The 108998-nt window shown below is 39.9% G+C and overlaps 3 protein-coding genes across 6 annotated transcripts; 1 reads left to right on the top strand and 2 right to left on the bottom strand.

The window, feature by feature from the left end:
* Positions 1-8943: 8943 nt before the first annotated feature.
* slc71a1-2 (solute carrier family 71 member 1-2) lies at positions 8944-28930 on the bottom strand. Its single transcript, XM_004555338.3, has 12 exons — positions 28649-28930; positions 25750-25845; positions 22040-22102; positions 19203-19330; positions 18954-19068; positions 18649-18867; positions 17058-17171; positions 16104-16175; positions 15160-15272; positions 13347-13444; positions 12152-12309; positions 8944-12043 (listed from the first exon to the last, which is right to left on the bottom strand). The coding sequence occupies exons 1-12, from the start codon at positions 28733-28735 to the stop codon at positions 11831-11833; spliced, it is 1476 nt and encodes a 491-aa protein (XP_004555395.1). The 5' UTR covers positions 28736-28930; the 3' UTR covers positions 8944-11830.
* Positions 28931-30323: 1393 nt separating this feature from the next.
* On the bottom strand, positions 30324-61955 carry LOC101479351 (myosin IXb). Of its 3 annotated transcripts, none has more exons than XM_004555335.5 (41): positions 61521-61954; positions 60481-61321; positions 53067-53161; positions 52841-52903; positions 52560-52659; positions 50294-50394; positions 49164-49287; positions 48854-48943; positions 47931-48047; positions 47519-47653; positions 47016-47137; positions 45202-45343; positions 44787-44976; positions 44507-44576; positions 44170-44292; positions 44053-44092; positions 43825-43947; positions 43567-43647; positions 43356-43466; positions 43115-43237; positions 42712-42861; positions 42391-42533; positions 41536-41859; positions 39176-39254; positions 38750-38941; positions 36733-36818; positions 36544-36623; positions 36038-36222; positions 35588-35692; positions 35272-35442; positions 35148-35180; positions 34950-35061; positions 34789-34862; positions 34494-34686; positions 34187-34315; positions 33251-33356; positions 33046-33177; positions 32824-32947; positions 32172-32269; positions 31962-32083; positions 30324-31362 (listed from the first exon to the last, which is right to left on the bottom strand). In XM_004555335.5, exons 2-41 carry the CDS (start codon positions 61258-61260, stop codon positions 31094-31096), a joined length of 5637 nt encoding a protein of 1878 aa, XP_004555392.1. In that variant the 5' UTR covers positions 61261-61321; positions 61521-61954; the 3' UTR covers positions 30324-31093. The 3 variants fall into 3 exon arrangements, with proteins under 3 accessions (XP_004555392.1, XP_004555393.1, XP_004555394.1); XM_004555337.3 differs by having other exon boundaries at positions 31225-31362; positions 31950-32083; positions 61521-61955; XM_004555336.5 differs by lacking the exon at positions 38750-38941 and having other exon boundaries at positions 61521-61953.
* Positions 61956-89856: 27901 nt separating this feature from the next.
* Positions 89857-98733, top strand: LOC101478874 (uncharacterized). 2 transcript variants are annotated; one of them, XM_004555334.4, is made up of 3 exons: positions 89857-91612; positions 93791-94432; positions 98139-98733. In XM_004555334.4, the coding sequence occupies exons 1-2, from the start codon at positions 90623-90625 to the stop codon at positions 94328-94330; spliced, it is 1530 nt and encodes a 509-aa protein (XP_004555391.1). In that variant the 5' UTR covers positions 89857-90622; the 3' UTR covers positions 94331-94432; positions 98139-98733. The 2 variants fall into 2 exon arrangements, with proteins under 2 accessions (XP_004555391.1, XP_004555390.1); XM_004555333.4 differs by having other exon boundaries at positions 98136-98733.
* Positions 98734-108998: the final 10265 nt, after the last annotated feature.

The following is a 108998-nucleotide window of genomic DNA, read 5'->3' as shown; positions in this document are numbered from 1 at the left end:
GGGAAAAACAGGAGGTATTTGCCACAGCGTGTAATGAAAGGTAAACTCAGAGTGTCTCATGTGCACAACAACATGCCTGAAATGGCGAAAGGAAAGCCGAAGCTGCGGGGTCAAGAGGTGATGGTCGCCGTCGCCTTCCCACAAGCACAAGCGAGAGAAAGCTTACCAGTAATTTGTCTGCAGGACTTTTATGCAATGCAGGGATGTGCAGGATTGCAAATGAAATAGAAGAGAATTGCAGCAGTGTGAATTTTATATCCTGAGCCTAATCCCATGTGGAGTGTGCAGCTCGTAGGAGTGAGATGTCCTGATGAGATTAGAAAGTATAGTAAGTGGTTGGATAAATCCGTGTCCCACTTCCCATTCATGAGCTACCCTCTGGTTTATTTTTGGCTCTCACAACGTCTCATAACGTAGGAAGAAAAGGTTAGATTTTCACTTTTCCTCATATATTGTGCTTCTAGTGGGGCAGAAGAAGACACATCCTAAACGTTTGTCAAATCAAGCAACATTAAAAAATACTTTTATCAATCTTTTAAAATTCTTTAAGGGTCTTACAGTAAAGCGTAGTGGTTAGGTTATTAATGTTAGCATGAGTGGTTGTCTCGACGTGTTAGCCCAGCAACAGACTGAGAGCTGGGATAGTCTTCAGCCCTTCCGTGACCCTGGATTGGTTAAGCACCAGAAAAGAGATGGATGGATGAATAACAAAACAATAAAAGGAGATAATAATCGCAAATTAAAAGCAAAAAAACAAATATATTATAAATGTTCTTATAGCTTACTTATGTTACTTATTGTTGAAAAGTTATTCATCTCCATCATTGCTGAAGGTCTCTTGAATTTCAGTGTGATAAACTGCAAAGATTAAAATAATGATCTTTAAGACCAATACTGATATTTGATGAGCTGAAAATCCGATGTAGCAGACAATACTTTTTTCCTTTCAGACACATGAACCATGTATAGATTTTCTAAACAGTTATTGTATGTTATTGTATGAATCTTTATTCAGATATTACCTACTAAGATTGTCACAACTAGTCGTAGATTTACTTTTTACATTTTCATTTGTCAGCCGATACCAATAAATCAATAAATCTCCACCCACTGATGTATTAGTCAGGCTCTATGTAGGGCATTTTGTCTCTAGTTTAACCATTTTGATCAAAGCAGATTATGTACCCTACTCTGCTACTTTGACCAGATTAGGGTCATTATGTCTCAGAACTATTGATGTGTAATTAAGGCCAAGAAACAATGACGCAAGCACATGATTTGAATGCTGCTGCTGGGGACCAAAATGTTTGTTTTTGTGCCCCAAGCATTCTGACAGGCTCCTTAATCATGACCTCTGTGGTCATGTCAGTGTACTGAGAGTGGGTCAGTGTACCTGAAACTCTTTCAGGTAGACAGTGGGTCAAGGTGGGAAACAGTCTTTTAACAGGGCAGAGTTTAAACCCAAATAGACTTTAAGAACTGATATCTGATTGAGGATTGATGCTAACACTTAAAGGAGAAGAATACTAATATGTTGCAGCAACATCTGCAATCAAAGGTTTGCAATAATTGGCACAAAGTCTTTCACATCACTGTGGATGATTTTAGACCTCTCTTATTTGTAGAATTGTTTTATTTAAGCCACATTGGAAAGTTTTCAATCATAAACTGTTTAAGGTCGTGTCAAAGAATCTCAATCTGATTTAAGTCCAAAATTTGACCGGACACTTCCAAAAACTTCATTTTTATGTCATTTTAATTTCTGAGCCATTAGGGGGGACTTGATGGTGTATTTTGGATCACTGTCCACCTGAAACTGTGTAAGCTTGAGCTTCAGGGCACCAACTAATGCCTCCTTCAGGATTTTTGGTAAAGAGCAGAATTCACAGTTCCTCAATTATAACAAGCTGTCTCGGTTCTGGAGCAGCAAAGCCGCCCGGGACCATCACGCTACCACCACCCTGTTTCAGTGTGTATGGTTTTTCGTGCTTTTCTCCTTGAAACTCTCCTATAGATGACATTTTTGCCCAGTCTCGTTCTTATTGTTGAATCATGAACTCTGACCTTAACTGAGACAAGTGAGGCCTGCAGTTCTTTAGATCTTGTTCTGGCTTCTTTTCCGACCTCCTGCACGAGTCGTCCATGCGCTCTTGGAGTAATTTTGGTGTGCTGGCCACTCCTCGAAGGTTCTCTACAGTTCCAAGTTTTCTCCATGTGCGCTTATGGACTCTCATTGTCCCAAAATCTTAGAAATGGTTTTGCAACCCTTTCCAGACAGATTTTTAGACAAAGCCAAAAATATAAAGTGTGATTCAGTTCTTTTCCAAGTTATAAGAAAATCCTCTGATCTGACATCTTAAAGAAAAAAAAATGCATGATGCTGAACCTTTCCAACAAGCCTGCACAAACATTTTCATGGGTTTTTCCTGTGGTTACCTTTCCTTTCTTAGGGTTATGTTATGTTACCAAGCAAGTGTCAGCAAGCTTAAAATAATACTGCTCACAAATTAATGGAAGCAAATCGCTGCATTAAAAATGGAAAAACTCAAATGTGAAAATCTAATTAAAGCTCCACTGAGTCCATCAAGATACTGCAATTATTTCACGAAGACACGAGTTTTACTCCAATTTTTTTTTAACAATAATATTTATATAAAAGTAATTTTGCTGAGACTTTTGAACAACTCCCCGACTGCGGTGTGGTAATCCCAACTGTGGCAGGAGCTTTTCTTTTTGTGGCATCTTTTAAGGAAACTTCAGCATCCGATATTTACATGCTGGCTGTCGAAAAGCATGGCTTTCACAGGCTTTCATTGTCTGCAAATCAGACCCGGAAGACAAAACAATAAGCAAACACGTATTACTGGAAAGGACGGTGAGTTTGGCACACGCTTCAAAAAAGGCTGCTGATTGAACACAATAAGAATCTGAACACTTAATGTTCTCTCTAAGTAATTATCTAAAATAAAAACCACCTGCTGGAGCTTCCTCATTATGCCGGGGTTGCAACATGGGACTAAATCGTACAGTAAACAGTAAACACTTACTACCCTCAGGACTGGACTTCTTTCTGCCTAATTAACCGTTATTGGAACCGACTACAGACAGCCCAAGTAATTAAAATGTAATTATGTCAGCCCGATGCTGTGTGTGCTTGAACATTTTGTTTTGCTTCCTGTGATGTTTGTAAAGTTGTGACTCCTGCTGTGTCTGTATTTTGTTAATCTGTGTGTCTGATCAGTCATTAAAAGAGAAAAACTGTCCACATCAAATAACTGACATTTAAATTATATTTGTTTATATTTTTTTTTCCATATATTTTTATTGAAATTTTTTATAGTACAATACAAACAAATATTGAACACCCTCACATTCACACACCCATCCATACATCAAACCTGCCTACATCACATTCAAATGTAGAAATGAGCACAGTTCTCACAGTAATACAAAAATACAATGGGTTAGGAGAGACAAGATTTTCCCTTCCTTCCCTTCTTCTTTTCCTTCTTTTTCATAAATGTCCTTCACCTCCACTCCCTAAAATATCCATATATGGATTCCACATATTCACAAAGTCCCATTGTTTGCCCTTGGCAATATATGTTAGTCTTTTCAGGCCTAGAGAGACTGCAATTTCCTTCTTCCAGAGTCCCATGGAGGGAGCATCCATACTCTTCCAACATAGCGCAATGGCTCTTCTGGCTTGAAGTAGTCCATAGTCCAGTAATTTCATTTTTTTCCCCGATTGCTTAAATTCCCTTGGATATATTCCAAGTACACAGAGTTTTCCTTTTAAAGGGATTTTTACCTTAAACACTTCAGAAAGATATTTGATAACATCTTTCCAAAATTCCTGGATTTTAGGACACTCCCATAGACAATGAAGAAGAGTTCCTTTTTCAACTAAACATTTAGTACAGATGTCCGGAATATCATTGGACATATGATGAAGCTTGACAGGTGTTATATAGGTTATCGTGAGCCATTTATATTGCAGTAGTTTAAAGCATGTGTTTATTGTTTGTTTTTGTGCTTTTAAGCAAGCCTGGTTCCAGTCATTTTCATCTATGTCCTCTTGGATCTCCCTTCTCCAAGCATCCAGTTTATCTGCTGCTGAGTCTTTGGAGGAAAGCATCAGTAAATTATAATATATAGAGAGAAAACCTTTCCCTTTTGTATTCTTAATGCATGCCTCCTCTATTTTTGTCAATGGTGGAAGTTCAGCAATCCTTTGCAGTTTTGATGACAAATAGTTTTTCAATTGTAAATATTTAAAAAAGTGCTTTCTTTTTAATTATCGGGTCATACATCTCTGCAAAAACATGAAGCAGTCTACTTAACTTCTGTTTTCAAATTAAAAGTTGGTATTAAATACTTTTTACATAACTGATCAAATGTGAGCAGCATGCCGTCTGCATATAGGTCTTTAATTTTTTGAATGCCTTTATTTTTTTCCATATTTTAAATCCTCCATCACTTTTACCAGGTGTGAACTTTTCATTTCCCCAAATAGGGCTAAATCGCGAAAGCGATGGAGGATCGCCCACATATTTATGAGCTGCATGCCAAATTATAATTGTATTTTTTAAACTTTTGCTCAATTGACTCTTTGAACTAACCTTGGTCTTAATGATAACTGCTGCATATGAATTCATTATTCAGAATTTGACTTTGAAAATACCAGCAGATTAACATAATGCAACTTTTTATGAAAGAAAACACACAAAATATATATATTTTTTACTGTGTACAGAGTACACTAACAGTAAACAGAAATCCATGTAAAAGTCCAGTAGAAGTATATAATGTATTATTTTAGATTTTTACTCTTCATCCATCATGTGTCTCTGATTCATACAGATTTTAACCATTATTGTGCAGAGACTGATTCAAACTCTATATTCATATTCTTGGACTCTGCTTGAGTGACTTTGCATGGATCGCAGTTCAAAATAATCTTTATTTATCTTATATTCATCCCCAGAGCCTTGGAGGAGCCCTCAGTTCATACACTGTTGTAACAAACTGTTTTAGGTCCTCTGACTTTAAGGCTGCCTTTCTCCTTCTGGCTCCCTCTCAAAAATTTAAACAGCAGGTGTTTAACAGGAGGGGCGGTCACAGAACAACAGAAGAATGAAAATAACGCGTGTATTTATAAACCTCTCAAATTAAAGCTCATAATCTGCATTTCAATCACATCTTGATTCTTTGGCTTAAAATCAACTGCAGGGGCGTAAAGAGGCAAAACTAGAAAAATTACGTTTTTGTCCAACAAATTATGAAGCTAACTGTAACAGGCCCATTTTAATCACTTTTAGTTGGGGGTTGAAAACGGGTGGAGATGTTCAGCTAAAGATGAAGGCACTTGGTCTAATCGTTTGTTGTGCTGTGGAAAACAGCAGGATGCAGCGCAACAGGCATGTGGTTAAAAGCCTCACAGATGCGAAAGCCACCGCTGTGGTACTTTGAGCTGCCACTCATAGCACAGGTGCGTTGGTGTGTGCCGTCTCCCTCTCAGTAATGACATAAATCTGTCTGAAATGATCAGCTCACTGCTGAGAGGGATTAAAGTGCTCTTACATAAAAGCTGAAGCTGCACTTTCTGCCACTTTACCTTATTCCAACATATGGTTATATGTAGGTAACACCCTGTTTGAATGTGACAGCAAAAACAACAGGGTCAGGGTTCAGAGCGATAAGGCCGACTCTCTCTCTGAATATCACGTACTTGGGTTCCTTTTTTCAGTCCGTGCGATCTGTGAGAGGTGCTGGAGATGCAGTACCGGTGAGGAAAATCCAGTTTAAAGTTAGTAAAGTATATTTTTAAAGTATAGACTTAGAGGAAAAAGTCAGAGCTGTGATGTTAAACCTTGTTTAGGCCCACGCCTATCCCCAAGTTAATCGTCAACCACAAGTGCCAGGAAGTCATGTGAGAACGCATCGGTGGTCTGCTTATAGAACATGGGAAAGGAGTCAGCGAGGGAGAGGTTAGCGAAAACCCCACCTGCTTGACTGGAGGGAACAATAAGGTTCACATATGATTCATCTCAGTGCTCTTCCTAGACGCCAGTGTGCTACACTTTTTCACTGCAGGAAAGCTGCTCCCGTATGTGAGGACGTAGTAGGACATCCACCAACTCGGTCCGTTTCCCCTTTCCAGGGCATCCTCGGGGCATACGAGATGTACGACTCCAGAGAAGGATTTCTTCCTTCCGTTGCTTGCAAAGATAATACTTTGATGGGTGCCTCTCTGAGGTTAATGGACACTCACATTTTTAGCAGTGGTGCTGTGGACTGGCCTCCAGCCAAGTGCAGGAGGCCCGTTTTCAAACATGTAAGCGCTCTTTCACTCTTGTGCACCTTACAAAGGCCTGGAAAGTAAATGCGACATGACAGCTACTCTGCATCACAATGCATTCCAGCAGCTCCTCCAAACAGTCACACGGCCTCGTTTCATCCAAAAACATGAGCACAAATAAACGACAGGGGAAACACTAGATGGGCTCCTGCACTCACACTTACATCTTGGAAGTCACCTGAGTAGCTTTTCCAAAGCGCTCAGTAAAGTTGCTTGTTAAAACATGCCCAATCCTTTCCCTGCCAGAGAGCTGTTAATCCCGACAAGACTGTGTGGCCCTAATTCTCGGAAAGCTGGAACCTGCTATTTGTTGACTTGCTGAGGCGCTACAAGCAGTGGAGGCTGCAAAGTTAAAGCATCTCCTCTCGTTTCTTTTTTAAAACCAAATGTGTTCATGGGATATGTAAAGGAAGCCAAAATCATTGTGCCATGTAACCACAGCAGCACAGTGCTTGTTTCCCACGCTGCACATTTGTTTACTGAAGTATGCGTGTCTGTGATTTACTGAGGACTGATAGAGTCCACACTGTCCTGATAAAGCTGTCGTAACTAAATCAAGTGAAGCTTCCAGTGCTGTTAGAGTGCTCGTCGGGAAACAATGGGCATGGATTATGGTTAAGAGCCTTATTATTATCTCTTTTATCCCAGGTTAAGACCACGTAACACCTGCTGCTCCACTTGGGCACTTTTGCGGACATCATCATATTCCTGCTGACACAAGGAAACACTGGAGAGGAACTCTGCACAGACATGCAAAGATTTCTCTTTAAGTGCAAATGTTTACGCATAGAGTGGCTGGAAGTTCCCCCAGTTTGTCATCTTTCCAATGCAAGAAAAAAAGTGATGAAAAAACAGCCTTAATGAAACAGCAACATGTCAGCATGTGTGAAGAGTGTGATGACAGGAAGCTGTCACGTGTCAACACTCTCTTAACAATCCCACAGACTTATTATTTTGCAGGACAAAAGTTTTCTGTCACGTACGGTCGTTCATGTCATATCTCCATCAGGAAATGGGCACACTAAGGTCATAAAGGTCTGGACACGGCCAGCACAATACTCTGTTATCGCGGTGTGTTTAAATGATGCCCCCAAAGTGCGGTGAAATCATTACATTGATCCACACTTTCATATTGTTTATTCCAAATTCTGATTCTACCATCCGAATGTCAAAGCGTAAATTGAGACTTATCAGACCAGGAAATGTTTTTCCAATGATTTATTGTCCAACTTTGGTGCGCTCATGGCACTGGGTGTGGTCTTCTGCTGCTGTAGCCCTTTCTTCCTCCAAGATGCACTTCTGTATACTTTGAGTGTAACCAGTGTTTGTGTTTCCTTCCCATCAGACCAAGGGATTTATCCACTAGATAGTAGCTCTTTTTCATACCCTTCAATGTAAACCCGAGAGACAGTTGGATGGGAAAATCCCAGCAGATCAGCCCATCTGATACCAACAACCACATTCAAAGTCGCTTAAAATTACCTGTGTTTCCCTGTTCTGATGGCCTGTTTGAACTTCAGCAGTCTACGTCAACTTGCTATCATTGATTGGCCAACTAAATGTTTGCATCAACAAGCAATTAAACAGGTGTGCCTAATAGAATGTATGTCTAAGTAATGGCTGTGACCAAAAAGGTCAATTTCAGACAGGTTAACGGGAGTACACATCGTGAGATACGGCAGGCAGCGCTGGCTGTACTGCCATCAACTCTAACCACCTGTTGTTCAAACCTACTGTTTAAATCTAGAGCCAATCAGAAGAAAGCTGGGGTAGTTAGGCTGGCTTTATGGAAGAATTAATGAATCTAATAATTCTCCTTTCGAACTATTTTATCCACAAGCGCTTTTCAAAAGAAAACAGTAATTACAAGTAAGGCTTCAAACAGGAAACATTGCTTTATATTATGCAAATACTCATTAATCACATTAAGATTTGAGCATTGACCCAGTAAAACTTCATCATTCACACAGTAATTCAACAAAATGATGGGCAAGTTATTAGCTGCTAATTGTAAGACATTAAATTCCCCTACATTACATTGATAACAAAAATAAATTATTCTGGCCACTTTATCACATTCTTTTATTTTGGATTAATATCACATTTTGGGTTTTTTTGTTTTTTTTTTTTACATATCCCGCTTTGCATTCACTGTTACTCAGGGAGAAGACTCTAAAGTTTCTGCCAGATGTAACTACCGCCTCCATGTGGATTTAATTACAAATCCACCACCCATAAATGAGCTCAGGTCAATGCACGACTATATACACAATGTAGGTGGAGGAGGCATTAGTGGTACCATTAAGCTTCAAAGGGCAGGTTTACTAAACCAACAGCCAGCAAACTCAGAGCATTACATTACAAAACAAAGGGGGGGGCAGTAATATAACAGCAAATAAAGCCCAACAGGAATGCTACCAGTTTATAGTGAGATTCACTGGGATTTAGCAGCCGTTAACTATTGGATCATCGCCTTAAACGAAACGACCGAGTGATTATCGCTGCTCAGACTCTCACTCACTGCCACATTAACACGATTTCACCTGTGTTACCCACCCAGAAAACAGAGGCAACCTGAAACGTTTCATTGTACAATAAACCTTTAATAAATAGTTTATCATTAGTTTCCCATATTTACATTAATAACCACCATTTTACTTACTTAGGTTGCCATACTCATTTCTTGGCTAATTTTAGGCACACAAAGAGGGGGGGTTCAGGCCACAAACCACATTGTACTAAAAACAGGAGTGGCTAGCAGGTAATTCTGGAGAAATATATAGTAATTATAATAATTGCACCATACAACCAAATTGACCAAGAGGTGGCCATCTCCTTGAGGAATAAATATATACATTTTTCTCTAGGTACAGGTGATCTTTGTACATTTACAGTCGTCTGCTTGGAGGCTGTAGGTGTGCACGTGGGTGGTGGTGGGGGGCTGGTGCAGAATCTTACCAATTTATGCAGGATCTGATTTTCTGTTTTTCCAATTACATGATTTAAAAAAACAAACAAAAAACATCCCCTCTTAAATGACAAAAACCCCTTGAGGGTATTGAGGGTATGTGTGGTCAACATGTTCAGTTTCATTCGAAACATTCAGAGAAATCTGGGAAAAAATATGAGCTTAACAAACCATGGTGAAATGCTTGTTATTAAATGAAGACAGAGGCTGGAAAAAAAAATCCAAAACAAACATAACAAAGGGGACACATGGACATTTGATAATTTCCCATCCAATTTTGACAATTAATCCTAAAAAATGACTGAAGTTTTAAAAAGCTATTAAAAAAAAAAAAAAAAAAAAAAAAAAAAGCATTAAAACTTAAATCTTCAGTCAAAGAAATGAAGACGAGAAAATAAAAAGAACAACAATAACACTCAAATCACACAAGTGTACATTCACACACACACAGTACAAAAGAAAAAAGCAAATCAAGAAGATATGGCACTAAATACGTGTTCATACAGATGTTAAACAGCATGAAACCAGTTGTTAGCTACGAGAGGCATTCACAAATCAAAGTTACAATGTGGAAAGGTGGCGATGTATTATGTGAACGAAGGGAACGCAGTATTGCTGATCCAAATGACCGAAAAAAGAAAAAAAAAAAAAACAAAAACACACAAGCACCTCACAGGCATGCCAGGTACAGACAGCGCCACCTGTTGACAGGGGAAAATAAAAAATAAAAAAACAAAACCAAAAACATGGCAGCAGCGGTTCAGACCTGCAGACCAACCCAGAGACATCTGCAGGCATTGACGATAATAAAAATTCAGGGCTTACACTTTTAAGTGGATTTTTTTTCTTCTTTTCTCTTTTTTCAAACTAATGAAATCTGGGATGACTGCAGATTTCTCAATACTCTCCACATCGACACAACCTCCAGATTTTACTTTGCTTCACTGTTTGAGGATGACATCAACATTTTCAGCCATCTAATCCACTACTGCTATTCGTTTCTGCGTCTTAGGTGGCGCAGGCTGGCATCTGCAGAGCTTCTACAACAGTTGCCAGACACGTCTGTGAGGTGCTTCATGTCAGGCATTTGGAGAAGCGTGGCCTGCCTCTGAGTGTACACATGTCAGGTTAAACGTCAGGGACTATATGACACAGTTATGATTCTTATCCACCACTTTACGCCACACTGATTACCCTTTGTATTTACTACTGCAGCAGCATGGCTGATATTCTGCTGAACCTAATGATATCAATTCAAACAGTCAGTGCCGACACCGACATCCTGATAGCAATGCTCCAGCTCCAAATGGTCCAGAGGCTTTTTAAAAATAAAACCGTGTCTCTGTAAGCCTCAACTTGATGGTGATAAACGTCAGGAATCAAAGTAACAGGAAGGGCATGAATACAAAGGAATAAAAAGTGTGTAACGGCTCCGATGGGAGCAATAGCACAAGATTACAGAGCCTTCTCAGACCTCGGTCTTCATACAGGTTACGTAATGTCTCCATATATATCTTAAGTGACTTCAAGGCAACATTTGTTTCTTGAATAAAAACTTGAAGCACAACTAGCCTTCAGTTTGAACAGAGAAAAATATACAACCCAAACTGTACTACTAATCTAGAGAATGGCAAGTAAACATTGAAAAACCATTTTGAGCTAATAAAGTGGTCTCTTCTAGTCATCTCTCTGTAAGAAATTTGATATTTGAACAAAACCTGGTCCTAACAAAGCTTTTTGTATCTGAACTGGTTGCCAACCCTGACTGCAATTAGGCAGCGCCTCTCCAATACTGGTTTGCAGGCTCCTTTCACAGGTTTAACAGCTGCTGCGCTCCCACAGAAGAACAACTAGAAGAAGAACTATGTTTCCTTCTTGGATGCCTAAACAGAGCTGTAGTCATAAAGACAAGCATCAGAACAGAAGTTAGCTTGTGAAAGGGCGTTCGTTACGCTCTTCTCAGACAAACGAAGGTGCCACTTGGCTAACTAAAGAGGAATAATCAAGAGTCACACAGGTATTTAGTAACGTATCAGAGATATATCCCCACTCGCACTTTAAACCCAAGTCACTTCAGTTCTGTTTCGCGCCAGGAGGGGGGACAAGCTGTTGTGTGCTCCACTGTTACAACTTCAGACAAACCAAAGATTGGAGTCCAGCTCAGTCTCTCACACACACACACACACACACACACACACACACACACACACACACACACACACTTCCACTGCAGCCCTGATAATGCTCGACACACTTTCTTCACACAGGGTCTTTAGAAAGTCCTCACAATAACCCAGCTATTAGAAAGAAAAGGGCTGCTAAGGAAGGAGCGCCCAACTTTGTGCTGTGGACAGCAAAACAGACAAACATCTCTTTGCGGCACTCGAGTGTGACGTGTGCCTGAGGTGTGTGTGTGTCCTTGTGATAAATTATGTGTATCTGTCCATGTGTGCAGGGCATTTTGAGGTGGAGCGAGGGAGTCTGCCCCCCCTGAGCTGAGGTTATACGCTGCTGTCCTCCAGCAGCGGCTCCTTGCCCTCTGCCCCGCTGCCTTGCGGGCTGTGGGAGTGACTCTGTGCCCCGTTGCTGTGCTTCTTGTAGGAGCCAGGCCTCATACCGGGACCCGTGTGCTCCGGGATGAACAGCGCCACCAGCAGAGACAGCAGCACTGAGCATGCACCAAAGAGGAAGGGAGGACCTGGGATGATGGCACTCTAAGAAGGAGAAGACAACACTTTGGTCATTATGGAGCACATGAATAAGGAAATTCTGTATACACATCCTTGCAGATGGCTTTAATGTTATCTCTGATTCAAGCTCACCTCATCAGTGGGGTTGGCCATGTTCGGTTTGGCACCTTTCTCAGAGCCGTCCGTGTCGGTCAGCTCCACGTGGAATAAGTAGAAGATGAAGCCGTAAAGAGCAGGACCCAAACCGTTACAGAGGCCTCGAATTCCAGTGATCATGCCCTGAACAACACCTGAACAAGACGCATATGGAAAAACCTTCAGTAGATCCCCCCACAAAAAAATTGGAACGCGAAACACACAACATTCAATCAATAACATTTAAATGGACACAAGTTTCTGGTTCTGAACGGGTTAGCTAATGCATTAAAACCACTGACAGATGAAGGGAATTATGTTGATCATTTATTACAATGATATGTTCTCTCCTGGCCCTTGAAAAATATCAACCACCGACCTATATACTGTAGACGAGCCACTATGTGGAGCATAGCTACCCCTCTAATAACACAAGTACACAGCTGCTCCCTTATTCACAAGGGGTTGCCACAGAGGGCTGCAAGTTTGATTTGGCCGACTTTCCACACCGGATGCCCTTCCTGATACAACTCCAACAGGATTTGTATCTCCTCCTGGGATTGTACTGGAGGATCAATAAATATGATGATAGTGATGGTGATAAACTGGGCCTCCAGCTGCATCTGAGCAGTTTACAGTGTCCAGGACCTCAGGTGAGGAAGAAGATCAGGGTCATGATTGTTTTTTTGTTTTTTTCCCCCCCCCCACAACAGTCACAGGGTGAGCTCTACTGTATCGCCATGTGGCAGAACATCCTGTGGAAACAACCCGGACTCTGGTGGGCTGAGGCAGCAGTTTCAGGCCATAATAATACGTTGCTTTGCTCAACACTTGCCTTGATCCCCACACCTTCTCAAAAATGAGAAGCGAATTGAAAGGTCACCACTTTTGACAGTACACACATTAACTTAAGTGCAAGTGGTCAGAACAGGATTCCCACAGAGATCTAAAACTGGTCTTTTCCTGTAACCTTCGATCATATGTGCTCATATTCACATCTACGACCAATAAAGAATCACCAATTAACCTAAAATAGATGTGTTTGTACTGTGGGAGGACGCTGAGTGCCCACAGAGAACCCACACAGACACGGGGAGAACATGCAGACTTCAGGAAAGACCACAGTTGGCCGACATTTGGCAACAGGCATGTTTTTGTGCATCTTTGACCTCTGTTCCGATGACACTCTCACCTTGCTGGTCAGGGTCCGCATTACGGGACACAATGGCGCTGATGGCGGGGAACGTAATGCTGGACATGGCAGCAACGGCTCCAGCTGCCCACATCATCCTACAGTCACCAAACACAACACAAAGATTTTACTTGCCTAATACTTTAAGGAATAAATTGTGAAATATGCACTTTTCTGATGACAAAGCTAGTTTTAGATGAAGCTGCACTTCCTGTTTTATTTGAAAATCTAAACTTCAACAGTGTGTCAACGTGCATTTCATCAGAATGTGATTTCTATTCTGATTTTAAAGGCAGATTTTTTTACCCTTCTGTGAGCAACATGAGGATTCTCCCCTTAATATATGACACAGCCAGTCTAACCTTTATTTAACCCGATTTAAAGAGTATTGACCAAAGCTCAGAGGAGCAGCAGAGAGACATGCTGAATGTTTTCTTTCAGAATCAATAGATATTATAGTCGCCCGTCTTCTCCTTCAGGCCAAAACAACATGAGAAACTGAAGCTGCTATGACCACACTTGAAGAGAAATGAAACAGAGCGTGATCAATGTGTCGGGGTGGTCGTTTATCGAGTTCTTCATATCAGCAGGTTTAAAGCAAGAAAAGCTTGAAATATTATTTTTCATTCATCTGACTTAAAATAAATCGATTAATTGTTTGACTGAGAGTCAAGTGCAAGTTTGATAGGGTTAAATATCTACACTTTTGTTTTAACGTCTCACAATCAATCATTTATGTGTTCAAAGAGTCACATAAAAAAATATTACATCTTATGTTTAAGTTACAATAGTAGCATTAGGTAAGCCTCTGCTTCCCTCTAGTGGTCTCTCAGGGTAGTGAAATAGGAGTGCCAATAGATAACTAGCTGTAGTACAAAGTTGTTGTTTTTTCTAATTTATCTGCAAAAATAAGAAAAGCTTTTAGTGTTAATGGAGAAACAGTCCTGATATGCAGATGCTGGTTTTAACGATAGTAAATGTAATTGTGCTGATTGATGAGTAAATTAAGTGTTTCTGATGATTTCTTATTATTTTAAAGTTAAATAAAGACAAATAAATGTTTTAAGTTTTCTCAGACATTTAATACTTACTTGTTTTTATTTTTTATTTTTAATCCTGAAGGATTAGAACCACTGTCACAAAAAGGGCAGGAAATGATTTGTCAAGATAAACTTCCTTCCCCAATTCTTTGAAATCATAGGCACAACAGTTATTGTATTTCATTTTGTGTTGAAGGGGTACGCAAGGTATTTGCATTTGCGTGGCTGTTTTATAGTCCAACTGTCTGTGTTAGGACACCTGCCAAAAAAGACCACGCCCAACTGAGGCAACCGTGTTTACGAGGTATAAAGAAATTCAACCCACATGGATTCATTACAAAGGGGCTATAAGTATGCTTTTAACACTATGAAGTTGGACATTTTAGCACTGGAGTCTACGGGAACCAACTGGCGTTTGTAGCTAGCATTGTAGCTAGCATGGCCACTAGAGGAGCCGCAGTGCTTTTGCACTCAGGCGTTGGCTTCATTTCTTTAACTCTCCTCCGTCGCATTTGTAGCCCTGCTGTTCTGCACACAATCAGCATTACAGCGGCTGGATGGTGTTACAACATTTAACCGCAGTCACCAGAGAAACCATGCTACACTCTCAACCCGGGCTCCATGAACACACACATTACACATGGAGGAAGTGAAAACAAATATGAAATACAACTACACGTTCCAATTTTCAACCAGTAGGATCTTGGTGACCTCAAGTTCTGCTGATGCGAATAAATGAAGAAATGTGAGTGTTTGCATTAGGAAATACTAACCAGGGCTGAGATCCAAAGCCATACCAGGCCAGCTGGAGGATCTGAAAGCCGAGGCCAAGCAGGATTGTGTTCTTATTTCCTATAGAGCGCATCAGGATCCCCAACACAACCGTCTAAGGGAACACAAAACATAAAGACCCAAATTATACCAGGCACTGATCAACAACAATCAAAACCCACATTAAACTTAAACAGCTTCTCATCCAAGTCCTGAAACGCAGCTGAAATAATTATGCATGAATTCAAATGAGAGAAATTTTGTTTTCGTCTTCTTTTACATAACACTCCCCCATGTTTTTCTTGACGGCACGGCTTTAAAAGTAATGTAGGGAGCAAATTGTACAGACAATGTGGGTCCACAGAGTCACCATGTCAACCAACAAACTAAAAAAAAAAAAAAGTGTCAGAGACCCCAAAAATGATGTTTTAACAACTCTAACCAAATGGCTTTTAATGCCTAACCCATCTATGATTTCAACTTGGGTCTCAGGAGTAAAATCATCATTGCCACAACAAATGCCTCCAACCCCCAAATGAGGTATTTTTTTGTGTGGAAAAGAATAATTTGGTGGACATCGACAGCAAAATGAGACCGCAGACGGATTGTGTTCAGGAACATGAAAATAATGCTGGAAAACTTGTGTTCGGGAACACAAATCAACAAAATAGAGACTATAAGAGATAGTAAGAATAGTAAGACAGCGCTGCATTAAAATAAAAGCATAAATGAGAGAAAAAGAAATCCGATCAAAATAGACCAATCAAAGTGGGGCAACATGATCCAAAAGCCAGTCTATAAAGTTTACAAAGACAGCATTTTGACTGAGAAAATAAATCAGCCAGTAAAAAAAAAAAAAACAACCAAAAAACAAAACACCGTCATTCTTAATGGAAGTAAAGTAGAATGATTGATATCAGATGTAAATGTAAATAAACAGCAGTACCTGAGCTAATATTGAGAGGATTCCCAAAACAGCGATGAAGGCAGCCACTGTCTCTGAGGAGAAGCCTATGACCTGAGGGTGAGAGAGAGCGTTGAGCTATCGCAGGTTAGGACATGAACAATAGAGCACAGATCTTACCATAAAACCTTCAATTGTGTGCACATTGGAAGAACAGGGTTTGGTTGGAGTCTTCAGTAACACTACTTTTTCCTCAGAGAAAATGCGTTCTTTACATTCCTGGTGTATTTATGCTAAGTACACCAGGAGTGCTCCCTTTTATTTCCATCAATGCAGACAGCAGAGAGGGGACAAGGGGTGTGTTAGCCCTGGTGCCCCAAAACGACAGCGTCGCTTCTTCCCCCCACAAAATGAGCCTGCGTGTGAAGGACCTGCCTAACTGGTTCACCTGACACCGTTTACACAAACTAAACAAACCCCCACTCGAAACTTTCAGTTAAACAGAAACAATCCCACAGCTGCTCCCGTATGCTCCTGCAGCATAATGAATGAAGCCGTCCACTTATTTCTGCTAGGGTGTAAAGCAATGATTTTCCTGTGATAGCATTTTGTGGAGAAACCTAATGAATCTGCTCTAGTTTTAAAGAAACGTGCGGCTCAGCAAACCTGTTCGGCCAGTCTTGGAGCAGTGGAAGTGAAAGTGTGTGGTCAGCAGGTTTTTCATGTCCCTGAGCTTTTCAGCCTTTAATTACCCAAAATGTAAAATAATAAATTTTATTGTCCTCAATAAAAAACAAACAAACAAAACACCCCCCCCCCCCAGTATACTATATTTTACACTTTTATAGCATCTCCTTTATGCTCCAGTAATGCCATTTTTATTTAGCAGCTCAGTCCCACCAAGTGGTTGTGATGTGTCTAAATTTTGCTTTGGTGTATATTTCAGGCATTTGTGGTCTTTCTGGAAATGTGTGAGGAAGAAAGTTTGGCGTTCACCTGTCTGAGATAGAGGAAGAAGCTGGAGTACTGGCCGGCCTCAGGGAGGTAGGAGAGGAACACTGTGATACAGATGAGGAGCACCGTAGAGTCCTGGCCCACTTTACGCAGAGACTGACCAAGAGAGCAACAAGAAGAGTTAACATGAGCAAGAATTCAAAACAGGAGTGGTTTCTGACATGCTCGCTTAATCAAATATACTTATTTATTAAGCCATAAGCTGCAAAGGCTGTGAGGGCGATAAGGGTGAAGTGTTCAAATTAAAGCTTTACTTTCACATGTGCTACATATATACGCTAACATAACTTTATCTTAATCTGCAAACCATCAGCAACAATGATAACGACTCTGTAATAAAAGGACTTTTTGAAGACGCTGTGTGAAAATGAGAGAAGTCCATAATCTGCACATTTAAACAGATTGTTCTGTTAAACAGAGGAAATGTATTCCTTCTGTTCTTAATGGACATCGAAATATTTCATCTGAACATGTTTTCACTGGAAAACTCAAGAGATGGGAGGAAAAACTCCACAGCGCAGTGCCTTAGAGCAAAAACAAAGTTTGCATTCAGTTTGACACTTTGCAAGTTTTTGCTGGTGGGAATGAGGTTCTAGGAATAATTGGACAGATTTGCATTAAAATGCTAACAGACATTGGCGGTCCTAGCCTGTTTGGCGCCCTGGGCGAACACTCCCTCTGGCGCGGTTATTGGACTGTACTGACTAAAGTCAGAGTGTCTTTTTAGCATTATGAAAAAGCTCAAAATTGGACATCCACATTGTATTTTCACAAATACATATTGAACTGAGAAAAGTAAAACTGGGAGACATCACCTAGATGTTCAAGAAAATATCACAAGCTAATCGAGATCCAGATAATCCTCTTGGATCCAGGGATGCAGCTCATGCATGTTGTCAATGCTGGAATTATCAGCCTTGGTATGAAACCTCAGACTGCTCTTGTTTACTACAAATTCCTCCCAGTGTTATGTGTTCACAGCAGCTCAGCAAAGTACTTACAGAGTAAATTTGCTACTGAAAAGATTAAGTTTGGAAGAGACACGATTCCAATAATCCAGACTTCGAAAGTCTCAAGGAATACATATCGCCACACAACAGTGGATTTAAGCTTTCATAACTACACTGTGAAGTTATGCTTTAAATAGTTTAACAACTTTAGGTAAATCATTTGTTTTCTTGTCAGCAGCACCAAGATCTGAGAAGTGCGCAACCAGCAGCTAAATGATTAAATGCATAATTTGGATTTTTAAAGATTATTATTAATGACTCATTTAAAAAAAAACTGTACTTTTTGTGTTGTGCTTTGAACGTAAAGGGTAGTTACTTTTCTCATTATTTCTCACTTATTTCAATTAATTTATCACTGGTTGTGAATCACAGTGTTAAGTGTTCTTTCAGTTTAAGGCTCTTAGCTAAAATTAGAAACATTCAATTATGCGTGAAGTAAGTGTTCACACAATGTTTTGTGTTTTTCTTTAAGCCAGAGACTAACAGATAATAAATCACACTGCTGTTGTGTTGGCCCAGCCTGTACACTGAAATTTATCAGTAAAGATTACTGTGTTACTCACAGCGAAGGGGTCTGCCTGTTCCCAGGAGATGGGCGCTCCCCATGATGCTGGCCTCATCTTCTCCGGCAGCGACTCTGGTACAGCCATCAGGATGAAGCAGATGTCGAGCAGAGCGATGACTGTGGCCAGGATCACAACTAAGGTGTCACTGTAAGCCTCAGACAGGTAGGCTCCAATGGCTGGGCTGGTAACCAGACTTGCTGCAAAGGTAGCTGATACCTGAAGGAAAGAGGGAAAGAGGGATGAAATAATTGACAGATTCTTAACTGACACCTTTGAAAAGCTTTTGAAATGTGCCTCCTTACCAAACCATAAGCAGTGCTCCTCTCATGCTCTTGTGTGATGTCTGCCACATAGGCAAAGATCACAGAGAAGGTGACGGCAAAGACACCGGACATCGAGATGACTGCAAAGTACCACCTGAATAAAAGACAAAAGCTTCACCTGTGAGCATACACAACGGCTAAAACTACAGATTGTTTTGGTTAATGTTGATCAGTGACATGCTGGCGTTTCAAAGCTTCAGCACTGAGCCGTCGGTATACTGCACTCACCATGGACTGATCTTCATCAGCGGAATGGGCGCGCAAGTGAAGAAGACTGTTAGCAGCAGGAAGGACTTGCGTCCCCATACGTCTGACAACGCTCCAATTAGTGGAGCACTCAGAAATGATAACAGGCCCTGAAAAGATAGAGGGGAACAGAGGAATAAGATACTGCTGGATGTGTCAGTAATGTTACTAATGGGTAACCTTCACTTTCAAGAACATGCACACACTGTAAACAAGAACTCAGAGTTTCAAAACTGTAAAATAAGTCTCGATGACTGAAAAAACTTTTTCCATATTTGGCAGCAAATATTCAAAATATGCTGTACTGGATGAGAAATTTTACTACAGAGACTCCAGCTTGGCTCCAAATTGAGTCATCCAATTGTGTCAAAACGTGCCTATCAGCTTTGTTGAGTTGAAGCAGTGAAGCAGCTCCTGAAGCACTTTAATGTTCCCCAGCAACATTTTTTCCGCTATTTACAAATTCGCCACTTTGTAAAGAGTCTATTTTTCTTCATTTCCGGAATTACTTGAAGACTTCTTTGGATTATTATTAAGATAAACAGTGATAAGAGAGGGGCGATTAAAGAAATCGATGCTATATTGTTAGGTCTTCAATCTCCTTCTTTCTCCATCCTTAAAGTACAGTGGGAGAAAGACCTTGGGATGAATATAACAGATGAACTCTGGCAATCTTTTCTCCATGCGGTACAATCTTCTTTGATATGTGCCAGGCATGGGCTCCTCCAATTCAAGGTCCTACACTGATTACATACCACCAAGGAAAAGTTAGCCAAGTTCTATCCAGGAGCTGACCCCCTGTGTAACAGATGTAAAGCAGAAACAGGTTCACTCCTTCATACCTTTTGGACATGCCCCAATCTTCATAACTATTGGGTGTCTATATTTAACACCTTTTCAGAGATATATAACGTTAAATATGATCCTTCTGTTCTAACGGCTATCTTTGGGGTGATACCTCAAAACATCACTCTGCCAAAATACTATTCGAATTCTATTGCCTTTGCTTCACTCATTGCAAGGCGCGTTATACTTTTAAGATGGAAGCAGGAAGCTCCTCCCACACATGAACAGTGGCTTGCAGAGCTCATGAGGTTTTTGCACTTGGAAAAGATGAGATGTACACTGGCAGGTTCAACCACCAAATTTCTTAAGGCATGGCAGCCATTTCTAATGTACATGGAAACATTTAAAATGACCACCTTATCATGACCGGATACCATATCTCTATATCACTATCATATTTAACTGTACACTGAATGTCCCTTATACATTTTATTTTTGTGTTTGTTGTTGTTTGTTTTTAGTTTTGTAAGGATTTCTTTGGTTTGTTTTCCTTCTCTTTCTGTTATCTCTTGGGGTATTGTAAATACTGAACAGCAAAGTACTGTATGTTCAAAGTTTTGCTATTAACATGCTGCTGTGACTGAAAATAAAATTATATAAAACTTTTTCCAGCTGTCTGTGAGTCATCCTCAGTCCCTACTTACTCCTAATGGAAACTTTAAACCAGAGCAAACAAAATAATAACAGAGCGCTTATAGCTAGCTGGCTGGCATGCTAAATCTAGAATAAATAAAGACTTACAGGCCAACACACGCTGAGAACCGAGACCATCTTTAAAATGCTGTGACCTGTCATAGAGGAACCTTGCTTAGGATTGAATTTAACAAGCTTTGCAGTTTTGCAAGGAAAAATTATTGGGCCACAATTCTTAAATCCTAGTAACCAAAAACTTGAAATGATTACAAGCATGTCCTTAACCAATCTGTAGATTATCTTACGCTACATCACCTTTGAAGGAGCTTCATTTATTCTTAGTCCAGCTTGGGAACCTGCTACAGTTACTGGACAGCTTGCAGTCATATTTCAACATGGAAATACACTGATGGCAAACATGATGATGGACACTGATTGGGTTTTTATGGGAACTGGCCACTTGGTGCAGTAACAATAATGAAAGATTTTAATGGGGTCATTTAAAAACCCTGTTTGTTTTTCCTCTTTTGGTACTTTTAAATTGGCTTTGGTTTTTATTTCCATTCATATATCACTTTGTTTCGCACGGCTGCTGCAGAAGCCTTGAGATATATTGACAGTGATGAAATTAAAGTGAGATTATAGCCTGCTTTAAAAAAAGAAAAAAAAAGAACCCTAATTGATTACACTCAATTTAATTTTGTGAGATATAATGTGAAGGACAGATGACCCTTGTAATGGTTGTAAAATCATTGTGAACTACAAGGTCTTTGTAAAATGGTTACTGCACAAATCTCACTAAACTTGCGTAATGTACACATGAGCAAAAACAAAAATTCTTCACCTTTGGCTAAGCAATGACATATGAAGGGGAAACTTATCAGCAAACACACACAAAAACCAAAGCACGCTTAAAGATTGAGGATACTCTTTATCTGATTAGTGGCATTAACTGTGCGATTGTTATCATTCCTCAAGTGCCTTCTATATTTGCAGATTTAGAAATCCAATAAATCCACTAGTACTTTTTCTTTCAATAACAAGAAACATAACCAGATATCTATAACATTTGTTATATGTAGTTATTTATGAGTCCTATGCAACTTCAACACTGATAAGATGGTTAAAGGGTGTTTCTCCCATTTCCTTATTTATTTATTTCAAAACAAAAAACTCTGGTGCAATAATTCTGATGTAACACAGTCATAGACGTCTGAGCATTTTCCAACAGCTTTGAACATCACACAACCAATCAGAAGGAAGGACAAGAACCAGCTGTCTTATAGTGAGACACATGAATCGGACCAGTTATTGTATTGTCTTGTTGTGCTGTCTCTTACCTTCACACCATGAATGAGCCCATTCATCAGGAATGTGTGCTGGGGGAATGTCTGGTGTAATACCTGCAGAGCAAACACACATAAAAGTAAATTAAACCACTTTATTAACACTGAATTAAGCCTGCAGAATTATGGCAAGAAACATGATCACAATTATTTAGGGGGAACACTGCAAATTTTATTATTTAATAAGATTACTCATTAACACACAGATGGATATTTAAAAACAAAACCCCAACAACCAACCAAGGCACAGATTTAAAACAAAAAAACAAAACGTATTTTTCCATGATACCACAAACCGTTGTCTCCCTGCTACACTGGTTACAGCAGATGTAGTTTTACAAATTGCTGTCACATATAATTCTGTAACATTATTTTTTTCTGCTTGCCATTTCATTCAATAAAAAGTTTTGATGCAGATCTTCAAGATGGGCCATTTGAAATATTTTATTTATTTTTACTATGAATGCTGTAAATGTCCATTTAGAAAAGGGATCATTTTGAAAGGTCCTAATTTCATGTTTTGTTATTGTGCTGGAAAAAATCCTCCACAAAAGGTCAAGAGCTGCTGATAGGGGGAGGAAAACCAAACAAAAACCCAGCCACCGCAAGAACGTCTGCACTACGACGTCCTTTCCTGTCAACAGTGCAATCTTGTTTGAAAGGTTAACCCGGGCAGAATGAAAGAACCATGTGGGCAGTCGCCCTTGGAAAGTGCTTGGATAAGGGCACACTTGGTTGATTGGATGAACAATGTAGCTGCTTTGCATGTTTAAAACAAACAGAAAAAAGATCCCAGAGACTTCACTATCACTGAAAAAGGTTAAAACTTGCACAAAAAAGGAGGGGAAAAAAAAAGACTAAAGAATTTGGCACCTGGCTTTTCCCCCTCCTTTTTTATTTTTTAATGGCTTATTACAACATGATTCAATGCTCACGTTGAATCACACAATAGACAAACTTGTCTTCCCATCCACCTGTGAGCACTAAACACAATCGAACTGCAAATGCGCAAAGATAATAAAGGCTCCAGACAACATGCTCCCGGTGGTCCCTAGTAAATCTGAGTTTTCCTTTCCACAACAACTGACCCGAACATGTTGGAGTGCCCACATTTTATTCGGGAAGGAAACACGATGAAGTTGCTTTTGTTCTGCTTATGTTGGGAAGATAAACTCACAGCCTCATTTGTTTGAGCAGTCAAATGACCTGCAAAGTTTACTAAACTAATAAAGCTTCCAGGGTTGCTCAGCGCTATGCTGACTACAGTTTTGTGTTTTTCTTTAGTTTTTGTTTCAAATTTATTTCAAATGTGTGTTTTAAGTTTCACTTTTAGTAACCACGATGGGTTAGACTCCTTCAGTTTAGTTTTTATTGGTCTGAAATGTTTAGTTTCACATCAGTTTTTGTTGGTTTCACAATCACTGTTTGTTATAATAACAGTATACTACAAACCAAATGGCCGAATGTCATAAAACACTGCCATCTCAATAAATTCAAAGGCATCTCAGGTTGAAGGTGCTGATATATTAAAAAGAATTTGTCAGTTGAATCTAAACTAAACTTTTAATTTATTTTGGTTAACCTAAACACAATATTTTCTTAGTTTTTACATTTTTTAAAGTCTAGTGTTCATTTATATTCCAGCTAACTAAAATGACATCAACTACTTGTTTGGTTTAATTTTAGTTAACTATAAATAACCTTTGTCCTCGGTGTTATCATCTCCAGAGTGGAGTGGTTAGAGACTGATCAACAAAATGATTATTTCTGTTTTATAGCATATTTGTTTCACTCTGCTCTGTTAAGAGTAAATGTTTACCAATTTGCTAAAAATCAAGAATCTGCAAATAAAGCTGAAAAAAAGTGGGAACTGTCAGTCTCTGTCTCACTCTTGAGATTAAGAAATTCTTTTGTAGGGACTTAAAGGGCTTAACAAAATTAGTAGACTCCACCCAGTGTAATGGTCGAATATAATAATTCTTGTTATCCATGAATTTTTAAAACAACAACAACAAAAAGAGAAATGGCAAATTACAGTCATTGACTTGCATTCCTGAAATCTGTTTGATTCATTTCTAAATTCTCAGAGAAATCTGGTTTTCTAGCTCAAATCTGAGTGTAAAGACACGACTTCAGTTCAGTTAATTTAGTCATTTTCAGTTTTAAACAAGTTTCTGACTTATTTCTCTCTGGCATTTAATTTACGACAGGTGATCTAACAAATTTGTTAAGGACTGTACCTAGCGTGTCTTTTGATGGCAGGAAAAATCCACTATTTTTTTTCTGCAAGTCCAAGAGTAACCCTGTTAAATAAACATGATCTCAGTATTAACCAAATTAAATGCAATTCTGATTTTTGCCATAGTCAAGCAGCTCATTATTAGTGGGTGCAGAACGGAAACAGGCGTTCAGATAGATGAAGTTCACAGGTTTAAAGTCCACGGCAGATATGGTTCATTGACACTGGCGCAGGAACAAGCAGTTTAGGACACGATGAGCACAACTGGGACAACAACAGGATCTGATTATTGTTTGGGGGTACTGAGGGAAAGCTGATGGCAAAGCTAAGAATCCCCTGTTTTCCTCTGGGAGTCAGTTACCCAACACACACACTCTGAATGCTCTGTGAAGACTGTTGCTGCTGGATACTAATGAAGCAGTGCACTCACTGGGAGCAGTGAAGCAGTGGCTCTCATCTTCAGGCGTCCTCTGATTAGTCTAAAATGCAAATCCTGCCTCTGTCCAGGGATTGTGAAGGCAACAGCCCTCCCAATCCACCCCACCCATCCAACCAGTAATTAATGCTAAACAGTTACACATACAACAAGCTCCTCAAACAGGAGACTGCTGTGAAGCATGTGTTGCGTAAGCCTGTCTGCTTTACATCATGTGGCTCACAGATGTTTACTCATTATTTGTTGAGACACCAGTTTCTCCTCACAGACATTTACACGAGAAGGAAAAGGAATGTGCACAAAAAAAAACCCAAGGAGAAACTAGAAAGGAAAGAATTCAGTAAATGCCGAGTTTGGCTGAAATGTGAAAAGGCAGGGTGAGAAGAATGAAAACTATTAACATACAATCCCCCGTTGGCGTGGTGTTGTTGCAGTCCTTTGTTTCACCAGGAGTCTACAGGCTTGATGAACACACAATCCCTGCTGGTATAAACTAAAGTACTTCATTGGTCTCAGTCATCTTAGCCCTTTATTTATTTAAAAAAAAATATGAAATTGTGCAAAATACTTCTTGATTGAGACATTTTAGAGAGAAGTTCCTCTAAATGACGCTGTTCAAACTGTGAGTCAAATACTTGGAACCACCCCACGCTGCTGTGTGGTGCAGCGAGGTGATTGTATGGTGTGGTTTTCCGGGCTGACGGCACCAACCAGCGACCCCCTGATAAGCCTTTTAGACAAAGAACTAGTGCTCAGACAATACAACACTTTGGTGGCCTTTTCATATTTTTCAGTTCGTTAGCTGCTGGCAAAACATCTGGCAATGCACATTCACAAAAACCAAAACCACGCCACCCTGGTCTTGCTCAATCGATTGGAGATTCAATTATTCATAGACACCAATGGTCTGAGAAATGCCACTCGCTGGCTGGGGTTTTAAAGGAGGAAAGGTGGGTGTGTTAGACTATAAACAGTTATGTCAGTATACATAACAGAGTGTGTATGTGCATGCGTACACTCTAGGCTTACCGTGAGCATCGGGGCAGTGAGTAGACCCCATGCAAAAAACTCCAGGAAGATGACCACCACGGCATGGTAAACACTGGGCTCCCCAATTCCCTGAGGCTGAATGGAGACAAACACAGACATACAGGTAGAAAGGCGGTTAGATGACAAGCAACAGAGACCGTAACATGCATTTAAGTGCCTGTTTGTGGGAAGACATTAACAAATCAAACCTAGAGCTGGAATCTGCTAAATGATACAGACTCCACATCGCCTGGTTCTGTGGAACAACCCACAGATGGGTACAAGAGTGAAATTCACTTCATACCCTGTATTTGAATAAGTGTCCAAATTACGGGATTTTTTCTTTTTGACTTGACAGATACACTGCTAAATAATTGTATTTCATATGCTTTTTCTGCATAAAACGACTACATTTACTCAACCTGACAATGATTAGGAGATTAACATGCACATAAATTATGTGAAAACTATAAATAAAATAGACTAAAGGACACTTACTGAGTAAGAAATGTTTCTTTTGTATTTTAGCCTGCAGATAAGTAAATGACCTTACAGATAACCTCAGATTGCTTCTACTTAAACTAGCATTTGTTTTCACTAGCAATAGCCAAGTTATGAGCAATATTTTGTTACCAACACACTTCTCTGAACGCACTTTACAACAGGAAGTTGCAGTAAATGATGCAGCGTTCAAATCTAAATTGCACAAGCTGACATGAGCAAAAGAAGCACAGTGGTTACATTAATGCATTACATACTTACAACATTAAGACACATCTATACTGCTTTGCCCTCATTATGAATTGCACTAAGTCCAAGACAATGACCAGAATGTAAATCAAGAGGATTCGTTTTTACCAAGAGATGCGAGGTTTGTCTGGAGCCTACTAAATGGGTTTTGACATTCTCGCAAAGTAAAAATCTCCAGAATCGTTTTCTTTGAAGTGGAGTTTCATTTCCTGAAGCTTAAAATTGATTTTTCATTATCAAACAGACAGAAATAACAAGAAATGAACAATTAAGGCAACTCTTAGCAATATTCAAACCAATCATGTTAACCACCCAAAATTCCATTGTAAACCAGGGGAAAACCCAAGTTTACTCAATCATAATTTACTAAATTCATAAAAATTTAAATTATACAGTTTGATTTAACAGATGACATAGTACAACAGTTAGTATTTTAGCTTACTGGGTCACTCTTAAAATAAAGGCCTAGATCTGTAATGAGTAACACGCAAATAGAAATCCCCTTTGCCTTTTATAAAAACCACATCGTGGGGAGGAAGTCACTATATTCCAGCTCAATTTAATCTTTGCAAAGGTGAAGATGTCGCATGATGCCGTGTACATGGACACTGAGAACAAATTATGGCAGGAAATGACTTTGTGTGATAATTGTAGAAACTATAAAATACGCCAGCCTAAACCGAAAGACTCTTGTGTGGTTTGTAATTTCCCAGCATACCACACTAGCCTGCAGGCCTGACAGGGGCGTAAATCAAATAAGCTCCCACCCTTTTTGCTCCATCACAACTGTATCCCTGGGATGCCTGCTTCTCTGAGAAAATGAAGAACAACATCTAACTGTGTCACTGAATGGATGCAGCAACTTCTCCATTTAAATGACACCCTGCCTCGCATTCAGAGCTTAATGCACTGCCATTGACTAGGGAGTCTAATGCTATCATTCACTCCTGCTCAATGTTCATAAATGAAATCTTAATAGCTGAGTGGTCAGAACCAGTCACAGCCACAGTAAAGACTGATTACAAACATGGAGCCTGAGTGGAAAAGAGCCCCATCAAGTAAGGTGATCATCTGAAGTGGTTCTCCTCATTATGATCACAATTGTTAGTCTTCATATGGATTTTCAGTATGTTTGGCATTACTGTCCCACTGATTACGTAACCGGTACAGATGCCTCACTGAGTTTATAACAGCTCCACCATACTCACACTGCCAGCAGCCTAATTTAGGAGAATCACCACCATCTACAGTCAACAGTCAAAACAAATTTAAATGAATCACCTATATAATCCCTTGTATGGGAGTTGCCCTTTAGTCAAGGCAACTTTATACAAATATCCAAAATAAAAAAATGTCACAACATTACAGCTTTACAGGTGTCAATAAACCAGAGACAGGAGAAAAATATGGCAATAGGGCCTGACTCACCAAACTCTGGACAGCTAACGTACACTTATCCTACCTTACATCAGATCGGGATTGGCTCTAAATCCGGAAGCTAATACCAATGTTTTTAGTTGTCCGATGTTGTGTTCTGCTTGTTTTTAACCAACATGACAAACCCCATGTTTAAATATGCTGCCCTCACCTACTTATAAGATTAACCAAGTAACTGCACATTAGCTTTGTACCGCATACAGCACCTTAAAACTACCCAGATGTAACTATTCAGCTAGTAAGGGCAAATAAAAAATAAGCCCAATTAAACACATATGCTTGTAAGCTAACGTTGAGCTAGTCCCAGCTGGTACTTTTAGTGCCACATAATTTAAAGAAACGTGAGTTCCTATTAGCATTAATGTAGAGTGAAAAAGCTAAAAGTAAAGGTAACTGAATGTCTGCTTTATCAATAAAAGAAACAGAGCTAACAACGGTATCAACGACCTACCGTTACCTGAGCTGACGTGTTAACAAGCAGCTAACGCAGGCCGCTAATACTGGAAATGCTAGCCCACAGCTAGCAGTGTTAGCCCTCCCAACACCCAGCCTCCGTTAACGGTCAACGTTGCCCGCTACCACCGACAGCCGCAACAAAAGCTGCATTACCTCGCGTATTTTCACGAAATAAACACACCAGCACAGGCGGCCGAGAGCCCGTTTAACTCAATGGCAGGCTAACTTACGGGAGATAAATAAATATTTAACTCACCCTTCCTCCATCTTTTATTATAATTTTCTTTGCAAGAAGAATGCTGCGGTTCAGCCGCTTCTTCTTCTTCTTCTCCCCCGTCATCATTAACTTATGTCCATTCTTGGGGTCAGAGGGTCATCGTTGCGCCAATCAAAACCAAAAAAACCCACTAATTTCGCCTCCTGGGCTCATCGCACTTCGGGCAAATCGGCTCCAGGAGGCAGCTAGCAGCAAGCTAACTATTTTGTGATCTCTCCTCCCCACCTCACCTCAGCCTGGCTTCCTGTACTAGATGTCAACCCACCCCTTCTGGCGCAATGACGTCCAGCGATTGGCTGTCTAATACAAGGGCGAAGCAGAACAGGGCGTTGGATTGGCTCAGATGATGTCAACGCTATCGATCCTCACACGGTGATTTGTGAGCATCACATCGCGGGTAACAAAGAGGAAATGCTTTATTTGGAGAGTGACTGTGTTTACGAAGAAACGTAAACCGTGTCTGACTACTTCTTCGAACCCAGTGAAGAAAATTCCTTTGGAGGAAATACGTATTCAAACTCAAAATATTTAATGAACATCATAAGTTTGCATGGCATTAAAAAATCAATACAGTGGGAGAGAAAATATGTAAACACCAATTGATAAAAACAAATAAGAAATGTGAAATAGTTATACGAAAATTATGATTTAAAATATCAGCAAAAACGGTCTAGTTATATATAAACATAAAATTTACTATGTAAAGCAAATAGGGGCTGGTGCCTCTTTTTGCTTGTGTAGCAGAAAAAGAAAAAAGAAATTAAAACAAATGAAAGTTTTAGACTTCTGGGTAATGGAAACGCAAAACCACCACAGGATGTGTGCAGATGTAACATTCACAGTGAGCCACAAATAAAGCAAAACAAACCATGTACCTCCAAGTTTGGCCCTCTGAAGAGCGTAATCAATGAAGACGAAATTCAATTAATATCATTATTGAACTCACATTTTCGTGACTGAAATCTCATTTAGAATTAAACAGTAAAAACTTTATGGCTGTTATACAAGAACATTGAAATTTAGAACTGTATCTCTCCAACAGGCATAACATAAGAATCTCACAATTTGAACTTACCAACTCAAGCCTCCCAGTAAATAACTAGAAATGTAAAGTTTTTAAGTAAAGATTTTGAGATAACTTGATATTTTCACATGTGATGTGATTTTTTTTCCCAGTGTCACAAACAGTTTTTCAAAACCACCTCATATGACAATATCTGCATACATTTTAGATTTAAGCTCCAATTGTCTGACATTTCAATTTTGATGTGGTCAGGGCTTCACTTCTTTCTATTCTAGTGTCATTTCATACCTTTACTTCATTCTCCGATGTTGTGTTTGTTTTACTGAGTTGTGTTTCACTGTTGACTGCTGTAACACTGTAATTTCCCAGCTATTGGAATAAATAAAAAATACTCTAACACTTATTCCAATTAAATACTCACTTATTAAATTTGCCGCAAATATGAGTTTGAATGTCAACAGCATTACATTTAAATTCAGCTTGTTATGATTTGACCCGATTTCCAGCTTCATTTTTTTATTTTTTATTCTTGACTTGAGTAATAAAATAATCAAAATAAATTTTTCCTATTAACCTTTAACACATGACAGAAAATAAGTACATTAGTGACTAGAGGATGTTGCAGCACGCTGAGCCTTGATAACATTTGGTTTATTTCAGTCGGTGATATTGGCAAAACTTGGATGATGTCCTAAAATAAAAAAGAAAACGAAATTATAAACAGATGCTGACTTGGTGAAGTTGCACAGCTTTGCAATAGCAAATAAAGTCAGTCAGGTAAACTTAATCAGTCACAGTAGTGTAGAATTAAATCAATATAACTAGAAATACAACTAAAGGGATGTCTTTGTGAGCAGGATGAGAACACAAAATGCAGCACTGAAGTCTTTAGGAGACAGAATCACTTTATGTACAAGGTCAGAAGTTTTCTGGTACAAGCACAAGCTATTTATTCCCCAACAACACACAAGGCATTCATTAGTAACACAGTGATTGAGCTCAGAGTTAATTAGTAAAAGACACTCTTGTGTACTTGAGTGCTCTTTATCACGTTCTATATTTCTTGACGGAGCTCGTCACAAAGAACACGTCAAAAATATCTGCCTTTTATTAAAATCAGAGCTGTACAATTCTGAAATAGGTTAAAAAAATTACACGCAGTATACTGATACAAAGAGAAGTACTAATCCAGATCTGCCATAATAATAATAATAATAATAATAAAACCTCCCCCGAAAGAACAGTCAGCATCATCTCCCATTAAATACATATACATTTTCAAAGCAGTTCATTTCCATACCAGCATGGACAAATCGAAACGTCTACAAAACAAAGCGCACACTTTTTTGTTTCCATTAATACACATTTGGGAATTTTTCAAATTATAACAATTTATGGTGTTATTCTCCGTTTAAATCTTCATCCTCGTCAATGTAAGGGATGTCCAGGTCGTCAGAGCTCCCGTTAAACTTCTTACTGGCTATCTGGGGCGTGCTGGCTGGGGAGGGAGTGTCTTTTCGAGGCTGGATAACATCTGCTTTTTCTCCAGATGTGAACTCTTTCTGTTCATGATCGCGTTGAACCATTAGATGTCTAATTCTCTGTGTCAGGCCAGCAGGTTTGGGAGGGAGGTCAGGTTCCTGGGTTTTCACATGCGTGATTGGTTTTCCTGAGAACACAAACATTACTAAACACACTTGGTATGGCAGATGTAGTACACAAGAGAAGCTCCCGTTTAGGTCATAATTTGTTGACCTAAGACATAATTTTTGTGTTATAAAAAAAAAAAAAAGATTTATTGTTAGGGAATTACTGCGATTTATACATAATTCCTCATTTACATGTGTTTCATGGCCAGGCGAGGCCTGTTCTTTTGTAATTTCATTAGAAATGCGGCAGATATAACACCTGAAGTTGGTTCAGTGTTGAATATGTACTTTAAAGCTTTGCACTATAATGAGAGATCAGTGCAAGTGAAAGATACTATCATATCAAAACAAACAAACAAAAAACAACCCCTCCCCCCCTCCCAAAAAAACAAAAGTAAACACACTCTCAGAGTGAGGGAGGGAGGGAGGGAGAGAGAGAGAGCAAAAACTTTAAAGTGGCCAAAACAGACCCCGGACCAGCTCAGTGACATCAAAAAACACAGAACACAGGTTAAGTGAATGGTGGTTTGTGAAAAACAACTTTACAATGTTTAACCAAGTGACAAACTCTCATTGTTACACCCAGAGGAAGGCGAAAATACCATACCTCTTTACTGACCTTCCAAGTCCAGTGTCCCTAGTAGGTCCAGGCTGTCGGTGCTCAACCATGATGAGGAGTCTAAGTTTTCAATGTCAGATTCTTCCTGATCCAGCTCAGGCAACCTGGAGACCAAGTCCAACCTGTAAACAAAAAAAGATATTAACATTCAAATGAGAGAAATAAGAGGAATAAAAGGAGTACAACTAGAAGTAAACATTACTAGCTCACTTTTCTTGCTTGAGGGACTCGATCCTTTCAAGGAGGGTCTTCACCGCTTCATCAGGCTGTGTTTCCTGTGGAACCTTGAGCTCAGACTGTTCAACAACCTGCACAGAGGCCAGAGCAGCATTATTGTGAGCTATCTGTGGGTTTATCTCTCTCTCTCTCGTATTTGTTAGTGCTCCCGAACTTTTATAACTTCTACTTAATCATTTACCTACTTTACTTTTTTTGTGCTCAGAACTGTTTGCTAAGGACCATTTGCGCCCGCTATTTTGGAAAATGTCGAAAAATAGGAAGAAAGAGGAACAAGAACGTGATGAGTCGGCGAGCCTTGCTAGCACAATCACAGCTCCGCTAACCGAGAAGCTAGCAGAGCACAAAGCTGAACCTTTGGCAGAAATAAGAGACACCTACAAGAAGTATGAGACCAAATTTCAAGCTGTGTGGGAAGCGGTGGAAGACCACAAACAACGCATCTCGAGCTTGGAGCAGTCACTGAACCCCAGAAAGGACAGTTCCAATATGTGTTTCTGGGATAGTTTACTTTTCTCTTTAGCAGGGTCTGTCTTAATGCAAAACATCACCCGGACTGATGCAGTTAAACAAACGCTGTTTGGTGTCGCATTTGTTCTGCTCTTCCTTTGTAGCGTCCTCTCACCGTGGCTTGTCTTCTGAGTCTGAGTTGATTGACAGCCATGGCCTCCGCGTGTTCCAGCTCCTGGATATTTTGCATCTTTTCGTTGTAGCGCCTGAACTGCTCAGTGATCAGGATCTCCACACAACTGTGCAAAACAGTCAATTAATATTATTATTATTTTAGAAATACAGTGTCTAACAAGGACTGTGTAAAGTTGCAGTAGTGCACAATATGATCACTCACAGTGTAGTCCTAGGCACGTCCTTCATACAGAGGAGGGGGTCATCAGAATCAGGTGAACGCAGGATGCAGGGGGCAAACACAATAGCAAGTGCACTTGGTGACATCTTATTGTGCTCTTCGTCCTTTGCAACTCTGAGAGAAACAAACGGGTCAAAATCTCACTGGACTTTCACCACATGACTGAAGAAAAGTCGACTCTGCCTACCTGACAAGGTGAAAGATCAGCCGCTCTAACGTGCTGAAATTAGCAGGAGGAAGTTCTTCGAGCTTTTGGTACACGGCCTTTATTCTCTCTTCTTCCTCGGGTAATTCTGGGGATGAATTAACAGGGGAAATTTTAAATATCTGCACTCACATTTGTTTATATTTGAAAATACTGAAAATTTTAAAGTCACCATTGAAACACAGAGTCAACATGTACATAGTGTCTGTCAATATTATGCAGAATAGTCACACAGTTATAACTGCTATGTTTCTTTTTAAGCAATAACATATACACATAACACGCCACATTATTAGTTACACATGTTCAACTGTTTATTAACACAAATATCTAATTAACCAAATGCACGACAGCAAGTCAATGCATTTAAACATATAGACATGGTAAAAGTAACAAGCTTAAATTCAAACTGAGCATCAGAATGCGGAAGAAAGTAGACTTTGTGGTGTGGTAGTTTGTACCAGACAGGCTGGTCTGATTATTTCAGAAAGTGTTTTATCTACTGGGATTTCTTACACAACGTTTACAGAGAATGATCAGAAACCGAATGAACAGGAGTTCTCTGGCTGAAAATGCCCTGATAAGCATCTCAGAATGCCACACCTACCTGCATATTGTTACCAACTGTGCCAAACGAAGATCACATTGTGTCATTGCTCTTGTGTCAAAAAGCTCAAATCATCTCAATCTGGTTTCTTGAACAGTTAGTTCACTGTACTTAAATGACCTCCACAGTCTCCAGATCTCAATAAAGTGGAGGACCTTTGGGACGTGGCTGAGCAGGTAATTAAAAATGTGGAGAAGCTGTGTGACACTAACATGTAAACATGGAACCAAAGTCTAAGAGGATGTTTGCAGAGAATTAAGGCATTTCTGAAAAAAAAAAAAAAAGTGCTCAAAGTTTAAACAGTTCCTCACCCACAGCATGCAGAAAGTCGTGGTAGAGGGAAAATGTCATGAGGGGGTCAGGCAGCTCTCTGAGCCAGCGTTTAATCAGGCCTGTGATGGTGTGGATCGGGTAGTTATCCAAACATACTGTCTCAGGATCTGAAGGTAAAAAACAGGTCACACACACACAAAAAATTATACTCAAAAAGAGGTTATTTTAAATGGCTTTTTTTGCCATTAGGTTATGGAGATTTGATGACTTTTTTTTAGAATTTATACTCTTGTAAAATAGTTTTTCTGGAAACTTCGTGCATTTCAACTTTCATTAATTTCTTACTTTTCTGCAGAACCTGGTGAAGCTCCTTCGCTCGGCAGGCCGAGCCCGACTTGCGGTAAATCCCTTCGGTGTAGAGGCCGTTTAGCTCCACGTGCATCAGCAACGTCTCCATCACTATGGGCACGGGGTTGGCTTTACTGGTGAGGGCGCACACCTGCACGCCAAAGTGAGCTGAGGCTGGTAAACTGCCATCCTATCACAAGATAAGAAGAGTAGACATGAGTCTCAAGCAATAAAAGGGAACGTTTTTATACTTATTCTTTCATACTACGATATTTGATTGAAAAATACCTACCTGCCTGGCACACCGTGTCGAGCAGTCCGTGATGATTTTGCTCAGACATTTCTTGTGACATATCAACTTACACGCTAAAATAAAAACAGGAGGAAAACACAGTCAAATTGAACTGTCTATTGTTTCTTGAAATGCTCATACAAATTGTTTTCTTAACTCACCACTGCACATATAGGCTTTCTCCATTCCCCAGATGTAGGAGCCACACAAGTCACATGACTGCATAATGTTCACCTGGTATGTGCTGAACAGGTGATCCAGAGGACTGTCAAGCTGTAGACACAAGAAATAAAGCAAGATCCCTCATGAGACTCAGCAAGATTCACGAGAAGTAAATTCAATTATGATATTTCACTTACACTTTTATCCTTTTTCCTTCTCTTCTTCAACGTCTAGAACCCAGAAGGGAAATATACATATAAATGAGCTGTACTCTTAAAGTATTTTAGCAACTGAGGATCGACCGAATGCAATAAAATTTACCTTTGCAGGTTCAGACGCTGCTCGTTTCTTTGTGGCCCTGATGAAGCCGTCCAGCACAGACTGGAAGAGGTTTACCACCATTGGAACTTCTCCCTTTTCAGTGGCTCCTGCTAGCGTGTTCACCTTGTTATGGAAGCCTTTCATCAGATCTTTGTAGTGAATCTGGGGCTTCTGAGGGTGCCAACAGAATTATTATTTTCAAGCTATTTGGTCAGTAAAAGTGTAAAAAAATGAAGATTTTCACAAGGAAAACATGAAAAAGCTGCCTTCCATATTCCTCCATCATTTGAGCCAACAAGTTAAAACACTGACTGACCTGGACAGAGTACATGTCTTTGATGTTCTCTCTGAACTGCATCGTGGCTGTGAGAAAAATCGTCTCAGCTGGCGACAGATCCTTTCTAGTTTGCAGCTCATTCACCTGATGACAAAGGTGAGGAAAGTGTGAACAACTAGACGTTTTTCTAAACGTGGATAGCTGATATTGAAGCTGAAGACAGGAAATAATGTGCTAAATATGGACAATATTTAGTGCCAAAAAAGGCATTTTTTAAATAACTTGTAAATCTGGTTTTAAAGTTGTGTAAAATAACTGGGCTGGCTATAACTGGGACCCATTTCATGTTGCCCATCTATGTGTACAATGATAATCTACCTAAGAAGTAAGTCCTGAAAATAGCACATTTATGGTATAAATGAGAGAGTCGTGTGGGTTTAAACTCAAGTTAGAAACCTGCTCCTTCTCCCTCTTAAGTTGTGATCTCACCTGATTCCCAAGGAACTCATCCAGGTTTCGTAGCTCCTTGCTGTCAGTAACCTCTTGGTCCAGAGAGGAGTCCCACTGCAACCCCCGTGTGGCACGGCTGATTCGAATGGTGGGGTTACGATTTGATTTCGCACTGTTTTGGTTTGTCGTTTGGTTAGAATGTGAAGTGTGCTTGGAGAAGGTGACTGTTGGCAGCAAAAGGACAGATAGCAATATTAGTAATAACATTACAATAAGATTTGACTTAACTGAAGGTTAAATCCTGTAATTTTAATGAAATGCTCATTTTTTAAAACTATGTTGGTGTAGCAGGAATGGCCATGGAGGAGGTCTTTATCCAACAGTTAAAGCTATAAAACGTATCAAATACAGTTCTAAATCCAACATCTTTTGACTTAAATATCTCCTGCAGCCCATTTAAAGTTTACTACATGTCAGTCATTAAAGTGTCATCAGTGTTGCATTATATAAATACACTGAATCTGCATTTCCAGACTTGTGGTTACCTGCTTTATCTGTTGGAGATTCACTGCTGGGGGATATTCTGGGTGCCATTTTCCTCAGGAATTTACCGAGAGACCAAGTCCTGCAAAAAAGACAACCTGCATAAATTCCATGTAGCAGAATATCAAATTACCACAGAACGTTAATGTTGGATTTTGAATTTTTATAAATTAACTGAGTGAGGGCTTCACCTATCAGGGGTGCTGGTGTCGTGATGTCCTATGCTGTCCTCATTGGTGTTGTGGATTGGAAGGGAGAACGTTGAGCCATCAGTTATCTGAAACACAAAGATTTTAAAAACTGGAGCACAAATTGTGTAAAGAAGCCAACAACAACAAAACAAATCACGTTCTGATCCAAAGTGACAGTCACTCCTTTCCCCCCAACCGTGCTCCCCTGCTGCGCAAGCACCAATATCATCTTAAAGGCTTACATTTAAATTTACAAGTGCCTCCACCAAACCACACCCAATGCACATGATATAACTGCAGCACAATAGTGACAGTCCATCACCAGCTTCCGTTAAACGCCAAAGAAGAAGAAGCAGTCTTCGGTATCTTAGCTGTGTCCAAGTTCAGAGGTGTCTTTTGCATCTTTCGGAAGTCGCATTTGCAGGTCGATTACGTAACAGCGATGCGACAAAGGATGTCCAAACTCAAAGACTCCTCCAAATGCTGCGACAAATGCGTCCTCCCTTTTACCAGATTTGTGTCGGGTGTCTTTTTGGGTCACAAAATAAACTTTTAAGATATTTTTAGGCGAGAATGTAGCTGTGTAAACTTCAAATATTTGCCCAATTTATCAAGACATCACATATTTGCAAAAGTGCCCTGACGTTTTCGGAGACGTCTGTTACCCACCAGCTCGATAGCTAGCCGGGTGGTTAAGGCTCACTAGAGCCGGTGTTCCAGATTAACTGGCATCGCAGATCAGCTGGCGTTGGTCGAATAGATGTGTGGTAGACTTGCTTTTAAAGGGCCGCTACCGACAAGCCAGCAAATAAACACCAAATATTAAATCTGTGACATTTGTGATATTACCTCAAACACAGTCCGTCAGTCTTGTTGCTGCTGAACAACAAAATGTTTAAAAATGTTGCGAGTTTACTTGGTGATATAGTTACAGTAATCACTACTCCTGTTGTTCATCATGATTTTAATTTTCTTTGTTAGAACAAAGAAATACGTTTGAAATATGACACATTAATATTTCACTAGTGTTGTAACATCACATCCTGTAAGCATAGTCTGCCTTTGTCTTTTAACTTGTGACACATGCAGTACAGGCTGAGTGGCTGCACTTACACCTCGAGCATTCAAATCTATACTATAACTACTGTTATATTGTTCACACAGCTGAATAAACGTCAAACAGAAAACCGATTAAACAGAAGTGTGAGATGGTAGAGAGTTTACTCCAAATTTAAAAATTAAAAGTTTAATAAACTATCATCTTGTCTTTATTTTTAGTTAGCACATACCTTAAACACTTCAAGCTGTAAGCTAATGATAGTTATATAAGAGCACATGCATGCTGGTGCAATAAGCTGTACGTTTTACGTCCAATGGATGATGATCTGATTAGTCGACTAATTGCAAAAATAATCGGTTACTAACAAAATAATCTTTTTGTGGCAGCCCTAATGTTAAGCAGTCGTTAATAGACCAGGATGGCTCTGTAAAGAGGAAATCAACAAGTCATATTTGCATATATGCATTATCAGGGTCAAGGGGAACATATGTTACTTTAATATGTACAATTCCTTATAGTTAAATATTAATAGAAGTTTCAGTCCACAATTAAAAAGACTTGATGATAAGTTAATAAATCAAAACTGATTTAATAATGGCCGCCTATTAAATACTGTATGTTAGTTTGTGTTGCATAACCATAACGACAAGAAGTGACCAAACACACTGACATCAGAGCACATAATAATATTCTTTTCATATTCTAATATTCTGTCCTTGCTGACCCTCTCCTCATTTTGGTCGGAAAGACAAGAAAGATCAGAAATGAGCTTTAAAAACGGGCTTTAATATTTCCCTTCTGCTTGAAAGCAACAGCCCATTTTTCACTGTCCTGGCCTGCACAGCAGAAATCAGAAGTCCCAGAACAATCCAAGCTATCCAACCATTTGGTACATACACATGCAAGAGTTGCATGCAGAGAAGAGATCTGGTTGGCAAAAAAATCCCTATATCCAACCTTGGATTTGAGGTCCCGGACATCGGCGCTACTGACCAAGCTCGTCAGACTGGCCACACAGGGACTTATGGGCGGCAGTGGAAAGCTCCAGTACTCGCTTTCCTTGGAGCCAGCAAAGTTACACATCAAACCACTGCGGGCGTAGGCTAAGCGCCGCTTGTGTTTCTTGCGCTTGCGGACCCGGACCTTGACCTAATTGGGCCAGGGAAAGTGATGAGGTACGAGGTCTGCGAGACCTCCTTTGATGTGCAAGAAGCCTCCTTTCATGTGTTTTTCACTGTAACATTAGCTCACAGTACACAAAGCTACAACACTATCATACATGCAGCAAGGACACTAACAATCACTCAATAAGAGCACAAAAATAATAAAGACAGGTTAAATTAAACTTTTTAGGTCAATCACTGATACAGGAGCTGATGTTACCTCGTTGACTGAAGATGAGCTGTCAGAGCCTGATGAGCTGATCTTGGAAAGTTCATCTGCAGACATGGACTTTTTGGTGCTGTTTGTAGAGGGAAATAAAAGCAATGAGTGATTGTTTGACTAAATATAAAACACTTTCCAATCATTATTAATAGCATGAGAATCTATACTTTAGGATCTTAAGGCAGAAATACTTATTCAAGATGCTTAAACAGAAAGCATGTCATACAGTTAGACCCATAACTATTTGGACAATGGTATCATCTTTGTAGTTTTGTCTTTTTAGTTTTGAGGCAGACTGTGCAGACTTGCAGCTTTAACTCGAGGGTTGTACCAGTACTATTGTACAGGGTTTAGGAATTACAGCCTTTAAAAAAAAACCAAAAAACCAAAATCACAGACAGTCCCCCATTTTCAGAGGCTCAAAGGTAATTGGACAAACTGACATAATTTCAGGTGATTTCATCTGTCCAAAAAAATTTTTTGTCTTCTTTTCCAGAACTGTGCGAGCCCAATCAAGTTTAATGCCTTTCTTTGCCTGAGTGTAAACCCTCTGCTTTTATTACGCCATTCATTGGAAGCAAGTGGCAGAACCTGCTGCTGTTGTGCTTTTTGTTCATTTTACTAACTTTATCTCCATCTAACGTTGTTTTTTTTGGCTCACATTCAAGCAAATGAAGTGGCTGTCTTTTGTTTCCCCCCAGTCTTTCAAAGTCAAGATCTAAAAGCCTACTACTTGTCTTCCTTTGCACTCTCAACGACAGAGAACTTCCAACACCTGATCATCAATGATGATGTGACTGCCCGGAGCAAAGTCTGAAATCCCAGCTGCAATTTGAAATCTGGAGCTGGTCTAACGATCATCGGGGAGCATGTGATCTTTGTGGAATATAAGATGGACCAGCTGTGGTGAGCCGATTAACACCAGAGGGAACAAAGAGTGCAGTTTGATGCGCTTTTCATGAAGACACACTCTCACTTCCCGGACCACAGTGTGACCTTCCATGACTTCAGGACTTTTCAGGGAGACTGGGATGTTGATTGCGTAATAATTTCCTGCAGAAATGCATCCGTATTACTCACTAAGGGAATTTGTCCTTGCTGCTGGTGTTTGGATCTAGTGTGAATCCACACACTGTTTGGATTCCTCTGTCAGGTGATGCGGAGGTCATCCAAATAACTGTGGCTGTGGATAATGACCATCCTCTGCACCACATAGTGGAGATGCAGCTAATCACTTTCTCAAACGTGTTTGCACTGTGCTGCCACAAAGACAGACTCAGAAAACCTTGGTCATACCGCACGCCCTACATTCATTTTGGGATTAAGCTTCTTGCTGAATCATTTAGATTTGGACTCTCTGAGCTCTTCGCTGTTTAACTGAACTCCTTCTTTAGTGTGACTTTCAACTTTCTGAGCAAAGTTTTTTTTTTTTTTTTAAAGCTGCAGTAAATGGTAAAATGGTAAATGGCCTGTATTTGTATAGCGCTTTTCTAGTCCCTAAGGACCCCAAAGCGCTTTACACAACCTGTCATCCACCCATTCACACACACATTCACACACTGGTGATGGCAAGCTACAATGTAGCCACAGCCACCCTGGGGCGCACTGACAGAGGCGAGGCTGCCGGACACTGGCGCCACCGGGCCCTCTGACCACCACCAGTAGGCAACGGGTGAAGTGTCTTGCCCAAGGACACAACGACCGAGACTGTCCAAGCCGGGGCTCGAACCGGCAACCTTCCGATTACAAGGCGAACTCCCAACTCTTGAGCCACGATCGCCCAGACATTTTCCCGGCTATTGTCTCATCTTCACCCTATTCACATTCATGAAGGCGCCTCTTGATTGCAGACCTTGACAATGATACGCCTACCTGCTAAAGAATGTTTTGGACTTGCTGGGTGAGGTTTTTCTTAGCTAAGGAAAAAACGTGTCTCCCATTTTGGGCCTTTTGGTGTGCTTTGCACTCCCTACTCTTTAAAAATTTATTGGATTTGTTAATGTGGCCACGCCTAAAGTTTCAAAAATCTCTTGGTGGGTTTCTTTTCAGCCTAACAATGGCCTCCTTCACCTACATCATCGTCTCACTGAGTCTCACGATCAGATTTTCAGTGAAAATCTAAAAAAAAAAAAAAGTTAAACACTTATCTGCTTAATTGATCACTGAAGAATGAGGAAACAGGCATCCTATTAAACTTTTACTTTTGAGTCTTTGTGAGCTCAAAGTCTTCACTTCAAAAACATCAATAATAAAATGCACTGTGGTGGTTGCCCAAATTTGGACCTTGGACTGTATTCAAAACATTTTTCTGAGGCCATGTTAGCAGAACCACTGACTGTAGAAGTTGAAAAACTTACTGAAATTTATTTCTCCTATAATTTCTTTGCCGGAGTGCTTCAGAACCTGAATCTCCTTCACTATGTCTGTTGTCCTTCCACCTATCGGCCTTCTCCTTGAATCCCCCGAAATCTTTGTAGCGCTGAAGTGTGTTTCCCTTAGTGTGGCTGGTGGAGTCATTGTTAATGGAAACTAGATCTACAGGGACGGAGAAGGGTCTGGTGAGTGATGGAGGGGATTTGCCTTGACGTTTCTCATTGCCTTTGTCCCGCTGTACAGCAAGACTATTGACTGGGTCAGGCTGCTCCATTTTTTCCTGCCTCTTCAACTCCCTTTTTTCCAAGCTGTTATTAAAAAAAAAGAAAAAGATAAGAGAAAAAAGTGAAATGAATATGAATCCTAACAGTTTTTAACTGCTAAATTCTCATTTTACCTGAAATTTATTATTAAACCAGAGACCATTTTGCTTCCGTAAAGCTATCACAGATACAGCAGATTAGCACATATCCTATTTTGTCCTACTATTATTTAGCCACCAGAGGGCACTGACAAGCATATTTTTCAAATGGTGCATTTCAGCGTACATACCCTGATAAATGCATGCCTTTAAAAATAAACTGGATTGTCAAGGGCATGTGTTTGTGAGCAAACACATATTTCCTTATAGTATTAATCTGAAATCATCTACTGCTTGCTTGCATGCCCTTGAATGCAGCACTCTGCGCCAGATAAATGAGCCTAATGCACTTAGTGTGGGATACATCATCAATTCAAAGAGATCAATCAGTGTAATGCTCACAACCCGAGTAATGGCATATCTGAATAATAACTACAAGAGCTGTTACTCCTGTAATGCACTTCAGCCACATCAGTACCTTTCCCGTCCGCCCCGGTCTTTGGAGCCGCCATCATCCTGCTTCCACACCGTGTGTTTGGATGCCTCCATGGACGTCCTCCATGCTGCCTGCATCAATGTAGCGGTTCGATTTTGGGTCAGAGAAAACTGACGCCATCTCCTCTGTAAGAGCATAAATACTATTTTAGCCCTAATCAAGTATGTTTTTGACTTTGAGGAACATTTTCAGTTACTGGCACAGCAAGAAAAAAAAAAGAGCCTAAGTGACCCAAATCTTACTGGCTCAGCCTCAGAGTTTTTTGTTTTTGTTTAGCAGTGAGCATAAACAAAAGTGCTGCACCTGTATGATCATTGTAGCATCTCTTTTGTGCAGAAAGTGGAACCTTATGAGGCACGTGCGGAACCAGCGCTGCAGGGTGATGATGCGGCGCATCACTTCTTTGTTGAGTGTGTCTTGAAGCAGTTGCCGTTGCTTTTCCTTAAGGAAAACCTGAGTAGATAAGAAGATGCCATACATATAATAAATGCAGACACATTTGTGCAGTTAACTCTTCTCTAGATTTTAGCACACACACACCCTGCTTCTCTGACATTTATGCGTGTTTATTAGTTTACTTGCGTCAGAATTCTAAAATGTATTATTGTAATTCTGAAATTGTAGTTATTAACGAACGCTTTTAAAGGGAGACCAGAGGCAATTTAATATGGGGCTGATTGGTTTGAAAAGCGATATTGTGATCTACCTTTGTTTTTCCTATTTGGTAGGTCTTCTTATCCAAAGCCATCCACTCAAACAGTGCCGTGATGTGCGCTGGAGTTGCAGCAGTTCCTTGTGGAAACAAAATCCTAAACTTCTCAACAAATTCCTGCCATTGAGAGAAAAACAGCATCAGAAGATGAAAATGAATGAATCAGTTGTTCCTTTCCTGAGGATGATTATTTATATACATTTATAAGTAGAATCACATTAAAACGAGTGCCCACCTCAAATGTGTATTTGGCACTGTAGCCAGACTTCTGGATGTGAACTATCTGCAGTAAGCCTGTATACCTGATTTGGTTTAGGACAAGTTTATCATCAAAGCACAGCTCCTTCTGTTTAAATAAACAAAAAAAAAAAAAAAAAATGATGAAGTTTCTTATTCAGTGAAACATATAAACTTCATAATGATGATGCCACAGATTCACAGATTACCTTTTCAGCATTGGCGCGCACACAGAAAATGAAGAAAGGCTCGGCTTTTGCAATTCTGTCCATCAGAGTTGTGAGTGATGCCTGCAAGAAGCATACAAACAGTGAGCAAGTTTTCATTAAAGTACTTCATCTTAAACGGCAACAGAGTTTTTAAGCCTTTCTGATAGGGTGTCACTTGAGTATATCACCGTTAAGAATGACATAGTATTAAAATGTTTCCACACCAGGGATATTTTAGATGTTATGCTGAAGACAAACCTGGAACTGAGAGCCTACTGTAGAAGGATTTGATTTTCGGTGAGGATGGAAGATGGATTTGCTGGTTAGGTCGTGCCCCGTGAGACCAATAATGTGTCGGAGAGAACGCAAATCAACAAGGTTCTGTTTGATAAAACATAAATATAACTGTGAGCTTCCTGACTCTAAAACAAAATCAAAGACTATTGATAAAGAATCAGTTAACATCCATGAGTTATGAGGCTTTACCTTTGGGATAATCTGCTTCTGTCGACCGCTTTTAGTTCTCCTGCAGAAAACAGACAGAAAGAGGATTATGAAAAACTGTTATATATAATATAACTGTTTAACCAAAAGCAAGCTCACCTTTTCTGCACAGTACAGCAGACGGGCTGGCTGGTTTGGTCGTGACCCATGGCCAAAAAATCAAATACATCAACTGGTCGTTCATCAGAGTGATCAAAGGAGAAATCCAGACTCGTGCTGGTACTGCAAGAATGAGAGAACCTCTTTAACTTTATCAGCACAGAACCGTTCTTATGTTATGTTTTGTTTTTTGCTTATATGACCATGTGAAACTTAACTCACTGGATGTTAAGCTTTTTATTCATCATCCAGTGCTAAACGACATATATCTTGTTGGTGTCTGCATCGAGACCAATTCCCAATATGTGCCATTCATGTACTTGTGTGTTATATTTACCTGGATAGTTGAGTCAAAGTACTCCGGCGCTTATCTAGTATCTCTTTAAAAGACTTCCGCCTTGCAGCAGCTGTGGCGACAGTAAAGCAAGCTAGTTGTACATTATAACAAAAATGAGAAACATTTCACATAAAGAAACTCGACTGTCTTGATAAAGGCTGACAAACTCATTAAGGAAAGAAAGTCAAACAAAGGTGCCAATGTTGTCCTACAAAGGAAATTCACTTTTCTCTCTCTTTTTTTTTTTTAGATAACTGTCAACCATAACTAAACTACCCACTTAATTCTTCCCGTCGACGTCCCAGGTTCTTGAATACTGTGAGGATGCGGATGGCTGCTCGGAGGACACCCCATCTGAACTGTGCTTCCGGGCTGGAAGCAACCAAGTGATGGATGAAGGAGCGCTCACTGCTCCGTAGAAGTGATATGACATCAGGACGCATGTGTTCTGTGTTTTTCTTTCTGAAGTCCTAATGAATGAGAAATAGTAATGATCAGTACACAACCGTGTGTGGTTCACAGCCTTCGCAGTGTTTACACATGTGTCTGACACTAAAAACTAACAATGCTTCCACAGTTTTCTCTGTGGAGGGAATTAATGATTTACTTGGCTGCAAAGAGTTTTTTTCCCCCACACTTCCTTATCAAACAAGGTTACTGCAAAGCCAAAAAAAAGAAGAAGAATTTTACTCCACCTTGATGTGATATTTAACCCTCCCAGCAAAGTGTTGAATCACAAAAGTTGGCTCTGTGTGTGGAGATGGTTTGAAGTATGGGTTGTCCTGATGCTGCTTCTTTATCTTTACCAGCAGACTCTTGTCTGTGGCCTCGGTGAGGCTGAAGAAACACAGTGAGAAAGAAAAATACATGACATAAGGCACCAGCCTTTTTTGGGCCACGGACCAGTTTATGTCCAACAGTATTTTTACGGACCGGCTTTTAAGGTGTCGCAGATAAATACAACAACAAAAATAACCCAAAAAAGAAGATTTATTGATAACACCCAGGAAAAGACCCAGGAAAACGGAGTTAACGATAAAAAACGCAAAAAAAATTAAATAAATAAATAAAAAATAAAAACACACTAAAAAAAAGATAAAAAACAATAAAAACCCTGAAGACCTGAAAGCCTCAACTCTCGCAGCCCAGCACCAAACGACTCCTGGGGGTTGGGGACCGCTGACATATGGAATAAATGTACGACTAAACAATGGTAAGACGAGATAAAGGCAACCTCAAAAATAAATAAAAAAAATCATTTCATCCCATAGTGGTTTTTGTTTTTTTTAAACTGACGTTACATAGAGAAATAATTACATTTTAAAAAGAAGAGTTGGCTCTGGCATATTTACTAGACTGACAATACAGAAAGTATACTGTGATGAACTGAATCATCTCTACCTGTTATTAGCTGTGATTTGCCCGAAAAATAATTCAAACTGAATTTTTATTTAACTCCTTTTTAATTTGAGCGTTCATAAAAGATTAATTACAGTCTGTTCTAATGCAAGTGTACTTGATTTTTTTTCTCATTACAGTAACAGGTTACAATCATTTAAATATATAACCATTTGAATACGTGTACAACCTGTTTTAAACCAAAACAAACTTCAATTAATATTAATTACTGAACACTTGAATGAATTTTACTACAATTAAATGAACGCTACACATGAACTACAGCCGCATTAAAAAAAACCCAAAAACAATGATTACACACAGAATTATGTCATGTATATCAATGTGTCTTTCACCAGGTCAAATAAAAGCCCGTCTGAACTTGTTTTTACTGCACTAAAAACTTCTTAAAGTGTGAAGAAAAACAAAAATGAAACAAAACAATCTGAATATGTGCAAAATAAAATTAAAACTGCCCAGAATGTGAGCTGCCTCGCTGGAGGTTTGTGCTCTCGGATACTTCTTTGATTTCAGTATATTTTTGGTAACAAATGAACTGATGCAAAAGGCAAAAAGTTTAACTCGTCTGCTAATACATAACTAAAGTATAAAGTATGTCCTCACCGAAGTTATAATTGTCATTATAGGCTATTCATTAATACAAAATTTCTATTTTAACTACATTACCTTGTAATTAAACAATTAAATAGTTTCAATAATGTAAATTTTATTTGTTTCTTTAACCCCCCCCAAAATATTAACAAAAACTAAACTAAGATTTCACACTAGTTTTAAAATACATTTTAGCGAAAGTACAAAAAAACACCAAACAAACAAAAAAAAACTAACAAACAATATTTTTTTAAAAAACATGTCATAGTTTATTTTCCCTACACAGCCAGCCTGAGGTGGCTTTAAGTACTGAAACATTTTCTGTGTCTTGACAGTCTAATTAGAGTGTAAAACGAACACCTGAACTAATTAGACATTTTTATGTAACAAAAAAATAATTTCAACAAGCAAATGAACTATGGAAACTGAATTAAAAAAAATATATATATATAGATGAAAATTAAATTAATAAGGTCTACAGTAGTATGAGTTCACTTACTTGCTCTCCTTCTCCAGCAGGTCGAAGAGTCCGATCGACTTCTTGTCGAACAGCTGAACGCAGTCGCTGTTGTCGCTGAACTCGATGTTTTTCCAGACAATGCCCTCTTCCACAAACTCCTCCTGGCATTTATCACAACATATTTACGCAATCATGTCATGTGTTACTGTGAATCAGTCTTCCAAGCTCAAGAATGCCGTTAGTAACACAGTGTTGCAATGATAGTAAAATGAAATTTACTATCCGCAAATTTCAATTTATTGCACATATTCAATTTGTTGTCTGATTGCTCAATGTTCTTTGATTTGAAAGTAAAGAAAAGAGAAAAACAGAAAAAAATGTGGCCATTGAGTGTATGTTGTAAAACATGCCAATATGTGCGTGAAAAGCTGTGAAGAAGAACGTATTTCAGAACTTGCCAGTTAAGCGCACGTGTATGGTGTGTCCAGTTATAATAATGAAAAGAACTTTTTCTTGTTGTAAATGTGTATAAATAAACCTACTTGCTCAAGCCTGAAGATGTTGTGGTTGATGTAACATTGCAGTGTCTCGTTGGCGTAGTTGATGCACAGCTGCTCAAAACTGTTTGACTGGAGGTTTTCAAAGCCAAACATATCCAGGACACCGATGGACAAACACTAAAAACAAAACAGCAATGCAGACAAATTCAAAGGCACCATACTCAAAAGTGTTAATTTATGAGCTAAATATTACACAGACCTGTTCCATTAAAAAAAAAAAAAAAAAAAAAGCACACATATATTAATGGATTTATTTGAATCTAATCGTATAAAAAAAACCAACTAAATGAATCTAAAGTGAAGCAGCCTGGCAGGAATGAATTTGGACATGGAAAAGTAAGGAAAGGCTTTTCATCTCAATTATATCGTTATTATATTGAATCATGCGACTCACTGAGATGGACTCCTCCATGTCTCGTCTGTTCATGGTCGCATGGTTGATGTGAAGGATGATCCAGTCAAACAGAGCGCCGTATAAAGATTGGGCCATGGAGTCTCGCATTGCGACGGCCTGAAAGCACAGGAGCATAACATTACAGTCACATAATATTAGCATCACGAGTGTCAAAACTCGTTTTTCAGTGTAAAAAGGGAGTGTTCCCTTTCTACCCTGATGTGTTTACATGCCTCTTCTGTACGGCTTTAACTTGCCTGCTCGTTCCCAGAGTTTGGGAAAAAGCCTCCCCTAATTGCAGTGATAGTAACCAACAGCAAATGATTGCTCATCTTGGAATTGCTGAATCACTAATGTTGCGGTGTCTATACCTTGTTATGGAATGTGGTTGAGGCGTGTTTTCAACTGGTACTATGGACGCTGCTAATAAAGTTACACAATTACACACTGAATTCGCGTTTATTATTATAGTTACAAAACACCACAGTTTTTGTCTTGGTCGTATTGTTGTATTTATCTGCTACACATTAAAGGACGGTCCATGAAAATATTGGGGACCGCTGTTTTAGGGGTTTAATTCTATAAAAGTCTATGAGAGAAACAGGGCTCAAGCCCCTTGATCTATAATCTTAGCAACACTTTTCCTCATGAGTTTTGTTTTGTTTTGTAAATCTTGGTTCATGTAAGAATCAGAATGGAGACTAATTTTGGAATTTTTTTTTTCCATACACAGAGTCTAGTCATCTTGATGATGACGCTGAACATGCTGAGGCTTGAGGCTTCCTAAAAAGAAACTAACCAACTACTGAGTGACATCATCTCTCTCTTCTATATAGCTGATGATTAAAATGTGACGTTAATGTAGGAAGAAGGCAATAAAAGTTGACTTGTAAAATTAAAGATCAAGTTAACATTTAAACTACCTCATCTAGCGTGTACGGTAAAGCTATGGTGAAGCTGGCAGTTATCATTTTTCTCTTGATCAAAGTATTCACCAGTGATTCCTCTTCCACCTGGAAATAAAAAGAAATACATAAGTATTGAGGCATTTCTTCAATCTTCTGCAAATGCCACTAAAATTACAGACTGAGACATGTTTATTTACAAACCACACTGACGCAGTTTAGTTTTCATTTTCTCTGGAACTTAACTGGACCCTTTCAAGTGACCATTACAAATGTAGCAGTACGCAGTACACTGCAGTAACACTAAATCGGCTGTTTCTGATCATACCTTCAACAGGTCTGACAGTATAGACAAGACTTCAGGAGGTCCAACCTCCAAACGCGGAGGGTCGTCTGACTGAGTGAATGTGACGTTACCCAAGTGGAGGATGGCGGAGAGGATGGAAAATATGCTGCACATTGGACACAAACACAGTCAGTTAATCTTATCAAATGTATGAACCAAATGTCCACTTTGTCATATAATATCACAGAATTTCAATTTCAATATAATCTGTATCCGTAATATAATCTGTCTATTCATCCTCGTCTGCTTCCTCCCACAGTCCAAAGACCTGAATGGATTGTGGGAGGAGGCTGGAGCACCTGGAGACAACATGCAAAGTCCACACAGATGGATTCAAACCCAAGGGCCTGTCTTGGGGCAGGCACCAGGCCTCCGCCCCTTTAATTAAATAAGTAGAAGAAAATTCATTGGTTTTTTTACTTTTTAAGTGTTCATATTAAAGGTGGTCAGTGTTCCTTAAAACCTCAGATTGCTCTAAATGACACTGGCAACATCTTCAATGTAGTCATCTCAGCAAAACCCACAAAACAAACGTATGAGCTAAATACGGATTACTTAAAACTGTGAACCATGCAAAGTTAATCTAGTTGTGCCCAAGACCAAATGAGACAGCCAAAGGACACACAATTACTTTTACATTACTGTTTAAACTTTTTTCCCCCCCTCAATCGCATCCACACATCACTGATGAACTGGTGGCATATTTAACATTGTTTTGTTGCTCTAAATATATCAGTGCTGCCTTTTGGGACATCCAGTGCTTCACATTATCTTAAAAGAAAAAAGCTTAAAAGCAAGCTGCATGTGTAAGTCTGCACCTCCTTCAATATAAAAAAAAAAAATCATGACCAAATCTATAAAACCCTTTATTACTACTTTTGTTTTTTAAACTTCCCACCTTTTCAAACTATGAATTGCTGTGGGTGTTTTTTTGTCAGGGAAACCAACCTGAACAGCATACAAACTATGTTGTTTTTGCTTTTCTGCATATGCCTTGTCCCGAGGCTGCCAGGTGCTTTCGGACAAGCTCTGACCTGTTACTGACACTAGTATAGTATAACTTTTATTCTAGTCTGTAGCATTTTAGCTCTTTCTATCATTATCATACATACTGTTTCTTAGTGGAGGGCAGGAACCCAACCATCTCCATAGCTTGATGGAGCCTCTTGTACTCTTGCCCAAGTTTCTCCTGATCGTCTAAAAGCAGGTCTTCCTGTGGAACATGCAGAACACAAATACATGTTAAGCAAAGACAGATGTTTATGGATGTAGTTATATAAGAATCCACACACTGCATCATGCAAGAACATGCAAACTGAGGAATGCACAAACCTGTATGTTTGGTTTAACTCAGTAACGCTGAGATCAAATGCTTTCTGTGTGGATTTTTATGTGCGCATGCACAGGTATAGAGTCTGTATTGCAGTGGGTAACGCTGTTGTTTCCATGTATACTTGTGCACTGGCACGTCTTCATGAGTGAAACTGAGCTGATCATGTTGGACTTGAAATACTGAGCAAAAGTCGCTTTTTCTGATACGTACAAGACTTCAGCAGTGATCGCGTCTTCACAGTGAACGAACTATTAGAGGAAAGAACACGAGAGCAGTGGCAGATGTATACACTGGCAGAATACAAGCTGCTGCACTATGGGCTCAAATTGTGGTAATAAATAATTTGTACTTCTAAATCAAATGCGTATTTGTGAACTGAGTTTTGTAACCTTGTAAACCAAAATATCTGAAAATTTGATGTTTGTGCATCTTTAGATGAGAATTTGTGTGCGTGTAAAAAAGATTTTTGTTTGTAAAAAATATTTACACAACTTTAAAATTTTTTCGTTAAGGTCGCACAGGTTGCACACAGAAAGCAAAAAACTACCTGTAAAACTCTGCGCTCAAGTCCCTTTGCTTGTGTGCAAGTTTAGAGTTACAAGTACAAATTTTGACCAGATTTTTCTTCCTTTCATCTTATTGGTCAATGTCATGTCATGGGTTTGGCTGTTGGAGAGGTCCTTTACTGAGCTTCAGGTCCTGGAAGAATAAATGCCCTTTTACATGCCAGCCCAGCATTTCCTTTCATCACCACAAAGGAAAACAGTCTGCGCATGTCTGAGTGTACAAGCACTCTTTTCAGGTGGTTAAACTGTAATTTTAGTTAAATCTACATCTATAAACAGGGAGACAATGGTAAAAGAGTCAGTGAAAAATAAACAAACATGCCAGACTTGTTCTTAAGTCCTGCATTTAATAATGTAATTTAGTGGAGAAGCACAGGCAGTGTTTCAGTTAAAAGTGCAGTTTTTCAGCTTTACGTGAACAGATGTTTATTTCCTGTACAGCAGCTGCATAATGAACAACCTCAGGTAAAGCATACATACACATCTACACTGACACAACATTTATGTTTATCGTTGGCCAGCAGGTTCAAGTCCCTTCACTGTCTGGTTCTTAAACGACAATTCACTACGGCTGGTGTCTCTAGCTTAACATGTCTCAAAACAGAATCGCCATTACCCAGCGTTTGTTCCTCAGTGGGTGTGTCGCCACGAGAGGAAAAACAATTAGAGACATGAACAGGTTGGTGGTGTACCAGGGGCTCTTTTTAGGGTTATGGTTCCTCTTCATCCTCACATAGAAGGCATGTTTTCAGCCCCTACAGATAGCTATTGCTGTTGTTGCTATAGAAATGAAACTGAATTGGATTACTTTTACTCCAGTTTGTAGCATTGCAGTTACTGTTGCATTGTGTGGTGACATAGTATGAGTCAATGTTGCCACAAAATCCAGTCACCTTCCTTTCAAGTTATGGGCTGCTGGCTATGACACACGACAGATGAATGTCACATGACTATAATAAGGAAAACATATAAAAACAAATGTTTACCATCATTAAAATATAAAAGCTGATAAAAAATTAAAAAATATAAATGGGAATATCAATTTTCCCTGGTTGATGCAATAAACAGGAGACACTCTTATCAGGTGGTTAACCTGTAATTTCAGTTAAATCTACATCTATAAACAGGGAGACGAGGGTAAAAGAGTCAGTGAGGAAAAGTAACGAACATGTCAGACACGTTCTTAGGTCCTCCATATAGTAATATTATTTGGAGGAAAAGCATGTGTGGTGTTAAGTGCAATTAAAGTGTAGTTTTTTTTTTTTAGCTTCATGTGAATATCTGTTTATTAATTATACTGCAGCTGCTTTCACAGGCTTCTCTTTACTTCCAAGAAGTTTCAAGACCCTGTAGGTCTGTTTCCATAAAACATATCTCGCTGGTTTTCACGCATTTGATAACGTTATATATGGCATGTATTTAAGCTGGTCTTCCACTTTCTCTCTCACTGCTGCTGTAAAGCCTGTGGATCAAAGGTACCTGTTTGAGGTAGAGATAATCCTGTGGCTTTAGAAGATGTAGCTCCTCCTGCTCGTCTTTGGACGCGCCCATCAGCAGATAGTAGAACACATGGAAGTTTCTGCAGGAGAAGCAATTTTCACTTCAACTTTCCCAATGACTCAGCGCTTTTATTGGGCTATGGTAGACATAAGGTTTCTTGTACAAACTGGGGAGTGGTGTGAACATGATTATTGCCAGAAGAGATTTTCTAAAAATTGCACATGTTTGAATCTTGTATTCTATTTGAGTCTTATTTATACCTCTCACTCTTATCTCTGGTCACCACGCGGCATTTTTCCAGTAGGTACTTTTCAATAACGGCCCTGAACGAGAGACAAAGGAAGAGAACGTCAACAAAACCCATGAAGCTGCAATTGTTCTTTTGTGACACTGGAAGAAAAACTACTATGAAACAAACGGTTAACTTTGAAGAGACACGACTCAATCAGAGGTGGTCCATGAGAAAAACAATAAAGGGCGCTTTACCCTCTGATGACACCACTTTCCAGGTAGTTGAGCTGGATGAACTTCCCAAAGCGACTGGAGTTGTTATTCTTTGTGGTCTTGGCGTTGCCAAAGGCCTGTTTAAAACATAAAGAACATCAGTTTTCAGTAAAATAAACAGACTAATTCATCGGCATGTTTTCCACAAACACTGGCACCCAAACACAGTAAATGTAGGTTTGTGGATGGCAGATTACTGTTACCATTAGTCGGTTTTATGTAATGACATGGATAGAGTTGGTGTAAATGAGTTGTGCTTCAGTGCACATCTTATAAATCAGGAGTGAACACAAAAAGGAAAGCAAAAAAGCACCTTCACTTTATAAACTGTTTTTGTGTTTTCTGCAGATATTTAACCTGTTTTGCTCAGAGAGGTCGCTAACAGCTGTTCATCTCTATTACAAGCAGGAGCACTGAGAACAGAAGCTCATTGAAATTGTGTTTTGCTCATGAGTTCATAAAAACTAAAACAAAAAAGAGAAAGAAAAGAGATTTGCTGTCATTTAAGGCCCAGTTCCTTCTTTGTTGGCTGGTATTTTCTGCCTGCTGTTGCTCAACCTCACAAATGTTTATTCAAAAACTAAAACCTATCAGCTAAGCGCTGATTAATGCATCCTTTTAAAATTCTCAACATCAGCTGGTTCTTATACCACCGTCTTTTTGTCTTTTATATTTGTTATCAATTAAACTAAGATTTATTTCCCTTCCTTGAAGGAATTTTATGACCACTGTCACGGTTATCAGGTCTCTTCTTAGTCCCGCTATTAAAAGTCTCAGATAAAGGCCCATAATTGTTTGTCACTTAATAGATGCTGCTGACTCATCCATGCCAACCATCTAAAGCTTGCATGCATGTGCGACAGAGTGAGACGCACATGGATTCTGTCTACCAAACAGTCCAATTTGTCCCCCCAGATTATTTGAAAACTTTCTAAAAAGGAAAGCAAAGTTTTGGGGGCTGCTCATTTAAGCCAAATCAGAGCACTTAGGTCAGTTTGACTGTTTTAAAGACAAAGTCACCACCCTGCCACTGAAGTAAGGATGATAAATTGTCTGTGTCACTGTATTTTTAGCATGATGACTGTGACATTAAAAAGTCATGACTCAATTGCTCTTTCTTAGGAACCTCAGGCTGTTCAGGTTTTGTTGTAATGGGCGATGTTTACGGGAATTGATTACGCTTCTTCACACTCAAAGAAAGGTAATTGTCTGCATTTTTTTGGGTAGTGATTAAATAGTTTTTCCTAATCAGGCCCAGGTGCTAAACTAACACCCCTTCTTTATCTGCTCGGCTGACGGTCATGTCCTAACAGGTCAGAGCAGCGGTGCAGACAGTGAGCTAGATACGCACACGGCTCTGATCACATGCCAGGAGGAACAACTTTAAAAATCACTGAAAAGTTCTCAAAATTACACCCATGTAAATTTCGACAGACTATCAAATTTCCTTTTAAATTTCAGATGAATCAATTTCACATAAAGAATAAAGGCAACTAAATAATGTTGGTGGATGCAGCTGGGAAAAAATAAAAGGTATGTGGAGAGACAAAAAGATAGCTGGTATGCAGTATAAAGTATAAATAAAAAGACTTTATACTGGGATCAAGACTCAGTGTAACGAGCAGCTCCCTCAAACACGGGTAACAATTTTAACTTAACCATCACAACACTGACAAACGCAGATGGTGTAAAGAAAACCAGAACAAAAATCACAGTCATCACAGTAAACCACCAATCTGTGAACATAACAAAGACCAGGTATTCTTCCTCTCCCATCCTCAATCACATGCTGGAAATGTGCACTCACTCGTCAAAACTCAGAGAACCCATGATATGCAGAAAAAAGATGGAGGTCCTTTATAGACCCAAAGATAATGGAGGTACTAATTCAGGTAGATATGTAGATGCTTGTGAGGTTGGTCTCTATGAATTAGCCTTGAGAAAAAGCAATTACCATAGTGGGAAATACCAGAAGTGAAAGAAGTTATAATGGGGAACTTTTTTTTTCACATTGAGGACATGCAAATGTAAAAAATAAGCTGTTTTCTATTCTTCATGAAAGAAGAAGAAGAAAATTTCAGTGATAAATTTTAATATATTTTATAGTTTATTATTTTTCAAGCAGTGCTAAGATTATGAAACAGGTTTTAAATGCCGTGTCGTGTTATCTGTTCTGGTCCTTTTCAAAGAAAGTTCATGGTAAATTGGGCCGGCTCACTGTTGGACCGACTATCAGCCCATTCACAATTTAAAGCAGTATTACCAAAACCAGCAAGAACTGTAACTAAAGTTATCTGAATACAGAAGACAGTTGATGGAGACAGGATGTATATGTGCTGTGTGAATATGAGTGCAAAGTATAAATACGTAAATGGGACATGCAGTGATATAATGAAATAGAAATTATACTGGAGAATACGTTATGTCTGTAGAGTGATTATGCATTGACTCTAATGCAGGTGTTTTTTTTTTTAATAATTTCTTATTGTTGTGTCTATGAAACTCAATGCTGCTTGTGTAAGAGGAACCTGCTTCTTTCATGTTTATGTGCCGTGGCTGTTGGATGGTGTGTGTACAGATCCCAGGTAGATCAGCTTAGACTGAAGCTGATGGAGATCCTGATTAAAAACAAAAAAATTGGAAATGAAATTATAATTGATGACAATAAAAATAAAGTTGCTAATACACAAAAAAATGTGGCATTAATGTCAAAAAATTCCTCCGATTTTGGAGTAGTTATTTTGTTCTTTCATTAAATTTTGTGGTTCTCCAGCTTGTGTGCAGACAGTCTGCGACACCTTTCACCGCTGATTTGAATATGAATATTATATCAACAGCAGCAATGTTCTGTCTTGTTTTATTTGACTAATGCATTTGCATAATACAGTACTGTTTGACTTATTTGTTCTGTTAGCAAACTAATATACGTAATCACACTAACTAAAGCAAAAAGAAAGAAAAAAAGAAAAAAGAAAAGTGTGGTAGAGGATGGTTATATGTAAAAGAATAAAAAAAAAAAATCACCTAGCATGTTGCTTTAAGCTTGCATGATTTGGCTTTTGACAGTACAGGTGAGAGGTTACTGTCATGACAATAAAAAAAATGGTTTGGTGCTTTTATTGCTATAGGTACATAAATGCTATCATGCTGCTAATATAATCATAATGCTAGGTGATTGCTAGGCAACACAATGACATGATAATGTCTGATATAGTTAATAACCATCAGGGGCCTGAGATACATTTTTGTCACGTTTGATTGTCCTAGACCAAGACTTGGGCAAAGAAACAAACACTGAGACAGACAGACACGTTCATCATGTAAAATACATCAAGCACATCATCTAAACGCTCTCGAAATCCTGCTCATTTAACTTCTCCTTTTTTGGGGGCCAATTCCCACACTAGGAATGGTTGGCTTAGCTCATGTTTACCAGTGAACACCTAAATGTCGCAGTTGCTGACTTGCAAATCAAAATAAGTAATGGAACTGGTGCCAAATGGACTGTGGAATGCTGAAGGCGGAAAAGGGGAAAATGGGACAGAGAACAGCTTCAAATAATCTGTAATCTCCTTCGATATGTCGACTTGTGAAAATCCATGATCCACGGATTAAACTAACCAGGGGCATGGATTGAAAGAGTGCCTTTATTAGAGAGCAGAGGGATACAGAGAGAGAGAAAAGTGATTTATACTTTGTTCTTTATGTTTAGCAGCAGGCCTGCCCAAGCACGTTCTGACACGTTCCTGTTTCTTTTCTCTACTCTGTTTCATTCCCTTCAAGACAACACCCTGCAAATCCTCCCAGTGGAGCTCAGCAATCTCATTCCTGATCACCAATACCTACCCAATCAATCATTCACCATTTCTGGATAATGCAAGGTGTCGTCATCTGCGGACTAAAGACTGCAAATAGTCTGAAGTCAGTAGCCGTTTCCTAGCATCAGAAAGATCAAAGCTAGGTGTACTTTCCACTACGTGCCAACAACAGTTGAGATAACACTGAAAGTTACAGGGAAAAAACAGAAGGCCCAATATTTTCAGATTTTAGATAAAAAAGGAACAAGTCTTGAGGCGTGACTCATGCATACAAGGAAATCCCAGTGGCTTAACTACACGACAATAACCCCCCCCCCCCCGAAAGAGATTAACGTCAACTGATCCTGATTGCTACAAGAGTGCCTATTTCATGCTGCAAGGCCAGACTTTCTGTGGTAAACACTGTGGCATGACAACTCAGACATCAGTAAAAATTGTTCAACATTTTGCTGGTTAAAAAAAATAAAGAAATAAAATACAACAGATAAACCACAGTAAACACAAATAAAGATATACTAAATAAACCACGCAGCTAAATCGGCGATTCCCCATAAGCTTTTTGGGAACAGAGCACAACACACTATAAAAGGAGGTAAAGCTCAGCTAACAGGAAAAATATTTATGCTGCAACCTGTTGGAAGGAGAAACTCGCTCAACTTGTTTAGAGCGAAGAAGAATCCATATTTAGCAACTGTCCAGTGAAAAGCTGGTCCTTTGGGATTGTGTTTGCATGTGGGTGTGTGAATGTATGTGTGCGTGCATAATCGGAAACAAAGTGGGATGATATCCTTTGTATGAGGTTAGTTGCTGTACCAACAGAGAGATAAAGCCTGTACATAAACTCAAACAGAGCATTCTTACACATTTTGGTAGCTGGGAGAGATTTAAGCAAATCTCTGTCACCAAGTCAGCGAACTCCTCTCAGTCCTTGAGCAAATACAACACACACTTAGATAAGTTTAAAAGAGGAAAAGCATCTGGCCTAGTTTCATGTCTGCTCTCTGTCATGCACTGTGCAATTGTGCAACAGGCAAATGAAACAGAAAGCAAGTGGGAAATGTGTCGTTACTCATTTACACGGACACTGTAGCATGACGATGGTGTGATAGAAACAACACAGACTACAGTGAAACTACAGCGGTGGGTAAAAAAACAAAACAAAAAAAGAAGTGGGAATTCCCAGCCGGCAGACTTTGCTTTACTTTCTGGTGCCTTCAGATTTTGGGAAATTGTTTGAGCTTCATGTAAATCCTGATGTGAGATGTCATGATGTCCTGATGTGAGACATGTTTGCAAAACAAATAGATCACAAACAAAAAAAGCAAAGCTCATTTGTTTTCCTATTCTAATGTGATGGTATTAATAGCTCTTCAGAGCTTTTCACTGGTAAATGATTACAGGAGCTTCCTTTAGAGCTGAATTTTTTTGTGGTTTTTCTTGATTAAGCTGAGGTTTCTGCTGCAGGAAGTTACTAGTCAGTGGTTTCACTATTTGGAACATTCTGCATTTCATTTGCATGTCTAAAAAAGGATAAGAAAACAAAAATCACCCTCATCTATCAGAAAACTCATATCAGCACAAGTCAGACCTCAGCTTGAAGCAATCTTTCTGCTTTAGTCACGTCACTCACAGCAGCAGAATCAAATGATCAACATTAGTCTGCTAGTGAGATGACATAATCACTCTGTAAAAACCAAAATTGTCAAACTTGCAGGCCTGCAAATGCTTGATTATGCTGCAAGCTGAGGTGAAACTTGAACAAATAGCACAAAAACTGACAAGTCGACATCTATTGGTGCCTGCGATAGTCTGCTAGCTACCAAACCAATCACAGAAGTTTTCAGTGAAGCACCCCTTTGTCCTCCAATTTCACTTTGCAACTGCCAGGAACCACTTCCCAACTGGTTACAAAATCAATCAAAATCATTGACGACCAATTATTTTAGTAGTCGACGCGTCGTTTGAAGCTTTGTAAGATCCGAAAGCAGTAGGATAAACGTCAAACAGACAACTGATTTAACAGAAGTGTGAGATGATCGAGAATTTACTCCAACGTCCTGTTACATTTTGGATAGCAAGGAGTAGCTGGCTGACTTTATTAAACTCAACCGAGACAATCTGCTAATTTCATTAAAAGTTTAATAAACGATCATCTTGTCTTTATTTTTAGTTAGCACATACCTTAAACTGTAAGCTAATGATAGTTATATAAGAGAAGATGCATGCTGGTGCAATAAGATGTATGTTTTACGCATTATCTGATCAGTTGACTAATCGCAAAAATGATGGGTGACTAGTCGACTATCAAAATAATCGTGTGTGGCAGCCCTACTCCACAGTGTAGCAGCTAACACATTCGGATAATATACAAGAAATCTTGGTTTGAGACCGGGAGAAAACACAAATCCCTGTATCGTGGACATGTTAGAAAGGGCACCCAGTGTGAAAATCTGTGCCAAATAACACTTGGTGAATGCGGGCATTTAGTTACACGTGAAACGGACTCCACACAGAGGAATCAGGAACCCCAGGTAAACCACGCTGAGCCACTCTCTTTGGTGACAGTGCTAACCACTACACCACCATCAATGGCAAAAATGCCATTGATCTGAAGGTTTTATGACTTTACAGTTTACAAACCACAGTGCAATGTAGTCTAATGAAAGTAGTGTCAAGCTGTATAGATTTAACCGTTTCCCCACATTTGTTAAGACATTCCATGCTGTTAATCCGTCTGATGTCTGGTGTATAGCTGCAGCTTTCTAAGGGCTTGGCCATGGCCCAGGTGGAGGTTTTGAATGTACTTTTTTTTGCACTTCTTTTATCTTTTTTATTTAGTGTATGTTACAGTGGTTTTACTGGTTTGCCCCACTGTACCGTCAGCTCAAGCAATGTGTGACCCATAAACTAAAACAAGTTTGACACACCTGTTCGAAAAATTAACCAAAACTAATATGTTTCAACAAAACTTAAAATGTTATTTGGGGTTTGCAGTATGTGCTGGTGAAGAAAAAAAAGAGGGAGAGAAAGAGAGAAAATTGGGGTTACAGGTAGAAATACTGAAAATATGTTTTCAGTAAAAGAAAGAAAAAAAAAACCCAGAGAGGTAGATGGGTGTGCTGCTATCTGCAAGATCTAAAATCTAAAGTGATAATTTCTCATACCAGGAAATCACCTCTCTTTTAAAGAAAAGGTTGAGTGTTTTGTCAAATGTCACAAAGCAAGAACTGATTTTTTTCAATCGTGGGTTTAGCTCATTCAGTTTGCAGTGATATTTAACAGGTAATAGAGACGCTGTGAAAAATGTTTGTGGCAGTTGGAAACAGTCGACTTGGTGAACTGTTTTGGTGACTCAGGAGGCAACAATGTGAATTCTTCAGTGTTTCTACACCTAAATGATAACAATCGAAGGTGATTTTTATCAGATGTTGTGCTATGTGAGAAGCTCTGGTATCTTGTTGCCTCTGCCTCTTTTGAGGGGGGGCAAACTCTGGACTGCTCCAACTTTTATTTTGAATTTTTTTTTTTTTTTTTTTTTACATCAGTGGTTTGAGCAGCATCACATAACAGTGACCTACCTCCAACACCGGCCCGGACCCGAGGATGGTCCTTTCCAGCCCGCTGGAGTACATGTTCTGGCTGAGTGAAGTCAAGCAATGAATGAGATAACTGCTGCTTTCAGTCTTCCCTGAGCCACTCTCACCAGTTATCACAATACACTGGTTAGCCTGCCTGTTCAGCATAGCGCGGAAGGTCACGTCGGCGATGGCAAAAATGTGAGGACTCAGTTTTCCCAGTGGCTGGTTCTCGTACATTTTGACGTACATGGGGTTGTAGTAAACAGGCAGGAACTTATTGGGATTGATGGCGATGAGGATCTTGTTGGCGTAGGTGTAGATTTTGTGCTTGTAGAAGCGTTGGCGTAAAACCTCCAGAACATTCTCCTCGGTCAGTGTGGAGAGGCTGCAGAGGTCATCACACTCCCCTGTGCAGATCTCTGTTCTGCACCCTCCATTGTTGACCTGCTGCTGCTGCAGGATGAAGTAGTACCCTTTGCTCTGAGGGTGCCACTTCTGCACCTCTCTGGGCCACAGCAGGACTCGCTCCAAAGGGGAGTCCCCTGCCTCCAGCGGCCTCTCCTTTCCCCCGCTCTTCCTCACCTCCAGCAGGTCGTATGCCTGGTTGGGGTCCAGGTCCAGAGTAACCACAGCATTGTGGATGACCAACGCCACGGTGTCCCCAACACTGATCTGCAGGGGACAGTAGGCAGCTGTGTCATACGACACCCTGGGGTAAATCTGCACAACACGGGCCTCTTCATCATACTCTAGGGCCCCAGATCCATCTGTAGTGCTCATCCTGACAGTCAGAGACAGTCCTCAGCATAACTCACTGCTCCAAAACCTCAGCAGGGGTCCGCTGTGTAAGCGCACACACACACACACACACACACACACACACACACACACACACACACACACACACACACACACTTAAAATCAGGAAAAGAAGGACAAACAGCAGTGTTTAAGTTCCCACTATTCCCATCTAAATTCCCAAGTAAACAGCCGCACAGGTAAACAGCACTAAAGAATTAAAATGCCAAAACGAGCCTCACCTTTTGAGCAAAACCTCTCATTTCATCTTTTAAAAGCAGAAAAGGCGCTGAGAGCCGCGGGAAGACGAAGATCTCTGCACCTCCGTTTGGCGCTAACCGACTCCTAACACACTACTTTTAAGGAGGAATAAATAAACAAACAAAAAAACTACCTTCACCTGAGTGTTAAAGTAAAAGCGAGCCAAGAAACTGTTAAGAGAGACTTTCAAATGAAGACAGAATAATTTCCCAGCAGGTCGGCGTCGTCCTTCCTCCTAGAAATCACAACTTCGTTCAGAAACTCAGGATTTACGTCTCCGCGTCGTCCTGGTCCGAAAGTTAGGTTAACGTTACTTCCTACATTTCTACACACACACACACACACACACACACACGAACAGCAACACGCCCGTCGATGTTTTCGTACGTCACTGACCTGTAAAATATTTATCTTTGAATAACAGCAAAGAAACAAAAGCATCACCAAATAAAGAAAGAAAGAAAACCACAGAAGAAGTTACGTTAACAGACTGAATGAGAACTTTAATTGCCCCAATTTGTGTGCACAGGTGAGCGTGGGGTTTCAGCTCCACCTAGTGGAGAATTGGAGTATTACAACCAACTAACACCACTTTTTAAATGTATTTTTAAAACCAGTAACCAATCATATCTACTGTATTTACACTCCTTATTGTCTTTTACAGAATGTTTCTGTTTTCACTTGGATTAGGAAATCACTAACACATTTCATTAATGCCGTCTGTACGTGTCTAGTCCTAAAATAATTTTAATATTCTTTTCACATTAAATAAAAAAACCCAAAAAACTTTTTACATTATGCCATCAACATACCTATCACTGCTCCTTATTTACCTGCTCAGGCCCTTAAAAATCAAATTTCTTTTAAAAAAACTTTCTGAAGCACATTTTTAATGTTTGAAAACACCAATAATAGGATTAGAATTAGATGAAAAGGACATAATTAAAGCTGCTGCTGCTAATGTTTGTGGGAGTCTGATCTAGCTAAAGAGAACTACTGATTGTGTAAATGGCTGCTGATGTCTGACATTAAGTTTGAGTCTCTATTTAAACTAGCTGACTAGGCTAGTTTAAATAGAGAGTATCTTTGTGGTACTCAGTCACTGATTAAATGAAGGATGTCTTAGGTGTCCCTTGAGAACTAATGCCGTAGTTTGGTAGTAAACCAAAGATTTTTTTTTAGCCTTTTGAATCAGGCTATTTTACGCATAAGTTAGACATAAAAACATATGCAGAAGTGGAAGAACGCACACCATGTCCTAACAATAAAAGTCAAAGGAATAATGTCACAATATTTCATTAGAAGTAGTAACCTGTTAGAAAAAGCTAAACTTTATATGATACTTTATTTCATTTTACTGACTGAGCAGTGAGTAAGGAGTGTTTTATTGTTTGTATATATAGTACTGTGAAAAAGTCTTGAGTGACCTCTCATTTCTTCATATTTTCCTGTGAAAATGAGAAATAGGTGCGCTGATTTATTGTAACATGAGCAAACATACATGGAAACACAGTGTATATAAGGCAAAAACAGCTTTAGCTGCCACCAACAGGGTTTAGGCCACCCCAGAAATTGTTTTCTCTCCTCAAATGTGTCCATTTATTCAACCCGTATTACAAAATACTGATGATTGCATCTGTGTGGGTCTTAAAGATATTTGAACAATTTCAGAAGTACTGTCTGAGAGCTTTCAGGCGAGTTTTCTTTCATCAACTCACCACAAAACACTGCATTATGTCACAAAAATGTAAAATTATGAATTAAGAAGTAGCAAGACTATATTTTTAAATCACCTTCTTTGTTTTTTGTTCTTTTATACCGTATATAAAGTTGCTGTTTAGGATGGCAAAGATGTTGAAATCCATACATTAAAAAATGCTTGGTGGGTGCAAAAGGAGTTTCATATAAGATGATTTAAAATTACATGTCTTTTTTAAGGTCTGCTGAAGCCGTTTGTGTGCTTGTAAATAACCCTACAGTGCTTATAGTTCTCAATATGGAGACTCAACGTGTAACAAGCAATAAAAAGCAACACGTGCATTATTTTGCAAATCAATACAAACCTGAAGCAGCCTTTGTTTAATCATGAAGCCCACTGTGGAGGTTTGTACCTTTGTACGAACAGTGTAATAATAAAGGGTGTGACATCCAAATGCATGCATAATAATGTCTGCACAAAGTTCTTGGGGGAAACATAAGATCTGACTTTTTACAGTTAAACAGAAGTTAATGAATCACTACTTCAAATAAACTGGAGTACGTTTTCTGTCACCTGCTCAAACAGGCTCCAGTGTATTTGACTCCCCTGCTGTTATAACCACAGTTTCATTGAAAGAGAAAGCAAAGGGCGCGCCCCCACCTTTTAAAAAAAAATTGAAAAAATGCACCGTACACCCTCTTTAATGCTCTCTTGTTGTTCACAGTAGCACTGTGCTCACCTACAGTGAATTAATGAAAATCTATATGAAATTCCATTGCATTTTTGAGTAGGCTCTTCTCATTTTTGCACATCTCTGCAGATTTTTTTAATGCATGAGTCCACAGGCTGATGGCCCAAGGTGAAAAGCAATTGTTCACACGGCACCTCAACAACTGAGGACGTCCAGAATCGATAGCATGTCTTATGATGATCAGTTTTGCTTATGCTAACGCAGGGCCTGTCCATTCAGGTATATAATGACTGCAGAGGTGTTGGAGCCGGTGTATCCCAATTTGGTGAAGACGCTTGGAGACACCCTGACAGCTTATTATCGTGTGAGGAATGAAGAGAGGCGACGCAAAGTGTTACTCAGCACAAATCAGCTGCTGTTGGTAGCGACTCCCTGCAGAGGCAGCCAGATTTACCCACACAGGGAGACAAATTAGGACACACACACACACACACACACACACACACACACACACACACACACACACACACACACACACACACACACACACAACCCCGTTCAGCTATCTTAGTGAGGACCCTCATTGACATAATGCCTTCCCTGGCCCTTTACCCTAACCATTACAAATGAACAGTGTTGGTCAAGTTACTTGAAAAAAGTAATCAGTAACTAATTACTGATTACTTCCCCCAAAAGTAATCCCGTTACTTTACTGATTACTTATTTTCAAAAGTAATTAATTACTTAGTTACTTAGTTACTTTTTAAAAACACAATTTACAACCTGAATAGGTGATAAAGCGATAGATCTCTCAGCCCAATTCTACTTTTTCTACATAATCCATCATACAAAATGTAATCAAATGGACAAGTCCCTTTTTAAAACTTGTTTTATTAGTTTTAATCTTTTAACTTTATGCATCAAGCACAAACCTAATTATATGCAACATTCACTGACTGGAAGAAATTTGTTTAATATTTAAACCTATTTTCTGCACATTCCAGCACATAATTATTTTTTTTTTGTGTTTACACTCACTCTTTCAAATAGATGCAAGTAAAACACAGCAGAAAATAAATAAAATCAAAGACTAGCGGTCCTTTTGCTCTATTTTCACCTGTAAAGCAGGAGTAGGGTAGGCGGAGGTTTACCCTGGTGCAGGTGTGCCGCAGCGGTCAGTGGAAGGATACGGCAGTTTCTCTGTGAATTTCCCATTACGTGGTAGCGCACTCGGAGCTTGCTTGGGAATTTAGGGGGTTTTTTTCGCTGTAAAAAGAAGTTTTCTTCCCACGCACAATGCTAATGGACGCTAATGTTTTTGTCACTTTTTATGGAATCAAACTCAAAGTAAGGTCAGTACTTCCACGCTTTAAACGCTGCATGCTCATACTCTCTCCCGTACTCGATATATGATCCACTGTTGATCTGCACACAGCTGTTGTCATGAATGTCACACTTGCTTATGCAAAAAAATCACGGTTTTAGTAACGCAGTAACGCAGCGTTCCTACGGGAAAGTAAAGGTAATCTAATTACCGTTTTTGCAATAGTAATCCCTTATGCAGTAACGCGTCATAAGTAACGCAGTAACGCGTTACTGCCCATCTCTGCAAATGAATGCCTAACCCTAACCCTTACCATAAACCTAACCATAACCTAATTGTAACCCTGACACTAAAACCCAATTTTGAGCCTCAAAAATGCCTTTAAACGCCTTCAAAAATGTGAGGATCGGGTTGTGTGTCCTCACAAGTGACTGCTGGTTCTCACAAGTATAGTAGAATGCAGATTTCGGTCCTCACAAAGATAGCTAGACAGGAACACACACACACACACACACACACACACACACACACACACACACTGGATGGATGAATGAGGACACATAATCTCTCTATGTCATCATTTCTCCTGAAATCATGCTGCCGAGTGTGGTGATAAACATGTTTGTGGTCATTTTTTGCCACGTTGTGATCGTTTCGAGGGGATATTGATGGCATCCTTGGTTATGCTGATGGTCATTAGGTGTCACTCTTGTTCCTGCTGGACTGAGCCAGTTCTGCAAAGACACACTGAATCCAGTTCAGTAGGCACATGAGTACACACCCCGGAAAATGATTCATTATTTCACTCCCCAAAGCACCAACTTTGACAAGATGTGGTTCTATTTTTAAGCTCTGCAAAAATAATAAAAAGAAAAGCGCAAATTTGACACACCAGTATTCTTGTGACTCAAATCATGAATAATAACCCCATCAGAAAGTGAGATGTAGTGCTGAAAATCCTCTGAGAATTAGGGCTGTGCAAATTCACACTGATTCAACCTGCTGTTATCTATCGTTGCCCCTTTTCTTCTTCTTCAAACCCCCCCTTAAATCAGAAGAACCTAAACTACCTTCCAATTTGTCTGGAAATGCAAAGTCTTTTACAGCATTCCTCTTTGTTTTACGGTGCAGCCGCTTTTTGTTCATCCCATGCGTCCGTTCTCTCCACTCGGCTCTCAGTTTGAGGAAAGCTTAGACTCTCAGGTATGCAGGAGTTCATTCTTTCATGTTGGACACTGAACTTAGCCACTGTGAACAATTTCCTTTTTTGTGTAATGCTCACTAATGAGCTAAGTTCTGCATCTTCAGAAAACTCTGCCCGGTGCGTGCCGCTTGCAGCAGGAAATCTGAGCTCGGTGAGGCTCATTCTGCAAGAAAAAGAACCTTTATACAACTTATTATAGTGTGGAGATTTTTTTTCTTTAATGGAGCTCACAGATTAATAGTGTCTGCTGCAGAAAACAATCAGCTGCTTTCATGCGGTGATTCATTCCAAATGAGAACTCCGGGCTTGCTATAAAAAAAACACATAATTCACTCATCAAAACAGGCTGTATCAGTCTAATCGGCCACAAACATGACATAAGATGAGGGGGTGGCCAAAGAGTTAGAGCACATTTTCACTTTCAAATACAATAAATGAGTAGCTCTTTTCATGACCTGCGTTTTTAATAACGCTTTCAATCCCTGAAGCGATGTAACAAAATACTCTTCTACACATAAAGGTATTTAGGCCTCGCTAAAGTAAGGGACAGATGACTAAAAGTAAATTGTGTTCATGATATGAAAAGTGCAAGTTATTTAATCGCTGTGCTCTGATAAGCTACAGTTTAACGTCACAGATTAAAAGCTTCATATAGTGAGTTATAGTGTCTAACACTTTCATACATACATATTTTTCCTGTGAAACACAGAAAATGTTAAAACCCAAAGCACTGAACTAAAGACTGCCTCAGTACTTGAGCATACTACTACTAATCAAATATCACCACAAAAGAAGAAAAGCTGGCCTCTCACATTCATGATCCAGCTTTGTGCAGGAAAAACTAAAAAGATTTACTGAAGAACATGTGAACATTCACGATGCCTTTGTGCCCCAGAATCTTCAAACCCAAATATCAGCTTTCTCTTATTTCTTACCTTATTCTTTCCCCTGGCGAGCGTGCTCTGTTTTCGTCGTGTGGACGCATATAGTTTGTCTGAGCCTCAGGACACGGGCTCAGTTTTCAGAATAAACTGTTAGTCCGCTCGAACGGCGGTGTCATGACATCACCGCTCAGTGGAAAACAACTTACTCTCAGGTTTGTGTGGCCTCGCTCAGGAGCCTGCACACATCAGCTCTGATGCTCTACACTTTGCTCTTTTCTGCCAGTTAAAAAGTCCGAATGTGTTGCCTCTTAACTCCTCTCAGATTTACGAGTTCAGTCCTAGTAAATGCACAGAAAAAGTACAAAACCCCTCCCAAGCTAAGCTTTTCAAATTTATAAATTATTCCTATAATAACTTGTAGACTCGGCTCTCGAAATGAGTTGGATTTCACTCTCTCACAATGGCACAAATCTCATAAACACATCCCAATAGATGGTTTAGTTTCAAGGGTATCGGTGTCCAAGTGAAGTTACCTGAGCTCGATGGCCATTATGTCATTTTCACCCAGCTTTCGGAGAAGAAAAGGCAGCTGCAGCCTTTGTCATCCCACCACATCCTCCTCCTCCTCCTCCTCCACCTCTCCTGTGGAGAAAAAGTGTGATGATCCCTCTCAGAATCAAATAAGCAGGATAAAAATAAGTCTCCGCTATCAACTTCACACATAATCGTAATCAGGTTCTCTGGATTTCTTCTACTCAGGGTAATGTTATCTCCAACAAAGGTTAGCCGAGCAATGCATTTAAAACTTGTTATTGTAGAAATGAGCAAAAGAGAAGGATACAGTGGCACAGGCAAAAGAAAAGAAAATAGTTGCAGCACCAAATTCTGCTAAAATACTCCCAGAATAAGAAAAAATGCACTTAGGATGATCATTCCATTGCACCTTGCATGCAAAGCAAAGCACCAACTGATCTCAAAAAAGCACCTGTTAAAGATGTGAATCCAAACTTACCTGTGTGCAGGGGGGGTGGAAAGCAGAATGATGAGACAGAGCGAGGCCCTCTGTGTGTTCAAACCCTTCTCTGCTTTGTTGTTGCATGTTCTTAGCAAGACAGCGCTGCTATCTGCTCCTCAAGCTGTTCGGTGTGAGGTGTGGAGTGAATGGGGGGGGGGGGGAGCATGTGTGAAAAGAGAGAAGGCACAAAAGAGGAAGGGGAGGGAAGGGGAGAGGGCCGAGGGGAGGGAGGGGGAGAGGATGATGGGACAGGTGTGGAATTTACACACCCCGCCGGTAGCGCATACTATTGGCATACGTGCTTTAGTGTGATGAGTCACCCTTGTTATGGTGAAAGTGAGGGAAAATGTGGCTTTTTGAGTGAGTAGTCTGCAGGCCAATCTGCTGAGTTTTACGCTGTCACGTTTTTTACATTTCAAGTGGCCCCGAAAACAACTCTGCAGCTTCTTTAATGAGCATTTTGCAACAGGCAGATTGTAGGAAAAGCACAGAAGACTGCTAGTTTTCATTTTGACATCGGTGGAGCACTTTGCACTGTGATTTTTCTTTTTTTGCCCCAAAAAGCATCATTTATATAACCTCTACCTACTTGCTTACTTACTTATAAACATAACACCCTGAACATATAGTCAAGGTACTCAAACATTTAATATCAACTGCTAGGGTAACACTTAAAACAATGTAAAGGTGATTCTGATTTCTGGCTGTTTTGTTACGGCTCCATGTAAAACTTGTTAGCTACAATGACATAAAAATGTAAAGTAAAATAGTGAAAAATCATTTACAGAAGTACCATATCTCAGGGTTTGGCGGAGGATTGTGAGGACTGGGGTTGAAGCAGGGATCAGAAATCATAAGTAGAGCCCTTGTTGTTTTTAACTTTAAAGTTCAGTATTTTAACATTTATTAAAGAGTGCAACGCTGATGTGAATTATAAAACTGATTAAGGTCGAATTGCAATAGGTAGTTATGTAGGCAGTGAATAAATTACCCAAATAGCTTATTCATTCTGTTTGTTTAACTGACACACATTATAATAAGGACTTACAGTAAATGTCTATATTTTTATTATATATATTTTATTATAAAATGTGAGCCCCAAAATTAGAAACTTTCAGTCTCTTTTATGCAGAATGTTATGTAATTAAAATAAATATGTATAAAAGACGAGTTAGCAAAGCACATTTAAACCACAGCTATAACCAATGTCCCCAACACAGATACCTATTTTACTCCTCATATGATAACCTTTACCCAAATGTACCTGAACAAAGGCATTGTTTGGCCTTGTACATCCCAGCAGAATATTAGTCCCACCTTCATTAGAAACACATATGCGTGGGACTGAGCTCCAGGTAGGAAAGTTAGAAAACACCGAGATATGGATTAACAAATGGCTGATTTTGGTTTGTTGACTAAAAATGGGAGAAATTATTGATTTTGCAACATGTGATTTTTCTTCCTTTTGCATCTGAATATGAATATCTTGCATCAGCATATCGATATTAAAACACGGAGGCACTCTAAACAGTTTGATTTACCAGAGTCGCCACTCCACGAGTGTTTGTGGGTGTTTATGAGACTGAAAGTTAACCAACTTGCAGCAAAGGAGAAGAAAGACACCAGGAGACACATTTACAGTATTTACACTGAATAATGACATCACAGTGCAGTGAGACAATGCATGCCTTCTCCAATGAGATGAATAAGTAACAAAATGAAAGTTTTGTTACTTATTCATCTGGAATTGTAAAACTCTAATCCTGTGTCACACGAGGACCCTCAGTCATCAAACCTTCCTTGTACATTCCTGCCGTCACTCCATCAGGATCATTGTTTTGATTGGACAGCTGCAACCTGATATGTGGCGCTCCTCTACACGGCTGCTACATGTCACTGTCCCTCCGCAGCGAAGCTGAAAAAACAGGGAGGCTGCTTTAAGTTGTTTTTCTCTGCTCGCCTTTTAAGAGCACTCTGCAGAGAGCTCCTCCCTGGCCCCTAATGCACCCGGTCCATTTAGCAAGGCAGAGCTGTGAAACCCAAGATCACAGGCATGGTCAAAAACAATTTCACCCTCTGATTGAGCCAATATCCACTTTACATTTTGAGGAGAAACAGGAATTTGATATGTGCTACTGTATGACTTCTTCATCTCACAATTTGCTGTGGCGAACATTTCAGAGTGCATGTTAAACTTGTGAAGCCCTTTTCGCCTGTAACAACCCTGAAAATGTGTAAATGTACCAGTTCTTAACAGCCTTGTAAGACCTTTTTATCTTCTAAAGACAGAAACTGTATTTGTATGAGGGAGAGAAAAAAGGGCATCATTCTCTGTGCCGCATCCAGCAGCAACTCTTCCATGATCTGCTCTGTCCGGTTTCTCAGAGGTCATTGTTTTGGAGCGAGAGTTGCCCCGAGCACAAAGAGATGAGGCGGCTCCTGTGTGAAACCAGATCCAGTCTGGAGTGATGGGCAGCGCATGGCGGGGAGTCCTGGACGCATTAGCCCAGGCTAATGGGCTAGCTGGCTCCGAGAGGCCTGACTGTCCATTATGTGCTGCTACGGCTAGAGGAGTTTAAAGGTAAATGGCTCTCTGACTGCTTTGATAGCCAGCAAGTCCCTGAAGTCTCATACCATTATGTGATGCTGATTTTTAAAAACCTGTCTAAAATTGTGCTGGACAACCAGTTTGTTTATTGGCATTTTACTGCACGGCAGATTTTTGCTTTTAAAAAAACATAAACTGATGATTTCTGTCTGGCTTTTCTCTCTTTCAATCACAGTAATGGATGTAGAGATGGCAATGTTGCCTGAAATATCTCAGCAATAAATACTGTGCAGTCATCCATGCTGCACCTATTGCACGTTTTTGATCCCCTCCACTATTCATCTAGCACCACCAGCAGGTCATTGTTTTCACTTCACCAGGTAAGGATATTTTAAAGGCCTGCTCAGTGGATTCATTCAGTCCTGCTGAAGTGGTCGATCCTGTGTCATTTCTGTGATTTCAGCCTCTGTTTTGATAACTATTAGATGAAATTCTGTACTGCTATCAGCTGAAATTAATGACGACGTTTCTGCAAACAAGATGATATTACCACCAGCCACAGCAGCACTGGTATTTAGTGCAAAATACCACTAAATACCAGATGATCCGATTACTTTATTTGAACCTGTGAGTAGATGTGGTTTGCAGTAGGTGAGTCATCAGTCCTCACATCCACATTTTCGAAACATAAGCATATTGAAACACAATGAAGAAGAATAACGAGTTCACACAGCAGGACATCAACAGCTACACTTTATTCATTTGAGTGATGGCTGCTTGAACAAAGCTGTTTTGCTGCTGATGTGTTCTGCACCTTTGGACTACAAGCATCTGCCCAGAAGGACGAAACTGAAACTCACTATGCAAAGAAAAGAGCAAGTCATCGGGTAAAATCTGACCGGCCAATCGCTGTAATGGGAAGACTGGGTTCAGCTGTGACTTGCAGGTGTCAGCATGGTAACGATGTTAAACATGGTAAACATACCAACGGTCGAGCTGTCCTTTTATAGTTTTGTGGTAATGTAGGCAAGAAATCTGAACGTTTGAGTCCCATAATGACAGGATCAGGTGGTTCTGATGCATCAAAGGTCATTTTGCAGACATATTTGGGGGTCCATCCATTTCAGGTTAACTGGTGATTTTAAATTGTTCGTAGGTATGAAACTGAGCATGAACTGTTGTCTGTCTCTTTGACAGACTGACGTCCTCTATGCTGTACCCCGCAATATGAGCTGGGATGGGCCTGAGCCCCCCTTGTGATACTAAAATGGTTAAGAAAATGATTTTAGCAGTACCTTTGGAAAAACAAAAAAAGGCTTACAAAAAAGGTGTTTATTTTTCTCCTTTGTTTCATTTCTATAATTTCATAAATGCACAATTGTTATTGTGATGAAAATACAAAGTTGAAGCATTGAATTATCTTAAACAGCCAAGAACAGATGGGTCACAGTGGTAAAAATTCTAAATATTTATACAGATCACTAATGTTGACAGGCTTATCTGTACTTAACAGGCTGTGTCACCTTGATCAGATTGTTTGTGGCTCCATCAATATTGGTTTGGTTTAAAGAAAAGTCTCGTTAGATTGTAAAGGTTACTGTTACAGTCCCTACATTTATGGCTCAAGGGAACCTGACATATAAAATATATAAGTCATGTTATTTTCAGTAAGATTTTAATAATAAATGTATAGTTACTTACAAAGGAGAACCAGGCAAAACAATCAGAGGAAGAAGGCCTTGAGCTAAGTCCTGGAAAATGTAACTATCAGAAACAAAACTGGAGGAAAAAAAGGCCTGCTGGTAACTCCCAACTCAATTCATACCTAATAATCTAATCTGTGAAACCAAAAGGAATATAAAGCTAGTGCTGATGGAGGTGAAGGAGGAGAAAAGAAGTGGCTGACTACCACTCTCTGGGTTTATACTCGAGCAGTGAGCAGCTAAGAATAAATCAGAGCAGTGAGAAAGCAGGCCAACAAGGGCGACAGTAAGAACACAACAAGTTGACTGGACCAACACGCTCTGCCTCTTCCATCTTTAGGACATACTGGGTCACAGACCATAGTTTTCTATACCTAAGCACTTTGTCAAACATTCACACACACACACACACACACACACACACACACACACACACACACACACACACACACACACACACACACACACACACACACACACATTTTCATTTGACCTGACATTAACAAAAATGTCTGGATAAATGAGAAAAGAACTTGAGATTGTTGATGTTATTTCACTAAAGTCAAGTGGAGGACTCTGGTTTTGTCCTTGAGGTGACTTCGGGATTTTGGCACAGCCCTGAAGGAATGCGTGTGGTAGTTAAAAAGGCCACAGGGGCTGAACAGCTCTTTATGCAGAGAGAAGTAGATTGATCTGCATGCTTTGCTGCATGTGTAGCCAACGGGAAATGTGGAGGGAGTGAGTAATGTAATAGAGCAGGAGAGAGAGACGGAGAGAGAGAGCGCACTTAGGCAGCAGCCAGGTTGTTGGATGCACTGCAGGTCTTTAGAGGATGTGCCATAGAGGGTGCTGTTGCATTAATCAGCTCTGGAGGTGATAAATGCCTGAATAAGAGCTTCAGCTGCCAAGAATGAGCATTAAAATGAAAGACAGAGACAGTCTGTGTTTTGTTGGCAGAAAAGGTTGTTTCACTCGGTGGGTGTATTCAGAAAAACATAAAGCAGATGAACATAATTTTACTGCGATCAAACCTATACTGTTTGGGGATGTAACAGGCATATAAAAGACATTTTTCTTCATCAAACAGGACTAAAAATGTTAAATCTTCAGGGGAAGAAATGGATTTGTTGCCGACTCACAGTCTGAAGGAAATTTATTCCCGAAAACAGATGACCTTGCAAAACTGTCAAGGATCATGAGTGCCACCTATTGATCATGATGAGAATGTATTTCAGAGGCATAAGAGATCATTTCAATCAATTTCATGCTTGCCTGGTTAAAACTTGGATGAAAATGTGACAAATTTCACATTATACAAGTGGGATCATTTACTTAGAAGCAGCTTAGGTGATATCCTTGACTTACTGCAGGATCAGCAGAGACTCAGTTGCCTTTAAGAGCAAAAGAACACCTGTGAAAACAATTTGACAGCTGACCTTTGACCCTCTCTGTGGTTACTGGGACTTAGTAACACTTGTGCATACCGAGCTGTCAGCTCAGCTGCAGAGCTGCTCTCTGTGGTCCACGTGGTATCACATGTGGTAATTATAGTGAGTAAATTTTAAGTTGAGCTCCTAAATAAGTGTTTCAGTTTTAAGCTAAAAAACAGAGTAACGGCCCAGAAATAGCGGCGTGAACTAACAGTGCATATTTCATTGGTTGAAGGAAAGTTGGAGCTGATATGAACTCTGAATTCAGCTTCCTGTGAGTTTCACTGGATTCTCTGTAAGAGATATAAATATCTTCAGTCTGTTTTATAAACCTTTTTTGTTGCCTTGACATAAAGAGACAGTGAATTTTCATATCTGAGAAACTGGAACTTCTGCTGCTTCAAAAAAATATTAAAATTGTTAACAACATTCAATTTTCTGTCAATCAGCTTGCCATTGCCTCGTCACTTACAGTTATTGTCAAATACTTGACCTCGGTTTAGCTCAAAGGCAGTTGACTAGTATGTGAAACTCTTCATGTTACTATTTCTCAGTCTTGCAGATGTTTGAGCACATTTAGGGAAATGACTAAGCACAGTTATCTACAGTCATGCTGAGCAGTCCCTACAGGCCTCAGTGAGTTGTTAAATGTTAAAGTTCATGACCGTACAATAAAATAAAAAAAAAGACTGAACAAGTATGGCTTGTTTGAAAGGTGTGTCTGGAAAAAGCCTCTTCTCTCTGAAAAGACCATGGCTGCACAACTAAGGTTTGGAAATTTACACCTAAACAAAACTACAACTTTTGGAACAATATCCTTTGGACACCACAACATCAAAGTGGAGATCTTTAACCATATTGCACAGCACCATGTCTGGAGAAACCCAAACACAGCAAATGGGCAAAAACATCTCATACCAACTGCCAAGCATGGTGGTTTGGTTCTACAACCACAACCTGGGCATCCTGTAGTCTCTGAGTTGACCATGAGCATCCCTTATCTACAACAGAATGAGTGAAAGGTGTTTCAAGTCAAAGTGCAGAACTCTTAATAAGCCGAATCAATCTTGTATAGAAGGGGGGGCCAAAATTTATCCACAAAGTGAGAGACTGATGACATCATACAGAAAACAATTTATAAAAGAGTTAGTGCTACCTGGGCACCGGTTTAGCTCAGTGCTTTGAGCAGGTGACTACTTGCCACATGGCTGAGAACGGCTGGCTCGGGTTCAAGCCTGACCCGCTGCCCTTTACCGCATGTCTTCTGTCCCCGCTTTCCTGTCCTTTCTTCACTGTATCTATCAAAGTTGAAAAAGGCCTCCCTCCAAAAAAGTTAATGCTACTTAAGGTGGCTCTACAGGCTATTGAAAAGGGCGTACTTAGTTCTTACAATCTGAACAGTTCCTTGATGCATGTACAGTATATTTATGATCAAAATAGACACAGACAGCTGGAGACATGAAAGCCAAGTTGTCATTCCTATTACACTTTGAAGTCCACTTGCATGTGCAGTTGCTGCATTGTAATGTAAATTCTCTGTGGACGATTCCAAGCGGTCACAAAAGCAGGCATACATGCAGACATTCACACGGACCCTCGTGCTCATCGTGTAATGATGACATTTTCATCACTCGGACTCAAAATAGGATCAAGGCTTTACTCTGTCCAACAAGTTAGAGTTTTAGTCATTAAACACACAATAGTCCATCTATACTGATCAAAAATATAAAACAAATTTTACATTTTTTTTCCTGTTCACTATATTGTACTGGGTTGCGTGACCACTGCAGGAAAAATAAAATTGCTTTTTTTAATGGAAAGAAAACAGAGACATGAGAAATGCCCTTTGAGCCCAGATCAAAACACTTTATCCACACAGAGCTACAGTGTCAAAGCAACTTGTTGTTTTGATAGCAGTAACCAATTTACAACTTTTTTAACACATGGATTAAAGGTTTTGTGCGAGTTACAACTTCTTGCAGGTTGAGAGCTAGTTTAGGAGCTTGAAAAATGTTTGGAGAAATGTGCCAAAGTAGTGAAAAAACTATGAGAGAGAGCCAGGGGCCGTGTCCTGTACACCAGTCAGCTTAGCAAACAATTCAGGCAGGAAGAGGGTGGGGAGGAAAAATCAGCTGAAAAATTATACATGATAAAAAACAAAAACACAGACGGAAATATAAAAAAAGCTAGAAATGTTTACCTTTAAGGAATCTGCCAACTGTTCAAGATAAGTGGAATGCACAAAAACAGAGGTTTTAGAAAATCAAAGTCATAAACGACAGAAACAAAATCCATGAATACTGTGTATTTGCATGCTAATCTTGATGGATTTAGCCAGTTTGTGTATAAAATACCAACAGGAACTGAACTGGAAATTCATAATTGCAGAATTCTTGTTTTCGGAGATCCTTCAGCAGCTGCCTCGACACTACTTTATTTAAATTCTTCGCAGGTGTGACCACCACTCCAGTACCCACAGTGCATAAATGGCATTCAGTGCTCTCACGCATCAAGCATTTTTAGTGTGCAGCCCCATGTTTTAAAGCACACTTAATTTTGTTGTCTTTTTCTGCAAGAGCACACTATGTGTTAGACTAGCTGTGACCTAAATGTCCACACCCAGAGTCCTCTTTTCGAAGAGGCGAACATCTGAGGAAGAAATAATCAGAAAATGTCTCTAAAACGTTTCTGTAAATCATGCAGAAAATGCTTGCATGACTGCAAGCTGCTGTCTACCAATCAATCTGATGCCCGCCGTCCAAAAGCTCTTTCAGGGAAAACATTGTTGTGACTGAGGCCAGCTGCTGAGGGACATTTCATTTATCTGAAGTGGCGCGCTCAGACGGCTCATGAGCTCACGCTGTTGCTTTCAGCATTTCGCTTCCTTTTCTTCTGCATGAAAGCAGAAGGAGTTTCAAAGTTCTATTTTTGAAAGTTTGTGAACAGCTGCTTTACTGTCTCACTATATCCAGTGATATAATGAAGATCAAAAGAATAACACCATAAATTAAAACACATGCCTGCGTGTTCATACATGAGCGAAGCGAACAAGCGCCGCAGGCTAGTACATTTAAATAATCATGAGTATAAACTGGAATAATTCACATTTTAAATGACTGATCTTTAGTTTTAGCCAATAACTTAATCCTTCTTTAAACCTTTTAAGACTAAACTTCAAAATATGGGCCTGAATTGGACTGAACATTTCCTCATATGATCTTCCCCACAGTTCAGACAGTGAGTTACAGGACAAAGAAGCCTCGGCTCCTGTGGACAATGCTAGATGAGCGCTGCAGCACTACTGCCACTTAAGAAAATAAAAGAGGTTGCGAAGCCAAGATTGAAGATTGAACAGCACAGCGTGTTAAACCACGTTCCCAAACCTGGCTCTTCCTGGAACCGGTTCAGCCGCGGTCTTTCAGGACTGCCCGTCTCTCTTTAATGGGTGTTTATGAAGCTTAAAAGCCCTCTCAACACCTCCACTGACCATCAGTAGCTCTTCTAACTCAGACCATAGATGAAGTAATCTTTGCAAACTTTCTGTAAATGAGGTCAGCAGCCGTTTTAATGAGGCTCGATCTATGTTGGCACGCTTCTCCTCAGATTAGACATGAACCAAGTAATAGACTCACCACCAAGAGGCTATTGCTCTCAAGTGGCTCGACAGTACATCAGACAGCGATTTTTATTCGCCCACCTCCTCATAATAAAAGCCCCGGACATCCATATAAAGATGTATATAAAGTTTTTTTTATATATTTTGTCACTGCAGCTTAATATGTCTCTTTTCTTCTGTGTGTTTAAAGTCATTGTTTGAAGATTATGTGAAATGGTGAGAAGCAAAGGATGTTCTGACATTACCTTGTTATCTTGGTGGATCTCATTGCATTATCGTAGCTGATGTGAATTTTAACACAATAGAAAGTGAGGGCCTGTCAAGTTGAGTACAGCTTTGATTTCTCCCTCGGTGCTCTACTTTAAGTGCATCATTTCAAAAGGGAAAATTATGAAGGCCGGCTGCTTCACCATTTGTGTTAAAAGTCTTCTCTTTCCACACTTACCTCTTTTTCGCGTCCCTCAGTTTGCTGAAATTCCTGAAAGTTTTCAGATGCAAATCTTTAAATGGCATTGAATGAAATATTCAACTTGTTTATGTGGGTAAACATGAGAGATAAGTCTGAATAAAGCGATGATGACCCAAAATTTCCCTTGGCTGTAGTGCAAAATGTCTTAAGGTGGTGGTTCTAATATGTTTGCTTGCCACTGGCGGTTGGATTTTTGCAATAAGGTTTTAAAAGCTTAGAAAATGACAGAAAACTAATTTTGGCAAAAAAATATACACGCGTTTTATGTATAGTCAGCATAATGTCAAGTGGTCAGACCATTATTTTACTTCAAAAGGAAGTATCTCAACAGTTATTGGGTCGATTTTCATAGGATGAAGAGCTTCCACTTAACTTCACCCGCATGATCGGCACAGTTGCCTCTGTTCTCAAATGTCAAAGTGTTATCCTCCCATCTTCCTAAGATCAAAACCTCTTAAAGGCTTAAAACCTAAATAGTCATGAAAACATGAAAGTGTTCAAGGCAAATTTATGATCAGAATTTCATAAATAAAGGATGCTGAAAAGCATCCAAGCTGACAAATTTAGAATTAAAATATTATTTCTCTTATAGCGAGGAAACACCTTAGGGGAGAATTGATTTCTATACTCTTTCTGCATTTATTGGATTACAGTGATCTGCTCTATATGGTTGCACATGTCTGATATTTAAGGGAGTAGGATACTTTATTCTACTATGCTTTACGTTATATTACCGGCTGCTAAGTGACCATATAAATCCCTCTTTTCTCTGTAGATACATGTGTAAAAACCAGAATGGTCTTTGCCAACACAATATTTGGAAAGTGTTTGCTTCCAGAGCTACAACAGAACTTGGCAAGAAAGCTTTTAAATAGAGTGCTCCTTTTTTATGGAACAATTGACTGCTTCAACCTGATAGGAAGGCAACAGTAACCCCATGGGGTACCACTCTGGTCAGCTAAGAACAGGAAACTGAGGCTGCAATTCACCAAAGTTGCCTGCTCTCATGACTCTATGTTCCTGCTGTGACGTTTGGATGGTAGAGCCAAAATTAGGCATGAATGCACAAAGCCATCCTGCCTTTTATTAGCAGTTCAGGCTGTTGGTGTTGTAACGATGTAGGAGATATTTTCTGGGCACACTTTGGAGCCCTTAGTACCGAGAGTTGTTTAAACACCACAGGCTACCTTACCCTAACCTCTGAAGAATGTTCACAGCATGTTTTTGTATTCATATCATGAAGAATCAGCACTCAAGGTGACCCAATTGTCAAAAAAATTATATCAGCTCTAGCAGCAATTGGTATCTAACGTCACATAAAATTTGAAGATAATATCTTGAAAACTGTGCATGCTAGATTGCTAACAAACAGACAAACAAACTGAACCGATTAGATACTCCCTCTCTTTGGAGCAGTTATAAAGGTAAAAAAGGGTCCAAGCCGGTACCATCAAGGTGTACCGAACAAAGTGTTCAGTCTGTGTTTATATTTCACATATACATCATAAAGTCCATTGCTCTGATATGCTAACATGCTATAAGAAAAGAACCCTTAGCATGTTAGCATGCTCGTTAGCCTTTAGCGGCTTTGTTCCAAGTTTCAGTGTGATGGCACAGAGAAATTGTTAAGACTGCTCTAAATAGATTTCAGTTTTCCTGAAACACAAAATGATAAACCACTTTGGCTGATAGCTGACAGCACTCTATGCTGCAGGTAAAGACAGACTGGGTGAGTAGATGAATTTCTTTCTTTCTTTGCTATTTCCAAGAGCCTGCTGTCAACGCAACACGGAACAAACTTCTTCCACTTACTGTACATGCAAACAAAATGTAGCATCTTCACAGAACATTTGTGCTTTGTTCCCTATTCATGATTTTTCTCTTCAGCAGTTGGATCGTTGAAAGCCAGTCTGTAACACGCTGAGCTTCTGTTGCCTCAAATATGCCTCCTCCTGCCAGTCCTACAAAATGTTTAGAGATGCACCAAATGTTTCATTCAGATTAAATTTATCCATGGGACACTGACACTAATTATTGCTTTGTCTAATTCTTAACTTCAGCTTTCACCAGTGCATTTTTCATCATAATGAATACTTTAAACACATACTTTTACCTTCCAGGACTTGTAATTAAGTATGTAAAAGCTCTGAGTACTTCTTATTCTATTGAAAAATACATACAGTGCATGTAGTCGGTAGAGTTTGGCAGTGGTCATTTCAAATTTTCAGCGCCGGCCTAATGACCAAAGGCACTTGCACTGCTTAATGAAGATAGCTGTGTGGACTTATCTGGGTCAGTATATGTTATTGCTGCAGGTCAGATCTGAGTGAAAAGCAGTCTGACTTTTTGCTCCTCTTTCAGGCGCAGAGTCAAAGCTGAGAGACGTCGAGGGGCCAGGCTTTCATGTCCGTGACTCACATGTCACACTGTTTACTTCGCAGATGAAATACTGTACGGGTAGGAGCCAGACTCTTCAGTGAGATGTTTTTATGTTGTGCTTTAGCTTGTAGCAATGCTGTAGTTTTTGAGTCAGAAGTAACGCCTTCTTGACATACTGAACTTCTGTCTGCCAGAGACGGTCGTGACCGTTGGAGTCTTGAAATGACTTTTTTAGCATACAGCAGCTCTCTTTATGACTAGACTGAATAGATTGCAGCAAAGTCTTGATTGTGGATGTTCTTCAGGGGATAAATACATTTAATTCTTCGTCTTTAGAAGTAAAATACATGGACTGTATATACAATATGGGCATAACCTCTGTGACATTACCCATTGCTTGTTGAAGTCTCATTGTGAAACCTCTAGCTGAGCATTATTACTGTCATTATTTTGGTGTTTTGAAATGTGAAATGTTCTCAAAGTTTTAAAGTGACTGAAGAAGCCTTGGACACTGCAAATGAGTCTGTAAATTCATAAGGAGAGTGTTTGTTAAGGCCAAAATATAAAGGCACTCAGTATAGACAGAAGCAAAGACCTCCCATTGTTTTTTGAATCCACAATTTGGAGCTTTAGTCTTTGTGTTCTGGCTACACTATGTTATGAGCTTAGCCTTGAGAGACTTTGTTCTTGGGAAGTTTTATTTTCTCAAGTTATTTTTTCATTTTTAAATTATTTTCTCTGAAGTTTTGCAGTGATGGAAACAAACTTCCAGTTTTTTTCCACACATTTTCTTGTTGCAACCTGGGGGTTCGGCCCCCTGCTGACAGTTTGAAAGAATGCACGTTTGAATAAATTTTGGAGATGGGAGAAAAATTCATGTCCCTCTCAAGATAAATTTGTTCAGTTCTGTGCCCATGTTTCTTTTCCCCGAGCCTCACAATAAGATCAGCATTTTAAATTGTAAAAAAAACCTTCAGATAACAGATATTTAATGCTGATTGGCTAATACTAACGCTGATACATTAAACTGAGCAGGTAAACATGGCAAACATAAACACTCACTACACTAAAATGCAACTTCAACAATATCCTAACATTGCTTTAACAAAGCTTTAAACACTAATGACTGATCTGTATCCCACCAGATACAGATATTCACATCAGAAACAATACAAATAGAGGGTTTAATCTTGAAGAAGAAGACATAAATTGCACTCCTTTCTGTCTTGGCGTGGGCTCATGAAAAGAAATTTCTCTTCAATATTTCACACATAGATGTGGTCTTAGAATTGCCTTGATCTGAGGAGGCCTTAACTACAGCCCTGCACCTGCATTTGCTGTAATGTGTCCTTTTGTGCTGTCAGTGCAGAGCTGATAAAACTGGGCACCTGTGCCCACCATCTATCTCTTCTCCTTCCCTCTTGTCATCATTCAGGAGCCGCGTAAACACAAGCTGTTTTTTGTTCTCTTCTCTGCACTTTGTCCCCATGGCAAGTGCAATCCTATGCTAACAGGGCAAAATGAATCATTTCATTCCCATTTTCTTACTGTTAGCCATGGCAACAGCTTTCTGTGAGCCATCTCAGCTGTGCTTCTCAAGGCAACACTCTCACTCCTGTCATTATGCTGTCCATTAGTGCTTTTTGCCATTGTCATTTGGATTTCAGGCCTTTTCTTAACAGCTGGCTGCCATGTGGTGTCCTTGGTGCTGGTCATATAAAGACAAATTAACAACAGCGCCCTGAGGTCATTGGAGGTCTTTGCAGATTCACTCTCTGCATGTATTGTGAAAGGAGTCGCATGTGATGATTCACCACGTTAACTCATGTCAAGGACTTAATGCAATAAATTTGATTTGAATTCATGTAAAGTACATTTAAATGCATGAATGTTTTCTGTCTTCTGAAGAATGGTTTTTAAAAGCCTTGCACAAAGAGTTATAAAATAAACCTTTAAAAAAAAGTGCTTTTGAGACCTTTAAAACAAAAGCACAGCGTCTCTGAGCTCCCAACCAAGAATAACTTGTGAATGAAATACATGACGCAGCATTTTCTGTGGCACTATGATGCAATTGAGTTTCCTGGCTTGGAAATGGGAATTGTTTTGTAAATCCTCTTTGGAACAACCTAACCATTGTGCTCCCTTAAAGCAGGACATGCACAAGCACATTGAACCCTGATAGAAGATAAGACCTCCCTGTGCGTTTGATCTAACGCGGTCCTTTATCAGTGAGGCTTGACACAAGTCACTATCCCACACTGGAGATATTGCTTCTGTCTGAAGTTTTTTCTTTAGCCCATCTCTCTTGTCGGAGTAAGTTAAATCCTGCTTCAAAGCCTTTCAAGCACCTTTAGTAAGCAGAAATCTGCATGATTAAGTATGAATCTTGTCAGTTTTTGATGTTTCACACACAGAGTTGTTCACGTATTATTAAAGAAATGTAATCTCATTTCAAGACTAGATGAAATTTTTTTTGCTTGCTTTTTTACCGTGATGGGGGCTTCTCATGAAATCCAATAATCTCCTCTCAACGGGAGATCAGTTTGGAGTGAAATTACATTGACCTCATCTACAGATACAGGAGCTCTTCATCCTCATTAAAGCACTCAGAGGGCTCACCCTGTTGTGTACTCGACAAATAACATGAAAACAGGTAAAGTCCTTTTTTTTGTCCCAGATTTATTAACACTGTGATGTCTGAATACCTTTAAGCCCTGTTGTATCAGAATATGTGATATTTAGGTTTTGAAAAATTGTTCTCCCATGTCAATACAATCATAGGAAATATAATAAAATAAAAATTATTTTGCCTTACGTAGGTTTAGGGCTATTTCTCGGTCATGTCAGAGTTAGAAAGCTTCTCTCTGTAAAAGGTGTAAAGAGAAGTTTGACAGAAAAAAAACAACAAACTGTGAAAATTCCCCAGAGAGATCTATATCCACATAACATCACAAAGCCAATCCTCCTGTTACGCCACATCCAAAAAATACTCACCTAGATTGAGCCCCTGTGACTGTAGAGGCCGTTTGAGTAAAGAGAACTCAGTGTTGTGAGTTTGAGAAAGCAGTTTGCAATGATGTGAACTTTATAACATGGTCCCTTCTGCTGGAAGCAGCCATTAGCCAGTAGTGTTGGACATAGTCAGCAACAACAGCCCATTCTCACTCCCGAGGCGTAACGTGACAATTTGTCACGTCCCGCGGCGTTCCTGAGGGACTCGAAAGGTGCCATAACCATAACCTTACCCCTAACCTTAACCAGCACCTTAATGACGTTAAATAGTGTTTTCCAAAGCGATTTAAGTATCATGAATGAACATGTGTAGATTGATTCCACACAGTTCTCATGTTTCTCAATTTTTCCGATCTCTTCATTTAGGGACGTGTTGGGTGCCCGGTTGACGATTTGTCACCTAGCGTAAAATATTACGCTTTGGGAGTGAGAACGTGTTGGCAACAATGTTCAGGTAGGCTGTGGTGTTTAAATGATGTTCAACTGGTACTAAAGAGCCCAAAGTGTGCCAAGAAAAGACACCGTTACACCTCCACCACTACCCTGAACCAAGGCAGGATGAGCTCATACTTTCTTGTTGTTTACACCAAATTAGACCGTAACATCTGAATGTTGCAACAGAAATTGAGATTCATCAAACCAGACAGTGTTTTTCTTCTGTTGTCCAACTTTGGTGATTTGTTTGAATTGTAGCCTTGGTTTTTACTGCTCTTAGCTGACAAGAGTGGCAACAGGTGTGGATTCTTCATTCATATTATTGTATTATTGTAGGGTCCTTACTTTACAATACAAAGCACCTTGAGGCAAGTGTTGTTGTGATTTGGCACAATGTAAAATAAAATTCTCCTTTCTGTTTTGATAGTCTGTTTGATTTTTAGGAGGCCATCTTCAGCATGTCTACATGCCTAAATGCACTGAGTTACTGCCACATGAATGGCTGTTTCAATATTAGTGCTAATAACCTGTTGAACAGGTGTACCTAATAAGGTTATATTATAGAAGACAAATTCTTGTGAATAACTAATCAAAATACTAGTCAGCTGTTGCTGTAGCCACTTTCACACCGTGTATGATCCATACTGTTCGGAGATCGTGTGCTCTGATCTGTGTGCCGTCAAGATACCAGCACAGTACGATGTGGGAGTCATGTTTTTACATTTTGTTGTCAAAGTCTCACAACTCTCTTCTTTTTTGAAGAGTTTTACTATTACTTTATTTTTCTTGAATTATGACAACTGCTGAACATCAGAAGCTTTAACTGAAGCTTTTTCTTACATGTAGTTTGATCACATTTCTGCTTGAAGACACAGTTTGCCCATCTTATAGTGTTTTGTTTACTATAATGCTTGCCTGACAGCATGTGTTTTGAAAACAGTTGAGAACTATGGCTTTTCTTTGCTGTATAGTAGAAAAATATTTGTTTTATCGGAGTATGAAGTGGAAAGAAGATGGTTCATTCGTGACTGTGGAACCTGGAGCCGAGAAGACAATATCACCACATGGCCCGTCGACTTGCATCTGAAGCTTGAGCAGATGGAGTTTGCCCACTTCTCGTGGAATTGAGGATGTTCGCATTTCCATTTCCCTCTGTAATCTACATTTTTGTGATAACAACAACTGGGGAAACTGCATCTGCTTGTGATGACCATGTGATGTGACCCAGAAATTCTCCTAAATAGATCTTGTGTGGTCATCATGAACAGTGAGCAATTTCAAAAAATGCCTTGACACATTGAGGATATGCATTTTTTGGTCGCTCAGTCATGCAGTCTGACATTTTCTTTGTTTTTATCCAAGTCTGGACTAATAGTATACTACATTCATGTTGTGTACTTGATTTTATATTATGTTACAGTTACAGTAGGGATAAACAGGAAATATCAGCAGAAAGCACATGGGTTGAGTTGTGAAGAAGGAATTAAACTGTGGATTTTGAATAATAAGTGACTTTTAAGGCAGAAATGCTGAATACTTACAATGAATGGCACATTTCAAAGATTGTGCAAAGGTGCAGAAACCTTAAGGACCACTGCAGATTAAAATCAGTACTTTAACTTTTGGAAAAATTTGTTTTTTTTATATGCTGGATTACAAATCACAAGGATAATCATCAGTCAGATGTTTCTTGTTGTGTTTGCATGGAGCGGTGAAACGGATACACATGCACACGGTGAAACAGGAGAGGACAACAGAAGGTCTACCAGCAATATAAATGACAGGAAAAACAATGGGACTCACACTACGCTGAAATGAAACGAGTGCACTTAAAGTATGAGAGAAGCCCTGTGATACTAATTAGACAGCATAATAAAAGGACGCAGCTACCCTGACATCCATTTGTTTCTGAAGGCTCAACATTAGCATTTTCTGAGGGTTGGGACAGACTGTGAAACCACTTGCACACCAAGGATAATCTGCAATATTTAAACATGGTATGACCAAGATAAAAAAAAAAAAGGCTTAAATGAGTGACTGAACCCATAAACTCTGCAATGGAGGTAAAGTCAAAAAAGTTGTTTCTTCAAGGACCACAAGTCTTTTAGCAACTACAGCTATTGCCGTCTTGTGGACTTCAGAGGAATGTTTTTAGGCATTTCCACATTGGCTAATTTTGTTCGACCTGAAGGCAGTGCCCATGTTTTATAGTTTCTGAGTTAGCTGACAAAAATTTATGTTACTGTAATTTAATTTACGAGGCCCAGCAAGCATTAATCTGGGTAAATGTGTTGTTTTTGATGACAGTTTTGTTTAATAGATGCAGTCACTGAATATTTTGAGCTGACCCCCCTGACATGCTAGAATAATGACCTTTCCCCCTTGGACGCCTGCTAGGGGTGACCCTTGTTTCTCTTTTCTGGACTGAGCGGGTTTTGTCATGTTTCAGGTCTGCTTCCAGATCACTGCCTTTTCTAGAGCTACTCATGGAAAAATCCAGAAGCTATTGTAATTGTCGTCAAACCACATCTTCATTGATAAACACTGAGGTGTCAAAACTCATCATTAATGATACAGGAAAGGCCGTTAAACATTGTCTTTATGGGGGAAACAGCGAAGGAATGTGTTTTCCTCCTTTTGCTGAACTAAACGCACAAGTGGGAACCTAGCAAGAGAAGCTGTGAGCAGCTGGGGCCAAGCTTGCCCACAATTGCACACTAAGAGTGGAAGACTGAAATGGAGGGAGTGCATACCAGTCTGCAGATACACACATTTGAAATATGCTGTGAAGCAGACTTACATTCACTCTATTTCAATCCATAAAGAGATTATTTCTAATGGAAACAACTTTGGTATATTTAATTGTGATGAAAAGGGATGAGTGTTTAGGGGATAAATCAATAAACATGGAGTAACAAGAACAAAGGAGGATATAGGTATTCTACAGAAGATTTCAAAATAAAAGGGCAAAACTCAGGGCCCATAAACTCAGGAATGGATTTAGAGGTCAAGTCAGAAAGCTTTTTTCTTTTTATTATAAGGCTCATGATAAAAGGACTAAGCTCTCTTCTCTTCTTTCTTTCTTTCTTTCTTTCTTTCTTTCTTTCTTTCTTTCTTTCTTTCTTTCTTTCTTTCTTAGCATGAGAACAGTTTGTAAATTTACATTCAGCAACAGAAAAGGGTCAAGCTGATTCTAATTTGTTGGACCAGATTTACAAAAGCCCTTTCTGTTTCACATTTAGGTTCAGTCACTGGGTTAGTTGGAGTATTTGATCATATTCTGATGCTTGCAGACTTATTGAGGGACAACATGGCTTGAAATATTCAGCAGTGTATTCTGAGGTAATAAAAATAAACCTATATATTTATACAAGTTAGTAGCTAGTTCAGAGAGGCTAAAACTAGCCTATATATTATGACAATAAACAGTATAATACAGACAAAACATACTCAAACACTACACATTGAATTATCCACAGTAAGTCTGTACATCTGCAGGTGGGTAAATAGGCCACATGCCATCCAGGACATTCCAGACACCATATTGAGCTCTTGTTAAGGGCTCAGTTCGAAATATCCATATGTGCTAATTAGGTCATCTTGACCATGGCGAGGACAAAAGAGTTCAGAGTGGTGAAGTGTGGCTCCTATTTTCTACTCGGTGCTTCCCCTCCAGTCGTGCAGTGAAGCGGGCCGGCTGACAAAAAACAGTGTGATGTAAGAGCTGCACAAGCTGGGAACTTTCTGAGGCAACATGCACACATATACTGCACCCATCTATATGTATGGGCACAGACCGTGTGATAATGACAACCTTTGATATTCCTTTTACCTCACAGACAAGGATCTGGCTGAGAAAACCCTCCTGAGAAGCACTGAGAACCCGATGACAGGCTGAGGTGTTGCTCTGTCTTCTCTTATCGACTTTCTCGTCTGTCTGTCTGTCTGGATTGAATGAATTTATATGTATGAGAGCGAGATGGCTGGAGCGCAGGACTTATATTCATGGGTTTAAAATGGCACCGAGAAAGTGTTCAAATGTGACTGATGACTGCTTTTTTCCCTCGCTCTCAGCTAACTGACTCTTTAGTATCGGCAGGATTGTGCTAATAAAAGCAGTCAAAATGTACTCAGTCTGGTTTGTTGTTCTCTATAGACAGATAACAATGGGGCATTTTGTCATAACATTTAAATAAGGCATCTATCCCTTTAATATCTCTGGCTGGAAATGGGGATCAATCACTCCTGTCAGGATTGCTAACAGTCATGTGACTAGAAGCAAGCCCAAAATGGCTGCTCATAGAGATTAACCCAAACAAAATTCAAACCACTTGTTGGTTCCCTTTAGGGATATAAAGTCTTATGGCTTCCTTCAGATCTTTGTTTAGCTTTCAGTGCAGCAGCTCTACCTTTTAGGTCCACCCTCACTGCTTTAAAAAACCCAGCTGTAGCTGCTTGCATACTAAATAATGTACACAGTTATCTGCTACTGTAGCCGACAAATACCCTGACAGAAATTATTCTTTAAAGCAGCTGTAATTAATATTTTTACTTTATCAGGGTCATATGACTCCTAGCTTGTGTAAATGGCGTTTCATGGTGATTAACCCACAGAAATTTTAAACCGTCAGTTCCCTTCAGCACTATAGAGTCTTTGACATTCTTCAGATCTTTGTTTAGCTGTCTGTTTTGCAGCTTTGCTGTCTGAGTTTAACCTCACTGCTTTCAAAAAGCTTTAAATGCCGACTGTAGCCACCTGCATACCAAATAAAAAAAGTTATCAACTAGTGAAGCTGCTAAAGCATTCAGCATCTACAGTGGCAGATATTTCCCCCCGAGATGGTGGAGACTAAAACACGGCTAGAAGGAGAGGAATTATTATTGGACTTGCAGTCATCTAGTGGCCAGACACATGTTGCTCTGTAACATCTGGATGTGTCAACAGGTCGTGTTGGTGCATGTTCAGCATTGGAGGTTTCTACTTAATTTATATACCGATGACCGATCACAGCTTGTTCCCACAGAAATCAAGTGGATGAACATTGAGTTATTGCAGATTTTAAGAATCACTACACACTCAATCTGAACAACTTTACCTTTGTATATTTAAATATGCATATCTGTGCCCACATAAATAAACTGCACACAGATATATAAATTCCTCCGGCTGTGTTACACCAGTCTTTTCCAGCGGCTGCAGCTGCACTGCTCATCCTCCTGCTGCGATGGATGAATCCCCTTCATCTTCCTCTGCTGTTATTCTCAGTAGTTCTTTTTTACAACCCATTGTTTTCAAAGCTCCAGTTATTTTCTTTGAAAATAAACGCCTTGCCGTCCTCAGCCGCTGTGGACAAAGAGCTGCAATACTGACGCACTGTGCTATTTTGGAGGGAGAGAAAGAGAGAGAGACAGAGAGAGAGAGCGATCTTGATTACTCATCATGCTTATCTAATTCTGTTTTTTCTTTTTTGCTCCATTCATCTGGAGATTATCTTATCTGAAGAGAGAAGAAACTCAATCAAACAGATGATGAAATTAACATGGCTTGCAAACATTTAACAGTGTGCTGTTTAAGTGGCATTCAAATCCCAATGTATGGATTTGAGGGAGCAAAGATATCCTGCCTGTGCTTGCCTCAGCAGAAGGAAGTTTTGCACAACTGTTGAGGTGAAGTCACTTTAACTGAGACAGTGACAGAGTGCGGATGATAGGAGAGGCAAAGGACGAGGAGGAAAAGAAATTGGTGTGGAGAGAGGTAGAGAAAAGTGAAAAATGCTCCCCTTGTACAAAGGCAGTGGCTCTGTCTCCTTGACTCAGAGAGCTGTCTACTCCCTTGTGTGTATATGTTAGAAACCCCACCTCCCCCAAGTGCTTCTCTCCACCCCTCCCCTTCTCTCTCAGTCTCTGGCCGAGGAATCCCAGGCAGCGTTTAATTGCAGAGTGCAAAGGCTTTAGTTGGTCTAATGAGCTCAGCACCGGAGCTGGGACTCTTTCACACGCTTCTCTCAGAGACAGAGATCCATGGAGTCCTTTAACGGAGGAGCCTCACAAAGCTGCAGGATTTCAGGTGGTGGGTGAAGAAGAAATTCTCAAATTCAGGTACAGCCGACGAAGTGAGAGAATATACCAGAGGCAAGAGACGGAGTAAGAGGTGGAGAAAGAGAAGAGAGCGGGAGAGGGGAGGGGAGGAAACGGGAAATACACTGCCAGAGAGAGAGAGAGAGAGAGAGAGAGAGAGAGAGAGAGAGAGAGAGGGACTGAAAGCCTGCAGCAGCAAATGAGACAGAACAACGAGGCGGGAGAGGTAGAACGAGAGACAGAGAGAGAGGGAGGGAGGTGGAGAGGGGCCCCGTGCAGGAGAGAGGGCTACAGGGTGAGGAAGAAGGAGTAAGAAAAAGTTACGAGAAGTAGGAGAAAGAGGGTATAGGGAAAGTACCTACGCAAAGATTACTAACTACAGAAGTGAAGACGAAAGGAAACAACAGGCAGGAAGGAAGGGGAGGGAGTCTTGGGTAGAGAGTTAAAAAAAAAGAGCTGGTGAAAAGTTTTCTTGTGGGAAGACGCAGATGAGGAAAACAGAGCGAGTGAATGACTGGGCTGGAGAGAGCTGGGAGGGGAGGAAACCAGTTGTTTTCTAAGTCGTTTTCGACGCAAGTCTTTGGACTTCTTCGGACATGTACACAGAAGGCGCACAAGCAACGGGACACCAACGATTTCTTCAGCACAGCAACAATCCTGCCCCATGCCCCTGCCAGCACTGCATCCACTATGAGCCGTACGGCCATCACGGTGGACTGGGATATCAACCAGCATCACCCAGACAGACAGACCACCCATCGCTGGACTTCAGGAGAGACACCCGGGCTCCTCGGGTTAAAGATGTAGGAGGTAGAGCTTTCGTGGTGGACAGAGTTGAGAAAAGTGGTCATCACAGCCCACAGAGGAGGTCTGTGTTTGCAGGGCAGGGCCCTTATAGCCAGTCAGATGACTTGAGCCAAGTCTTCCCCTGGGAGTTGAACGCTGCCCAGTGGAACTACCCACTGGAGCCTGGGGTGAGACACTATTCATCTGTCAGAGAACAGTGTGGCTGTGTGGTGCGCAGCAACAGCAGGGCACACCCCTTTAACGCTGGGATACCACATCCTCTCCCTCATCTTCAGGTCAAAGGTCAGGGGTACAGACACAGGAGGACTGTCAGGTACGTCTCTGTGGATGAGGAGGAAAGCGATGGATGCAACTTTGAGAACCATCATTTGGACCTATACAATCCCCAACTGGGCCATTTGCACATGCCAAATGGCCACTGTAGACCGAGGCCTGTGTTCACCGAGGGAGGGGAGGAAGGAGATAGCCATCAGGACCCAGGGAGACTGAAGGGTGGATCAGAGGAGGGTTTGAATGGATGTGGTGGCTTTTTCCCCACTGAGGTCCCACAAAAGAATTTGAACCAAAGCAGACGGAAGGGGTCCTACATCCCTCCTTCCGACATCCCCAGTCCAGAAACCTCAAAATCACCATCCGGAAACAACCACCAGCTCCAGGGTTTGGAGGTGACAAAGCAAAAGAGACGGCAGGATTTGGTGAGGGATCAAATTCGACAAGTGGTGACAGATCTGGAGGATGTGTTGGGGGGTTTGAAGCAAGTTCACGTCGAGATGAAAGAGGTAGGAGGGTCTATTATTATAACTGTATAATCCTTACGTGTACATCAGGTGTCTAATATAGAAAAACCTGCATCTGGTGCAGATGACCCAGTCTTTCATCAATTCTCTCCTGGAAACTGTGACATTTAAAAGGATTAACACAAAGCTCAGATGCTGACATAACAATCCACTGTGCAGAACAGATTGACACAGGTCGTGTATCTCTGAGTGCACGTTCATGAAGAGCATGTCATTATATGTGTCCTTGTGTATACGTGTGTATGTGTATGTGTGTGTGTGTGCATGCTGACTGCATTGTTTGCAACTCAGTCATCATCTCCTACCGAAGCAGTGATTGAGAACGATTTGCTCTGACCTTTTGAAAAACGCTGCCGAAATTGGCAGCGTTCCGGGCAGCACATTAAAAAGCCTGGCTTGAGACTGTTACTAAATTATGCCCTGCTCTTACAGTATCCATTTTGCATGCAGCTGTAAAATGGCATTGATTCACAGCTGACTGCGTTGGTGCAAGGTCTGGCATTTTGCTGTTACAAATAAAAACCGCCATAATAGTGAACTGAGACAGTTGTAAACAAAAGAGATCCAGAGACAAAAAAGAGCTTTAATTTGACTAATTGGTTAAATTGTCTCAATCTGTTGTAGTTAGAAATAGAGTTTGGCAGCGGAGGAAGAAGCTTTCAGATCCATTACTTCAGTACAAATACCAAAACGTAAAAACAAATTCCTGCATTCAAAAGCCCACAAAAGTCTCCAAACTAAAGTGTTATGGCCTCGAAGAGCTACAGCTATCAACAGCATGTGCTAATACTGATGTATGTAGCATGTGACTGGTATTAAGGTGGAGCAATAGGTTAGGAAGAAATAAAAAAATGTAGATTTTTTTACGTTTTTAAAGTTTTCACACGAAACATGAAGTGTAAACCATTATTCAGTCCCTTGTAGAAGCACTTTTAGCGGCAGTAACTTGAAGTGATTGTGTTCTGTGTGACTTTTCAGTCTCACTTGTTGTTGTGGAGGAATTTTGGCAAAATCTACAATGTTGCTTCAAGTCATTGAGGTTTGTGGGCATTTGTTTATGCACAGCTCTCTTAAAATACCACTTCAGCATTTTGACACAGCAGGTTGAGGTCTGGACTCTGGGCCATTGCAACACCTTGATTCTTTACTTTTTTAGCCATCCTGCTGTAGATTTGCAGCTGTGCAGTGGGGATCATCGTCATGTTGTATGACCCAGTTTCGGTCAAGCTTTATCTGTCTGACAGATGTCCTCATATTTGGCTCTAAAGTACTTTGGGATACAGAGGAGTTCGTGGTTGACTTGATGGTAAAAGGTGCCCAGGTCCTGTGGCTGTAAAACAAGTCCAACTCATCACCTCCCCACCATCGTGCTTGACGTGAGGTTGTGTTGATATGCTGTGTTTGGTTTTCTCCAACTGTGGTGCTGTGAATTATGACGTCTCAACTTTGGTGTCATCTGCCCAGAGGTGTGGAGTCTTGAACTTAAACCATGCTGAAAAGCGAAGTCTTTCTCCTAAACTCTTCCACAGAAGCCATATTGGTTCAGTCTTAAGAGCAATTGTACCTTCATGAAGTTTAATAATAATAATAATGGATTGGATTTATATAGCGCTTTTCAAGGCACCCAAAGCGCTTTACAATGCCACTATTCATTCACTCTCACATTCACACACTGGTGGAGGCAAGCTACGGTTGTAGCCACAGCTGCCCTGGGGCAGACTGACAGAAGCGAGGCTGCCATATCGCGCCATCGGCCCCTCTGGCCAACACCAGTAGGCGATAGGGTAAAGTGTCTTGCCCAAGGACACAACGACCAGGACAGAGAGCCTGGGGATCGAACCGGCAACCTTCCGGTTACAGATGCGCTTCCCAACCCCCCTGAGCCACGGTCGCCCCAATATTAATATTATATTCAACATGCTAACTGAGATCTGTAGGTGTAGAGATTGGGTTGTTTTAAACTTCTCTGAGCATTACACAGTTTGACCTTGTTCAGATGTCCACTCCTGGGATGATTGTGGCATTTCGTTGACACATGAATGCTACAGACCAGCAAACTGCAGCAGAAAGTCGAATAAAAATGCAAGTACACAAACAAAGTACTGTAACTGAAACTCCACTGCAGTTTGTTCATATGTATTTCTCTCTATTTTCATTCAGGTGGTTGAGCAGATTGATCGTCTCACAGCGAATATCGACCTCAGTGAGGAGCCGCCCTGCATCGCTCAGGGGTCATCCAATAACTTTCACGACTCAACGCATTCAGGAGACCTCAGGGTCACCATGCTGCCCAATCACAAGCCAGCTTCAGTTCAGGCATCACAGCACGTCGATGAAGACCGCGTCATCCTCAGATCTAACTCTCCTTCTCCTGTCCACATGGCGTCGGTAGTGAAGACCAGCCACTTCACCCCGCCCAATCTAATTAAGGACCACGAAAAGCCAGGTTTGAACGGCCACCCGCCTCACCTGTACCCCTCGAAAGACTCCAACCACACAGGCCAAGCTCGTCCCGAACCCCACCCGCAGACCCTAGACCCTAAGGTCATCATAGGGAACAGCACCTCCAATCTAAGAACTCAAAAGCCTCCGCCTTACCCCCAAAACGGCCGCTGTGGGAAGGGCCCATACCCACCTCCCAAGCCTGTGAGGACCCCTGCCTACCCTAGTAGAGGTCGCCAGAGCACCAGCATGGTGTGAAGGAGGGGGGTGGTGTCCTCCAGTGCCATGGGGGCCTGAAACACGAGACCCTGCTGTAGTGACTGGAGGTCAAAGAGGGACCAGGCAGGGGTACAATTAATGGTACGTTTAGAGGAACTTTTTTTTCCTCCCTGTCTCTCTCTCGCTCTTCTTTTACAATGTTGATGTTTCTGTCCGGGCTCACTGCTGATTACGTTGGCTCTGTTTACTGGCAGCGCAGGGTTTAAAGGCAGTAAATGAATTGCAGCGTTCCTCCCTTTTTACAAAAAAGGATGTATGTGTTTGATATATGTGTTTTTGTGTGCGCGCGCGAGTGCGCGGTGTCTGTGTGTGGGCGGCAGCGAAGGGATTGTTATGCGTCTGCTTTTGTTGATGTCACATGATTTCCCAGTCTTCACTACACTGCAAAACGTGTCTGTCTTGGCAAGTGAAATGAGAAATTAGAGTTCATTCTTGAGTCTGGTTACACATGTGGTTGCAATTAGTCAACAGGGTGAGAAAATTTCATTCGCTGAAGTAAAATTCTTCTTTTACGAGTAGATTTGAGAAATTTCTGATCTTGCGAAATGCAATTAGCTGTTGATTATTACTCATTGCTGTTATTTTGGCTTAAAAAAGCACTTTAATATATTGAATGTGACGGCCTTAAATCTTGAGACTTTTTTTTGCAGTGTACCTTAGTCATAACTTCGAGGGAACTTGAACTTGGCAGGAGCTCAGCCGTTACTGGCAAAAGAAGACCCCACAGCCGCCTGACTGCAACCATGTGACAAAAAAAAAGTCGTCATTAGATTTACAGGAAGATCATAGCTCTGCCTCAGAGCTGGCATAATTTACTGTTATGGGCTGATGAGGTGGGACTGAGCCTTTCTTCTCATGCCACAGACAGATGTATCATCACAGAGCCAGACTTAATAACAAGATGACTCTGTGAAAAAGTCCCTGTAGCAGAGGCAGAAAATTAGACAGCAGATATAGAGTTAAGCACTGGTTTTAAGAGTCCACCTTTGCAGATGCTGAAGACACGTGCGTGTTTCTGTACTTCCCTCTTGTGCAGAGTATGCGTAACTACAATCTATTTTTCTGGCTTCGAGTCGGGCAAGCACAGTCTGGTTTTAATCATAAACCCCCACCACCCCACCCCCCGGCCATGTGCCAAAACAAAATGAGGCAAACTTTGGGTTTATTTGTGATGTCCATATAAACAGAAGCACTCCACATCCACTGCTGCAGGAAGAGGCGCACATCCAAGGCTGCAGCTTCAGGTCGAATCTGACAGGCAGATGAAAAGGGTCGGCAAGGCGTGCGCCTTTGAACATTCTTTCAGTTGAATGAGATGAGGGTGTAAGTGTAACATAGCTCGTCCGCTCAACACTGTCCTTTCACAGTTTTTCAAAGCATCGTTGCTGTTGACATTTTAAAGGTCTGAGTCATTTGAATTAGTCATCTAGAGCAGGTTCAGTGTCAAAATGACAAGCACAAGACATTCTGTGCCTCCATAAGTTTTTCCTTGACTCCTTTTATTTATCGCTAAAAGATTTTCAATTAGCTTCCTTTAACGTGATCAGTTCCTATGACGTGCATGACTAACACTAAATACCTCATTTACTGCGCAAAAATTAAAGGTAAGACATTTACAGGAGGAATGTTTAAGGCTCAAAGTTGATCACTGGATTTTTTTTGTAAAAGTGCCGGCAAGAAAAAATTACATCCTGGCCAGTGGGGACAGTTGCCTGGTTGTATCTTTGCGAGGACTCATAGGTGAATGTGTTATATACAGCATTATGTCTAACTTCAATTAGGGTTTACGCTTTGTTTTTTTATTATTAATGATGTTTATTTATTAATATTTAACAAGAATGATACGTATTGATGTATTTTATTGATATCACTATTAGCTAGTTTGTCATTTATGAGAAAACCGGTTGAACTGGCTTTAAACAAACCAGAGGTCATTCAAACAGATAATGAGTGATACAGTTGTACATTTACAAATAGAGGTTTCAACTGTGGTAATTCATTATGAATAAGCTGCTCCCTTACTTGTAAGAGGTCACTACAGCAGGTTGAGCTGCATATTTGATCACTGCCTTTAAAGCAACTTCATGGCACAATTGTGTCATAAATTATTTTGTTATAGTCCAACTACTGCTGTATTTTATAGTCTCAGGTTTAAGAGTGCTCATGTTTTATATTTAGCAAATAAATTTTCATGATGGTCTGGGAACAACAATAAATAAATATTTATTTATTTATTATTAATTATCTATTTATTTATTTTTGTCTTTAATTTTATTTTTAAGCACTTTGATCAGCACATGCTTTTTTCTTTTAAAAGTACCATATAAATAAAGTTGGCTTGGCTTAGCTTGGCTATGATGCATTTTAGGAATTGAGACATCCTTCAGCACGGCGCACTGAGATTGATTGTCATAGGCGGGAATATGGAGGAGAGGAGGAGGCACAAATTAGTGAAATGAGAAAAGCCAAAGGCTAAGCACACACCAGGGAGAAGGGCAAAAAAGCACAGGTGAACTCAATCAGCGGGAAGAAAACAAAGGCCCAAATTTATCACAGGCGTTTCTTTTCTTACTCATCATTGCATCTTGTATTAAAAAGTGAGGTGGGCCCACTGGAGAATCAAAGAGAGCAGCATTATCATGAAATATGATGTTTATTTACAAGGCCCTGCTGCAAAGACGGATTGCTTCCCTCTGCTCTTTGATTGAACTGAAACACAGTACTTACAGTGTCTGGTCATTAGCCGTACCTCTGATTCACCCTGAATTTTTAAAAACTGCTGCCTATAAGTGGGAGAAGGTTAAAAAAATTGCATAATGGGTTGTTTTTTGGTGTGTCTGTCTCAAGTTTTGTGTGTGCTTTTTGTCCACGGTTGAAAGAGAGCTCTTGATCTCAGTGAGACTTCCTTCCTTCCTAAAGGATTTAACCATTAAGAACTTGTAGAGCCACATTAGGTAACTTTCAAAATAAAACTGGGAGGAACAGAAAGGAATAAAGTCATGCAGACCAACAAGAAGGCAAAGGGAAAGTTTGGCATAAAAACCAAACAGAAATAAAAGGGTAAAGCTAGTAAAACAAAGCATCCGTGGCTGGCTTCTTTGACAATGAGATTGTGCCTATTTGTTGTTACAGTTTACTGAGGTTGGACTGTAGATTTTCTTTCCCAGTTTACATTTAAAAAAGGATGGAAATTTAAAAATGAGTATAGTCTGTGCAGGAAGTAAATAGATCTGATTAAGTCCTGAAACACTTTTTCTATTAAAAGTTTAACTTTAAAAATGTGCACCTCATGTTCTGTGTGTTTAGTGTATGCTGTTTGTATTTTATCCTTTCACTGCTGCCTTGGTAAGGGAGTCAGATCAGGAGCATCCTTTATAAACTCGACCGTGACCACTTCCAAAAAAAACCCACTCCATGGCAGAAATATCGTTCCTCTGAAAGCCAGAAACCTACCGCGGCTTTCTCTGAAACAAACACAAAACTCTTCTCACAAGTTTGATAAAAGCCATGTTTGAGGTGCTTTACAAGTCAGCAACTCACAAGGACACACACACACGACACTACACACACTGCCTCACTGTCAGTACAGCACAGACTTACGCTCTGTTTCCATGGCTCCACCAATGAGTAATGCGGCACGAAAAGCCTTGAGAAGAAGCATAGTTAATATGAATGTACTGTGTTTCACCGGGAAGGGCAGGCGGCACCAAGCCTGAGCTCACTGAGGTGCTGAGTTCTGCATTTAAATAATTTTTTCCCCTCTTCTCTGATGTGATGTTTCCAGCAGGAGCTGATGCCACTGAGACGAGCTGTCAGCTGGTGGAAACAGAGCACGGCCTGAAGGTGGGGTTATTTCCAAAGGGAAAGCTCCCCCGAGAGTCGACCTGTGACTGCACGTCACGTGAGCGCACAAGTGTGGAGGAGAGGCAGTCGAACTGTTTGAGAATTTAAATGTGTGAGAAAGTAATGAGAAGGATAAACTGCAAACTTATTCTCAACAACCATCAACCTGAAACATAAAGGTAGCTTTTCATGACAGTATTTATTTCTACTATTTTTATATTGAAAAAGATTATCTATTTTCAGGCAGCTTATACTAGTCTGGATACTACCTGTACTATATTAAGATTTATATCATATAAACTATGGTGAAGATATTTTCCATATCAACTATTTCTCTCTGTAACATGGCTTTTAAAGTACAAGAGGAAAGAAAGTGAGGATAGAGGAAGCTAAAATTAAATGGCAATACTTTTGATTTTCCTGCACCTTCCTCATGCAAATAAATCCAACATCTTAATCATCTGATTCTTGATAAGTTTCACTGACTGCTGAATGTCCCACTAAATATTAAATATGAAATAAAAGAAATGACACCAGCATTTTATTACCCCTGCCTCTGAGAAATGATTTATACACTCGCTGAGCCTGACTGAAGTGAGAGGAGCTGTTGTAGGAATACTTCTGGGCCTGATCTGGAGATGGCAGTGTGTGATCTCTCATGGCCTTATTCTGTCAGCGCGCTTGAGGCTGTATCCATGGCCAGCAATGCCAGCGTCTGTGTCTCTGTTTGTTTAAATCTTGTCTGAGAATTTCACCACTCTCCTCTCGCAAGCGCCTGCTGCTATCCAAGCGCTTGTTGCTTCCTCTGAGAGCCACTACAATCCAGCTCCCTTACAAAATATCCCAGTTTCTTGGCCTCTTTCCGTGCCCGTATCGCTGATGGAAAGCTACAGTGACAGATGGAGCATGCAAACTGTTAACTGTCCTGGGTGTTTTGTCACTCACTGTCTGCAGCCTGAAGCGGTGTAAGTAATTGTGCTGTGTGACTGGGAGGCAAGGTTGTAAAGAGTTGATAAGCTGCTGTGGATAGATGGGGAAGGTCATGTGCCAGAGGCTGTTATTAACTTGTCAACATTAAAAATTAAAAATATTTTTTGGCCCCTCAAGCAGGGCCTTGTATTGCACCATTGTCTGGTAACAATATACAATAACGCTGTAGCCAAAGATTTTTTTTAAATTATGGGTTTTATAATCTGATCTGACCTGAAGTGTTTCTCAAGTTTGCAAATAAACAAAGAAAATAATGATAAATTCCTAGCACACCTCAACAGCTCAGTGTTAAGCCAAAAATCATTACAGTTGAATATACTAACCCAACTCTAGCTGTCTGTCAAGCTCTCCAGCTCAGCACTTTAGGCAGTGGATTTAACACTCAAACGCCACGGTAATTTTTAAACAACTGGTTCTGAATGTTGATTTACACACAGAGGAAAATGCACTCCTCAGTTCTGGCCATGTTGATTAGCTGAACGAGATCATTTTTTAAGTTCATGAGATTGATTTAAAGCACCATCTCCAGGTTTAAAGCTAATGCCTCTGAGGATATCAGCCATTAGCACTGAGAGTTAAACAGATTACTTCAGAACTTCATCAAGGTGTTACGATAAAGTTCAAAATCCAGCCATGCATGTAAATAAGGATTTACAAGGTTTAGCAGAGGAGTGAGCAGACCAGTTTACATCTAAAAATGAAAAACCACGTTCTGACTTAAGAATTTCTAAAACACAGCACCGCTATAACTTTGGATATAAACATGGAAAGCTAATTAGCAGGAATCTTTTCAGGGATAGTGAAGTTAGGCTAGCTAGAATAACTGAACCAATGACTGTAGAAAACATTTACTTACATACATGTTTCCAAAAGGCATTTTTTATTCAACAGACCCCCATTTTGGATGTGTGACAATCAGAGATGGGCAGTAACGAGTTACTGTCATCCGATTACTTTTTTCGAGTAACGAGTAAAGGGAGTACATTACTATTGCAAAAAAGGTAATTAGATTACTGTTACTTTCCCGTAAGCACACTGCGTTACTAAAACCCGGATTTTTTCTGCAAGTGTCTCATGACAATGACATAAGCGAGTGTAACGTTTGTGGCAACAGCTGTGTGCAGATCAAAAATGGATAATATATCGAGTGCAGCGTTTAAAGCGTGGAAGTACTGACCTTACTTTGAGTTTGATTCTGTAAAAAGTGACAAAAACATTAGCGTCCACTGCTCACTGAGTGGGAAGAAAACTTTTTACAGCGAAAAATCCCCTAAACGTCGAGCAAGCACCAAATACGCTGCTGCTGGAATGTGAAATTCACAGAGAAACTGCCGTATCCTTCCACTGACCGCTGCGGCACACCTGCACCAGGGCAAACCTCCGCCTGCCCCACCCCTGCTAGACAGGTGAAAATAGAGCAACAGGACTGCTGGGTCTTTGATTTTATTTATTTTCTGCTGTGTTTTACGTGCATCTATTTGAAAGAGTGAGTGTAAACACAAAGAAATATTTTATGTGCTGCAATGTGCAGAAAATGGGTTTAAATGTTAAACAAATTTCTTCCAGTCAGAGAATATTGCATATAATCTAATGTTTGCTTCATGCGTAGAGTTAAAAGATTAAAACTAATAAAACAAGTTTTAAAAAGAGACTTTTTCATTTGATTACATTTTATATGATGGATTATGCAGAAAAAGTAGAATTGGGCTGAAGCTAAAGCTATTCCGCTTTATGGTTGATCTGATATCCTCGTGTTGGTGTTGTTCCCAGATCATCATACTAAATGTTGTTCCAGGATCAACATTGCAAGTGACCAATCAGAATGTTGTGACGTCATACTTTTGCGACTTCGGGAAAAACCGTAAAACAAAAAACTGTACTTAAGCTGCGTGAAACCGCCTCTGTCTGCCGATCAACGGACCCTGACCCTAACCCTAACCCTAACCCTTTAATAAACAGTAAGCAGAATTGATATTGTCCTTGCAACATTGGAATTTCATAAATGCACGAATGGCTTGGCGCGCAAAGAAATAACGTCACAACAATGTGATTGGTCACTTGCAATGTTGAACCTGGAACAACATTTTCATGATGGTCTGGGAACAACACCAACACGAGGATATCAGATCATCCTTGCTTTATCACCTATTTAGGGGATAAATCATGTCTTAAAAAGTAAACTAAGTAACTAAGTAACGAACTACTTTTGAAAATAAGTAATCAGTAAAGTAATGGGATTACTTTTTGGGGGAAGTAATCAGTAATTAGTTACTGATTACTTTTTTCAAGTAAGTTGACCAACACTGGTGACAATCGTGACGATAATTTATAATCAAGTGACACAGGCCAACAACCATCTGACAACCACCTGTTGCTAGGGACTGGTTGGCAAAAGCCTCTGAGTGATTGTTTCGGTTACTGGCAGATTGCCATGGTTGTCTGTAAAAATCCTGTTACGACCCAGACTCATGAAAGCCATGACCTGCTGTTGATTGCCTGGCATGGGAGGATTGTCAGCTAATGCAGGTAAGTGTCTTACAGCCTATAAAGCGGGCCCAGATGAACTGTTCAGTTCCTCTCTTGTACTCATCCTGACATCAACCCATTAGTGATCTTTGTGCCTTAGATTGTGTTTTCTAAATTATTTTATATTTAAGTAACCAATTTGTGTGGACTCTTTCCTTGTTACATAATTTGAGCCAGTTCGTGATAATTCTTGCTAACTACCAACACCCTTTGAAACATGTTCACTGCAGTGCTGAGGAACAACTTTAACTTTTATTTTCTTTGGTTTGCGTCACACTTTTTCAAGTAGTGTTACCACTCAGCTCGTTTTTAGTGAGCATTTGCAGACAAACTGCAGGCAAATACAGCAACATGTTAAAAAGTGTGCAGCTAGTCTGCATTTCTAATTTCCATCGCACTTCTTCAAATGTACACAGTACAGGAAGTTAGCGAATATTTACAGAGAAACATGATGAACTCTAAGCTTTTTGGTGTAGCACCTTCTTCACAAATAACCACTGTTGCTGAGTACACGTTTCTCAAGCAACCAGTGGTTGGACAGCTCTGAGCAATGTGTGCATGATGTTGTGTTAAAAACCTTAGTAATGACATGCTACCTGGTGGCTAGCTACAGAGCTACGGTTAGGCTAATATAAAAAATGAGCACAGTGAAGATCTAGTATGAGGGTTAAATTGTTCGTAACCAAAGTTTATGTTCAGTGCCTGAACTGCCTGAGACAAACATCATGTGGAAGGAAGAAGATGCTGAAAAGAGACCAAACTTCAGACAGGAGAGCGTCTGAGATGATCCATGCTCAGGTCTAGGTTAGTTATTAATATGTTGCTGCATGGTTTGGATTACTTGCTATGAAAAAGATCCGATCCTAATCCTATTGCCAAGTGATTCTTTCCTGAAGAGTTTAAATATATTTGGTGTGAGCCCATGGGCTGTAGTGTACACTGGGAGTTTTGAAAAACTTAGCTCGAAGATATTCTGCACATGAATTGAGAAACCAAAAATGGCTGCTGATTATTTCTGGGGGGGAGGGGGGGGGGCTATTTATCTTAAATAGCACATGACAGACTTTAAAAAGACACAGCTTCAATCAAAGCAGCAAATGCCTGGTACTGGAAACAGGGTTTTTTTACACCATCGCTTCCATGCGAAAATTCAGAGACGGCATAAATATGTTTGTAGCTACTGTGAGATCACCCAATGGTTTTGGATTTCTGCATTTTGAAGCTTAGCTTTAGCTTCAAAATGCAGCTTAGAGAAAATGTAAATCATATCAAGGAGTCGAAGTGCATTAAAGGCTAAAAGGTTCTGTATCTAAATGATTTTCTCTGGAGCATGGAGCTGAACTGCCATGTCTCAAAAAAAGGTTGGGACATTTTATTACCACCAGTGTATCCAAAAAAGTGGCCAAAGTTATACTTAATAAAATGGCCAAAGTGCACTTCACAGAGTGGCCACAGGAGTACCTAATAAGTCAATCAACGTGAAAGCATGTTGGTAATCTGGTCACAGTTTGTTTCTCAGTGATGGCTGTGTTTACTTCTCTCCATCAAATAGAGTGGGACACAGAAATGCACAGAAAATCCTGTTGAAGGATCCTAGAATAGCTCCTTGCTAGACAAAGACAGCAGCTCTTAGTGAAAACATTTTTTGCCATTATGAGCACAAGGATGTGTTACTGAGGTAGTCCATACACTTTCTTTTTTAGTGTTAATAACACTAAAAATGGCACAGAAATTGCTGTTTTAAAAGTGCCTCCACTTCTGTTTTTTCTAAAGAGAGAGGAAACAAGTTAACTTTGGAGTGAATTTGAGTGAATATGGAAGAAACATTATAAGTCAGTCTATCTTTTAAAGGACATTTTGTGAAAGACCACAAAGAGAGCACCAAAATGTCTACTATTTGAAGGGCAAATGTGTAGGTGGATTAAAAATGTAGGAGTAAAAAGAGCTGAGTAGAAAAAGGTTGTAAAATGAAAGAGCTGAAAATGTTCATTGGGCAATATCATTGCTGATGTCACCCACTCTAACTGGAAATACATTAAAAACTCATACTGAAATTGACATGAAACTTAAGCTATCATCATTTAAAACCCCCCAAAGATTTGAACTTAATACAGCTTTAAGAGTTCAAGGTATTGAGGCCATATGAATGGTGTCTTTAGCTCAAAACAGGATGAACTACTTAACTACTAAAGTCAGCTGGGTTTGAAGAAGATTTAAGGTTTGTTCAATTATTTCCATTATTTAAAAAATGCTTTAAACCCAAAATAATTAAAAAGTTGCAGAAAAAGAAAAGCAATAGCACAATTCTCTCCCTAAAATTGTCTGTCCTTACATGGGGGACATCACATTTAAACTTTTCTGTGCCTTATACTTCTGCTCTATGAGATGCTTCATACTTTGTTAAACAATAGCTCGGGTCTCTTGAGGTTAAGAGATTAACCTTAATTAACCTTAATTTTAAAATGTAATCTAACATTGTAAAGGCTGATCCATGAAATAATTCAGCGTTTTTGAACACTGAGTTTTTACTGAACCTTATGTCAAATAAAAAAAGAAGAAATTAAATATTCACAAGTTATGATTCGCATCATATTTGTTATGTCCAGATATTTTCATTGATTGCTTAAAAATAATTTGTGCAATTTATTTCATTTTTTGGGGAGAAAAAGTACACTGAAGGCTCAAAAACTCATGTATCAAACATGATACACGTGGCGTTGCAGGGTTAACAGGAAAAAGCAGCACCTCCTTCCTGTTCAGAAACATGAAGACATTTGTTTTTCTTTAGAAAAGTTATTAGTTTCTATCTCTTGACACATTCACGGTCCACTAACTGAGTCAGCACTTTGAACTGTAAGCCATTTATTCATCATTGCATGATTTAGTCCTCTAGATTCAATAATATGCTGAAGGAGTGAATACTAACTCTTTCCAGACTGTAACTGTCGGAATATTTTCTTAATGAAGATACAGGATCACCCTGCTTTCTCAAAAGGCTGGGCAAGAAAGTAAAAGCTTATTTTGTTTTCAGCTGTTATTCTTGACTGAAATATAACTTGTAAGCCAAATATGTTAGGACAAGGAAACTACCATCAATCCTCTGGGCACTCATTTTAGTCTGTAAGGCTGGATGTTAGTTAATGTCTGCAGAACCTGAAGCCCAGTGGACTTTGACAAAGGCCACGTCTCAGCCTGCTGTCCAAGTCTTGGCCTTTCTGCACATCCTGTCTATGAATCTTGTCAGACCAAAAGTGCACTGGCTGAGCTGTTGGCTGTGCCGCTGTTGTAAATACTGGAGTGAGTTTGGAATGTCAGACACAGATTCAAACCAAGAACAACACCGTCTGCAAGTATTGCCACCTCCAGTTTGTCTAGTCCTACCAAAAATAATACATGAGTAGGATGCAGTTAATGCCAGAGGTGCTCAGTGCTTGGCTGATGGAGTATTGTTTCCTGGTCTGTTTAGGTTCTGGATGGAAAAATACAGCATGATGAACAACTGCAGTGTTTATCTCAGAGGCAGCTACAACAGCTAGGTGCTAATGGGTCTAACCAGCCCCCCGAAACACAGAGCCAAAGGGGGAAAGAGCAGAGCAGGGCTCAAATAAAGACAAGAAATGCAAGAAAACAAGAAATATAGTGAGATGAAAATGCACACAGATCAGATTTGGGCTAATAAGATACATTATCAGTGTATCAGAGTTTTTTTTAATTCAATTTAATTCAGAATCAGAATCAGAATCAGAATCAATCAAGCTTTATTTGTCACAAGCAGGTTGCCCTGCAGTGAAAATGGGACCACCCCCCCCCCCCCCCCCCCCCCCCCGACCTTACACACATAACACAGACATCACATGGGGTTAATTCATTTTTCATTTTTATTTTGTTTTTTTTTTTTTAAATGAGACGAGGCTAAATAATTTACATTCACAACATAATGGCAAATATTAGCATTAAACATAGTATTTTATTTTAATTTTGCCTTCTTGTCAATATATATATCAGTGTATGCACATTCAAAAAGCACTTTTTAGGCACTGCTAAAAATCATCATCTTAAATTCTTTCTATAGCTTGATGACCATAATCACAAGTTCAGCAGTTACAGCAAAGGTCAGTAAAAGTATACAAATGACAAATGTAAGTCTGATGAATTAAAAATTAAGGTCTTTATAATCTTTTTACTGCTGTACAGCTACTCCTTTTCCAGTGATTGTGCTTTTTTGGGTGGCGTGTATCACGTTAGGACATTAGGAATTACTCGGGCTGTGCATGTCTGTCTTCCATTGGACACAAAATCTCTTGCAAAAATGAAGAGTGAGTTTCTGATGATTCTGCTTTGTGTGGTAGCTCTTGGTATGTTTCCCAGAAAGTTGAAATGGCAGACCCAGCAAAAAAAAAAAAAAAAAAAAAAAAGAAGCTTTAAAAAGTATTTGAACTAGGCCAAGAAGGAGACAAAGGGAAAAAAAGATAAACCTGAAAGTTGGTGGCTCACTGTTGCCACCTCCTACTGATGAAATCATAGGAAAGATTTGAAAACATTTATGGAAATAAATTTTTGCAAAGCTTTAATTCTGATGTCTACAAAGTCTGCAGGTGTCATACGTTGTTAGGTAATGTTGAAAACACTGACTGTATATGAAAGATGGATATAGTTTCTGGATCTGAAAAGTTTTTAATGACCAGCAGGGGGCTACTTCTCTGGTTGTATAGAAGTCTTTGGAATAGAAACCTTTCAAATCATTTATGACCTTACTAATACTTTCCTGGCAGCTTTATGATCTTAGTCACTAATTTCAATCTCACTGATTGGTTTATTGACTGACAGCATGATGTTAGTTTTCTAAATTATGGCCTATATCGAAGTCCAAAGGGAGAAAAATGCAGGGTTTGGTTTAGCATGGGTCTACCTTGAATCAAAGCTGCACTGCAACCATCATGTTCAGTTTCAAAACTCCAAGACCCCGATGGACTCAGCTTGAGGCTTTTTATTAGAGCACCTAAGCAAGGACTGGGTGAAGTCTGTGGCTACATCCATCTTTTATATACAGTCCATTGTTCAAACAGGGTTACTTATGAATGATACGTTGTCATTATACGTGAGCTTATATACGTTAATTTCCATCGTATACCCTTTCTTGTTTCTCATACTAGAAACCAGAACTAAAAAAACATTTTCAGAGTTTAGCAGAGCAGCATGAAAGCAGGGTGTTTTTTTTCCGTCAGAAGCCAAACATACCAGGAATTCATTTTCTAAAAATCCCTCTCAGCTCAAAATCAAAACACTGTTTTGTCATTTCATTCATCATTGGGAGATTCCTTTTGGTAAATGAATTTGCACTAAACAGATTGCTTCAGAGAAAAATTAATACAAGTGTTTGAAGTAAGAGATGAAGAGCTTATAGACGGTGCAGTGGATCAACAATCAGAGAACAGCAAATCCTTTGAGCCATCCCACCAAATACCACCCAAGTCAAAGTACCACCCAGCTTGAAAGAGAAACAGAATTCATCATCAGTTTGACTCCGCTGTGTTTTGTCTCCGAGCTCTGTGTAGTTTTCATTGGCCAAATTTACTACAGTGTGTCTGCTGGTTGTGTAACCGTCCCACCCCCAAGGAAGTAAGAGGAAGTAGCCCAGTGCGTCTACCCTGCACACCCTTGCTGGTCTTCAGCTGACCTCAGCTCTGTTCTCGATCTCGGCAGGATGACAGAGCTGCTGAGGAATTTCTCTGCCCTGTGCCTAAACCAACCTGCCAGGATGCTCTCTTTAGGCTCAGCACGTTCCTCAGTTACGTCCCTGCCGACTCTCACATGGCCCCGCTTTGTTGAAATATGACCTTCAAATACCAAACCCTGCCCTTAGTAACGTCTCCAAACACTGTCCACCTACGTGCAGATGCATCCGGAAAATGTCTCTCCTTGCCACAGCAGGCTGCAGGCACATGGCAGACCGGTCCCTTCCACACCTAACCTACCTGTACGCTTGATTATATTTGCTGAGCCTGAATGAAAAGTAGTGCCAAACTCCTTTTTTTTCTTTTCTTTTTTTCCTTTGGCTTCGTCAGGCTTGTGTAAGCCTAACTCAAGACTCTGTCCAGATGTTGGTGTGAAGCTACACAGCTGAGCAAACAGCCACTGTCTTCTCTGCAGCATGACATGCTTAAAATGACATGCTGGGCCAAAAAGACCAGCTGAAATCTGACAGAGTTAAAGGTTAACATCTTAACTTCAGAGATGGTAAAGTTAGCCTGACCTACAAATGGGCAAAACTCAAATGTTAACTTCAGTGGTGAAATATGAAGATAAATACATACATTTGTTTACTTTAATGATAGTGTAGACTTTAACCTCATAAATCTTCCATGCTGATTATACGTCAGTTAATGTATAATAGTGTCACATATTAAACAGTGTAGACAGTTTTTTGATATCACAGGTTAACCTTTTATCATAAACCCTTAAAACAAAAATGACCCTTTCAAACATTAGTGTATTCATTAGTCAATTTTAAATATAATAAAATACTACTAGTGAAATAATTTAGTAATAATAGTAGAAAATGTGTTCAAAGGCAGAGATACTTTCATCTTGTTTGTGGATTTTTGCTTTTCCCCACCTCAGATTTCACAGTGATTTTGACATTATGTTTTTAGCAAAATACCTTGTGAAATATTAAGAAGATGAAATCTGGGTTAAGATGATTCTAATGTGTTTTTTATCCAACACCTCTAGCAACTCAGTTTCATGTCAGTTATCAGTTCAAGTGTTATCATCTATCATCCTTGACATTTCCAGTTGTAGCACAAGTTAGATGGCCTTTTTGTTATAAAAATACAGACATTACTTTAAAAAATACAATTTAAAATACATTCACTTTTAATGCAGTGCTATCACCAACACTAAAATTATGCTGTGGTAAAGAATATGCCTGAATAAATGAACAATGTAAATCAGATTGTGAGACTTTGAACCCCTGCACTTAATACAACCATGGCCACGGACTCTTAGTCTTCATTTATTTTTGTCTGTGAGCATGCTGAGACTTTTAAATCTCTGCTGCAGATATCCTCTGCTGAAATAGTCACAGTCTGTAAATATTGTCTCCAAAATGCCTGGACAGACTGAAATGGAGTCGACTTAATAGGAGCAGGGGGGATTTTTTCCAGACAGTTTCAATAACATAGACAATCTATTCTGGCAGGGAAGCACCTTGGCAACTTCCAAACCATTTCAATTGTGTCTAATCTCCCCGGTTCGCTTCTTTTTTAAGCCGAGGCTGAGCTCTGTT

The sequence above is a fragment of the Maylandia zebra genome, linkage group LG18 (genome assembly GCF_041146795.1).
Source record: "Maylandia zebra isolate NMK-2024a linkage group LG18, Mzebra_GT3a, whole genome shotgun sequence".
In the NCBI taxonomy this organism is placed as follows: Eukaryota; Metazoa; Chordata; class Actinopteri; order Cichliformes; family Cichlidae; genus Maylandia; species Maylandia zebra.
The sequence above is the reverse complement of the archived record's forward strand: the minus strand, read 5'-3'. Positions and strand labels throughout refer to the sequence as shown.

Coding starts and splice junctions, on each gene's coding strand:
- LOC101479351 (XM_004555335.5), bottom strand. CDS start 61,260: ATGAGCACTACAGATGGATCTGGGGCCCTAGAGTATGATGAAGAGGCC. Junction 43,648..43,824: donor CAGTAGGCTCTCAGTTCCAG/GTTTGTCTTCAG, acceptor TGCTTCTTGCAG/GCATCACTCACAACTCTGAT. Junction 35,062..35,147: donor GAAGGAAAAAGGATAAAAGT/GTAAGTGAAATA, acceptor TTGTGTCTACAG/CTTGACAGTCCTCTGGATCA.
- LOC101478874 (XM_004555334.4), top strand. CDS start 90,623: ATGTACACAGAAGGCGCACAAGCAACGGGACACCAACGATTTCTTCAG. Junction 91,613..93,790: donor TTCACGTCGAGATGAAAGAG/GTAGGAGGGTCT, acceptor ATTTTCATTCAG/GTGGTTGAGCAGATTGATCG.
- slc71a1-2 (XM_004555338.3), bottom strand. CDS start 28,735: ATGATGACGGGGGAGAAGAAGAAGAAGAAGCGGCTGAACCGCAGCATT. Junction 19,331..22,039: donor GGCTCATTCATGGTGTGAAG/GTAAGAGACAGC, acceptor CTATCTTTTCAG/GGCCTGTTATCATTTCTGAG. Junction 12,310..13,346: donor TGCGGACCCTGACCAGCAAG/GTGAGAGTGTCA, acceptor CGTCTTGTTCAG/GTGTTGTTCAGGGCATGATC.